Raw genomic sequence first — 144,179 nt, 5'->3', positions numbered from 1 at the left:
AGTTGCATCAAAGGCATCAAACCCACCCCATATACAATACCTTGGGTCTCAACTTCTGAAATATATGCATGTTAATGGCGAGCAAATAAATTGGGGTATGTAAAAAAGCCCCCCAAAAGAAGATAGTCAAAGAAGATATGTTAAATTTAAAAAAAAATCACAAACACATGTCAGAAGTTTGGCATTGCAAACCCCAAACAACCCAACAAACCTATGCATAGGTGGTATCACTGTACTCAGGAGATCTTGCTGAACAAATATTGTGGTGTTCTTTGGCAGTAACACATAACAGGAACTGAGAATCCATGCCTAAACTACAATGTGTGTGAAAAATAAAACAAAAAAATGACTACCCAAAAGTTTGACAAAGACTGGTGGTTGAATTAGTGCATGGAAAGTGTTAAAATGCCAGCATTTCAAATAGCCTAAGGTATCTACTTTTCAAACATATATGGTTTGATGGGGGTAAATTCAATTGGCTGGCTTCAGAAAATGTCCCAAATAGGACATGGGTGCATGATGATAGATATGAAAATTCCAAGTTGGAAAACTGGAATGCGCCCCCTAAAAATAAAGCTTTTTAGCCCCCTGAGAACCCAACACACCTATACATGGGTGGTATCACTGTACTCAGGAGATGTTGCTGAACACATATTGGGGTGTTATTTGGCAGTAACCCTTAACATTCTCAGTAAATGTATTCTTAAATTGCTATTTTGTCAAAAATTCACTTTTTTTTTCTTTCAAACTTTGCCATAGATTGGTGGTAAAATGGTTGCATGAAAAGATTCAAAATACCCCAAACAGTATATATCTCTGGTAATGTCTTCTGCCTCTGTCTACCTGGCTGCTGTTAAATGTCCCTTTAATTCCTGTTTGAATCTCTGGTAACCATTCGCTCTGTCTCCATCTTGTCTACCTGTAATCATTTTATCATATACTTTGTCTAATTGTAATGCATCCTGCCACCCTCCCCCCCCCCCCCCTCTAATTTGCAAGTGTGTAATTCCTGGCTAACCCAACTACTTTTAATCAGCTGCACAGAATTATTCCATCACACTCATTTCTTATATTGCAAGCCAGAAGCTCATTTGAGCCTTGGCTCTCTGAGTCTAAAGTGGCTCTTTGATTAAGAGTGGAAGAGTTAATCACTGGAGTTAGAAACTACAGACCAATTAACAGGTAAACTTTATACCTATACACACACACAATGCTCTCCTTGTCTTTTCTTCTCTCTCTGTCTGCCCTTCTCCTAAAAATCACTGCATGTCCCTATAACAACAACCCCCACACTATCCATATCTCATCCTCCCTTCTCTCATCCCTTATGCTGTCCTCTCATGAACTACTCTGTTTCCTTAGAAACACTTCCCCCTCTAACTCTCCTGTGCCTAGTCATATGCGCTCCTACAAATCTCACTCTCACCTTCTGTCACTCTCACAGCTACTACTGCTTGCTGCTGGTGATGTCTCTCCTAACCCTGGCCCTGCAGCAATCACCACACTTTCACATTCTCGCTCCGTCTCCCACAGCAAAAATTTGAAGTCACGCAATACCAACAATCTCATCTCCATTAACCCACAGCACCTATCCCCTCTCTTTTCTTGTGCACTCTGGAATGCTCGCTCTGTCTGCAACAACTGTTCATGACCTGTTTGTTTCCAACGCTTTTAACCTGTTAGCAATTACTGAAACCTGGCTATCTTCCTCTGACACTGCTTCCATTGCTGCTCTCACTCATGGTGGTCTTCACTTTAGCCATACACCTAGGTCAGGTGAGAGACATGGTGGCGGTGTTGGCTCCCCTCCTGCTCCTATCAGTACCTATCTCCATTTCCATCTCTCTCCTTTTCTTCCTTTGAAGTCCACTGCATCCACCTGTTCTCTCCCCTCTCTCTCAGAGTGGCAGTTATCTATCACCTCCCCTGGACCAACCTACTAATTCCATGCCTGGCTTCCTCACTTTCTCTCTACAAATACACCTACCCTAATTCTGGGGGACTTCAACATCCCTATTGACAACCCATCTGCCCCTGCTTCCTCTAAACTTCTCTCACTCACTAACTCCTTCGGCCTCTCACAATCCACCCTATTCCCTACCCACCATGATGGACACTCGATTGATCTGGTATTCTCCTATCTATGCTCTCTCTCTGATGTTGCCTGTCGACCATTTCCCATCTCTGACCACCATCTGCTCACCTTTAATCCCAATATAGATGCTAAACCTACTTCCCCCTCACGCCCCTGCACCAGTAGAAATCTGCACACTGTGGACCCTCCCCAACTCTCCAATCTTATTAATATACCCCTCTCCTACACTTCCACAATATTCTGCCCTGACCTTGCTATAACCCACTATAACAATACTCTCTCCGCTGCACTTGACACTCTCGCTCCGCCCCAACTTCGCAAAGCCCCACATCGTCAGCTCCAGCCCTGGCACTCCCAACAAACATGCTACCTACAAAAATGCTCATGCACTGCTGAATGTGCCTGGAGGAAATCCCGCTCTGAACCTGATTTCCGGCACTATAAGTTCACTCTTTACTCTTACACCTCTGCCCTTCGCTTAGCTAAGCAAACATTCTTCTCTTCTCTTATATCCACTCACTCTTCAAACCCTAAAAGACTCTTCTCCATCTTCAACTCTCTCCTCTACCCACCTGCACCACCCCCTCATCTGCATTCAGTGCTCAAGACCTTGCTGACTATTTTTTCAATAAAACACTTGCCATCCGAAGAAACATCCCAACACAAACCTGCAATCTCCCAACTTCACTCCCAGTCACCCCCTCTGCCACTCTCTGCACCCTCCTCTCAACCACTGAGAGTGAAGTGGCTTCCCTTTTGTCTTCCTCTCACCTCACTACCTGCCCACTTGACCCTATTCCTTCACATCTAATTCCCCCTCTGTCTCCCACCCTCACTCCGGCTCTTACTCACATATTCAACCTATCCCTTTCTACCGGCTCATTCCCTGCCTCCTTCAAACATACAAAGGTCACCCCCATCCTCAAAAAACCCTCCCTTGACCCTAACTCCCCTGCAAACTATCGCCCCATATCACTGCTCCCGCTAGCTTCAAAATTACTTGAAAAACTAGTTTTCAATCGCCTAACCCAATTCCTGTCCTCCAACTCATTGCTTGACCCCCTGCAATCTGACTTCCGTGCCCAACACTCAACTGAGACTGCCCTCACCAAGGTTACTAATGATCTCCTTTCTGCTAAAAACAAAGGCTACTACTCTATATTCATCTTACTGGACCTCTCTGCTGCTTTTGACACTGTTGACCATCCCCTTCTCCTACAGACTCTCAGCTTTCTTGGGGTCTGTGACACTTCCCTCTCCTGGATTCACTATTATCTCTCTAACAGATCCTTCTCCGTCTCTTCTGCTGGTGACTCCTCCTCTCTTTTGCCTCTGTCTGTTGGAGTACCTCAAGGCTCTGTCCTGGGTCCTCTACTCTTCTCTATTTATACTTCTTCACTGGGTAAACTTATCAACAGCTATGGCTTCAGCTCTCATCTCTATGCTGATGATGCCCAGATCTACCTTTCCACCCCTGCTCTCTCTCCTTCTGTCAATTCTCACATCAGCGACTGATTATCTGGCATTTCCTCCTGGACGGCCTCTCACCACCTAAATATAAACATGTCCAAGACCGAACTACTTCTAATTCCCCCCTCTAACTCTACTCCAGTTTCTAATTTTTCCATCACTGTTGGCGGCACCACTATCTCCCCATCACCCCAAGTCCGCTGCCTTAGAGTCACGATTGACTAAAATCTGTCCTTCATTTCCCACATCCAATTGCTCTCTTCATCCTGCTGCAACCACCTACACAATATCTCCAAAATTCGTTTGTTTCTAAGTGCTGAAACTACTAAACAGCTAATTCACTCCCTGGTAATTTCCCGACTTGACTAGTGTAACAACTTACTAACTGGCCTCCCTCTCCCCCGCCTCTCTCCCCTCCAATCCATCCTAAATGCATCTGCCAGGCTAATCCACCTCCCTCAACGCTCTGTTTCTGCTGCACCTCTCTGTGAGTCCCTTCACTGGCTCCCCATTCACAACAGAGTTAAATTCAAAATTCTCACCCTGACCAACAAAGCCCTCACCAATGCTGCCCCACCCTACCTGTCCTCACTTATCAACAAATACACTCCTGCCTGCCCCCTAAGATCCAACAATGACCTGCTTCTTGCATCCTCTACCATCACCTCCTCTCATGCTAGACTACAGGACTTCTCTTGGGCGGCACCAACCCTCTGGAATGCACTTCCTCATGCTGTCAGACTTGCCCCTAACCTCTCCTCCTTTAAACATTCCCTAAAGACCTTTCTGTTCAGGGAAGCTTATCACCCGACTTATTAACATACTAACTTCACTTAACTAACAGCTGCCCTCTATCTCCTCACTAATATCATTCTCAGCTTTGCAGTCCCCACCTCCTGTTTCCCATCCTACCCATCTAGATTGTAAGTTCCCACGGGACTAGGTCCCTCAATTCCCCCCGTTTTTGTCTGTAAAATGTTGTCGTATTGTTTCTCCATTGTACTGTTATCCTTGTACCCATGGGCAGCTCTGCGGAATCTGTTGGCGCTTTATAAATAAAGAATAATAATAATAATAATAATAATATGTGTGGGTACAGTAAATGAGTAAGAGGAAAATTACAGCTAAACGCAAACACTGCAGAAATGTATAAATAGCCTTGGTCCCAAATGGTCAACAAATGGAAAAGTGGTCTGGTCACTAAGGAGTTAAAGAGACAGTAAAGTCAAAATTAAATTTTCATGATTCAGGTAGAGTAGGCAATTTTAAAAAACTTTCCAATTTACTCCTGTTATCAAATTTGTTTCCTTCTCCTGTTATCTTTTATTGAAGAATACAACTAGGTAGGTTCATAAGAGCTCAGGAGTGTACATGTGTCTCTAGTACTCTATGGCAGCAGTGTTTTGTAACATTGTATAACAAAGCTACAAATAATGTTGCTGAACACTGCTGCCATAGAGTACTAAAGACACGTGCACACTCCTGAGCTCTTATGAGAATACCTAGTTTTACTCTTCAATAATTGAACTATTTCTTAATGGCTTTAATGCACTTGGTTAAGTGCACCTTTGGGTTAGCGCATGAGTGAAAGCCAAAACAGGGTTTGATAGTGCACCCCATAGAAGTGTATGAGGAGAGGGACTTAGCACGGCCACACTAACCAACCTCCAGATGTTAGCACACCTGAGGCTTTAGCTTGAATGAAAACTTTTAAGTTTTAAATTGCAAAATGAGCACAATAATAGCAGCACTATCGATTTAACTTGAGCAGTAGTAGCACAAAATAGCACAAAAATGTTTGCGCTCCACTAATCTAGACCATTGTTTCTCAACTGCAGTCCTCAAGTACCTCCAACAGGTCAGGCTTTCATTATAGTTGAACCAGTGCACAGGTGAAATAATCAGCTAATCAGTACCCATGGTTACTAACCTGCTCTGACCCATTAGCTATATATTTCACCTGTGCACTGGTTCAGCTATAATGAAAACCTGGCATGTTGGGCGTACTTGAGGACCGTGGTTGAGAAACACTATATATATGCACACACACACACCCATAAGCCCTTCCTAACCCTTCCCTTGTCATATACATAATCTTTTCCTTTATCAACCTTTTATTTAAATGTGATTGAGCATGAGTGCAACTTTTAACTGAAGGTTTGTAATATGAGCTCAATAACTATATTGCAACTTCTTATTAAAAGTAGAGGCAACACTATATATTACTATATATATGCATCAGGTTCAGTAAAAGACAATTAAATACAGTGGAATAACATAATCAACAAATGCATAATAAAAAGACAATACAAAAGCACTTAGTCAGAATTTTAAACAAGTTGTAGGTTTTTCAAAATTAGTTGGAGTCCTTCCCTCTGCATCATGTGACTGAAATCAGCGAATCACAAAATGCATATTCGTATACACTATGAATTATTGCACATGCTAAATAGGAGACAGTGCCTCAGAAAATCTGTATGTAAAAAAAAGCAGACTTTGATAACTGAAGTGAATTGAAAAGTTTGTAAAAACTGCTGTATCTGAATTATGTAAGTTTAATTTTGACTTTAGTGTTCCTTTACAAATGCTTTAGTTAAAGGGACAGTCTAGGCCAAAATAAACTTTCATGATTCAGATAGAGCATGTAATTTTAAACAATTTTCCAATTTACTTTTATCACCAATTTTGCTTTGTTCTCTTGGTATTCTTAGTTGAAAGCTTAACCTAGGAGGTTCATATGCTAATTTCTTAGACCTTGAAGGCCACCTCTTTTCACAATGCATTTGAACAGTTTTTCACCACTAGAGGGTGTTAGTTCACGTATTTCATATAGATAACACTGTGCTCATGCACGTGAAGTTATCTTGGAGCAGACAGTGATTGGCTAAACTGCAAGTCTGTCAAAGAACTGAAATAAAGGGTCAGTTTGCAAAGGCTTAGATACAAGATAATCACAGAGGTTAAAAGTATATTATTATAACTGTGTTGGTTATGCAAAACTGGGGAATGGCTAATAAAGGGATTATCTATCTATTAAAACAATAAAAAATTCTGGTGTAGACTGTCCCTTTAAATATTTTAACCAGCAACTTAATACCGGATTGTGCATTAACGTTTGTGTGAGGCCGAGAGCAAAATAACGCATCTCAAGTTATCACTTGCGCTCAACTTTTAATATTGGCCAAAAAGAGCAAATTACATAGATAACAATATTAAAATAATACTACATCATCCAATGAACAAAAGATGGGATCATATTAATCAAAAAGCACAAGACAATGTAATGCTATGCATAACACACAGGAGATAAAACCAATAAATGGCAGAATAAATCATAAAAAAAGGTCTAATCAATCAACCTTGGGACAGTTAAAAAAAAGGAGCATGAGGGAGGAAGACAGACAGATCTTCTATGGAAAGAAACAATATCCATTTTAATGGCAGTAAAATCCTGTTATTCATTGCTTGAAACAAACTGGTGATATTGCTGCTGTTTCATTCATATTCAGTTGTATGCATGACTGGCCACAGATCTTGTATCTTGATGCCCTTCAGAAAGATAAACCTTTAGTCATGAGATTACCATTTGCAAATCCAAATAGCATTTTAATACTTTTTAAACATTTAAATTACTTCATCATGAGGATTTTTCTCAGAATGTGATTAATTAATTGAATTGATATATAATGAATGTGTGCTACAATATTTGTAATGTTTATATGCTCACAATTGTTTTGAATAAAATCATATTCTCAGGTTGTTTAATATTCTTTAATTATTTCACAGAGAATAACTTTCCCTAACACTAAAGTAAAATGTAAAACTCAATACATTGCGGCATAAAGAGTAAAAACTATAATTGTCTTTAGCTTGCCTAGAAATCTAGAGCACACGTTCAAAAAGTTATGTGAACAAGATGATTCATTGTAGATATTATTATTTTTTTAAACAGGAAACTGGATTTTTCTTAACCAGTTCTATTAAACTGGGCAATAGACTGAACAAGTGAAAGTCTTTACTGGAAGTAGTGAAAGGAATTATATTTCAGGAATAATTGCTGTAGTTTTACATGGTTTAATCTATTCCCAGAATTATTAGATCAGAGACTGTTTCAAAGAAAAATAAGACTCATTTATTGTTTATCATTTTGGATATTGCATTGCATGCTGCTTTCAGTATTTAAAGTTATTGTAATTAATATTCTGCCACACAGGACTACAATTTTGAAATATTAAATGCTCCTCAGACATTCAGCCATTACATTGGGATGTCCAACCTTTTTAAAGATATAGTAAAGTCCAAATGAAACATTCATGATTCAGATAGAGCATGCAATTTCAAACAACTTTTCATTTACTTCCATTTTCTGTTTTGCATTGTTCTCTCGCTATCCTTTGTTGAAAAGCATATATTATGCTCAGAGGCAGCAATACACTACTGGGAGTCAGCTGTTGATTGGTGGCTGTGCTTATATAACTGTTTTTATTGGCTCACCTGATATGTTTAGTTATATTGCATTATTGTACCTTCAACAAAGGATACCAAGGGAACAAAGCAAAGCTTATAATAGAAGTAAAATGGAAAATTGTTTAAAACTGCATACTCTATCTGAAACATGAAATGAAAAATGTGGGTTTTATGTCCCTTTAAAGTAGTTTTTAAATATCCATAGGCCATAAAAGCATAAAAAGAGAATGCTAGAATGTGTTACAACATTACACTATTATTGCATTATTGTATGCTCACAAGTCTATCGTCCTACGAGCATCTAATGTAAAGGTTGTTTACAGCTAACAATGACTCATGGGAAATGCCCTCTACACTTTATGAATCAAATACATGTAAAATGCATTACTGTACTCTAAAACTTTAATGTTGTAGTGCTATAAATGAATAACCATATTAAATAAATAATACTGGAGCAGCAAAGCACTACTAGGCCCTAGCTGAACATACTGCGTGATCCATCACCAAGGGATAATTAAGATTTGAATGTCCCTTTAAAAAAAAATTCTTTTGACCACTTGTCTGAGACAAGAACAAATCTTGTCACTGTGTAAAGTGTGTGTATCAGTAATATTGTATATTTTACACTGTGTATATCAGAGCTACATGTGTAAATGTTTTTATATTTGTGACTTGTATTTATTATGCGTCAGTCAGTGTGACCAGTTGTGTGCAGAAGAATGACAGTGTGTGTAAAGATATTTCTATATTTGTGAAGTGATGGGCATTTTTAAAAGGAATATTTAACTCAGCGCTATGTCTATGTACAACCTCTTAGTTCCTTAAAATTAAGTTCCCAAACCAACTTATATTTTGGGAATCCTGCCCAGCTAGCGCGGACCTAGGGGCCTATTTATCAAGCTCACCAGAAACACCAGTTATGAAGCAGCGGTCTAAAGACCGCTGCTCCATAACCTGTCTGCCTGCTCTGAGGAGGAGGCAGACATCGCAGGAAATCAACCCGATCTAATACGATCGGGTTGATTGTCAGCCCCTGCTAGCGGCAGATTGGCCGCGAATCTGCAGGGGGCGGCATTGCACCAGCAGTTAACAAGAGCTGCTGGTGCAATGCTGAATGCGGAGAGCGTATTGCTCTCCACATTCAGCGATGTCTGTTGGACATGATCCGCTGATCATGTCGGACAGAGGGTTGATAAATCGGCCCCCTAGTCTTATACCATAGATATATTGTTGATATTTTAATAATATGGAAGGGCACACTAGAAGATTTGGAGCACAAAATACAAGTAATGAACAATAATCAAAGAAATCTAAAATAGTCTTACGAATACAGCTACTCCGAGATCAACTTTTTAGATTTGAAAATTTAGGTCAAGAATGGGAAATTGGAGACGTCAACTTTCTTTAAAGAAGTTGATTGCAATAATTACATAAACCAATTAAGTTGCCATCATAGGAATTGGAAATCCAATATTCCCAAAGATCAATTACTGAGAATCAGGAAAAACTGCACAAACCCATTAAAGTGGGAAGAACAAGCCTTAATTATTAAAAATAGTTTTCTAGAGAGAGGATACAATGAAACCAGGGTTAAACACAAATATATGACCGTAAAGATCTCATTAAATATAAGGAAAAAAACAGACACACTCTAGATAACAATGAGATTAATGTACAATGGGGAAAAAGTATTTAGTCAGCCACCAATTGTGCAAGTTCTCCCACTTAAGAAGATGAGAGAGGCCTGTAATTTTCATCATAGGTATACCTCAACTATGAGAGGCAAAATATGAAAACAAATCCAGACAATCACATTGTCTGATTTGGAAAGAATTTATTTGCAAATTATGGTGGAAAATAAGTATTTGGTCACCTACAAACAAGCAAGATTTCTGGCTCTCACATACCTGTATCTTCTTCTTTAAGAGGCTCCGCTGTCCTCCACTCATTACCTGTATTAATGGCACCTGTTTGAACTTGTTATCAGTATAAAAGACACCTGTCCACAACCTCAAACAGTCACACTCCAAACTCCACTATGGTGAAGACCAATGAGCTGTCGAAGGACACCAGAAACAAAATTGTAGACCTGCACCAGGCTGGGAAGACTGAATCTGCAATAGGCAAGCAGCTTGGTGTGAAGAAATCAACTGTGGGAGCAATAATTAGAAAATGGAAGACATACAAGACCACTGATAATCTCCCTCGATCTGGGGCTCCACGCAAGATCTCACCCCATGGGGTCAAAATGATCACAAGAACGGTGAGCAAACATCCCAGAACCACATGGGGGTACTAGTGAATGACCTGCAGAGAGGTGGACCAACGTAACAAAGGCTACCATCAGTAACACACTACGCTGCCAGGGACTCAGATCCTGCAGTGCCAGACGTGTCCCCCTGCTTAAGCCACTACATGTCCGGGCTTGTCTGAAGTATGATAGAGAGCATTTGTATGATCCAGAAGCGGATTGGGAGAAAGTCATATGGTCAGATGAAACCAAAGTAGAACTGTTTGGTAGAAACACAACTTGTCGTTTTTGGAGGAGAGAGAACACCATACCTATTGTGAAGCATGGGGGAGGCAACATCATGCTTTTGGGCTGTTTCTCTGCAAAGGGAACAGGACGACTGATCCATGTACATGAAAGAATGAATGGGGCCATGTATCGTGAGATTTTGAGTGCAAACCTCATTCCATCAGCAAGGGCATTGAAGATGAAATGTGGCTGGGTCTTTCAGCATGACAATGATCCCAAACACACCGCCAACAAAGGAGTAGATTTGTAAGAAGCATTTCAAGGTCCTGGAGTGGCCTAGCCAGTCTCCAGATCTCAACCCCATAGAAAACCTTTGGAGGGAGTTGAAAGTACGTGCTGCACAGCGACAGCCCCAAAACATCACTGCTCTAGAGGAGATCTGCATGCAGGAATGGGCCAACATACCAGCAACAGTGTGTGACAACCTTGTGAAGACTTACAGAAAACATTTGACCTCTGTCATTGCAAACAAAGGATATATAACTAAGTATTGAGATGAACTTTTAATATTGACCAAATACTTATTTTCCACCATAATTTGCAAATAAATTCTTTCCAAATCAGACAATGTCATTGTCTGGATTTGTTTCCACATTTTGTCTCTCATAGTTGAGGTATACCTATGATGAAAATTACAGGCCTCTCTCATCTTCTTAAGTGGGAGAACTTGCACAATTGGTGGCTGACTAAATACTTTTTTCCCCACTGTACCATTTATTACAGAATACAGTGAGAATAGACATATCATAGAAAATATTTTTAAGAAACACTGGCCATTACTTAAAAATGATAACGTTATTGGAGAGAAACTTACATCACAACCAAAATTCATTGAAAAACATGTAACCTAAAAAGCAAATTAGCACCAAGTATACCTAGAGACAAAACCAACACAGTCACTAATGTATATGGGAAGAAAATCAGACTTTTTTCCCTGTCCAACGTGTAAAGCCTGAAATTTTGGGTTAAAATCACATTCTTTTTCATCTAATAGAATGAACACTAATCATGAAGTATATGATCTCATAAGATGTCAGGATAAAGGTGTAATATATATAATACAATGTGATCGTGGATTGCAATATGTAGGACAAACGTCCAGACCTCTGAGAGACAGAATCAAGGAACATCTACTGCAAATAAAAAAAGGACACAGAAACACCTTTATATAGACATTTTATATATCATCATTCAGGTGGTAACAATAGTTTTAAATTTATGAGTATCCAGAAAATACCAAAACACTGGAGGGGTGGAAACTATGAAAAGAGTTTACTGATTGCAGAGTCTAAATCAGTGGTTGCCATCAAGTGGTCCGTGGACCACTGGTGGTCCCTGAGAAGATGTTGGTGGTCCTTGACACCATTAAGCAGGAATTAATCTCCTTTGTTCATGTCACCCCTGTTGCACTGCAACTCCCTACAGTGCCTGGCTGGACATCAGTGAAAACTGACGGAGGAGTTAAATTAGAATATCCCAACACACGTTGGGTAGTACTGCGCAACTTGCATAGCTAGATTGTATTTTTTATTTTTTTATTTTTTTTTAATATATTTTTATTGAGGTTTCAACAGACAACTCACAAGATAAAAAGAGAGTACATCATACACAGTTAGGAAATACAAAGAGTTACAAGTACTATACATTAGCGAGTGTATACAGGTAATCCAAAAACAAACAAAAAATAAGCATTAGTAAACCACTCTGATGTATAATGGTGAGTTGCCAATTTAAATGTGAACCTTCTATTGAGCTCAGGAGGCCACTCTTGGACCTCCCATCTAGGTAGAATAAGCCAGTTAGAGAAGGTTACCATGAAATAAGGGAGACCACTTTTGGGCCCCCAAACAAACCTCTTTTTATTTTATTTTTAATAGTTAACATAGGTTATACACTCTTTAAACTGTATGTAAAAAATAACATGGTAATGATATAATTATTTATGTAAAAGATAGCTGACTATCCCCTAGTTGAATGTAAACAGGAACCAGAACTATGAAATAAACACCTTACATGTGGAATAAGACCTATTACAAAAACCCCTCCTAAGAATTAAGGGAGATTAGACATAGTCTGGGATATGCAGATTATACGGGAGTCAAAATATATAATATTTATTGCAAGAGAGTATCGTTTTTTAGTGTCAAAGCAGTACCAGACCCCTTGACAACCATTTGATAGTTAGCTAGTAGCTCTACCAATGTTATGCAAAGACCTCATATTTAAAGATGAAATTTAAAAACATTAAGACTGGAGGAGTGCAATAGGCACAGTAACATATAACCACAGCCTAATTGTGGAGTATATTGAGCTCAACTGTCAATAAAGTGCATTGGTGGTGGTCATTAAGTTCTAAGTCTATAAACTATGAGGGTCTTATATGCTAAGTCACTCATATTGGTGGGTTGTATTAAGCTAATTCCTTGCTCAAAAAATTTGTACTGTAAGCTAGACATACAGAGCTACCCAGACATACAATTATGCAGTTGCTGATAAAAAAGGGATCCCCAGATGGCAATAAATGTTAGAGCGCACCGCCCCGGCCGCAGGCGGCGCCCTCCAAAGACTAGTAGAAAAGCCCAAGGATCCTTGTTTAGGGTAAACTTGAAGCAAAATATGCATATTGGTAACGTCATATGCTGGCGCTGAGACTCTACAGATAATAAAATAAAATATAATTCTAGTAAAAGCAAGCCTAGAAATAGCATTCCACCGGACCCAATGCTACCAATTTTGTGATGATCAGAGTACTAGCCAACATCTCAGAGAACTCAATAAAATCAATATTAACTATGCGATACAATCAGCCTATATGTACTAGAGAGGGAGGGATGCTTTACCAATAGATTAGTGGAGTTATCACAATGTAAAACACATCAATCATATAACCACATATATTCACATAAGAAGGTACACATGAAGTCTTGAGCTGGCTCTTGATAAGGTATCTGAGTGGATAAACAACATCATTCCTCCAAATAGGTACCTCCACATGGGAACAGGGTGATGGCACAAGAGCAAATATACTTATGCTGGATACTGACCTAGGGCCACAAGGAAAGGCTGCACAGTAAAATAATACACTAACTCAAAGCACTATTATAATCCCTGTATGATAGAGTGATAGGATCATTTTTACAATTGGCAATTGACAAACCGGATATAAAATATAAAATTACACACAAACCGTCTAAACATCAAACCCCACACCCTTCAGGCCCCTACCAGGCAATATATAGCAGTCCTGTTGAAGATGCTAATAACAGTATAAACATCTAGCAAACAGATATTCAGAGGGCAAGATGATGTGTCTCTGTATTTCAAGTTCTATTGTTCACATAAGGCTATGGGTACAGGTCGTAAACAATTATAGGGAAGGGAAATCATGCTTAAGAAAATATGTCCACGGATTTGGCAGTCTAATGATGGTTAGACAGGCAGTGGGCTCTATAACATACCCGCTGTAGATTTGTACTTGAAGCCTCATCAACCCACCCCTGTCCTCATGAGCCGGGTGTTAGCCATGATAACAACAGAAGCCGCCCTGCAAACACAGCCCAGCAGCTGCCGATGAGAACACAATGCAAGATGCTGCTGTTTGAACGAAGGCAGTATAAGTGTTATACTCGGTACGTTCTTTTTTCCCTTCCACTTTCTGCTCTCTGATCTAGCTAGGTTAGGAAGCTGCGGCTTCGAAAGAATTGGCATAGGCAAGTCATTAACACAGAGCGGTGTCGGGAGCAGGTGAAGCTGCATATACGTTAGAGGGACACTCCTATGCTGGGTATCTGTGACCGGACTGGTTGTTGGAGCGCCCAAATTCTGCAGGGCCGGTCTCATGGTCAGGACTCGGCATAGTTGAGGCTCTGTACTGATCACCTGTGGCGTGAGGGCCCCGGAATCTGCATCCGTATGTTCCATGGTCCCAGCATGGCGGCAGGCAAGTATTATAGGGGGCCCTCTAAGTTCCGTAGTATTGTCCACCACTGGAATAAGCTCCGCGTCTGTTAAAGGTGTGAGGCTTGCCTGTGTAGTTGCCCGAGGAGATGTTGGTCGCCCTTCAGGTTTAATCACTGTGCCTCCGTCACCTAGTTTACACTTCAGTTCAACCATAGGGGTGTTTAGGGTCCCAACCATGTAAGGGGTATCAGATATTTCGCGGGGTGGCTCCAAGACCTCCCGATAGTGAAGAAGCAGACAGCCAATTTCCTTTAATAACCAAATGGGTTCCATATCCACTGCCTCCGTTTTAGAGGATAATCAGCTTACAATCTGTAACTGTTCCTGGTGCTTTGTATTCAGCACTATGTGCTGCCTAACGACGAGTCTCCTTGCCGGGGGGTAGATGAAAGGTCTCTGCCTTAAAGTATGCTCCGGGCGCTCCAAGTTGCGTCCAACTCAGAGTATTTAGGCTCATCTGATGCAGGAGCTCTAGCGCTTTAGGAATCAGGCTGGGTGACAAAGAGATGAGCCGTCTGAAAAGTTGTTTTAAGTAAAAATGTTGAAAAGACTGGAGCAGAGTGGTAAAGTGCGACCTATCATGGCCGCCTCCCGGAAGTTCCCCGCTAGATTGTATTTTTAACTCCTTCCCCCCGTGCGCTCCTCAGAGGAAGATGCTTCTATTCTAAAGCAAGCAGAGGTTGGTATAGCCTTGGCTTGAAATAGGGGAATTAAAGTATATGAAAAAAGAAAATCTTAAACAAATAAATGTCTCTCTTATATTTCATTTATTTTCTTCTCTATACCTGTCTCTTTATAGTAGTTTTCCTAATCCCTTCAGATGGACTTACATCACTGTTTGTCTTCCTCCCCTCCATCTTCTTTTTATTTATTAAATATTAATTATTTTTCATTTTAATAATTTTCCCGCGTACAATGCCATTCTACCTAGATTCCAGTAATTGCCATCCAGCAGATCAGCCATATCCCACCAGTATTATAGTAATTGCCAGTAACATCAGTTGTGGTTAGCTCACATCCATATTGAGAGCTTTCTGATATAAACTTAATTTATGACTCCAATGTTTGTCCATGATCACAAGTAGTTTTGAATAATTCTTGGGGAGGTAACTTGGAAGTCTTGTGGTCCATTTAAACATAATTAATTTTTTTTTCTACTTTCTGCCTCTCTGTTTCAAGCTTAAAAATTGGCACATTAACCCTTCATCTCATCTGTCATTTGGAAGTATTCTCTCAGTTCTGACATTCAGTTAGTTAATTATGTATATGTGTATGTATATGTACTGCATGTGTGTATGTGTGTGTATGTGTATATATATATATATATATATATATATATATATATATATATACACACACACACACATATTATAGAGGTTTGTACCTTTTTTTGAAATTTTAGGAATTTCGTATATTTGGTTTTACTTTGGTTTTATTTTGGTTTATATGCTTATCAACATTGTACAGACAATTATATGGAACCACATTATAGATGCACTTTTATGTTTATAGATGTTTTAAAGTTTATATCTTCATAATTTTATTTTTGAACTTTGTTTTTTATATATCACACGTATTGATATATGCCTAAAGTTAGGAATATGTATGATTATTTGAATAGTAGATACAATAAGTACGATTTTCTTTTCTTTAAACCTATTATAAAGGTTTCCATCACTGACAAGCTACTGATAACAGATGGCTAAATATTAATGCCAATAAACATACAAAATATGTGGCAAATAGTAAACAAACAAACCAGTTCCGCTAGAACGAAACCAGAAGTGATGAATACACGCTGTCGTCACTTCCGCTAGAAGTCTTCACTGACACGCATTTTCATAATAGATCAAAAATAAAACCGGAAGTGACGAAGAAGTGGTTATGTCAATTCCGTAATACACGTTTACTACACGGGTTTTTACTTCTGAAGGCATTATGATTGGAGCAATTTTTTGCGCGAAAAACACAACGCCTATCCAATAGGCAAATAGCATTACATATCAATAAGAGCATTAAAATTACCATCAATAGTCTTGAGAAAGGCCTACAAAAATGCAGAAACTGTTGACAATTACGGTAAGCCTCCCTATAGTAGACACTTCATTTGGATTATTTTGCGTTATTTGCACTATGTTATTCTATTTCCCACAGGTATCACGGATCACACCAAGCATATAGGAATATTATGAGACCCTAATGTTTTCTTTTTGATTTTTATTGGAATTATTTTCTGATTTTTTGATTGGAATTATTTTTTTTGATATTTTTATTTTCATTTTTCCCTTTCATCAACATTATCCTATATATATACGTATATATATATATATATATATATAATTTTTTCTACACACAAGAACATACATTTCTTCATACTTAGTAACAGACTCTACTGACATCTGGAAGACTACATATGACACGTGTAACACACTAAGGCCTTTTTTTACGAGTTTTGCGTTACGGTTTTAACGCTGAAAAAATGGCCATTTCAGCGTTCAGCAACTTCGAGTCATGTCGGTATAGCTATACCGCAAGCATTTTAGCCTGTAATGCAATGTCAATCCCGCACTCAAAAAAATTAAATTTTTGCGTGGGATTTCCATAGTGCTGGTATTAGAGGTTGTGCGGTGAGGCTAAAATGCTTGCATTCCAGCCTATACCGACACAATCCGTTCCACCATCTGAGAGCAGTAGTTATGGATTTTTGTGCAACAAAACTGTTACACTAAACTCATAACTAAAATGTTACAAAGTACACTAACACCCATAAACTACCTATTAATCCCTATTCCACCACCCTCCCGCATTGCAAACATTAAATTAAACCTATTGACCCCTAATCTGCCACTCCGGACATCGCTGCCACTAATAAAAGTTATTAACCCCTATTCCGCCGCTCCCCCGACATTGCCGCCACTAAATAAAGTTATTAACTACTAAACCTCTTGCCTCCCACTTCACCGCCACTAAATAAACCTATTAACCCCTAAACCACCAGCCTCCCACATCGCAAAAAACTAAATTAAACTATTAACCCCTAAACCTAACAACCCCCTAACTTTAAATTAAAATTACAATATCCATATCTTAAAATAAATAAAAACTTACCTGTGAAATTAAAAAACCTAAGTTTAAACTAACAATTAACCTAACATAACTATTAGACTAAAATTAAAATAACTATCAATTAAATAAACTAAATTACACATTTAAAAAAAACTTAACACTACTAAAAAAATGTAATTCTAAAATTACAAAAAATTAAAAATGCTAAATTACAAAAAATAACAAACACTAAATTACAAAAAATAACAAATACTAAATTACGAAAAACAACAAACGAAATTATCCAAAATAAAAACATTTACACCTAATGTAATAGCCCTATAAAAATAAAAAAGCCCCCAAAATAAAAAAAACCTAGCCTACAATAAACTACCAATAGCCCTTAAAAGAGCCTTTTGTAGGGCATTGCCCTAAAGAAATCAGCTCTTTTACCTGTAAAAAAATACAAAGACCCCTCAACAGTAAAACCCACCACCCACCCAACCAACCCCCCAAAATAAAAAACCTAATTCTAACAAAAATCTAAGCTACCCATTGCCCTGAAAAGGGCATTTGTATGGGCATTGCCCTTAAAAGTGCATTTAGCTATTTTACATTGCCCTTAAAAGGGCATTTAGCTCTTTTAAAAAAGACCAAACCCTGATCAAAAAAAAAAAAAAAACACCCAAAAAAGTTCAAAAAAAGCTTACAGTTTCTAAAGTCTGGACATCCAGGTGGCGAGAAGTTTTCTTCTATCTTCATCCCGGCGGCATCTTCTATCTTCATCCCAGCGCCGTCTGGATGGATGAAGACCTCGCCTGGATGTCCGGACTTCTGAAACTGTAAGTGGATTGTCGGGAGTTAGTGCTAGGTTTTTTTTAAACTTTTTTGGGGTGGTTTTTCTTATTAGATTAGGGTTTGGGCTTTTTTAAAAGAGCTAAATGCCCAATGGGTAGCTTAGGTTTTTGTTAAAGTTAGTTTTTTATTTTGGGGGGTTGGTTAGGGTGGTGGGTTTTACTGTTGGGGGGTATTTTTTTACAGTTTAAAGAGCTGATTTCTTTAGGGCAATGCCCTACAAAATGCCCTTTTAAGGGCTATTGGTAGTTTATTGTAGGCTAGGGTTTTTTTTTATTTTGGGGGGCTTTTTTAATTTTAGTTAAGGTGTAATTGTTTTTATTTTGGATAATTTCATTTGTTATTTTTCGTAATTTAGTGTTTGTTATTTTTTGTAATTTAGTGTTTGTTATTTTTTGTAATTAAGTATTTTTTATTTTTTGTAATTTTAGATGTAATTTTTTTTAGTAGTTAGTTTTTTTTTAATGTGTAATTTAGTTTATTTAATTGATAGTTATTTTAATTTTCTAATAGTTATGTTAGGTTAATTGTTAGTTTAAACTTAGTTTTTTTTTAATTTCACAGGTAAGTTTTTATTTATTTTAAGATAGGGATATTGTAATTTTAATTTAAAGTTAGGAAGTTGCTAGGTTTAGGGGTTAATAGTTTCATTTAGTTTTTTGCGATGTGGGGGGCTTGCGGTTTAGGGGTTAATAGGTTTATTTAGTGGTGGTAATGTGGGAGGCCAGTGGTTTAGAGGTTAATAACTTTATTTAGTGGCAGCGATGCCTTGGGAGCGGCAGAATAGGGGTTAATAGTTTCTGCAATGTTGGGGTGTGGGGGAATAAGGGTTAATAACTTTATTATATTACCGGCGATGTCGGGGAGCGGCGGAATAGGGGTTTATAACTTTTATTAGTGGTGACGATGTCGGGAGCGGAAAATTAGAGATTAATAACTTTATTTCGGTGTCGGCGATGTCGGGGGTGGCAGATTAGGGGTGTTTAGACTTGCAGTTTATGTTATGGTGTTAGGTTTAAACGTAACTTTTTTTCCCCCATAAACATCAATGGGGTTGTGTCACAGAGCTTTTCATTTCGCTATCGCAGGTGTTAGTTTTTTTTCTAACACTCTCTCCCCATTGATGTCTATGGGGAAAGAGTGCATGAGCACGTCAAAGCAGCCCTTGGAATTTTTTGCGGTATGGAGCTCATCACCACCATATCGCACGCACAAGGAGGCTTTTTAGAAACTTGTAATGGCAGCGCTATCGAGGGTGAAATAACGCAACTTTTGATGCGTTTGTTTTGCAACCTCTATAGCGCAAAACTTGTAATCTAGGTGCAAGACTGTTATCGAAGAATTCCTCTGTGTTTTCAGATTTTTTCTGAACGTTTCTATATCTTGTTGTTTTTATAACTTATTGTTTTTATATTTCATTGTACCTTTCAACATGGATCCAAGTATTAACTAAATTGTATATTAAACTTTTTAATTATATTAAACTTGTTTAATTATATTTTTAAAGTATTATATAACCTTTGTCTTATAAGCACTCCTTATCTATTTACATTTGCAACATTTTTAAAACTATATGACATTTGTGCATGCTAGTGTGACATTGCATAAATAACCTCACAACTAATACATGTAGTATTGATTTGTGCACCTCTGTATCACATGCTTTTCAACTCTAGCTGGCAATTTAGAGTGCAAGCTTAGTGGGTCAGTGATAGCCACATTCCTGTTACAGCTGTATTATGTGTAACATATGCTCTGTAGCAAAAGTACATTTTCTGTTATCTGAAGATGTAATTGCATTTATTTCCTAGTAATATTATCTATATAGAATTATTTACTTGAAACAGTGCCTTGAGATGCCCACTGTTGCCACTTCCTCTACAGATGTGTCCCATTACCCTGCTGTGTGACCTTTTCCCACAACAAGTAAAAAAAAATCTGTGTATCATTGACTGTGGAGAACACACTGGTTGGCACGTTGCTAATCTTTCTGGCAGTTAAATGTTAAGTAATAATGCCATTTGATATGTCATCTTACTAGTTGGGGCCAGTTAACGGGGTGCTGATAGGAGAAAGAATAAACACATTTTATAACATTTTATAGAGGGTTGCGAGGACACAGATGGCACTAGGGCAGTGGATACACAGGTGACACACCTTTGTATTCCCTGTCAAGTAGTTAAGCTTAAAGGGGCATAAAACCCCCCAAAAAATTTTCATGATTTAGAAAGAGCATGCAATTTTAAACAACTTTATAATTTACTTCTATTATCTATTTTGTTTTATTCTCTTGATATCCTTTGCTAAAAAGCATATCTAGATAGGCTTAGTAGCTGCTGATTGGTGACTGCACATAGATGCCTCATGTGATTGGCTCACCCATGTGCATTGCTATTTCTTCAGCAAAGGATATCTAAATAATGAAGCAAATTAGATCATAGAAGTAAATTAGAAAGTTGTTTAAAATTGTATTCTCTACCTGAAATAAACAATAGTTCTCCTAAATGAGAAAATGCAGAAATTCAAATAAACATAATCAGGGTTAAAGGGATTTGAAATCTAATTGAAATCTATTTTTTTTTCTTTTATTATTCAGATAGAGCATGCAATTTTAAACAACTCTCTCATTTACATCTATAATCAATATTTCTTTGTTCTCTTGGTTTCTCTTGTTTAAGAACAGGGACGTAAGTTAAGGTGCTTGCCCATTCCTGGAAAGGATTATCCATCTGCAAGAGCACTAGAGGGCAGCATAATTTCTGCTATGAAGTGTTCCAGATGCTTCCTAAGTATCTCTTCAATACAGAATATTATAGGAATGAAGAATATTTGATAATAGAAGTAAATTGGAAACATTTTTTAAATGGTATGTTCTGTCTGAAACATAAAAGAAAATTGTTGGGTTTTAAATCCCTTTAAATACTATGTGCTAGATAACAAGTGGCACTATGTGCTAGATAACAAGTGGCACTATGTGCTAGATAACAAGTGGCACTATGTGCTAGATAACAAGTGGCACTATGTGCTAGATAACAAGTGGCACTATGTGCTAGATAACAAGTGGCACTATGTGCTAGATAACAAGTGGCACTATGTGCTAGATAACAAGTGGCACTATGTGCTAGATAACAAGTGGCACTATGTGCTAGATAACAAGTGGCACTATGTGCTAGATAGCAAGTGGCACTATGTGCTAGATAACAAGTGGCACTATGTGCTAGATAACAAGTGGCACTATGTGCTAGATAACAAGTGGCACTATGTGCTAGATAACAAGTGGCACTATGTGCTAGATAACAAGTGGCACTATGTGCTAGATAACAAGTGGCACTATGTGCTAGATAACAAGTGGCACTATGTGCTAGATAACAAGTGGCACTATGTGCTAGATAACAAGTGGCACTATGTGCTAGATAGCAAGAGGCACTATGTGCTAGATAACAAGTGGCACTATGTGCTAGATAACAAGTGGCACTATGTGCTAGATAGCAAGTGGCACTATGTGCTAGATAACAAGTGGCACTATGTGCTAGATAGCAAGTGGCACTATGTGCTAGATAACAAGTGGCACTATGTGCTAGATAACAAGTGGCACTATGTGCTAGATAACAAGTGGCACTATGTGCTAGATAACAAGTGGCACTATGTGCTAGATAACAAGTGGCACTATGTGCTAGATAACAAGTGGCACTATGTGCTAGATAGCAAGTGGCACTATGTGCTAGATAACAAGTGGCACTATGTGCTAGATAACAAGTGGCACTATGTGCTAGATAACAAGTGGCACTATGTGCTAGATAACAAGTGGCACTATGTGCTAGATAACAAGTGGCACTATGTGCTAGATAACAAGTGGCACTATGTGCTAGATAACAAGTGGCACTATGTGCTAGATAACAAGTGGCACTATGTGCTAGATAACAAGTGGCACTATGTGCTAGATAACAAGTGGCACTATGTGCTAGATAACAAGTGGCACTATGTGCTAGATAACAAGTGGCACTATGTGCTAGATAACAAGTGGCACTATGTGCTAGATAACAAGTGGCACTATGTGCTAGATAACAAGTGGCACTATGTGCTAGATAACAAGTGGCACTATGTGCTAGATAACAAGTGGCACTATGTGCTAGATAACAAGTGGCACTATGTGCTAGATAGCAAGTCTTTGTTTGTTTTGTGTAAGCGAAAACTCTGCTTGCATTTTCATTTTTGCGCTTTCAGGTTGTGTTCGTATTACAAGTTTCAAAAAAACATATTTTGAGCTAGTGTTAACCTGAATAGCGGGCAAACTAAACTTAATTTTCCACATGCCCATGCATGTATTCCAACCTAGAGATCAATAGAGAAACAATAGTGGGAAAAAAACTAACATCCATGATCGCGCAAACGCCATTGTCTTTATGCATTCCCCATAGAAGTTAATGGAAAAAAGAAATAGTTAAAAAAAACAGACACCCATCGCCTAAAACAACATAGCATATTTGCATTAGTATATGTAAAATATTTACAGTAAATACATAGTTAAAAAAAATGTAAACATGCATATTGCATATATATGTTTTATCATGTTTTTATCTGCTTAATGGCAAAGGGCTATAATGCAATTATGTATATATGTCTATATATGTGTACATATATATTAATGTTTTTAAATGTGTATATATAACTGTAAATACATATATACACATATAAATATATTAATATATATGTACACACATATAAACGCACACACATATATATATATTGCTGATATTACCTCTTCTTGACATGTGTATTTTGAATTTCGTACTTTTTCATTTTGCTTTTTTTCTCATTGAGGATTTACACATTCCACTGACTTTTTTGGGTACTAACACAGACTGTCATTCTATCTACACAACTTTTGACATATATCTATTTTCACTTTCTGTTACATTCATGCAACATAGAGCATTAATTGCTCTTAAGGATCATCACTAATCCCAAACACTCATTTCATCATTTATTTGTATTTTTTATATGCGCATATATTTTCTTCTATTAAATTTATTTTATTTTAAGAATTGTTAAATGTTAAATATTGGTTTCATTGTATCTCAAGCAATTCTAGCTTTGTATATATTTTTTTATCACACTTAAAGGGACAGTCTACCATAGAATTGTTATTGTTTTAAAAGATAGATAATCCCTTTATTACCCATTCCCCAGTTTTGCATAACCAACACAGTTATATTAATACACTTTTTACCTCTGTGATTACCTTGTATCTAGGAACCTTCTTCCAGCCCCCTGATCACATGACTGTGACTGTTTATTATCTATTGTCTTGCATTTAGCATTGTTTTGTGCTAAATCTTAAATAACCCCCTGTGACTGAACACAGTGTTATCTATATGGCCCACGTGTACTTTCTGTCTCTTTGTGTTGAAAAGAGATTTAAAAAGCATGTGATAAGAGGCAGCCCTCAAAGGCTTAGAAATTAGCATATGAGCCTACCTATGTTTAGTTTAAACTAAGAATACCAAGAGAAAAAAGCTAATTTGATTATAAAAGTAAATTAGAAAGTTGATTAAAATTAAAAGTCCTATCTGAATAATGAAAGTTTCATTTATACTAGACTGTCTCTTTAAGGCTAGAAAAAATAACATTACTTATCTGCAATCTACTTAGGAGATCACCTTGTCTTGAAAGCCTGTGTGTATCATTTAGTGCTGTATCACTATTCTTTGTATTTTTTCTCACATAAATCTTAGATTTGGTTTGCAAAAATGTTCAAAATAATTTTTCACTACTAGAAATGTGTACAGTATTTTTTTTTTAGAAATCTCTCACGAAAATTATTTTCTGAAGGATTTGGGTAGGTTTTATTTAGGAGAGCCGGGAATGTCATGTGTTGGAAGGAATGGCCCGCTTACCGCCTGCAGTCCCCAGTGATCCAGGTTAAATGTATTGACAAGGTTTGCCCAAGACCTACACAGATACAACAAAAACATGTCTAGAGACACGCAAGGGCTGTAAATCCATACTTTGGGCAAAATTTATCAATCCCCGAAAAAATGCACCTAAAAAGTCACAATTATTTCCGCAATAATTTGGAATGTGTGAAGTCAAAAATGTCGCCAGTATTTATCAAAATTCTAGAGACATTTTTGGGGCAATTTTTTTTTTTTTGCGATATCAAACAAACGGCAGATCTAGTTTTCTTGCAAAAATATAAATGTCACTTTATTTATACATCTTAACTTTAGCCACCCGCAAAGGCGTAACTAGAAACCTCAGGGCCCCGGTGCAAGAATCCATGAAGGCCCCCCCGTCGCCAAAAAAAAATGTGATTTTGATACATCTTTGTTTTGCGCTATATATCTATATATATATATATATATATATATATATATACATATACATACACACACACATATACATACTATAGGTATGGGATATCACAAGCCTAACCCACCAGCATATTACTATATTTACCTGTGTGTGTACTTGTCTGAATAGGAAGCCGTGGTGTTATTTTTGTATATTCAGCCATTCATTTTCCAGGTATGATAGACACACTTTTTTATTTTTTAATCAAAGCACCAGCTTTATCATACCTCCCAACATTTAATTTAGCCAAAGAGGGACACTTTTCTCCCCTTTAACAGAGCTCCGCTAGCCGCCCCCACAAATAGAGGGGACACACATATTTACACACACACATATTATACATACTAATACATATTTACACACTCTTACACACACACATTTACACATGCTCATACATATTTATACACACATACTGTAAATATTTACACACACTCATACATAAACACACACATACACATTTATATGCACACACTGATAACACATAATCACACACACATACATATTTACCCACACACACTTACACATATATACATTCACACACTCTTACACCTCAATCACACACACACACACACATATTCATATACATTCTGACAGCCCCCTTATCATAAGGCTAGTTATTTATTAACTATTGACTAGTCAATTTGTGCTGTGTCATGCACAACAATGTTATCTACTGTATATGGCACAGAAACTGTATAAGGCTGAGAGGGAGGGGTACTCTTGGAAAATTGTAAAAATGTATTTTGTTATTATTTACTATATAAGGACAACCACTTCCACAAATCCCAGAGAGGGGGATCTTCAAAGCCTAATGTTTTCTAATCTGACCAATGCTTACTGATTGAAAATCCAAGTGAACCCGCTGTGTAATACAGGACATCTCCTTTTATGTTTAACTGGCTGAGACAATGCAGCATGAACATTTTAACATTGTAAATATTGAGATTTAACATTTGTTATGTGAAAGATCTGACCCGAACCATTACATCCAGCATTTGTATCTTCAAGTGCGGGGGTTAGTTTTGCATAGCACTAGCTGAACAAGCCATCATAAGGGAGATAATAGATTTACTCAGCTCACAGTACTTTCACTGACCGTGCCCCCGCGCAGCGGCCCCCCACCTCCCCCTCCCTCCTTCAGTCTGAGCAGCTTAACATAGCGTATGATAGGGACGCTTACCTGAGGTTGAACGGATTTTCCACAGTTCCACTCCATTCTCCTCAGTAGTCAGACTGTCACACTGGCTCTGGCTGTGAGCTGCTGCTGTGCCAGCCTGCCGCGCTAGCAAGGGAGGGACTCCCACTGGACCCAGGACAGGTCCCAGACGTTCCCACGCCACACACACTCCACTGTCGACAGACTCCTGCTAGCTGCTCCTACTGACTGCACGTGCAGTCATGAGACAATTGCTGAGGAGATATACATGTGTGCAGCCGTCAGTACTCAGGCGGGAGAAGAGAAGCCAGAGATCAGTGCGCGTGCGCCGCCAAAATGGAAAGTTCCGTCCGGGCAGAGTAGCAGAGAGCACCCGCCGTTTAGTAGACTCACAAAGTTAGTACGTCTACAAAGTTGTGGCATCATCAATGATCACTGGCATCATGTGCTGCTGCCTGCGCCTGGCTGTCCTAATGCGGCAGTGCCCCCTAAAAAATAAAAAATGAATAATAAAAAAAACAACCACCTGCCTTGTTGGGCCCCCCCTGTTTGGAGACCTGCTGGGCCCGGTCGCAATGGCGACCCTTGCATCAACGTTAGTTACGCCCCTGGCCACCCGTAAATGGTAAATGGTTTTATTGTTTTTATCCTATTATAACAGAATAAATTAATCAAATTATTGTTTGTAAGAATGTCATTTCTTATATATTAAAGTTATTTCTATTTTCCCCCTTATTTGGCTCTCTTTCATCAAGGAAGATTGCCCATTTTATGACACATATTTCAATTATACTTTAAATTATTATACTTATTTATAAATCAGTATAAACTTTTTGTTATTGAATTAATTATTATTGTTCAGATTCTGCGCCTTGTTGTGGGCAATTTCTAACTCTAGATATAGTTATTACGGCAACAAAAAGTCATTTTTCCATTTTCCCTCTAGACAAACAACAATATTGCTCTTTATTTTTCACTACCTCGCAAACTACAAATTGGCGAGATTAAAAACAGTGAATATTACATGCACCACTTTTCATTAATATATGAGAACTGTGAATATATACGGGCATTTTAAAATGCCAATAGAGATTAATACAAGGATTAGGCATTTCCAGACAACTTATTCACATATATTAAAGACTTTTCAATGGTCACGAGTCAATTTGTTCACACATATGAAAAGTTGCAGCTTTATTGGTGTATAACCTTTCATAAATATGGTGATATCATTTGTGAGGTTTTGTTTTGGACGAGAAACGTGAGAATTTTCTTATTCTCGCTTTGATAAATTTTGCCCTATGTTTGTAGCCCCACCCTTCCATGTGTTGTTCTGTGCATACAATAATGGTGAGTCTCTGTCCACCAAGCTCTTAACCTCCCACAGCTCGGAAATCATCCAGCAGATGCTAGGATTTATATGCTAGTTTCTTGCAAACCATTTGAAAAGCATAGTAACAATTTTTTAATAGACTGAGATAGCTGAAAGCCAGTAGAAAAGTTTATCACACTGAGTGCATCCATGTAAACAAGCACATGAAAAAGACTAAATTATTTTATCCTATGAAGAGTTGGTGGATAGAAGATATATCTGTTTTCAGCTATCCTCAGTTTTAACTAAAATGCCAAGGTTCAAATTTCAAGTTAAAAGAAACATATTGACCAAATTATATTTGTTTAGAACCTTACACATATGAGTCCGATATTTGTATACTGCGAACCTCTGTATGTTTATTATTTAGTAGTTGAAAAGACCCAGAGTTTCTATGTACTCTTTAGTTGTGCCATATGAATGTAGGATACGTTGTGTTTCTGGTTTAAATAGCTTACAAGACCAGACATCTCTGACAGACAATATGGTAGATTCACTATTAGTCAAACTAAATTATGCAGTCTCACTAATCCCTGTGTTTTTCTAAGGAGCCTATTCTCTTACACAAAAAAACCCATATATGACTGAGATAATGATCTTCTTAGCACCACATGATACTGTACAAAAAAAAACTGTTTTCTTCTTTCATTTTTGTGTACATTTCTATTGCATTTTTGTGTACATTTCTATTATGGTGCTTTCAAATTTAAACCGACTCCTGATTAGTTCTAGATTTTTTTTGTGTCAACAAAAGTTTGGTGCTTCTAGATTATCAGCACAAAATCCAATAGGATTGCATTCTGACCTAGCTCTTTGTACTACTGGGCTTCTTGCACATAAACATGCAGAGATATAGGGATAGAAAATTTCAAGTGTGGCAGAACATTTCTGCATTTTGTAATACTAGAGTTCTCCTTTTCAAGGCTTTGAGGCCTATTTAACAACGGTCTGTCGGGCCTGATCCGACAGTGCGGATCAGGTCGGACATACATCACTAAATGCAGAGAGCAATACGCTCTTCGTATTCAGCAGTGCAGCTGCTGGTGCAATGCCGCCCCCTGCAGATTCACAGCCAATCAGAAGCCAGCAGGGGGTTGTACTCAATCGGGTTGATTTGTGGCGATGTCTGTCCGCCTGCTCATAGCAGGTGGACAGGGTTATGGAGCACCAGTCTTTAGACCACTGCTTCATAACTGCTGTTTCTGGCGAGCCTGCAGGCTCACCAGAAACATGGGGCATCAAGCTCCATATGGAGCTTGATAGATAGGCCAACTAGCCTATAATACTATCCAACTGACCAGAGGCTGTAAGGCTGCTAGTAAGTCTGTCTCACTACATGTTAAGGTGAGTTAATATGGAAACAATCTTGAGTCTTTTCAGCTCCTCACACAGTTCCTTTGATCAGCACTGCATAAAGATGCGAACAAGCTGTGAGAAAGAGAACAGCGCAAAGGAACAGATTCAAGGTAGTAATTTATTCAAATGAACAATAACACAACAGCACAGATTCTACTTACAAGATGTAAGTTTTTAAAAGCCTTTCACAATTAATGATGTGAACATAAGTAGTCCTGCTTCGTAGTCACGAATCTCCACAACTGACAGGAAATCTTCCTACCGCACACAGCAGGGAACACAGCAGGAAACCTCCTCTGATTCTTCAGAGTTGGATCAATAAGCTCAACGCGTTTCCCCCGGAGTACGCCCGGGATTTTTCAAGAGAATAATGCAAATAGAGGGGAGTGTCGCTATTTCAAGCTTGCAGTTATTCCTATTTGGGTATTGTAATCCACCAATCAGGTTGCGCAAAAAACCCACACCCTCAGTTTGACGGAGATACATATTAACACGCTAAAAACCCAATTCATAGGCAAGCAGTCACATCGATATTATCATATAGCAAATTCATAAGGCATTTTTAAAAACCATTATAAAAGACTAAAATACAAACTCTAAGATATATCCACATATAGGATACAGATTTTATAAATACCACATTTGAAACATTCATGGTATAATAAATTTATAACATAGCGTTTGAGTATAATTTCATATGTGAATACTTAAAATACAATGTTATTTATAATATAATTATTCTAAAAACACTCATTTAAGATACTTTTGTAAATATAAATTCATTACATGACATTAGAACATAATTACATTTAACAAAAACCTAAAGAACACATATATTTATTCTCAATAAATACACAGTGATTTCCTGAAACAATATAAAATAAAAGAACATCAATTAATAATCACAAAACAATATGCAAGTTGAAATACAGTTGAAATAATATAATATGTGAACAAAGTACATTGAAATCAATGAGCTACAGAAAGGCTTGTACAACTAAATTAATGTTAAGTCCAGAAGGATTTAGACTTTTTAGTTTAAAGATCCATTCTGTTTCTCTTTGTCTCAATGTTCTTAACCTATTCTTATTATTAGGGGTATCCAATCTATTATCTGAATCTCAAGACCCCTCGGATCACTACCATGGACTAAAGAAAAATGGTTTGGTACACTATGCTTTTTAAAGCCATTTTTTATATTATACAGGTGCTCATTAAACCTAGTCCTAGTCTTCCTTTTAGTTCACCCTATATATATTAACTCACATTTACAACGTAAGAGATACACAGTGTAAGTGGTTTCGCAATTGCATCTGTGTCAAATCTCAAATTGTTCGGTACCTTCAGAATTTCTGAACAAATTTCCTCTTTTCACATGTGAACACATTTTACATTTACCTTTATTGCATTTATATGTACCCATGGGAAGGGATAACCAATTGCTTAGACTATTTTTCTTTTCATTTGTCCTCAATTCCCAGCTTTTACTCTTTTTTAATTTACTTGGGGCTAGATAGTTCTTTAGATTTTTATTTTTTCTAAAAGTAATTAGTGGTTTGTCTCCTATTACATTACTCAAAATAGGGTCAGATTTAAGTATACCCCAATGTTTTTTCATTATTTTCTTAATTACTCCAGCTCCTTCATTATACATTGTTATAAAACGTGCTTGGTTATCCCAAATTCTATCATTACTTAACGACTTTTTATTTTTCTTTAAAAGCTTCTCTCTGTCCAACACCATGGCTCTTTTTTTTTGCTACTTTAAGTAGTTCATTCTCATACCCCTTTTCTAAAAATTGTTTATCTAATTCTTCAGCCTCTCTTTCAAAATCTGATAATTGTGAACAATTTCTTCTAATTCTGGTATACTGACTTACAGGAATATTTGACTTCCAATATTTTAAGTGACCACTCTTGGCATCGATAAAGCTATTCCTATCAACTGTTTTCCTATGATTCTTCATTATAACCCTATTATCTACTAGATTCTTCATTAGACTAATATCCAAGAATATAATACTATCTTGTGAACTCATACCACTAAATTCCAAATCAAAATTGTTTTTATTAATATACTCAGAAAACTGCGAAAGGGATGATGCAGAGCCTTTCTATTGAATAATAACATTGTCAATATATCTAAAGTACTTCACGATGTTATCTCTAAACGGATTGTTATTCCATATATATTCTTCCTCAAAATTATCCATGAAAATATTCGCATATGGGGGGGGACAAATGTTGTCCCCATTGCCGTTCCTTTAAGCTGTAAATTGTGAGAAAGAATAAATGTAATTGAATCTAAAATAAATTGTAAGTGTATATCTGGAATATCATGATACATGAAGGCCTGTTCAATAGCTTTAAAAATCATCTTCCCAAAGAATCCCATCAAAATTGTTGATAACTTCAGTGGTATCCTTTAGGAATGCCCTAGTATTCTTGACTATAGGTTGGAGGTAATAGTCTACATACTTTGATAAACTATGGCATATAGAGCCAATCCCAGAAATAATAGGTCTCCCTGGGGGATTGTTCAAACATTTGTGCACCTTAGGTAGGTGGTAAAAAATGGGCACTTTTGGGGTATTTTGAATGATAAAGTTAACCTCATCACGTGATAGAACCTCATCTTCTTTAGCTTTCATAATCAAAACATTCAATTCCTTCTGAAAATCAATGGTAGGATCCTTATCCAATTTCTTATAAACCAATGTATCTCCTAGAAGTCTATGGGCTTCAGCCACATAGTCTCTTCTATTGTGGATAACCAATCCCCCTCCTTTATCGGCTGATCTCAAAACAATGTTCCTATTAGTTTTTAACATCTCAAGGGTCTTTCTCTCCCTCCCGTTCAGGTTATCATTAAACTTATTCACTTTACACTTAGGGAGTTCAATATTAAGTTCTTCGCAAACTAATTTATTGAAAACCGGCAACTGGTCCCCCTGCATATTTACTGGGTAAAACAGTGATTTCCCTTTATAATTTGTGTGGCGTATAGGTCTAGCTTCCTCATATTCTGATAAACCCGAGATGTCTAAATCCTCAAGATCAATTTCTTGTATCGGATCCATATTCTTAGAATACGGACACTTTTCAAGATCTTTTAATATTTTTTTTTTTGTTGTTGAAATCTTTTTATTTATTTTCACAAATTATGACAATTTTACATGTTTCATTCTCAACATTAACAATTAAACAGAAAAACTTTAACAATACAGACTACAAATGGATTTTAATATTTTTAAAGTTTCTAAATCAGTACTTTCTAGGTAGGTCTTATTCATTTGATCTGTACTTGCCTGATCTTTGAGAAAGTAACGTTTCAAGGTTAGCTTTCGTATAAATTTCTGTATGTCCATATAGACTTCAAATTTGTTTGGTTTAGTCTTAGGTGCAAAATTAAGCCCCTTACCTAAAAGTCTAACATCATCTTTACTTAACTCAACATCAGAGAGGTTGATTATTTCCATCTTGAGGCGTATTAGTTCAATCTCTTTCTGTTTGACTGACTGTACTCTACATCCTCTTCTTGTTCCTCGTCTATTTCTAATGCCCTTTTGGAGGGCCTTCTCCTGGTTTCCCAAACACCCACTGTTTGTATGTGGTTCTCTAATCTCACATTTGGGCTGACATAGTCCCTCTCTAAAAAATCATAACTTTTATAGACAACATGATTAGGTTTAGGTTTAGCCCCTAGACTATTCCACACTGGCTCTGTAGGTCTGTCAGGGAAATTCATTGAATGTACATCCTTAAACCTATTGCCAGTTTGTTGATAATTATTATCCTGATTTTTAGCGGGACCTCTTCTTGGATTACCATTCCCTATATAATCTCTACTATCATTATAGTCTTTATTATCATTGGATTTATTATAATTATTCTTATTCCCATAGGATCCTTTCCAATTACTACTTGATGTTCTTTGTTTACTCCATACACTATTTGACCTATTATAATAGTTTGAATAGGATCTAGGGGTTACATTCTGATTTAAGTTTGACTGTACTTTCTCTAATTTGTTTTCAGTTAAATGAGGTGTCTCTTTTACTACCACAGTTTTCTTATTATACGAATGAATTTCATTTTTTTTTTAAATCCGTTATATCCCGAACCAATTTCTTATGTTTTTTATTTTTCAAAACTCTCTCATATTTGGCCGTTCTACTTTGTATATTTCTATTAAGGTTTTAGAGTGGTCACTTAAAATATTGGAAGTCAAATATTCCTGTAAGTCAGTATACCAGAATTAGGAGAAATTGTTCACAATTATCAAATTTTGAAAGAGAGGCTGAAGAATTAGATATAAATTTGGGATAACCAAGCAGGTTTTATAACAACGTATAATGAAGGAGCTGGAGTAATTAAGAAAATAATGAAAAAACATTGGGGTATACTTAAATCTGACCCTATTCTGGGTAATGTAATAGGAGACAAACCACTAATTACTTTTAGAAAAAATAAAAATCTAAAGAACTATCTAGCCCCAAGTAAATTAAAAAAGAGTGAAAGTGGGGAATTGAGGACAAATCAAAAGAAAAATACTCTAAGCAATTGGTTATCCCTCCCCATGGGTACATATAAGTGCAATAAAGGTAAATGTAATATGTGTTCACATGTGAAAAGAGAAAATTTGTTCAGAAATTCTGACGGTACCGAACAATTTGAGATTAGACACAGATACAATCGCGAAACCACTTATACTGTGTATCTCTTACGTTGTAAATGTGAGTTGATATATATAGGGCAAACTAAAAGGAAGACTAGGACTAGGTTCAATGAGCACCTGTATAATATAAAAAAATGGCTTTAAAAAGCATTTTTCTTTAGTCCATGGTAGTGATCCGAGGGGTCTTGAGATTCAGATAATAGATTGGATACCCCTAATAATAAGAATAGGTTAAGAACATTGAGACAAAGAGAAACAGAATGGATCTTTAAACTAAAAAGTCTACATCCTTCTGGACTTAACATTGATTTAGTTGTACAAGCCTTTCTGTAGCTCATTGATTTCAATGTACTTTGTTAACATATTATATTATTTCAACTTTATATTGCATATTGTTTTGTGATTATTAATTGATGTTTTTTTATATCGTTTCAGGAAATCACTGTGTATTTAAAAGAATAAATATATGTGTTCTTTAGGTTTTTGTTAAATGTAATTATGTTCTAATGCCATGTAATGAATTTATATTTACAAAAGGATCTTAAATGTGTGTTTTTAGAATAATTATAATATAAATAACATTCTTGTATTTTAATTGTTCACATATGCAATTATACTCAAACGCTATGTTATAAATTTATTATACCATGAATGTTTCAAATGTGGTATTTATAAAATCTGTATCCTATATGTGGATATATCTTAGAGTTTGTTAATAGTATTGTTTATCAATTGCTATGATTTGTTATGAGTTTTTTATTAATGTGTATGCACTATTTATGTATTTTAGTCTTTTATAATGGTTTTTAAACTAATAAGGTATACCAAAGCGCCAACTATACGAAGGCTGGGTCTGGACCTAATGCAATATTGTCAAACGATTACAATAAACAATTTATTGAGTACAGAAATAAGTTAAAAACATGGATCCATGTATAAACAATCAAATTTATACAACAATAATAGCTAAATGAATAGTTAAAACAAATAGTTATGTAACGGATATAGCATTTAAAATTGTGCAAACATTGCTTTTAAAAATATTCATAAAAAATTCCAAATTTAGTATAAGGCTCACAACAGAAATTCAACTTTGTGTTTACCATATACACATACACAAATTTGTACAGCAATAATAGCTAAATGAATAGTTAAAACAAATAGTTAAATAGCAGATATGGCATTTAAAATTGTGCAAACAATGCTCTTAAAAAATATTCCTAAAAAATTCCAAATTAAGTATAAGGCTCACAACAGAAATTCAACTTTGTGTTTACCACATACACATAATAGGTGAAATATATTAGTCAGTTATATAATATTATCTAACCAATAATGTTTTCGATTCTATGCAATACTAAATATTGCCAATAGTGACTAATGTGTAAGGCTCTGAGTAAGACCTTTAACTGTGTGTTTACCACATACGCATTGTCAATTAAAAAATATTGTGACAGCAATAAGCCAATGTAAAGAATGTGTATCAAAAAAGTTGTGTGCAAAAATTAGTGTACAAAAGATATTAATGGTCAAAAAATAGGTTGATCTTCACAAAACGTGAATTAAAGGACCAGTCAACACTGTAGATTTGCATAATCAACAAATGCATGATAAGAAGACAATGCAATAGCACTTAGTCTGAACTTCAAATGAGTAGTAGATTTTTGTTAAATAAATTTCAAAGTTATGTATATTTCCACTCCCCCTGTATCATGTGACAGTCATCAGCCAATTACAAATGCATATACGTATATGCTGTGAATTCTTGCACATGCTCAGTAGGAGTTGGTGACTCAAAAAGTGTAACTATAAAAAGACATGTGCACATTTTGTTAATGGAAGTAAATTGGAAAGTTGTTTAAAATTGCATGCTCTATCTGAATCATGAAGTTAAATTTTGACTTGAGTGTCCCTTTAAGAACAAAGATTGTGAAAAATGAAAAACCAAAAAATTACAAAAACATTGTGGTGTGTTCCAATAGTAACTTATATAAATGTAAATAATAGTCCATAAAATAGTCCAACAGTGAAAACTTAATAGAAAAAATAATCCAACAATAAATTATAATAAGTAGTGTGTCTCTTTAAGAAAAAACAATAATCCTTAAAGTGTTGTGAATCCTAACAGCAATAGTTATGGTGATTTTCCAAGTGTTTTATACTGAATAGCAGTGTCAGTACTTGCTAGCCGTTTTCCAACCCAAAATTCTATCTTCTTGGCAAATATTTTGTTATAAAAAAAATAAAAAAATAAAAATATGTTGATCTTCAAAAAACGTGAATTAAGAACAAAGATTGTGAAAAATTAAAAACCAAAAATTTACAAAAACATTGTGGTGTGTTCCAATAGTAACTTATATAAATGTAAATAATAGTCCAAAAAATAGTCCAACAGTGAAAACTTAATAGAAAAAATAATCCAACAATAAATTATAATAAGTAGTGTGTCTCTTTAAGAAAAAACAATAATCCTTAAAGTGTTGTGAATCCTAACAGCAATAGTTATGGTGATTTTCCAAGTGTTTTATACTGAATAGCAGTGTCAGTACTTGCTAGCCGTTTTCCAACCCAAAATTCTATCTTCTTGGCAAATATTTTGTTATAATCCCTGGATGATCCTTCAGTCGACGCGTTTCGGTCACAAAGAGACCTTTATCAAGACTGAATTTGCTATATGATAATATCAATGTGACTGCTTGCCTATGAATTGGGTTTTTAGCGTGTTAACATGTATCTCCGTCAAAATGAGGGTGTGTGTTTTTTGCACAACCTGATTGGTGGATTACAATACCCAATTACGAATAACTGCAAGCTTGAAATAGCGACACTCCCCTCTATTTGCATTCTGCTGTTGAAAAAGCCTGGGCGTACTCCGGGGGAAACGTGTTGAGCTTATTGGTCCAACTCTGAAGAATCGGAGGAGGTTTCCTGCTGTGTTCCCTGCTGTGTGCGGTAGGAAGATTTCCTGTCAGCTGTGGAGATTCATGACTACGAAGCAGGACTACTTATGTTCACATCATTAATTGTGAAAGGCTTTTAAAAACTTACATCTTGTAAGTAGAATCTGTGCTGTTGTGTTATTGTTCATTTGAATAAATTACTACCTTGAATCTGGTCCTTTGCACTGTTCCCTTTCTCACAGTTTGTTCGTATCGTTTGTTTATCTGGTGTGGGGAGAAAGACACAAGAATTGAGAGTGGCTGCCTCTGGACCCACAGGGAGCGACATAAGCAGTGTTTAAAGCAACCCTGATCTTTGCATTATTTATGTCCCATATTACACATCAGGGAACCATCGAGCAGTAAGACTGTTTGCTGTTTTCTTTATCTCTTTAAGTAGATTTTATTATGTGAAGCGCTGCTTTCTACATTTGATAATACTGTAGTTTATTGTGACTGCATAAAGATGCCAATTTTTGGAGTCATTTTATTTGCGGTGACTGTAGTCTTGCAAGAATGGTGGTAGACATATGTATATTATGACTAAACACAAAAAGTTCTTTATTTAACCTGGTGAATGACTTACACAAATATAGAACAAAAGGTTTATTAAGATTTTAGCTTAAAATTTATACACAACTGTACATACAGTTAAGTTTAAAGGACCAGTAAATACAGTACATTTGCATAATTAACAAATGTATGATAAAAAGAGTATTTTCAAAGCAATGCTTATTTTCACTTCCGTTTTATCTTGTGATAGCCATCAGCCAATCATAAATGCATATACGTATATTCTGTGAATTCTTGCACATGCTCAGTAGGAGCTGGTGACTCAAAAAGTGTAAATATAAAATATTTTGTTAATGGAAGTAAATTGGAAAGTTGTTTAAAATTGCATGCGCTATCTGAATCATGACAGTTTAATTTTGACATAAAGGAACAGTATACACTCATTTTCATATAACTGCATGTAATATACACTACTATAAAGAATAAGATGAAAAAATGAGTGTATAATGTCCCTTTAAGTCTCCCTTTAAGCAAATAAGTCACCAAGATAAAATTCAGGAACTCTTTTGGTCACTGCCAAGAAGAAAATGCCTCTATTTTTATTTCTGAAAAAATCACATAGCATACCATTGTTGGAAATATACATACAATTATCTTCAGAATAAGCTACATCTAGAAATGAACTCAAGCAAGTTTAAAATTTTCTAAACACCTTACCCAGTAAATTACAGAGAGAAAATGCATTTAAAGTAGCTAAGAAACAGTACATCAATTCAGACTGAGAAAGATTTATATTCACATTAATGCTTCTGCTTTAGGGGAGTTCAGTTTCAGAAACACAAAGGAATTGTTGGTAGGATTGCCAGGAACTCGTCAGCTGTAGATTAAGACTCTTCAGATCTTGACATTGGCGTTAATGACGACCGTATTAATGTACTTTAGAGCATGAAACTCAGGGGACTGGATACACATGAAATAGTCTGGTGCATTTTCAGCCACTAGGACACTTGTTTCATTTGTCAAAAGTTACATGTACTGATTTTTAAATATGAAACAGTTAAGAAAACCTCATATTTGCTGGGTGATATTGAATCAGGAATTCATAAAGGGACACAAAAGTCAAAATTTTACTTTTATGGTTCAGATAGAGTTTGCAATTATAAGATATTTTTCAATTTTCTTCTAGTATCAAATGTACTACATTCTCTCAATATCTTTTGTGGACAAGCATCCTTATGAAGACTCAGGAGCAGTAATGTAAGACTGGGAGCTAGCTAGTGATTGTTGGCTACACAAAAATACTACTTGTGTGTTCAGCTAGATCACAGTAGAGCATTTATGCACTGCATCTGACTTTAACTATGTTTTAACACATTTGCAGGAGTTTAACACATAGTTAAAGGGCCATAATACCCAAATGTTTAGTGAAAGTGATGACTAGAAAATATCACCTGAACATCTCTATGTAAAAAAGAAAGATATTTTACCTCAAAAGTTTCTCAATAGCTACATCCCATTGTAAAGGACTTCTAAGCAACAAATCAGTATGTCTGTCCCGGGACAGCGGAAGGAGCGAGCTTTCGTGCACACTCATCTTATTTCCCTATTCAGTGTAAGGAAGTTTACAATGAAATCTCATGAGAGTTAATTGAAATCTCATGAGATCACAGTAAAAGGGTTCATGACCTCAGCACTGCTGATGCTGATTGACTGCTGTTCATTTCTTCATTTTTTTTTTATTTTTTTACCTGCAGCTGGGCTGCAGCTGAGTATAACTATTTACACAGAACTTACTCTGCTAAGCTGAGGAAATTGTGAGGTAAAATATCTTCCTTTTTTACATAGAGATTCTCAGGTGATATTTTCCTGTCAGCTTTTTACAGTTATATGCTAAATCACTTAAAACTGATGCAGTATGAGTATTATGTCCCTTTAAACACATTACAGCATTTTTTTATTTATTATTTTTGAATTCTATATTAATTTAACTCAGAAAATGTATCTTTGTTATAAGCATGAATGTCTGAAAATTTCTATACATGAACTTTTTGGGTTTCTTGAACTATTTAGAAAGAGTGGGTGGGATTTTGATGACTTTCAATGTGTAGATTATTCTTTTAATAGTAACTTTTAAGAATAACATGATTACAATAAAATTCAAGATAGACATTTTGGGAGCTGCATTACACATTTAATTTCCAAAGTTTCAGTTAACTTCTATGATCATATTTTTTGTTTTCTCTTGATCCCCTTTATTGAAACAAAGTTCTTCCCCATGAAAAAAATGCTGAGGTGAACTTGGGAGTGTAAACATGTCTTGAGCACACTACGGCAGCAGTGCTTGTAACAATAACATATTTAGTCAATGACATATTTAGTTTGCAACAAGCTCACTTCAATCCATGATCTCTTTATTTTCCACTCTCTTAACCTTCTGGCTCTTACAGAAACCTGGCTCTCTGCTTCAGACACAGCATCCACTGCTGCACTGTCACATGGGGGTCTCCACTTCAGCCACACTCCTAGGTCTGGCAATGGACAAGGAGGTGGTGTTGGTATTTTACTTTCCTCTCGTTGCACCTTTCAACAAATACAGCCCTTCTCTTCCCTCACATTTTCTTCATTTGAAGCACACATGATTAATTTATTCTCTCCCCTCTCTATACGTGTTGCAGTCATATACCGCCCCCCTGGCTCCCCAACTCAACTTTGGATCACTTTGCTGCCTAGCTTCCTTATTTCCTTTCCTCAGACACCCCTGCCCTCATTCTTGGTGACTTCAACATCCCTCTTGACAATCCCACTGCCTCCTCTGCAAAACAACTTCTTCAAATCACTTCTTCTTTCAGCCTGTCACAATGGACTGACTCTCCCACTCACAAAGAAGGTCACTCCCTTGATCTGATTTTCACCTATCGATGCACTATCTCAAATTTCCTCTTTCTGACCATGATCTCCTAACTTGCAACATCACTTCCCTCCCTACAACTCCCCCTCCTTCTACCCCTCACACCAAACTTAACAGAAGCACTAAGTCATTAGATCTACAACAGTTTGCAAGCTCTCTCAAACCTCTCCTCTCATCCATCACCTCCTTTTCCTGCCCTGACCAATCTATCTGCCATTAAAACTCTACCCTTACATCGGTCATTGACAATCTGGTCCCTCCAACCATAGCTCAGAAACCACAATCTCATCCTCAGCCCTGGCATACTCCTCTGACATGGTACCTACGCAGATGTTCCTGTACTGCTGAGTGACATTGGAGGAAATCTCGGAGATCAGCTCACTTTCTTCACTACAAGTTCATCCTGAACTCCTACTATTCTGCCCTTAATCTTTATAAGCAACAATACTTCTCATACCACCCACACCTCCTAATACTACTTCTCGACTCCCTGACTGCCCAAGAGAACCTGGGCCATGCGGCAGCAAGATGCTATACCTCTGTGAGCCCTCCGCAGGACTTAGAGACCCGGAGAGGGGCCCCGCTTGAGATATGCTTTGGTGGAGCAAGTACGGGCTCAGATTAGACCTGCATTTGTGGTATATAATTGCCATAGCCTGGCTCATCATCATAGATCACCCATTGTCGCCACCGGAGCTGGAGAGGGGAAAGGTGGAGAGATCTCAACATCCCAAAACACTCAGGGCAACGCAGCAGCGGGACACTTACAAACGATAGGTACTTGGAGCTTGCACTCCTAATGCCCAGGACGGTACAACAAACTAGGTCTTCCACAAGATACCCGACATGGGGTAGGTTAAAGGGAGCTGAAGTTTTAAGCCCTGCATGTGAAACTTATCCTTGTGACTGCTGAGGAGTATAAACTTTTAAGAGTCCCTCTAGCTGATGCAGGACTATACTTTTGGACAACATCTGGTTCATGGTAAAACAAAAAATACACAAAAAGAAAACTTTTATATGCATGTTGATCTTGCTGCAGAGCTATAGCTGGTTGATCAGTTTAATTCAATTGTCCTACTTTACTCTCTAGACCAGCAAATTACTGTGTATATTGGTTACAGTGAGTTTATTAACTGTTCAAAAATTGTTATATTACTTTTGGGTGTATATGTTCTAGTTAACCTGATGTCACTTGCTTCATTTATGATACTCAATTATTACTGATTTAGTTTGTTTGGTCTGACATTCGGGCCGCCAAAATCTGCTCTCTTGCTATATGATGCACAGAGTACAAGGTACATACATACTGCCTCACACTCCCTTCTACAAACTAGGCTCCCAGGGGACAGCAGACTCCGGTACATGGACAGCGTATCCTCCTCCCACAAGTATCAAAACGCCAAGAAATGTTCGCCATGGTGAGGGGTTATAACGATTAAAATAATACACTGAATGCTACCATTATCCATAGCCTCCTGTTACATCAGTTTAGTTTATTATTGTAAGGTGATTTAAGCAACTTCTTACTCAGATGTCCAAATTGTTAGTTTAATCCCTCCAATGAAGATATGAACACCCTCTGTAATTCCCTCTAGTTCTATGGTTCCATGTTGAACTCAGTTGTGGGCGAGACTTTATCTAATACAGTTTTGTCACTCAATATTTATATTATTACCAAAGGACAATAGCTTATATGGCTGACAAATCCTCCTGTTGACCCACCCTACTCTCATAAAACCACCTCTCAACACAGAGAAGCCCTGAAATCTAATACACATGAGCCAATCAGATTGAGCTCGCATTCTATTGGCTGTTCTGATCAGCCAATAGAATGTGAGCTCAATCTGATTGGCTGATTGAATACGCCAATCAGATTTTTTCTACCTTAATTCCGATTGGCTGATAGAATCCTATCAGCCAATCGGAATTCGAGGGACACCATCTTGGATGACGTCCCTTAAAGGAACCTTCATTCGTCGTTAGTCCGTCAGGGAATGAGGATGTTCTGCGTTGGTGGGATGAAGATGGATCCGGAAGACAGAAGATAGAAGATGCCGCTTGGAAGAAGACATCGCCCGGATGGAAGACCTCTTCTTTGCCGCTTGGTAGGTGGCGGCGATGTTAGGGAGGGCAGATTAGGGGTTAATAATATTTATTATAGTGTTTGCGAGGCGGGAGTGTGGAGGTTTAGGGGTTAATACATTTATTATAGTGGCGGCGAGGTCCGGTCAGCAGATTAGGGTTTAATAAGTGTAGTTAGGTTGCTGCGACGTTGGGGGGGCAGATTAGGGGGTAATAAATATAATATAGGGTTCGGCGATGCTAGAGACAGCAGATTAGGGGTTCATAGGGATAATGTATGTGGCGGCGGTGTCGGGTCGGCAGATTAGGGGTTAATAATATAATGTAGGTGTCAGCGATACGGGGTCGGCAGATTAGGGGTTAATAAGTGTAAGGTTAGGGGTGTTTAGACATTCAGGAATCATGTTAGGGTGTTAGGTGCAGACTTAGAGAGTGTTTCCCCATAGGAAACAATGGGGCTGTGTTAGGAGCTGAACACTGCTTTTTTGCAGGTGTTAGGTTTTTTTTCAGCCCAAACTGCCCCATTGTTTCCTATGGGGATATCGTGCACGAGCACGTTTTGCCAGCTTACCGCTACCGTAAGCAATGCTGGTATTGAGGGTTGAAGTGGAGCTAAATTATGCTCAACGCTCCCTTTTCTGAGCATAACGCAGCCACTCAGACAACTCTCAATACCAGCGTTGTTTAAAGGGTGCGCTGGGAAAAAAAGCAGCGTTAGCTACGCGGGTCTTTACCGACAAAACTCTAAATCTAGCCGAATGTTTTTTATTTATCAAATATACATTTCTATATGTATATATATATGACTGATTATTTATTGTAAAATATATATCTATACCTATATAGCTATATGAATTTATACATGTATAGATATATTCAGATATAGATATATATATATATTTAAAAATACAAAGAAATATATATATATATATATATATATAAATATATAAAAAAACTTACAAAGGGGAAACCGGCTAACCATCCGCCAATAAATCCAAAGAGGAATAGTAGGTAAGATGCAAAAAAATGGTTTTTTTTCACAGGTACAGACAGTGCTTAAAATCAAAAAAGGGCATGCAGAAAAAGGCACCAGACGGTAAAGGTCCGAATGGTTACAGTACAGTAACAACAAACATACGCGTTTCGTGAGGGACTGCCTCACTTGTTCACTGCAGTGAACAAGTGAGGCAGTCCCTCACGAAACGCGTATGTTTGTTGTTATATATATATATATATATATATATATATATATACACACATTTGTTGGTGCATTTTCTTTTAACCCTTACACTTTCTGTGAGGTCTTTAATTGTGCTAACCTGGCAAGTACAAATTTGGTCCATGCTAACAATATCGTGTAATTTAGCCCAGAATTGGTAAATTTGAAAAGATAAATACATTGAAGTTTTTTTAATTTCTATTTTCTATGTGAATCATAAAAAGTTTAATGATGCATTGTGACAGTTTCAGAAATTAGTAAAAATTTCTGAATTATTGAATTAGGTTTTTTTACTTTGATTTTGACTTTAATATATATGGAATTATCTAACATCAACAAGTACAATTTAATATTTATTTTTATGCTCATAGAAACATAGAATTTGATGGTAGATAACAACCAAAAGACACATTGGGGCCAAATTATCAAGCTCCAAATGGAGCTTTAAACCCCTGTTTCCGCGCGAGCGTTCAGGTTCACCGGAAACAGCAGTTATGAAGCATCAATCTAAAGACCACTGCTCCATAACTGGTCCACTGCCTCTGAGGCTGCGGTCTGCAAACCACCCAATCCTATACGATTGGGCTGATTGACACCCCCTGCTAGTGGCCAATTGGCCACGAATCTGCAGGGGGCAGCATTGCACAATCAGTTCTGGTGACAACTTGCGCAATGATAACGGCCGACAGCGTATGCTGTCGGCATTCAGCAATCTCTGTCGGACATGATACGCTACAGCGTATCATGTCGGACAAACATTGATAAATCGGCCCCATCAACTCTACCCATCTTAGAGCTTACTTCCATTGAGCCGTAATTCAGTTTGCGTGTGCTCACAAACCGATAATATGCTGTCGGAAGCAATATCATTTATCGACTGCTTCCAATGGCGCGTTATACCACAATATCGTCAGCTTGACTCCGGCTGCCGAAAAAAACTTTGCGTCCCATAGAAAGTAATAGAAGACGTTAATCAATAAATTATACCAGGTTTCCAACCGTTAATACTGTTGGAGGCTGTCGATAAATTGAGAAATATAACACCCAGCTCATCTAGGTGTAAAGGACGAAAAAGGAGCTTTTTAAAGCCTGTTTCTCATTGAAATTGCAAATCCTAAAAACATTAAGATTATATATGCTACATTTATTGGTCCTATGTATAGGAATATTTGCACCTATGTTTTCATTGAAATATCAATATGTATGTACATAGAAAAATAGATGCAAGCATATATCATCTATTCCAAATGCAACCTTTGCCCAGAGACGCTATATATATTCTCAATACATATATAAATATAATTATATCTAATAATAATCTTCGCCTACATGTATATATGTATGATACTGGTATATACACCTTTGACCTATATAAACCATATAATTATATTACACTTGTTTGTAAATATATATGTTCTAGCAAAATAATGGAATAAAATATTTGTGTTATATCACTTTAAATTAAAGGGATAGTCTATTCACAATTAAACATTCAGGAATCAGATAAAGCACTGAATTCCAATCAACTTACATATGTACTCATAATCAATTTAATTTTGTTATCTTTCTTATTTTAATTATGTATTAAAGTTTAGGAGACATTCCATTTTATGTTAAACACCTGTGTTGCACTTGCTGATTGTTGGCTACATTTAGACAACAATCATCAAGCTCCCCCCATGTGCAGAATCAAAATGGGTAGATTCCTAAGCTTACATTCTTGCTTTACAAAATTACAGATGATAATGAAGTTAAATAGATAATAGGAGTACATATTTAAGTATATTAATACTGCATGCTCTGATTCATGAATATAATTGTGAATAGACTATCCCTTTAAGAAATATGTCAAATCCTCATTTTAAAGAGACAAATACAGATATAATATAATCCTTAAAATAAACATAGATTATCAATACGTACAATCCCCTGAGATTGCACATTTGAATGGAATGGTTACCTGATAGAAAATAATATAGAAAAATAAGTCTAAGGAAATAAGTTGCTTATCATGAAGATGTTTTATTATTACAGATTTACCCTCATTTATATGTAATTTTTTATGTGAAAATCATTGAACATATTTATTCAATACAAAACGATGACACATTAAAGTATAATGTGGCATAGTACTAAAATGTATAAAATATATGTAATATCATGTCTGCTAAAGCAAAAAATACATTTGCAATATTTAGAATATTAACCAAAATGCATAAGTGCTAAATATTACATACTTCAAGAGATTTGAAGTATTGTCTTTAACATGGAGTTATTGAAACAATTTAAAAGTGCATTGTGCATTGGTCCCAGGGAGAGTCTGTGTCTGTTCATATGTCAATTACAATGTATTAATCACCTCTATATCATGGCAATCACATATATGCTGTGCATACATCAGTGCTTAAATATCAAAGAGATACATTTCTCTAATTAGTCTAAATATTTAATAATATTCTTGACAAAAAGGTGTGCATTAGTCATGATGCAAGGTATTTGGCTATATCAACAGGAAGGAGTATTTACTTTTCAACTCTTCTACAACTGAATAACCCTTATTAGCTTCATCTGAAGGATCAAACATATGCTCGTAGAATATTAATCATAACATTTACAAATGCCGCGTTGACTACTGTTAGATAACATATACTGTATTGATTTCAGACACGTATCCTCAAGTATTCTTAAAAGGCATAATATTCTTGATAGAAGTGTACATACATTTATTAACAATGTACACCTGCATATTAATTGGCATCATGTGAAATAAAAATGAATAAAGCTGTTAATGTTTAGCAAATAAACAGCTATTAAAAAAATATTGAACTATATTTTCTAATTTCAATTAGAAAAATATATGCATATTTATGAGATGGAAATCACACTTAAAAAAGTGCTTCATACAAAATATTAGATATTATATATCTGGAAATATTTTAAAAAGAAAAATAGTGCTTAATGCCTGCGGCGGGATTTGGCCTTTGGAGGAGAGTTACTTGGGGTGGAAGTGTGGCATCTTGTGCGATGCACACCAGCTGACTGAGAGGCTAGAACATGTGATTCAGGGTCCTGCAGGGAGATGACAGAGGATGCAAGTGAAGAGGGAGTTTGTGACCTATCTGCAAGCCTCTCCACTGCCTCTACCAGGTGGACGAGTAAGGCATTATGTATGTCCATCTGGTTCTGTAGCCTCCTGAAGTCATGCTGCTGCTGGAGCCTGCTCAGTCTAAGCTCCCTGTGAACAAGCCGCAGTAGAGCATCTTGCTGGGACTGTGTGGAAATATTTGATTACATGGGGGGGCTTGGGGCTCCATAGGTGTCTCTGGCACATATTCCTGGCTCTCTGTGGGGTTGTCATCACTCAGTCTTGGGGACTGTGAGGGTTGCTCAATATGCAATTGAGGACAGACATTGGTGGGTGGTGGTGGTGGTGGTGGTGGTGGTGGTGGCGGCAGCATTTGTTGTGCCATGGGTGGGTGCTGGATCTGAGGTTGAGGTGGCATATAGTACAGATGCTCTGGTGGAGGCTGCATCTGATACTGTGCTGGTGGAGACTGCATCTGATGCTGTGGTGGTTGAGGATGCATCTGATGCTGTGGTGGTTGAGGATGCATCTGATGCTGTGGTGGTGGAGGATGCATCTGATGCTGTAGTGGTTGAGGATCCATCTGATGCTGTAGTGGTGGAGGATGCATCTGATAATATGTCCTCACAGATGAATATGGGGATGTGGCAGGAACATTTTTAACCTCATAGGCCAGTGGCTGTTGCTCATCCCCTTCCAGCATGCTGAAATAGGAGTGTCCAGATTCAATCACATCCCCTTCATCCTCACTAAATTTTGGAACATCACTGGCCTCTGGTCTTGTTGAGGACTCAAACTCATGTTCCGATTCTGAAACATAAATTGTTGTGATTAATTAATCTGATGAAACATATTACATTTGAAAATCAAATATATAGATATCTATCTATATATATATATATATATATATATATATATGTATATGTATATGTATATATATATATATATATATATATATATATATATATATATATATATATATATATATATATATATAATTTCTATATAGACTTAAACATATTTAACCAGAGGTGTATATTTAAAGATTGTGCCTCCAAGCGACTCTTTGTAATACTCATAGTCCATATATATGATATAGATAGAAATAATTAAAATCTATACCCTTGCTTGTTTGAGCAGCTAGCCACTCCAGAAATCATGATGAATGTATCCACTACAACTATGTTAAGATGCACTTAAAGGGGAAGTAAAGTAAAAATTAAACTTTCATGATTCAGACAGAGCATGCAATTTTAGGCCACTTTCTAATTTACTCCTATTATCATATTTTCTTCCTTCTCTTGGTATCTTTATTTGAAAAGCAAGAATGTAAAGCTTAAGAGCAGGCCCATTTTTGGTTCAGAACCTGGGTTGCTCTTGCCTATTGGGTGGCTAAATGTAGCCACCAATCATGAACGCTAGCCAGGGTGCTAAACCAAAAATGTACAGGCTCCTTAGCTTACATTCCTACTTTTTCAAATAAAGATACCAAGAGAACAAATAAATATTGATAATAGGAGTAAATTAAAATTTGCTTAAAATTGCTGCTCTATCTGAATCATGAAAGAAAAAAATTGGGTTTACTATCCCTTTAATTTAATGTGCAAATCAGACTTTGCATCATGTAAAACATTACTTGTCCTCAACCTACCTAGGTATGTTTTCCACTGATGTTTGAAAACAATTGATTAATAACCATAGGTAAAATAAGAGGCACATTCTATATTCTGTATTACACATGTGCATGATTACATTGATATTTCAAGCCCAAAGCCTATGTATATTTCTGATGTTAACATATATTTGTCACAAATAAAACATTTATTACATATGATATTTAATATTCACCTTCATGGACCTCTTCAGCTGGCACTGATGCATCCATTGTCCCTTTGCATTCCAGGACAGCTTCACCAGAGATGACATTAGAGAGCATCCTCTACTATGACTTTAGATAACTCCGCTTGCTAGGATCACTACCTGTCCCACGTGCATATTTAGCCTGCTGTGCCATCTTCACCTTAGTTTCCCTCCTGCAGTCGTGGTAGCGATACTTTATGCTAGCAGTAGAACGATTGCATCCTAAGCAGCTGACTGCCACTCATATGTCCTCCCACAACTTATTCCAGAAACTCGCCCTCAGGTTAGGGTTCTCCCGCTGAGGTGCCCTCTACAAGTAGGCCTCAACAAGAGCCTCCTTCTCCTCCTCTGAGTACCTCTCCTCTCTAAGCCTGCCCTTCACACCTGAAGGGCCCGCAGACACAGACTCTCCCTCCTGTGACTGGGGACCAGCCCTCTCTCCCTCCTCTGTCCCTGCAGGCTGTGACAGGCTAACACCAGCCCCACTCCAACTTGCCACAGTCTGCCCCACTCTCCCTCTTCTTTGTGTGCCTAGTTGAGGCTGACTCCTCCTCTCTCTCCTCCCACTCCCACTCTTCCACCCTCTCTCCTTCCCTCCTCTGTCAGGGTTTGAGGAAGGACAAATCCTCCACCCAAACCTCGGCCCCTAGACCTGCCCATACTACTCCCTATTTCCCCCCTCCTTCTATCCCCCCCTCTCCACTGCCCTCCCCCTAGCCACCCCCCTTCCCAACTCCACTAGGCCTATCCATCCCTTTCTCCTTCCTCCCTAACGCTAACCTATCACTAAAGTCCCTAGCTTACCTACCTACACTGATTCACCGAACTAAACCCTAAATTAAATATCCCCAAAACTAACTACCTAACCTATCTAGACCCTAACTATCTCTATTCTATATCCCTGCAAATACAAATAAAATTGTGGGGGTGAAATTAAACAAAGGGATGTAAATGAAAAAAGGGATAGGCTAAATAGTCAAATGAAAATAAATTTTTAAATAAAAAATAGAAAATATATGAAATTAGAAAAAAAAATGCAAAAAAAAAATATGGGATGTAAAGCAAAAAAGGGATGGGCAAAATTTATAAAAGGAAAATAAAGTTATGTAGTGGTTAAGGAAAGGGGAGATGGAAAGTGGGATAGGGGGTTAATGAAAGGGGTAATAAAGGAAGATGGGGATATGGGGGGTTAATGAAATTAAAAAAAATGTGAATGTGTTTGTATCAAATAAAAGTGTGTGTGTGTAAACTAATGTGTGTTAATGAACTAATGTATGGATGTGTGTGTGTGTTCCTTATATTATATGAGACCTACAATAAGAATATATGAAAATAAAATATCAAACGCTCCACTAATTCTCAAACAACTCTCAAAACCACCAAATTCCTACCAGCGCAACTAGCTCCTGTGTCTTTCTCTCTAGAGGCGAGGTAAAGAGAGCTGGCGCAAACCGTTATTCTTATAGACAGAGGTTAGGTTACCATGGCAATGCACTTGTTATGGCACGCTTTTTGTCGAATCCGACATCGGTTGGCAGTGCAAACTTACGTACGGTCGAAAAGAGTGACTGTGTGCAATACGCTATCCTTTTGAATGGAAACCTGGTACTAAAATGGAGCCGTAAATTACTTTTAGCTGTCTGCCGCTTCGGTAGCTTACGGCTCAATTTTTAACGGCTCAATGGAAGCGAGCCCTTAGATGTTACAGTTTTCTTAGGATAGCCTTATGCATGTCCAAGGCATTTTTTAATTATTTTACAGTCTAACAGGAAATTATGAAATTTCCATGTACGGCAAAGCTAGGGTTGCCACTCTTTCTAGAAACAAAATACTGGCCAAGCTCATTAGCACACATTTCCATAAATAATTATACAGCAGAAATAAAAAACTAAAGCTTTATTGTAAATGATATTTAAAGTTTGACCTTGATAGCATCTTTATTTCTATATTTGAAGGGACAGACAACACCACAATTGTTATTGTTAAAAAGATAGATAATGCCTTTACTACCCATTCCCCAACTTTGCACAACCAACATTGTTATATTAATATACTTTATAACCTTAAAACCTCTAAAATTCTACCTGTTTCTAAGCCACTATAGACCGCCTCTTATCACATACTTTTTTATTTGCTTTTCACAACAGGGGAGTACTAGTTCATGTGAGCCATATAGATAATACTGTGCTCACGCCCGTGGCTTGTGGCAGACACTGCACTAATTGGATAAAATGCAAGTCAATAGATTTTAAATAAAAAGTAATGTCAAGGGGCTGTCAGAAAAGACTTAGATACAAGGTAATCACAGAGATAAAAAGTATATTAATATAACCATGTTGGCTATGCAAAACTGGGGAATAAGTAATAAAGGGATTATCTATCTTTTTAAGCAATAAACATTTTTGAGTTGACCGTCCCTTTAAACTTTATTTTATACTTTGACCTGAACCTTAAAAAAACTGTACATGTTGGTAAAATACCAGCTGGGTGGCAATCCTAGCCACAGCAGCTTAGGCTGATTGTGCACTTTTGCAGCTGTGCCAAGAATGCACCGGGCAAGGGAGAACTGGAATGGTATTAGAACTAGAGTTTTCATGTTTGTATAAGTTGCCTAGCAACTCTCCTAGATGGTAATTATCATACTGGTTGTGCATGGTATAAAAATTACAGCAATCTACAGACTCTACAGAATATACGTCTGGTTTCCAATTTTTCCAGGACTACTTTTTATTCTTAGTTCAGCCCTGAGCTTCTTTGCATTTTTTAATTATAGAAATAGCATGTAATATCAGGAATACAAAAACTAACCAGTTAACAGCACTCAAGAATTATATCGGTATTGGCCCATTAAACCAAGTAATTTGCCGGTTCTGTGATTAAACACAAAAAAGTTGTGCAAAGCTGAGCAAATAGGTTTAAATGTTATAGACCATATTTACCAAGCATTGTAATTCCAAATGAAACACTATATCCTTGTCACTAAAATGAGCTTCATTTTGTCTGCTGCTTTGCATTACCTTTTGAAAAGCTCAGTGGAATAAAAATATGATTTCTAATTAACTTTTTGCTACCCATTTATCTTCATTTTAAAGTAGAATATTTGGTTTGTTTATTTCATTTTTTTCACATAATTATTTCCAGAGGAAACATTGTTTTGTTTTTTTCAACCCAGCCAATTTTATCCAATATAAAATATAAATACACTAGCAAGAAGCCCAAACTGTCATTGTTATTGAACTGTAGCATTTTTTAGTAGTTGCATTTTTTCCAGTAACAAAATTTTGTGCTAGCAATGGAAAGAAACATTTTAAAGCTACACTGACATATAAAAGCACACAAATAAAGTATTCTAGATTAAAACAGGACTGGATTTACACATTTTGCACCCTATGCACATCTAATTAGGTACTCTCTGCTCACATACGCCTAGATTTAGAGTTCTGCGTTAGCTGTCAAAAGCAGCGTTAAGGGGTCCTAACGCTGCTTTTTACCGCCCGCTGGTATTTAGAGTCAGTCAGGAAAGGGTCTAACGCTCACTTTCCAGCCGCGACTTTTCCATACCGCAGATCCCCCTACGCCATTTGGCTATCCTATCTTTTCAATGGGATCTTCCTAACGCTGGTATTTAGAGTCTTGGCTGAAGTGAGCGTTAGAACTCTAACGACAAAACTCCAGCCGCAGAAAAAAGTCAGTAGTTAAGAGCTTTATGGGCAAACGCCGGTTTATAAAGCTCTTAACTACTGTGCTCTAAAGTACACTAACACCCATAAACTACCTATGTACCCCTAAACCGAGGCCCCCCCACATTGCCGCCACTCTAATAAAAATTTTTAACCCCTAATCTGCCAACCGGACACTGCCACCACCTACATTATCCCTATGTAACCCTAATCTGCTGCCCCTAACACCGCCGACACCTACATAATATTTATTAACCCCTAATCTGCCCCCCAACGTCACCGCTACCTTACCTACACTTATTAACCCCTAATCTGCCGACCGGACCTTGCCGCCACTATAATAAATGTTTTAACCCCTAAAGCTAAGTCTAACCCTAACCCTAACACCCCCCTAAGTTAAATATAATTTAAATCTAACAAAATAAATTATTTCTTATTAAATAAATTAATCCTATTTAAAGCTAAATACTTACCTGTAAAATAAACCCTAATATAGCTACAATATAACGAATAATTATGTTGTAGCTATTTTAGCATTTATATTTATTTTACAGGCAACTTTGTATTTATTTTAACTAGGTACAATAGCTATTAAATAGTTATTAACTATTTAATAGCTACCTAGTTAAAATAATTACAAAATTACCTGTAAAATAAATCCTTACCTAAGTTACAATTAAACCTAACACTACACTATCGATAAATTAATTAAATAAACTACCTACAATTACCTACAATTAAATCAACTAAACTAAATTACAAAAACAAACAAACACTAAATTACAAAAAATAAAAAGATTACAAGAATTTTAAACTAATTACACCTACTCTAAGCCCCCTAAAAAAATAACAAAGGCCCCCAAAATAAAAAAAATGCCCTACCCTATTCTAAAATAAAAAGTTAACAGCTCTATTACCTTACCAGCCCTTAAAAGGGCCTTTTGCGGGGCATGCCCCAAAGAAATCAGCTCTTTTGCCTGTAAAAAAAACATACAATACCCCCCCAACATTACAACCCACCACCCACATACCCCTAATCTAACCCACCCAAACCCCCTTAAAAAACCTAACACTAAGCTCCTGAAGATCTCCCTACCTTGTATTCACCCAGCCGGTTTATCACCGATCCGTCCAGAAGAGGGTCCGAAGTCTTCATCCTATCCGGCAAGAAGAGGTCCTCCAGAGGGTCCAAAGTCTTCATCCAGGCCGCATCTTCTATCTTCTTCCATCCGGAGGGAAGCGGGTCCATCTTGAAGCAGCCGACGCGGTGCCATCCTTCCTCACCGACGGACTAACGACGAATGAAGATTCCTTTAAATGACGTCATCCAAGATGGCGTCCCTCGAATTCCGATTGGCTGATAGGATTCTATCAGCCAATCGGAATTAAGGTAGGAAAAATCTGATTGGCTGATTGAATCAGCCAATCAGATTGAAGTTCAATCCGATTGGCTGATTGGATCAGCCAATCAGATTGAGCTTGCATTCTATTGGCTGTTTCGATCACTCGGGGTTCATGTTAAGGTGTTAGGTGCAGACTTAGGAAGTGTTTCCCCATAGGAAACAATGGGGCTGTGTTAGGAGCTGAACGCTGCTTTTTTGCAGGTTTTAGGTTTTTTTGCAGCTCAAACTGCCCCATTGTTTCCTATGGGCGAATCGTGCATGAGCACGTTTTTCAAGCTGGCCGATACCGTAAGCAACGCTGGTATTGAGAGTTGAAGTGGCAGTAAATTATGCTCTATGCTCCCTTTTTGGAGCCTAACGCAGCCCTTCAGAGAACTCTAAATACCAGCGTTATTTAAAAGGTGCGGGGGAAAAAAAACACGCGTAGCTAACGCACCCCTTTGGCCGCAAAACTCTAAATCTAGGTGTAAGGGCTTGTTTCCATTCAGCTGTAATATGGTTTGCAAGAGGTTGCAAACCATTAAATATGCTATCAGAAGCAATTTCATGTATCGACTGCTTCAGATGGTGCGTTATACCTGAATAACGGCAGTCCAGGTTTGGCTGTCAAAAATATTTTTGCGTCCCATAGAAAGTATTAGAAGCCGTTAAGCTATAACTTATACCAGGTTTCCAATTTTAGTGCAAACCATTCATACACTGTCGGAGGTAGTCGATATATTGAAAAAAATTACACCTAGCTTAACTAGGTGCAAAAAAGGAAAAATTAGCTTTTTGAGAACAATTTCCCATTGATATTTTAAAACTTGCAAATAATGCAAGTGTTTCAATGTAGAAATAAATTGTAATATGTCATATTTATTGTCTTACCATGTATAGGAATAGTTGCACTTATGTTCTTATTGAAATATCAGTATGTATTTACATATAATAATATATGCAAGCACATATCTACAAAATTCAAACTAGACCTATGCCTAGGACAGCAATATATATTGCATATATTAATAAAGTGCAAAATATAATTATAATAAAAAATAGTTTTTGCTTTTAGTTCAAAATTATGCATTATAAATAAGTGTATATTTGTTTTTGTTTATCTATAGAGGCGATCACAGGTAAGGAGAGCAGACGTTAAATGTAAATTTTGTAGTGTAAGGTCAGGTTACCACAGCAACTAATTGATTTTCAAGAAATCCGATGTCAGGTGGAAGAGTGACTGCCCACGATGCGCAAAATATTTCTATGGAAACCTGGTACTAAAATGGAGCCGTAAACTACTTTTAGCTGTTGGCAACTTCGGTATCTTACGGCTCAATTTTTTTACATCTCAATGGAAACGAGCCCTTATTTGCATTGACATCATAACTGAACATACACACTCAGTACTGTGAAACAGATATATCTGCTTAAAGTGACATGGTATCCAAATGCTGACTTACTTGAAAGTGATGCAGGATATCTGTAAAATGCTGACTAAAAATAGCATCTGAATATCTCTATGTAAAAAAGGATATTTTTCCTAAAAATTTCCTCAGTAGCCACATCCCAATTTAAAGGGACTTGTACTTTTCTGTACTATTTTTCACTAAATGTACTACATTTTTCACTTCAGAGGACAATGGTGCCTACAAATTTTTTATTGCCACTTCATTGCTTCACCCTCCAAAGAATCTTGCCTGTGACATTTACACTGCCATAAGAATGTAAGATGCGCTGTGCTCCTAGTATATATTGCCAGGGAAAATAACCATCTAAAATCATAGTTTTTTGTCCAAGGCATAACTGCTAGTAGTATTGCACTTATCTTCATATTTGAATATGTTAAAAATTGCATTAATTCAAATTATACTTATCTTCTTGTGAATAAAAAAAGGGGAAAAAAAACCCACAAGACTAAATATCCTTAAATGAAACACTAAAGAAATATTGACAGATGTGTCCCTTTAAAAAATAGTTGATAATGTACACACCCTTAGTCTAAATTAGTCCTTTCACGTAATGTACTTGTTATAGTTTGTGACACAGCAAATGAAAAATGATCACTCCATACACTGTTAAGGACGAGTGGTACTTAAGGTCTATTGATTTCTAAGAAACCAGCTAAATACTGCATATGCATCACCATCTTACCCAAAGGCCTTTTCTGTCTCTCTCACATACTGTAGCATCAATGGATTCCTCTGTTTAGTAGTGCAGACACGTTAACGTTTATAGATCGGGGCTGTGCAAAACAAAGAAAAACTAATTTCTGTGCAGGGAAGCAATAGGTAATAGGAATGTCACTGCTTCTGAATGTGAAACTAAGTTCCGGATAGCCAGTATCTGATAACAGAAAGTGTGAAATAAAATACACTACTTATGTAATAATCAGTATATGTAATTGTCCTATACAATTTGTAAATAAGGAAGCTCTAAGAAGATGCAAAGAAAATTATTTAAAGGTTGTTCAAGGTATAAAAAATAACACTCACAGCTATTTTCAGTTAAAAGCATTTACAAGGTCTGCAAGGTCTGCCTGCTCTTTTTCCTATATCTTCTCCCAACAAGGAAATGTCCCAGTTGCCAGAGACCGCCAACTTTGCCCATTGCAGGCTTGACTTTGATAGCCCTGGCTCCACCTACTACATGCCCACAGTGGTGCCCCTCCCATCATGGCCCCACCCAAAAAACAGAGGGGAGCCACAGCCCACTTAGTTTTTCCAGAAAGCCTCAGTAAATATTGTTGGGTAAGCAGTGTGAGCGTAAGAAACCATAATGTTACAAGTATTATTATTATTCTTTATTTATAAAGCGCCAACAGATTCTGCAGCACTGTCCATAGGTACAAAGATAAAAGTACAGTACAATACAATATAAAAGACACCAGACAAAGTTTAATATACAAATACAGGAGGAATTGAGGGCACTGTTCCCGTGGGAACTTACAATCTAGATGAGTAGGAGGGTGAGGACTGCAAAAAGTGAGAATGATGTTTGTGTGGAGTTAGATGAGGGCAGCTATTAGGCAAGGGAAATTCATTTGTTGCTGATTTGGAGATAGGCTTCCCTGAACAAAAAGGTATTTAGGGAGCGTTTAAAGGAGGAAAAGTTAGGGGAGAGTCTGACAGCTCTAGGAAGTGCATTCCAGATGGTTGGTGCCTCACGAGAGAAGTCCTGTAGTCTAGCATGGGAGGAGGTGATGGTAGAAGATGCAAGGAGCAGGTCATTGTTGGATCTTAGGGGGCGGGCTGGAGTATATTTGTTGATGAGTGAGGACAGGTAGGGGGGCTGCGTTGGTAAGGGCTTTGTGTATCTTTATTTTTGTTTCTCTTTAGAGGCGATCACAGGTAAGGAGAGCAGACGTTAAATGTAAATTTTATAGTGTAAGGTAAGGTTACCACAGCAACTAATTGATTTTCAAGAAATCCGATGTCGGGTGGAAGAGTGACTGCCCACGATGCGCAAATATTTCTATGGAAACCTGGTACTAAAATGGAGCCGTAAACTACTTTTAGCTGTCGGCAACTTCGGTATCTTACGGCTCCATTTTTTTACGTCTCAACGGAAACTAGCCTTTATTTGCATTGACATCATAACTGAACATACACACTCAGTACTGCGAGACATAGATATATCTGCTTAAAGTGACATTGTATCCAAATGCTGACTTACTTGAAAGTGATGCAGGAAATCTGTAAAATGCTGACTAAAAATAACATCTGAATATCTCTACATAAAAAAGGATATTTTCCCTCAAAATGTCCTCAGTAGCCACATCCCAATTTAAAGGGACTTATACTTTTCTGTACTATTTTTTACTAAATTTACTACATTTTTCACTTCAGACGACAATGGTGCCTACAAATTTTTTATTGCCACTTCATTGCTTCACCCGCCAAAGAATCTTGCCTGTGACATTTATACTGCCATAAAAATATAAGATGCGCTGTGCTCCTAGTATATATTGCCAGGAAAAATAACCATCTAAAATCATAGTTTTTTTGTCCAAGGCATAACTGCTAGTAGTATTGCACTTATCTTCATATTTGAATATGTTAAAAATTGCATTAATTCAAATTATACTTATCTTCTTGTGAATAAAAAAAGGGGGGAAAAACCCCACAAGCCTAAATATCCTTAAATGAAACACTAAAGAAATATTGACAGATGTGTCCCTTTAAAAATAGTTCATAATGTACACACCCTTAGTCTAAATTAGTCCTTTCATGTAATGTACTTGTTATAGTTTGTGTCACAGCAAACGAAATAGGATCACTCCATACACTGTTAAGGACGAGTGGTACTTAAGGTCTATTGATTTCTAAGAAACCAGCTAAATACTGCATATGCATCACCATCTTACCCAAAGGCCTTTTCTGTCTTTCTCACATACTGTAGCATCAATGGATTCCTCTGTTTAGTAGTGCAGACACGTTAACGTTTATAGATCGGGGCTGTGCAAAACAAAGAAAAACTCATTTCTGTGCAGGGAAGCAATAGCTAATAGGAATGTCACTGCTTCTGAATGTGAAACTAAGTTCAGGATAGCCAGTATCTGATAACAGAAAGTGTGAAATAAAATACACTACTTACGTAATAATCAGTATATGTAATTGTCCTATACAATTTGTAAATAAGGAAGCTCTAAGAAGATGCAAAGAAAATTATTTAAAGGTTGTACAAGGTATAAAAAAATAACACTCACAGCTATTTTCAGTTAAAAGCATTTACAAGGTCTGCAAGGTCTGCCTGCTCTTTTCCCTACACCTTCTCCCAACAAGGCAAATGTCCCAGTTGCCAGAGACTGCCAACTTTGCCCATTGCAGGCTTGACTTTGACAGCCCTGACTCCACCTACTACATGCCCACAGTGGTGCCCCTCCCATCATGGCCCCACCCAAAAAACAGAGGGGAGCCACAGCCCACTTAGTTTTTCCAGAAAGCCTCAGTAAATATTGTTGGGTAAGCAGTGTGAGCGTAAGAAACCATAATGTTACAAGTATTATTATTATTCTTTATTTATAAAGCGCCAACAGATTCTGCAGCACTGTCCATAGGTACAAAGATAAAAGTACAGTACAATACAATATAAAAGACACCAGACAAAGTTTAACAAACAAATACAGGAGCAATTGAGGGCCCTGTTCCCGTGGGAACTTACAATCTAGATGAGTAGGAGGGTGAGGACTGCAAAAGGTGAGAATGATGTTAGTGTGGAGTTAGATGAGGGCAGCTATTAGGCAAGTGAAATTCATTTGTTGCTGATTTGGAGATAGGCTTCCCTGAACAAAAAGGTATTTAGGGAGCGTTTAAAGGAGGAAAGGTTAGGGGAAAGTCTGACAGCTCTACTAAGTGCGTTCCAGATGGTTGGTGCCTCACGAGAGAAGTCCTGTAGTCTAGCATGGGAGGATGTGATGGTAGAAGATGCAAGGAGCAGGTCATTGTTGGATCTTAGGGGGCGGGCTTGAGTGTATTTGTTGATGAGTGAGGACAGGTAGGGGGGCTGCGTTGGTAAGGGCTTTGTAGAACAGGATGAAAATTTTGAATTTAATTCTGCTGTGAATGGGGAGCCAGTGAAGGGACTCGCAGAAAGGTGCAGCAGATATAGAGCATCGGGAGAGGTGGATTAGCCTAGCAGAGGCATTTAGGATGGATTGAAGAGGGGAGAGGTGGGAGAGAGGGAGGCCAGTTAGTAGGTTATTACAGTAGTTAAGTCGGGAAATTACCAGGGAGTGGATTAGCTGTTTAGTAGTTTCAGCACTCAGAAACAGACACATTTTGGAGATATTGCGTAGGTGGTTGCGACAGGATGAAGAGAGCAATTGGATGTGGGGTATGAAGGACAGATTGGAGTCAAGTGTAACTCCTAGACAGCGGACTTGGGGTGATGGGGAGATAGTGGTGTCACCAACAGTGATTGAAAAGTTAGAAACCGGCGTAGAGAGGTCATCAAAGAAGAAATGCTAGATAAGCAGACACTGATGTGTGAAAGGACAGAAGGAGAGAGTGAAGGGATGGATAGGTAGATCTGAGTATCATCAGCATAGAAGTCCAGAATAGTAGGGAATACAGCACTACTGTTTCTGCTTGGTGTAATGGGTTAACTGCAAATCCCCAAAAGTAATCCAGAAATACGAAATTCCCCAGCACAGTATGGTAAAATATGAAATCTTTATTTAAGACCCATGTTAAAATAGCAAAGTTTCGGGGTTAACCCCTTAATCATGCCATCTGTTGAAGGATACATTTTTGGAAAGGGTGTATCCATCAAGCCTTATAGAAAAAAAGATGAAAGAAATTCAGAATCCCACACATAAGGTTGATAAAAATGTAAATAAAAAAGGTAGAATTGTTTTTGTGTCTCAATATAGCCCCTACAGTGATAGGATCAGTAGAGTTATCAGGAAAAAATGGCACATTTTAAAAGATTGTAACCCTCACATCAAACAATTACAAGAACCACCCCTTACGGCCTTTAGACATGTGAAAAATATAAGAGACCACGTTGTGAGATCTGATGTGGGTCCTAGTAAAAGCTTAAAACAAACACACATTTGAAGTAAGAGAAGAAGGAGCTACCCATGTTTGGGTTGTATGTCCTGTAGCTCAATTATTAAAGGGCCACATTTCTTCCACCCACATAGTCGGAAAAAATGTAATATTGAAGGTTTCTACACTTGTGAAAGTACTCGTCATATATCTCATTAAATGTCCGTGCTCTTTAATTTATTTAGGAGAGACCACACAAAAGACTAGGGAGTGCATTAATCAACACCGTAGTAACATTAGAAGGAAGAATATTGAAGCCCCATTATCTAAACATTTTATTGAAAAAGGTCATAATATCAGCCAGCTATGCTGGCAAATTATTGAGCAGGTTCAGGTGCCAAGAAATGGAACAGACAGGGAGCAGCTTCTTAAACAGAGAGAGATGTGGTGGATTTTTAAGATGGAGTCAATGGCACCCAAGGGGTTAAATCGTGATTTTGATATTTCATGTTTTCTATGATCATTTAATAATTCCAGTAATCCTATACATGCACTATAGTTTAATATAAGGAGGGGTACTGTTGAAACCCATATCTAAAGGAAGAGGATACTGTTAATGTATGTTTGATGCTGTTGTTCAGTTGATTCAAGGTGATACTTTGTTTTTAAGTGTTGCATATATATTGTTTGAAGTAAGAGTGTGAAGATGTAATTTAAGTAAGACGCCACTAGTTGGTGCTAAGTGCAAACCTTGGAAATGTTTGGCGCGAAGAAGAAAAGGTTTAAAAGGAATTTAATAACCATATGTAACAGATGGCATGATTAAGGGGTTAACCCCGAAACATTGCTATTTTAACATGGGTCTTAAATAAAGATTTCATATTTTACCATACTGTGCTGGTGAATTTCGTATTTCTGGATCAGCATAGAAGTGATAGTTGAAGCCAAAGCTACTGATAAGTTTACCCAGTGAGGAAGTATAAATAGAGAAGAGTAGAGGACCCAGAACAGAGCCTTGAGATACTCCAACAGATAGAGGCAATGGAGAGGAGTCGTCGCAAGCAATGAAGACAGAAAAGGACCTATTAGAGAGATAAGAGTGGATCTAGGAGAGGGCAGTGTCAGAGAGCCCAAGGGAGCTGAGAGTCTGTAGGAGAAGGAGATGGTCAACGGTATCAAAGGCAGCAGACAGGTCAAGTAAGATAACTATTGAGTAGTAGCTGTTGTTTTTAGCAGAAAGAAGATGGTTAGTAACCTTGGTGAGGGCAGTCTCAGTTGAGTGTTGGGGACGGAAACCAGATTGCAAGGGGTCAAGCAATGAGTTGGAGGACAAGAAGTGGGTTAGGCGATTGAAAACTAGTTTTTCCAGGACTTTTGAAGCTAACGGAAACAGTGATATGGGGCGGTAGCTTGCAGGAGAATTGTGTTCAAGGGAGGGTTTTTTGAAGATGGGGGTAACCTTTGCATGTTTGAAGGAAGATGGGTATGAACCAGTAGTAAGGGATAGGTTGAGTATGTGAGTAAGAGCTGGAGTGAGGGTAGAAGACAGAGAAGGTATTAGATGTGAAGGGATAGGGTCAAGTGGGCAGGTAGTGAGGTCTGAGGAAGACAATAGGGAACTCACTTCATTCTCAGTGGTTGGGGGGAAGGTGCTGAGAGTGGTGGAGGGGTGGCCGGGGTCATAGATGGAAGGTTGCAGTCTTGTGTTGGGATATTACTTCGATGGTAAGTGTTTTGTTGAAAAAGTAGTCTGCCAGGTCTTGAGCACTAAAGGCAGATGGAGGGTGTGGTGCAGGTGGATAAAGGAGAGAGTTGAAAATGGAGAAGAGATGTTTAGGGTTTGAGGAGTGAGTATTTATAAGAGAAGAGAAGTAGGTTTGCTTGGCTGAGTGAAGGGCAGAGGAATAAGAATAATGAATGAACTTATAGTGGAGGAAATCTGGTTCAGAATGGGATTTCCTCCAGGCACGTTCAGCAGCACAGGAGCATTTTTGCAGGTAGCGTGTTTGCTTAGAGTGCCAGGGTTGGAGCTGACGTCGTGGGGTTTTGCATATTTGAAGAGGAGCAAAAGTGTCAAGTGCAGAGGAGAGAGTATTGTTATAGTGGGTTGTAGCAAGGTCAGGGCAGGATATTGTGGAACTGTGGGGGAGGCATTTTTTAATAAGGTTGGAGAGTTTGAGAGGATCTGGTCTCAGGAGGTAAAGATTCTCCTGATCTCATTTTGGATCTTTGGGCAATATACAATGCTCTGAAGGCTTGGCCTCTGCTGGGTTAGTCCCAGTTAATCAGATTCCAATCAAACAATATATCCTCGGTGGCTTACATCAACCATCAGGGGGGGGACAAGAAGCTCCCTAGTTTTGAGGGAAGTATCTCAGATTCTGTTGTGGGGGAGACCCGCATTTGTTCGCTGTCAGCGATCCACATTCCAGGTGTGGAAAACTGGGAAGCGGATATCCTCAGCAGACAATCCTTTCATCCGGGAGAATGGTCTCTCCATCCCAAATGTTTGCAGAGATTTGCAAGAGGAAGATCTTATAACGTCTCAATACCAAGCTACCCAGATAGGGGCTGAGGTACAGGGATGCTCAGGCGGAGCTAACAGATGCATTAGCGGTGCCTTGGATGATCAATCTAATTTATCCTTTCCGACTGTTACCACTACTTCTTAGTGTAGTGGCTCAAGTCAAGTAGGCGTCAGTGATACTGACTGCTGCGTCTTGGCTGTAAAGTATATGGTTCGCGGATCTAGTGGGGATGTCATCATCTGCTTCGTGGAAGTTACCTTGTCGCAGGGATCTGCTGACCCAGGTCTCTTTGTTCATCAATGTCTAAATTCTCTGAGGCTGACTGTGTGGAGATTGAACGCTAAGGCTCCTCCTTGGAGTTTAAATCTTGTCCTTAAGGTTTTGCAACAGGCTCCGTGGAGTCTATGCATGAAGTAGACATTAAATTGTTGTCTTGGAAGGTTGGCTTTTCATGCCGATAAGGCTGTTCTATGAGCCAAGTTAGGTTTTCTTCCTAAGGTTGTGTCAATTTGCAACATCAATCAAGAGATTGTGGTTCCTTTCTTATGTCCGAATCCTTCTTCGTCGAAGGAACGTTTACAACATATTTCTGGATGTGGTTTGTGCCTTGAAGTTTTATCTTCGGGCTATGAAGGAATTTAGACAAACCTTTTTCTCTGTTTGTTCTCTTTTCCAAGAAGCATAGGGGTCAGAGGGCCTCTTCGACTTCCTTATCCTTTTGTCTGAGGAGTGTCATCTGTTTAGCATAGAAACAGCAGGGCATAAGTCTCCTCTGAGGATTACGGCTCATTCAACGAGAGCAGTGGTTTCCTCTTGGGCCTTCAAGAATTAGGCCTCTATGGATCAGATTTGTAAGGTGGCTACCTGGTTCTCCTTACATACTTTTTCCAAAATTTTACAAGTTTGATGTTTTTGCTTCTGCTGAAGCAGCCTTCGGGAGAAAGGTTTTGCAGGCTGTAGTGCTCTTAGATTAGGGTCCGCCTCACTTTTTTCCCTCCCTTTAGCATCCCGTGTACTCTAGAGCTTGGGTATATGTTCCCACAAGTAAGGGATGCAGCTGTGGACTCTTCCCATATTAAGATGGAAAACCTAAATTAGCTTACCTGATAATTTAATTTCCTTCTATATGGGAAGAGTCGACAGCTCCCGCACGTGTTCTCCGATGGGTGGCCCTAAATATGAAGTTTTTTTTTTTGGCACCTATTTCACCCTGATATTTCTCCTTGTTCCCTCGGTAGAATGACTGGGGTTATGAGGAAGTGGGGTAGGTATTTAAGCCTTTGGCTGGGGTGTATTTGCCTCCTCCTGGTGGCCAGGTTCAGTATTTCCCACAAGTAAGGAATGCAGCTGTGGACTCTTCCCATACAGATGGAAATGAAATTATCAGGTAAGCATCATTTATGTCTTTAATGCAAAGGCCCCAATTTACCAAAGTCTGGCGGACCTGATCCGACAGTGCGGATCAGGTCCGCCAGACCTCGCTGGTGCAAAGCTGCCCCCTGCAGACTCGTGACCAATGGGCCACCAGCAGGGGGTGTCAATCAACCCGATCATACTCAATCGGGTTGATTTCCGGCGATGTCTGTCCTCCTGCTCAGAGCAGGCGGACAGGTTATGGAGCAGCGGTCTTTGTGACCGCTGCTTCATAACTGCTGTTTCTGGCAAGCCTGCAGGCTCGCCAGAAACATGGGGCATCAAGCTCCATTCGGAGCTTGATAGATAGGCCCCAAAGTATCAGAATTTAGGAAAAGCACACTATTGACACAATTTCTACAATAATATCAAGTATTATCCAAACATTAATTCCAGCACGGTTACAGAAGTTCCTACAATAGTATTGCACTTGTAGGTTGCTTTGCTTTCACATTTCTGTCCAAGCCTACTCAATTGGGTTTAAGTTTGGAGACTGGAGACTGTGCTGGCTATTCCATGACTTGAAGCCTACCATTTTGTTATTTTCCTGGAGCTGTGTTATGGCTCATTATCTTGCTGTAGGATGAACTCCTGAGGATATTGCATGGCACTGCAAAATGTTGTGGCTTTTTGGTTGAGGGTACTAGTCATTCTGTTACTGGTTCTGGATCCAACAAAAGAGCCCCAGACAATCCATTTTTGACAGTTAGTGACATACAGCAAGGAACCATCCAACGTTGTAAAAAAACTATGTGTGATGAACTTAAGTTTTAACATTTTAGTTATTTGGTTCATAAGATGTTTCAGTCTTTAGTAGTCACTGAAGGTGTTTCAATGCCCAAACAAGTCTCTTTTTGTTATTTTGCCATCTTACACCCCTGTCTCCGCGCGAGCCTTCAGGCTCACCGGAAACAGCAGTTAAGAAGCAGCGGTTTTAAGACCTCTGCTCCTTAACTAGTCAGCCGCCTCTTAGGCCTGCCATTTGGTAAATCGGCCCCATAGTGTCAAAAAAAGATGCCATTTCACAGTTTTAAGACAACATTCATCAATAGCTATAAATAGCTATAATAGCTATAAATAAATTTATTCCACAGCTGTAGACAGAAAATACAATTATAAGGAAAATTTCAAGAAGTTAAAGAATATAAGCATTTTCATTGTCTTACCAAAAGAGACCAAACATTTTTATACCTAGGAGATATCAAAATCTCTTTTAGACATGCCCACTCAAAATTAAATGCTATGCTGTATGTTACATTTTTTAAGTGGTATAGAAATGACCAGAATTTACATTTTTTTGCTTAAAAGAAACATTCACAAACATTTCAAAATCCTTATTACTATTTTTTAAATCTCTCTTTTTTCCCTCTTGTTTATTTTTTCCAAACTATATTCCTCTATCTACCACAACTTATCTGCCCTGTCAGAAAGCAGAGTTCCGCTGTTTTCCTGTTTGCAGCAACAAATATTCAACTATTTTAGGCTGCGACTAAAATAAGCAGAATATTATTTGTGCAAGCTGTAAAGCTGCCAAGGCCTGAGAAGACACAAACAGGTGGAAAAATAATGAATACAATTCTGATAGATGAATTAGAGTTCTAGAACAAGTGGTAAGTATAGTTAAAACTTTACTGTGTTTACTTTTTCCAGGATAGACACCACTCACCTCTGTTTAGAGATGCAAGATATGTATTAGGAAAATGGACTTCTTTCAAATGCCCTTACAACTCCAAGTTGTTAAACCATTATAATTGTATATTGATGTTATCATTATGTTTTTATTTTTGAAAATTCAATAAAAATATTTAAATACAAAAAAACATTATTGACTACATATCCAAAGATTTTGTCCAAAAACACTAAACCTTCTGAAATTGTTGTCATATAAGATGCAGGACAAATTTATAAATTATTAAAAAAATACATAATTTTCCTTGATACAAAAATTATTTAGAAGTTGATTTGATAGATATTTGATGGACAGGCTTATCGGAATCTATGATGGAATGATAAGTATCCATTTCACCCAAACTATGGAATAATAATCTGAAATATTGCAGCAAGCAGAGATATATAATTGTTTACAAGTCTTGGCTTCTCCAGACATTTCCCTATGTGTGTATGGTGGTGGTGGGGGGGGGGGGGGGAGGGTGTTTCATTAAGAAAATAAAGACAGAAAATAGAAGAGAATTATTAGTTCTATAAGAAAGGTAAAATATTATACTGTGAATGGAGAGTGATTTACAGATGTAGTCTATAACATTGACATACACACAACTTGATATATAAAAAATGTAAGAAAACAAGTCAACATCCCAAAGGAAAGAATAACAAGCTCTAGCCAATATTTTTACACTAATGGGTATGGGGTTCGTTATTTTGCATATTATGGCATGACAGTCTACTGGGAAATTATCAGCTAGAGCATAAATAGCCAAAATAGAGCAAGATTTATAGATCTGTATGCAAAACCGGGCCAAATAAGAATTATAACTAGTTAATGATTTCATTTCAAGGGACATGAAAAACAATATTAAAGTGAAGGTAAACTTTGATGAATGAAAGCCCGTTTTTTAAAAATACTATTAAAAACAGGGGCACTTTCATTCATCAAAATTTAGAAAGCAGCCGTTTTGATTAAAAACTTACCTTTGTTTTTTTGACAGCCAGAGCAGCTTCCCCCACCCGCAGATCCTATCTTCACACGTCATCAATAACTAATCCAGCTTCCACCAATCACGGCTTTCCCTCCAGGGTAGTCATTGCCTGAGGCCATGCCATGATTGGAGGAAGCCGGATTAGTCATTGATGATGTGTAAAGAGAGGATCTCCGGGTGGGGGAAGCTGCTCTGGCTGTGAAAAGAACAAAGGTAAGTTTTTAATCGAAACGGCTACTTTTTAAACTTTGATGAATGAAAGTGCCCCTGTCTTTAATAGTATTTAAAAAAAACTGGCTTTCATTCATCAAAGTTTACATTTACTTTAAACTTTCAAGATTCAGAGCATGCAATCTTAAGACACTTTCAAATTCCCTTCTATTACTAAATTTACTTTGTTCTTTTGGTATTCTTTGTTGAAGAGCATATATTCAGCTTCACAAATGCACTACGGGAAGCTAGACTGGTGGCTACGTACATTTGTCTCTTCTCATTTTCCCATTAGGGGCCTAATATTTAAAAGCTCTCCACTCTGGTGAGATTTTCTAAGCAGTCTCGCGAGTACTGAGAAGTCCCTCTCAAAATATTATAACAGCAAATTTTAGTTTGTGAACTGTTTATCTAGCTATACAGAATCCTGGATGTGAATGAGGGACACATACATTTAAATAAAATGCTCAAAAAAGCCACCAGATTTTGAGTGATGTTTCCATGCTGAGTTTTTGATCATCAGGCCATAGGTGTGCTCAGCTAGCTAAATAATAGTATTTTTGTGTTCCTAGAGCATGTCATTTTTGCAGGAGCAGTGTAGCTACTTGTGCAGGACAATTGAAAGACTAAGTTTTACTAACAATAAACATGCTACAATACGAAATACTGAATGTTGTCATCTGGATCAGTTAGGTTGTTGGTAAATAAAGGGAAAGAGTAGATGATGGTTGAAAGACAATTCTATAAGGGATGGGTTCCATTGTGGAGATGACCATAAAGCTGATAATAGCGTTACTGTTTACGTTGGACAAGCATTGAGAAATGTAAAAATAAATATGCCTGTGAGGACCGGTGAAATACATCCATCACAGCTGCTTCCAAATGCAGACTCCAGCAGAATAAAGTGAATAACTAAAGTACTTGGAAATTTAGATAAGATGCAAAACTGCATCACATCAAAAGTTTCTGAATTTGAAGAAAACATTTCCCAGTTGTTTGGCTCATCAAAGTGACTAGAACACCAATAGTTATCTATTTTAATGAGGCCAAGATATGTGTTCCTATCTATATGTTGGTGAACAAATTCTTTGTAATGTTTAAATGATTCTGGACATTAGAAAAGAATCATGTAACACGTTTACATACTGAAAATAAAAAATGACTACCTTAAATACTGCATGCCTGTGACTGATCCTACAAGTTTGTGCACAGTTTTACAATCCACAATACTCCTTTAGAACATCTCAGAAAGTTTCTACAGGTTTCATAGTATGTTTCAAATGTTCCCTTTTCAAATATTTCTAAAATATTTTCAATATGATTGAGATACAGATGACTGTGGACTGAGTGAATACCATGCAAATAAGCCTGCCCTACATTACAGATACACCTGGAACAGTTTTGATCTTTGTTTAGGTTTGTTGTCCTACTGCAAAAAATGAATCTTCTTCCACACAACCCTAAGCCAGAAGGGATAAAAACCTCTTTAGAACAGAGTGGTACTTCTCTTTGGTCAAAGTGTTAATGATCTTATGCAAATCTCCAACTCCAGAATATGTACCTGAATATTTCCTGCACCATATTTAATTTAGGTTTTACATGGTGTTATTCTCTCATGGTGTCCAAGTACTCACACAAACGCTGTGATTTTAACAAATTACATCAAATTTTGATGTCAGTTCATGAGTCTTCCACTGGAAAAATGTAGTATTGCCTGGTCCATGGTAAACATTTAGCTATTTTCCCAACAAAATAGAGATCACTAGTCTCCCAAGAAGAATGCAAGTCAACATTTGACTGCTTTAGCATATATATATATATATATATATATATATATATATATATATATGTATATATATATATATATATATATATATATATATATATATATATATATATATGTATATATATATATATATATATATATAATAGCCCCCCTTCAATCTAATGGTTGCTGTCTTTAATAGTATTTATGTAGTTAAATGGCACCAGGGTGAAAATGGCATGTTTTGTATAACCCCTCTGGAAAGGGTACCTTACAAACAGGGTGGCAATCGCCTTACCTGTTTGAGACAAAGAGAAATTTATTGGATTTATAAGTTTGGTAGCCTGTTTCCAGAGGGGCTAAATGAAAATTTAGATTTGGCAGCATTCTAGGAGGGAGACTACTGTGGGTATTATTGTATACTATCATTGTAATCCTTGGATGTGTGTATCAGTTGGCCTCTGTACAAAACATGCATACAAACACATTTTATTATTTTATTTTTTTCGTCCACATACTTTAGGTCAGGAATTATAACTAGAAAACCCTATAATATATTGAACAGGTATTAAATAAATAAAGATATGATTATTAATCACTAGCTGAATTTTAGATTAGGCACATCCAACGTTTGTTATTATAGAGAGCACACGCACTTGAGATTAAGTACAGTATCATTTATGATTAGTATTGTATGACCGATCTATAATATTAGGTCATATATATGCCAATAATTAGTAAGAGCACATATAATCTTTAGTATATCAGTTATAGATATATAGCACATATAATAATAAAGTATCACGTTATATATTTGAGATATAAGCAAGTTATACCTAAGATACACTGGTATCAGTTAGGCCTATAGGGCAGGGTTAATATAGTACACATATACATTTAGTTCTATCACTTATATTTTTAGGATCAACACCGATTTGCTATATGAGACATACCTTATCCTAAATTGGATACAGAGTATCTCTACCATGTAGCAAAGTTTAGTATCACATTGCTTTTTCAATATATTTAGGTTTCATTTGGTGTATCTAAAGATACACTTATATCACCTAGGTTTAGTAGTAGTGACCATATGAAGCATAGGTAGTCATAGATATACATTAATTATCATGTTGTATCATTGGGGGTGATTCATCTCAATATCAAGACACACCTAGATTAGTTGTAGTCACCATCTAGATAGATTCTTAGTGCTTGCTGGTATGGATGGGTGAAGTTCCGAATGGTGGTTGTAGTAAGGGAGGCTTGGAATCAGTGTAATTAGAATAAGAGGAGAGTTGGGGCCGATCTACTCCACGCCTACCTTATGTGATGTGTTTAATGGCGATTGTTTAAGAATGGGAGGTGTGCGAGTTCATCTGAGTTACACGAATAGTAGTAATAATAGCTAAAGCGGACTAGGAAGGCAACAAATCTGCCCAATATTAACATTAATCAAGGGAGCGATGACCTCCATGTATGTAGTGAGAGCTGATGCGCAAGTGGAGTTGGGGAGTTGAAGTGTGACTGCTGCGAGTCAGTAGGGAATGTGTGGGGTTCTATGGAGCCGACGATATTAGCGTCAATCGATAGGATTGATATATCTGAGATGGCATGTATCACTGAGATCTCAAGAACAATTCAGGATCACAGTATTCGATATTTATTGTATAGGTCTTTTAGTTGGAAGTACAATGACAGACATTCAAGCCCAGCCCTACACGCCCATAAGCGATGACGTATCGCTTTGGGATTGGTAGTGAGATATCGCCACTTGCCCTATTAGAGAAAGAAAATATTGGCATTTCAGTTAACACAAAAATAAGCCATACATTAATAAATGTAATCCTGTACACTCACAATACATACTATTAAAGACAGCAACCAATAGATTGAAGAGGGGCTATTATATATATATATATATATATATATATAAATATTTTTTTAATAAAAGACACGAGAATATGAATTTGGATTTTCTAGCTAATCAGTATATTAAATTACTCAATATTAGATTTAAGGGTATACACTAAGGGCACAATGTGCTACACACATCATGGAATTGGACTCTAACTATGTGTTTATATTGTATTGGTATCATCATGAAACAACTATGCCTGACAAACATAAGGGTTAAATAGATATTTAATTAAGGTGAACAGCTGTGTTTAGGGGTGTATCCACCCTAATTTGTTTCTATTGGTTAAATGTAGTATATATTCTTGAGCGCTCAGTCAGGTTGTTAGATGCCTGAGGAAACAGCAAGCTAGCTGAGAAACTAGTTGCATTTTAACACACAGTGATATCTGTATACACTGTGCTTATAAAGACCATTTTTTTTAATAAAATTGATTTTGAAACTTATCACTTGACTGAGAGCCTGTCCTTGTTCTGTTTGCGGTTGGAGACTACAGCCTAGACTGAGACCTGTAGGAAAAGTACAGTGAGCTGGGGCACTGTGAGATTCCAGTATGCACTACTAAGCACGAGTGAGTGCTGCCATACTTGTGAGTACCTGAACATCTGTTATGACATATTTGTACACCATCTGTACTTTATTACACTAGGAGGCACCCTTCTGTGTGTTTGTTTTATACCATCACAGATTCCAGTTGACCTCTTCTATTTGGGAAGGAGCTGCCGTGTATTCAAGAGTAAAAGACCATTGGAAGCAAGTCCAAATGGACAATCTTTTTTCAGTGATTGACTCACCTATGGACTGATAAGTTATATCATTTTGTATATTTTATCACACTATATATACACTATATTTTTGTTGTATTTTGTAATCTGTTGACATTATAGGAGTGATCTAGCACTATATATATTCTTTGTATATTAGCGCCCCCTTGAGTGGTGACAGAGTATTGTCATCAGGTTGGTTAACTTAATTTATTGCACTGTTTAAACTTTAAAATGGTGCTGACAGAAATAAGTAAACTAATTGCAGAGTCTCTTTGGATTTATAATAAACTTATAAGAAGAACTATGAACTTTTGAGTATCTTTCTCTGCAATGATGATTTTTTTTTTTTTTTTTTTGCCAGTATCTATTTTTCATTCAGTCATAAAAAGGTTCAGAATTAACTGTTCCTGTCTTGTGAAAATTAATCATAATTTAACTAGTCATAAATTTGGCATTCAAACTAACACATTGAGCATTCCTTTCAATACCTCAACCGTCCAAATTTAAATTGACCAAATTGATTTGCAAAGAATAAGCCAGAAACTAATTTTTTCCCTAATGATAAATGTTTCGCTATATCACAACGCTACACTTCTATGAATCTCTCAATTCCATATGTGAGATATCAGTCATAGCTTCAAAGACTATAAAATACACTGCTGAGCAAAAACTAGGGTATGAAACATCTCAAATCCATTCCTAGCCAATATAAATAGACATGATGAAAATAGGCATCACAATCTGCTACTGAAGATAAGGCTTGAAATTCAATGAGAGATCAGGCACTGTTAGAGAACAAGGAATAGATTGATACTTTCTCTGCATGATGTCACATAAATAACTCAACAACACACCATTGCATAGAAAACAGTGGACACTATCGCTTTTACATGTTTTCTATAAAAAATAAAATGAAAGCCAATTAAGAGAACATATAATTAGTCCTCATTGTTAAAATTATTCAATTAAACGTTCTGAGTTTTAGTCTCCAAATACAAAGGGGTCAATTTTTTATAGTGCGAGCGGACATGATATGATGTAGAGTATCATGTCCGCTGCACGTCGATAAATGCCGACAGCATACACTGTTGGCATTTATCATTGCACCAGCAGTTCTTGTGAACTGCTGGGGCAATACCGCACCCTGCAGATTTGCAGCCAATTGGCCGCTAGCAGGGAGTATTCGATCAGGTTGATTTTTGTCCGCCACCTCAGAGGAGGCGGATAGATTATGGAGTAGCTGTCTTTATAACACAGGGCATAAAGCTCCATGCAGAGCTTGATAAATTGATCTCTTAGTCTCCAAATACAAAGAGTCAATCACACAAATGCCGAGGCAAATATAGCATGTTACATATATTGAGTAATATAGTATATATTTTTTTGTCTATCCATTTGGCTTATGAAAGTAATTTTCGTTGCTGACTAAATTGGCAAGTTTGTTTAAAAATGGAGCAATCAAACATTCTTCAAAGGCCATCTGTGGCTGCAACATGGACAAATAAAGGTTCCAAATCTGCATGGAACTGAATATGTTTTTCACTGTTTCTCTAGCTCTAATGAAAACGAACCATGTTGTGATGAATAATGTTATGAATTTCTTGAAACCTTAGCTGTATCCTGAACATAGGATAAAATATACCATTTTCATAAAGGCAGTTATGAAAAAGCACAGATTTAAAATAATGTAAAAAGCAAACAAAAAAATACCAGTAACTATATAAATGTTGAATTTATAGTTGCTGATGCTGAACATATACATATTATGGTAAAATAGATTTACAAATGGTGTGCCATTAAATAAGCAAATACAGTACTAAAAATTTTATCTAGTCCACAAGACCTACATTTGTAGCTTCTAAATTAAAAATTACACTATATGCATATCGTACATTAAAGGGACAGTCAACACTGTTATAGAAATACACTTTTTACCTCTGTGATTACTTTGTATCTATGCCTCTGCAAACTGCCAACTTATTTCAGTTCTTTTGACAGACTTGCATGTTAGCCAATCAGTGCTCACTCCAGGGTAACTTCACGTGCATGAGCTCAATGTTATCTATATGAAACACATTAACTAATGCCCTCTAGTGGTCAAAATGCATTCAAATTAGAGGCAGTCTTCAAGGTCTAAGAAATTAGCATATGAACCTCCTAGATTTAGCTTTTAACTAAGAATACCAAGAGAACAAGGCAAAATTGGTGATAAAAGTAAATTGGAAAGTTGTTTAAAATTACATTCCATTTAAATCATGAAAGTTTTTTTGGACTTGACTGTCCCTTTAAGTGCACTAATAACCTTTTTTCTCTGATTTATGAATTATAGTAATATTTTATCCATAAGTAGAAGAAGTGACCTTTCGCTTAAATTCAGACATTTTGAATCTTTAAGCAATAATCAAATGATTAAAGTATTGTTTTGAAATGAAAGATGAATATAAGAAGAATATGCATGTATGCATTTTAAAAAATGTATATATCCATTTAAAGGGAATATAAATAAATAATTAAAATATTTAATTGTTGCCCATCACTCCTGTAAAGTCATTGACACTGCCATGTTGAAATTAGAAAAAATAAGTCCAAAGAGTCGCCAATGTAGATAAATAAAAGTCCAAAATTTATTCAGGATGCATATCCAAGTAATTAAAATCATATGAAGGTAACATCAAGGGATGTTGGAAGATACAAAATAAGTCTTACATGTTTCGGCAAAGTGTAGCCGTAATCATAGACATAATTTGATACAGGTGTCACCCTTATTTACACAGGTAAAATGTTCCTCATTGGTTAAAACATAAAAACACCCCTCCCCTTCCATCCCCTACAAGCGAACAAAGCTTAACCCTTAACACTTCACAGATGTTAAATATAGGTGCTAAACATAATATAAATAGGAAAACATATTATCTATAGGGCTAACTCTAAATACATTAAGCAAAGCTAATTAAGTGTAAATAACAGTTCACAATAAACGGAGCTGATTACAGGCAATAAATGCAAAAAATTCCAGAATTTCAGAACATCAAAATTATTTGATTAAATTCATTAAAATCATGTTCTATACTATAAATCAGAATTCATGGAATGATTAGCGAATGCAATGAGATCACATAAATAAACCCATACATATAAATTTATATAGTGTGCCAACCTATCAGTCTAAACACCTTAGATAAAAGTTTAAGGCAAGTCCCCAATCTAGATCAATTGATAAATACCCATTATAAATGACAGAAGAGATATATATACAAAGATATGAAATGATGTGTTCAAAAAATATGATTATATAATCTTAACTACTATCATAGATCATCAAATCCTAGATAGAAAGAACAAAATGAAACAAAGGAAAACAAAATACAGAATGATACAAAATTAAACCAACACTAGTAAAACATTTCAAATCTAAGACCTAAATGTGAAAGTTAAATAAATAAATGGATATATATACACCAATATCTGATAGATAATAAGTAAATAAGCCTTTACCATATTAAACATTTATTCCCAGAAATTGATAATATCGTTTTCTGAATTAAATCCATGAGGGGTTAATGTGCGCATTTTGTTAATCCAATAGACCTCTTGTCTAGCAAGAATAGACCACTTATCTCCTCCCCTTGGGGGTCTATTAATGGTCTCTATTGCATTCCATTCAAAATCACGCACATCTCCACCATGAACTGTAATGAAATGTCTAGCCAACTCTGAACAATCAATTTTATTCTTTATGTAGCCCAAGTGTTCTCGTATCCTGGTGCGAACATCACGACTTGTCATACCTATGTATTGTAAATTGTGGCTCTTACATCCAATTAGATAAACCACAAAAGTGGTAGAGCAATTGACACATCCTTTTGTGTTGTACTCATCTCCAGTGACGTAGGATCTAAAATTAGGTCCTACTTTAATAACTTCACAAGCCTTACAATTTTTTCCGCACCTATAGGTACCATTGTGTCTGAGCCATGAACTCTGATTTCCATGGGTTCGGAGTTGACTAGGTGATATCATATTACCTAGTGTAAGGTTTCTTTTATACACGAACCTACAACCATTACTAATAGTGTCTTTCAAAAGATCATCCCCATATAAGATGGGTAGATATTTTTTAATGATATTACAAATTTGATAATATTGCATGGAGTATTTAATAATAAAGAATGGTTTCTCATCAGTTTGTTTTCTGGACTGCATGTTATGTCTGTTCAATTTTAAGAGACTAGAGCGATCAGTTTGACCAGTATCTCTCATTGCATCATTTATTATCTGAGTAAGGTAACCTCTATTCTCAAGCCTTTTCTTTAGCGACTGAGATTCAGAGTGAAAGGTAGCATCATTTGAACTAATCCTCCTTGTTCTGAGAAATTGTCCCTTGGCAATCCCCCTGAAAACATGTCTGGGATGAGAACTAGAAGAGTGCAAAATTGAATTGCCTGCAATAGGTTTGCGATACATGCCAGTATCTATTTTGTTCGTATACCTATTGAAACTTAGTTCTACATCCAAGAAATGTATAGTATTGGGCTGCCACTCATATGTAAACTGTATGTCAGGAATGCAAGAATTAAGGTACCCAACAAAGCATTTTGCTTCATATTCAGAGAAGGTACCCACAAAGATCAAGTCATCGATAAATCTCTTATAATATAATATCTTCATAGAGAAAGGGTTCATATGTCCAAGTAAATATTTATACTCAAGCCAGCCCATAAATAAGTTAGCATATGAGGGGGCAAATTTTGCCCCCATAGCTGTACCTTTCAACTGGACATAATGGACCCCCTCAAAGCGAAAATAATTGTGTTCAAGAAGAAACTTTGTAGCCATAATTATGAAATCCTTAGTGTCATCAGAATATTGTGTGAGCAAGTCTAGAAAGAATCTGAGGGCCTCTAAACCTAAAGAATGTGGTATTGACGTGTACAAGGCCACGACATCCACAGTTAGCCATGTCATACCATCCACCACCTGCACAGTATCCACAAGGTTGAGTATATGAGTAGTATCCCGTAAGTAACTGGGAAGTGACATGACCAAAGGTTGCAGGATGCTGTCTATCCATTCGGAAAGGTGCTCAAATAATGACCCTATCCCTGCAACAATTGGTCGTCCCTTTACATGCCCCTAGACTGCAAAGGATAGAATTTGGATTTACCTCTGAACTTCGGAGTCTGTGTGTGTGTCATGCCAGAATCAGCACACTGTTCATTCTCCAAAGATTGGAGTGTGGTCAAATCACACATCTCATCAAAGTTCAGAAGTAAAGCATTTTTACCAATATTATCTGTATCAGAGTTCGATGAATCCTCTCTAGGAGGGCCCTCATTCTTAAAGTGCCTGCGCAGAGTTACATTGCGCACAAATTTATTCAAATCTAAAATAGTTTGAAAAATATCGAATTTTCTAGTAGGACAAAAGCCTAAACCCAAATTAAGAACTTTAGTTTCAACAGCACTAAGGTGATAGTGAGAGATATTGATTACTAGATTTTCCTTTATTTCTTGGTTGTCTCTCTGAGGGTATATCTGTTTCCCCCTCTTATTTTGTTGGCAACCATTTATTTATTTAACTTTCACATTTAGGTCTTAGATTTGAAATGTTTTACTAGTGTTGGTTTAATTTTGTATCATTCTGTATTTTGTTTTCCTTTGTTTCATTTTGTTCTTTCTATCTAGGATTTGATGATCTAGGATAGTAGTTAAGATTATATAATTATATTTTTTGAACACATCATTTCATATCTTTGTATATATATCTCTTCTGTCATTTATAATGGGTATTTATCAATTGATCTAGATTGGGGACTTGCCTTAAACTTTTATCTAAGGTGTTTAGACTGATAGGTTGGCACACTATATAAATTTATATGTATGGGTTTATTTATGTGATCTCATTGCATTCGCTAATCATTCCATGAATTCTGATTTATAGTATAGAACATGATTTTAATGAATTTAATCAAATAATTTTGATGTTCTGAAATTCTGGAATTTTTTGCATTTATTGCCTGTAATCAGCTCCGTTTATTATGAACTGTTATTTACACTTAATTAGCAATTGAGCAATTAGCAATATTATCAAATTTGTAATATCATTAAAAAATATCTACCCATCTTATATGGGGATGATCTTTTGAAAGACACTATTAGTAATGGTTGTAGGTTCGTGTATAAAAGAAACCTTACACTAGGTAATATGATATCACCTAGTCAACTCCGAACCCATGGAAATCAGAGTTCATGGCTCAGACACAATGGTACCTATAGGTGCGGAAAAAATTGTAAGGCTTGTGAAGTTATTAAAGTAGGACCTAATTTTAGATCCTACGTCACTGGAGATGAGTACAACACAAAAGGATGTGTCAATTGCTCTACCACTTTTGTGGTTTATCTAATTGGATGTAAGAGCCACAATTTACAATACATAGGTATGACAAGTCGTGATGTTCGCACCAGGATACGAGAACACTTGGGCTACATAAAGAATAAAATTGATTGTTCAGAGTTGGCTAGACATTTCATTACAGTTCATGGTGGAGATGTGCGTGATTTTGAATGGAATGCAATAGAGACCATTAATAGACCCCCAAGGGGAGGAGATAAGTGGTCTATTCTTGCTAGACAAGAGGTCTATTGGATTAACAAAATGCGCACATTAACCCCTCATGGATTTAATTCAGAAAACGATATTATCAATTTCTGGGAATAAATGTTTAATATGGTAAAGGCTTATTTACTTATTATCTATCAGATATTGGTGTATATATATCCATTTATTTATTTAACTTTCACATTTAGGTCTTAGATTTGAAATGTTTTACTAGTGTTGGTTTAATTTTGTATCATTCTGTATTTTGTTTTCCTTTGTTTCATTTTGTTCTTTCTATCTAGGATTTGATGATCTAGGATAGTAGTTAAGATTATATAATTATATTTTTTGAACACATCATTTCATATCTTTGTATATATATCTCTTCTGTCATTTATAATGGGTATTTATCAATTGATCTAGATTGGGGACTTGCCTTAAACTTTTATCTAAGGTGTTTAGACTGATAGGTTGGCACACTATATAAATTTATATGTATGGGTTTATTTATGTGATCTCATTGCATTCGCTAATCATTCCATGAATTCTGATTTATAGTATAGAACATGATTTTAATGAATTTAATCAAATAATTTTGATGTTCTGAAATTCTGGAATTTTTTGCATTTATTGCCTGTAATCAGCTCCGTTTATTGTGAACTGTTATTTACACTTAATTAGCTTTGTTTAATGTATTTAGAGTTAACCCTATAGATAATATGTTTTCCTATTTATATTATGTTTAGCACCTATATTTAACCTCTGTGAAGTGTTAAGGGTGTTAAGGGTTAAGCTTTGTTCGCTTGTAGGGGATGGAAGGGGAGGGGTGTTTTTATGTTTTAACCAATGAGGAACATTTTACCTGTGTAAATAAGGGTGACACCTGTATCAAATTATGTCTATGATTACGGCTACACTTTGCCGAAACATGTAAGACTTATTTTGTATCTTCCAACATCCCTTGATGTTACCTTCATATGATTTTAATTACTTGGATATGCATCCTGAATACATTTTGGACTTTTATTTATCTACATTGGCGACTCTTTGGACTTATTTTTTCTATTTATCTAGAAGGGTAAGGAGCCCTTCTGTCTTCAAGTTGCCTTGCAGCCACGGGTGGTTGTACCTTTTCTGAGCACTGCTTTGGTGTGTGGAGGAGGGTTGAGTGAGTAGCGCTGCTTGGAGTTGGTGCTATTCGGGAGCTGACGTAGGACCACGCAAACAGGAAGTGCCATTGCGCATAGTTGTGCAGCCTCGCGGAGGTGAAGGCACTGAACGCCGAACAGGCATTCCGGTAAAGATTTGGCTAATACAAGCCTCTGAAGCAGAACCGGTTGGATGTTGCTGTTCCCCTGTTGAGCGGGTGAGTTCGTCTACTTGTGAATAACAAGTTTTATTATCTTCAGCATTCATACTTTGCACCCTTTCGCTACGATACCCTCCACACACAGAGACATATCTATTTGCAGGAATTGCTCCATGTATATGTACAACCTTACAAATACTTTGTACCCGGCACCATCATAATTGTACTTGAGTAATCTGTACGCTTGTACTACCTTTTATGTTGAAATTAGGTCATGCTGTTACTTGATGAGCATACATATAAAATGCTGGGTGTAAAAATAGCACTCTGGATATGAATTAAGAGCACATATAGAGCTGAGGCCAAAGGAACAAGTCATTGTTGTGGTATCTTATACAGTGATAAGTATGTCTTGTTACATTGGCAGCGTGTTATCCTTTATTCCAGCACGTGTCACAATCATGCACAATACTAGTCACAATTGCACTTGTGTACTTACGCTTTCCATCAAACCTGTGCTCTCCAATTTGAGTTCTCTGACATCCTAAATTAGCCAAGTTGCCTTATGAGACAGTCACTGGAAGTAAATACCAACTAAAATTGTGCACATACTGCATTAAATCCGAATCTTACAAAAACAATGTATTTATTATCATGCTGTTCTCTGTGTTTCATTGCACAAGCAAACACTTGTGCAACACTGCCCCTTGTTCTCTTACAAGCTATTGTGCATCTTATGTCCACAAGGGCTCCAATACTGTATCCACAGCTTCATAAATAGAGCCCTCTGTCTTTTCTCATCAATACGAACACATACAAAATGCATCTATCTATCTATCTGTCTGTCTGTCTGTCTGTCTAATGAAGGATTAACTGCAGTTGCAAATTCTGTCAGATAACTTTTCCTACTTCTCTTTATACAGCTATATTGCTCCCTACATTTCAGTGTAATATCATTCTTTACTTTGTAATTTCCTCCCACTGTTCTTAGTACTCACATACTCCTATTTGCAGATTCTTTCTTTATAACTCATAACTTACTTTAACCATTTTTCAGCATTTTCTTCCCTCACATCTTCTGTGTTACTCTCTCTCCTTTAGATTGTAACCTTGAGAGTCTTTCCACCTGAAGACCACTTTGAATAAGTGCTCCTATCATTGATTGCGCTCAAGGGCAGGGCATTCCTCTCCTCTTGTTTGTTTGTCAATGTAACTACTGGCGTAATGTATCCTTATAAATATAACCCATCCTACTGTACTTGTTAGTGCATGTATTGTAATATACCCCACAAATGTACTTTACTTTGCATAGAGCTGCATAATCTGTTGGTGCTTTATAAGTAACCATTAATAATAATAAATCTATCTACTTATCTATTGAAATTTTCATATGTCCACGAGTCTTAGCTGACCATTACCAATTAGATAATTAAAAAGTAGTAACACTGTAATCAGTTGATACTCATTATTTAATAATACAACATTTAGCATTGAGACAAAACTATTTTTTATCTTTGTTAAAACATTATGTGGTATTTCCATTTATATGAATATATAAATATCTATCAGTCTGTCTGTCTTCTATCAATCTATCTATCATCTATCTCTCTGTCTACCTGTCTGTCTGCCTAGTGATATTTTTCCACCGCTGCATAAAAAAACAGATTGTTTCTTCACCCTATCTTACTATGCACAATCAATATAATAAATCCTTCTCAGATGTTACTTATCCAACTTAAACTACTACAGTAGCAGAGTTACTACTCATCTTGCTATTGTGTTTATTCCTGTACATGCAAAACTCTAAGTCTTTATCTCATTTTAACCCATTACAAAAGCCAGCTGTTAAAGCTCTGCGTTTTTATAATGGGTACCGCCATCTTGTAAAGCTAATATTTTTCTAATCCTGTGATAGAAGAAGTGCACCTTCACTGATCAGTGATGGTACTGGCTTTTTCACAACTTTGCATTGTACTTCAAGTTAGATTGAACAATAAAAAGCAGAAGCTTTATATTTTAAGTTTAAAAGTTAAATAACAAATATAAAAATCCCTCAGGAATAATATAGAGGAGACATGTGCAGGGAAAAAAATGTTGCTTCAGAAAGAAATTTTCATTACAAATATTCATGGAATTTCGTTTCCTTGAGTTTTTTTTCCCTGCACTGTTCGTTTTTCGTTTTAAACGAAATGAAAATCAAATTTTTATTTAATATTTACATTTATTTTCATTCTGGGTGCCGAAGATGGTGTTAGCGTGATTAAGGTAAGTATTACGCCTTAAAAATTAATTTAAAGAGAACTAATAAATACTGACGCATTTCGTCATTATTATTTTGTTAGTACATTCATTCATATATTCGTTTTTTGTTTACAAAATCAAAAATCCAATTTTCAGTAGGAATGTACATTTGTCCAAAAACAAATGCATTTGTCTAATATAGAGCAATTCAGTCACTTCCAAAAAATTTAGCTCCTGCTCTGTATTGCACAAGTTAAACTGAAGTGCATGACACGGCTTGTCAAAAAGAAAACAATAGTAATGATCTGTGAATAAGCACAAGTTCTGTCTCGGGATGAAAAAAAACTTAAACTTCAAGGTGGCTGCACCGAGTATGAACATGCAGAGCTTCCCTAACCAGCACTTGTAAAGAGTTCAAATAACAGAACGGCTTTAAAGGGACAGTACACTGTAAAATTGTTTTTATATTAATGTACTGGCAATGACTTGTTATACTAGCTGCAGAGAATAAAATGTGTGAGAAATTGCATTTTTAGCTTTATTTATGTATATGAAGTAGCTAGTTTTCTGCTTTTAAACCACAGCCTATTACAATGAGTTGAGTTTCAGGTAATATCAGATCTCATTATGTTATCACTTTTATGTACACAGACTTGCTTCCTTTTCTTATATTTGTCTGGAAAACCAAAGCTCAATACTTAGACAGAACTATGGAAAATTATCATTTTTTTACTTAACTATCCTGCACCCCACTGAGAGTGTAATGTCTTCTGCTGGTTGTTTTTACTTAGGCTTGTCAATAGCCTAGACTCCAGTATAGAAACTTTTACTATAGCTTGGGATACCACAGGCTAAATCTGCTATTTTAAATTCCAAAATAGGAATAAAGGAGCTATTTGTAAATAATTAAATACACTCCAGCCGGTAAAATGGATCATTAGGAACAATTTAAAGGGGAGAAACTTTTTGGGTGATCTGTCCCTTTAAAGAAAGTTGCAGGTACAGTAGCTAGTGAGTAGAAGCCATGCTACTGTAGTTGTAGAAATCCAAAAGTAAGTGGGGGCGCACAAACCAACTCCGGTGTATTAAAAAGTAGATATTTTATTAGGAAAAAAAAAGATAAAAACATCATATTCATCCTCCGGTCAGAATAAAAACAAAAATAAGTTCAAGTGTGTGAACAGGAGCTCCACGCAGACGTGTTTCGTGCGGCTGTGCACTTGTTCACTGCATACTGGAGCTCCTGTTCATACATACATTTATACACCTTAAAGGTGTATTCAATTTATTAACATACCTGAACAATAATTATACCCTATCTTTTAACAAGGCATCTATGTAGAAATTGAGCGCTAAAGAAATCCTCATATCAGATGAAATTCTTTCCTGTAACATAGGTATACCAACTTATATATTACGATGCACAGTTAAACTCATTATACAGTTATTTGCCATCTCCATTCTTCAGTATAGTCATACAGGGACATAAATGCAAATTTAAGGATTAAAGTATGGTTGACTGTCCACTTCTTTACATTTTCCAATACCCATAACTGTCTATGTACACAGATCACAACTAATGTAATACTATCTCCTAGTATGTAATAGGATACATAGAGATAGCTACATTATACTATTTCTTTATTGGGACAGTCAATACTATCAACTCATCCTATGAAATTAAGTAAAAAGATCTAAGTCACGTCTCATATTAAGTCCAAGTGGGTAACTGGTCTGTAGGGAAAAAATCCAAAAGACCACTACTGTAGTTGTACCCTGCAGTTTAATGTCCCTTAAAAGCAATCAGACATGTATCACATAATTTGATATATATAATAAAACATAGCTGTTAAAAAAGACATAAGGTCTATACCTGAATGTTCATCTACACAAAGTGGCCTCTTTTTGGTATTTAATTATATTATTAATTAATTAATTAATTAACCACATTTTTACAAACACTTCACTTGATGGACATGATGTTTCTTTTTCCATTACAAGGGGAAATTTAAAATGAATAGCAATATTTGTTTTATTTTTTTTTATGGCTGTTTCTATGCTGAATAAACTAACTTTTTCGGTGGGAGCTGTTCCTGCCAGCAAGTAAGCAATAGATACCTAGGTATTAGATGCACTTCCTGTTCATTTTACTTTACATATAAACAGCTTTTACTTAACCTTGTTTTTCTGCAAAAATATTTTCACGTTTAAAGGGACATGAAAACTGCCAAGCACAACCAAAATATAATGGTTACTAATCACCATGTTATAGCATTTCCCCCGGGTCTTGCAGCTCTTTTCAAATCAGTACTCTTGTTTGAACAGCTAAAGACAGTCAAGTCAAATTTAAACGTTCATGATTCAGATAGTGCATGCAATTTAAACAACTTTCCAATTTACTATTATTATCAACTTTGCTTTGTTCTCTTGGTATTCTTTTTTGAAAACTAAACCTAGGTAGGCTCATAAATTGATTTCTAAGCCTTTGAAGACCTCCTTTTATCTGAGTACATTTTGACAGTATTTCACAGTTAGACAGTGCTAGTTCATGTTTGCTCAATTTCATGGACTTATTTATGAGTCAGCACTGATTGGCTTAAATTCAAATCTGTCAAAAGAACGGAGATGAGGAAAAAGAACGGAGATAAGAGGGCAGCCGACAGAGGCTTAGATACAAGGTAACCACAAAGGTAAAAAGTGTATTAAGTGTATATGTTTAAGCAAACTGAGGAATGGGCTATAATAAAGGAAAGTTCTATCTTTTTAAAAAATAAATATTTTCAACTAGACTGTCCCTTTAAAGGTGCCAGATACTAAAACTCTGCCCCTATGTCCTTTTGGAGCTCAGGTATTCTCACAGCCTGTGACAGAAGCTGTGCACACTCACAATAATATTGCCTATTTTTTTTTACAGCTGTATAATGTGCTTAAATGGACATAAACCCCCCCAAAAAAGTTTTCAGAATTCATAGTGAACATACAATTTTAAACAACTTTCCAATTAATTTCTATTATCAAATGTTCTTTATTTTCTTGTTATCCTTTGTTAAAAAGCAGTAAGATAAGTTCATCAGTGTGCACATGTATGCAGCAGTATATGGCAGCAGCTTGCAACAATGTTATACATTACAAGCATATAGTGCTCCAGATATGAGCACACTACCTATCTAGATATTTCTTCAACAAAGACTAACAAGATAATGATGCAAATTTGATCATAGAAGTATATTGGAATCTATCTAAATCATGAAAGAATAATTTTGTCACTTTAAGGTTAGGGTGCATGATACAAAGCGGCCAATTTATATAGCTGTGAATGCTGCTCCTTAAAGGGACTTGACACCCACATTTTTTCTTTCATGATTTAGAAAGAGAATGCAATTTTAAACATCTTTCTAATTTACTTATATTATCTAATTTGTTTTATTCTCTTGATATTCTTTGCTGAAAAGCATATCTAGATATGCTCAGTAGCTGCTGATTGGTTGCTGCACATAGAAGCCTTGTGTGATTGGCTCACCATGTGCATTGCTTTTTCTTTAACTAAGGATATCTAAAAAATGAAGCAGAATAAATAATATAAGTAAATGGTATTGTTGTTTAAATTTCTATTCTCTATCTGAATCATGAAAGAAAGATTTTGGGTTTAGTGGCCCTTTAACTTGTCTGCCACCTCTGAAGCAGCGGACAGCAATCATCCTGATCAAATAAAATCGGATGATTGACACCCCCTGCCACAATTCTGCAGGGGGTGGCATTGCACAAGCATTTCACAAGGAATGCTTGTGCAATGATAAATGCTGTGAGCATATCATGTCCGCCCGACACTTGATAAATCGGGCCCATTGTATTAGCTTTACATTTTTAAAAAAAATTTGCACAGTTTTACAGATACACAAAATATATATATAAAAAAAGCACTGCAGCCACTCCAAATGTAAAGCTCCTGCTTTATGCAGCCTAACTTGAAGCACATTATACATTTGTAAAAAATAGGCAATATTACTGACCTGTGAGTGAGCACAGCTTCTGCCATAGGCTATAAGAATACCTGACCTCCAAGATGGCAGCCCCCAGTACAAGGAGGCTCTTTTAAAAAGAGCTGCAGGAACAGGTTGAAATGCAACAACATGGTGCATAGTTAGATGGGTTCCTGAAGAGAGGAAAAAATACAGAGGCACCTCTAAGTGCAGTATCACCAGGCAAAGTAAAATCAACAAAACGTATATTGGTATATACACTCATATTTTGTGAAGCTCACTATAGTGCAATTGTGGCAGGCTGAGACTACTGAGCCGCTCGGCAGACTCAGACCTCCAGTATCTCCAACAGGTGAAAGACAAGTGGTTCACTTCCTTACTGCCTTAGTATGAAGCCCCACCTCCAGCAGCCACTCCAAATACTTGTCAGAAAGTTCCCAATAGTTATGGGGAGTACGAGGGTAACACAGAGCTTCCAAAGACCAGAGTGATAGCGGTAGTATGTTTAAAACAAATTTAATGTTAAAAATATTAAAAACAGTGACGCGTTTCTCGGCCTGCAACGCGGTTTCCTCAGACTGTCTGCATAGTTACTCTTCTTTTGTAGTTGTGCACAGCAGTTTAATGTCCCTTTTACTGCTGCTCATTCATTTACATGAGAGAAGTTGTAATATGATGTCCCTTCAAGCTCCTAACCATTAGTACTTTACTATTGTTCATATCTTTGTGTTTTTACTATGAGGTAAAAAAAACATGCCCCCTGTCTGGGAAGTAATTCATTGTGCCCCTAAATATTGCCATGGGTAGCTACAAGAGCAGATGTGCCTACTATAGGTATCAGTGCATATTTGAATTAATGCATAAAAATAACAATTCGTTTGAAAGTGTAATTTTGTGTAACATGTATATTATCATCCAATATAACTTCTCAAATTCTATTAAATTATTAACATTCAAGCCTAATTGGTTTATTGTTTTATAAACTTTATGAATACCACATTACTAGCATACTTGAATAGTGAGTTGATATTAGGACTAGTGATCTGTGTATGTGGAGCACACAGATTTATATTCTTTAATTAGTTCAAATACTCTGTAACATTTCCCATGAACTTTTCAAACTCTAAATGCACATTTGGCTTATTTGAAGACCTCAAGGAAGTGGAATGTATGTGAAAATCAAGGTGTCAGGAAATACAATTGTGTTACTTTCTTGTTTTTGTAAAGCAAAGCAAAACTGCAGAGATGGTCTATTGACCTTACTGGGTGATGTAAAGAGGTAACCATAGAATTTGTTTCTAAGTGATTGGAAATACTGCTGACTGCAAAATTGAAGCACACATTGTACAGTACAATTTATTAGCTCATCTGTTTGAAAACAAAAAATATACAACATTACTAACTTATTTGAATGCAATAAACAGCAACTGCTTAAAGGGACAAAAAAAAAAAATACTATGTTTTGCAAGAACAGTAGGCGGCACCTGTTTTTTCCTGACGTGTTTTGCTTAAGAAATGTACATTCAACCTATCTAGACATCACTTCAAAAAAGCATACTAGAAGGACAAAGTCAAATTGATGACAGAATTAAATTGGAAACTTTAAAAAATTATACGTTTTGCCTAAATCACTGAAGAAACATTTTGGGTTTCATATCCCATTAAATTAGTAAAAGCCTAATGGGATAATCAAGTTTCTATATTTCAACATTATTTTTATGAACACGTTTGTTAAAGAAACTTCTTTGTTTTATGTTTAAGGGCATATTTTTTTTAATGTTTTTTGTATCATATCCCCTTCAAAAGTTTTAAACATAATATAATTAAAAATATTTGCAATGTATCGATAAGCAAAAAAGTTATGTTTTCTTTTAGCTTTTATTTTTATATACATATAGGCAAAAGATAAACAGTTCAGCTAAACCAAAAATTGGGGGTAGATTAATTAATTGTACAAACTCAATTTTATTGCATGATTTAATATCTGTCCCTAATTGTTCTCAGCAGAAAACTAGTTTAAACACGGAGGCCCCCATTACTTTACAGAAACTAAACCTTTACATTTATATCTTCAATATTTAAACAACAAATACAATTGTAAAATATGCATCTTCATATTATTCTAAGACTCATCTTTGCTTTGAAAACATTATGTTTATCATGTATTTACATTCTAATATCCATTTAAGCCATATTCATATATTTCTGTATTTGCCATTTAAAGTCATCATTCTAAACTTGATATTAAGTTGTTATTTCAATTGTGTAACAACTGTATTTCATTCCATGTAAGACATTTGTGTTTTAATGCATTAGGCAGCTCAAGATACAGTATGTCAGTGAGTGGTAGACCAACATGGAACAAAAAAAAATAAGGAGCCAATGGGAATGAAGAATGTTTCATCATTCCTAATAACTATTTTGTGTGTATAATTGCTAACAAACCTGATTAATGTTATAAGTGCAACTAACCATTTCATATCATTTAAAGAGACAAAAACAAGTTGGGATAGAGACAAAATATAATAATATGTACTTTAATTATTTTACCTGCAAATTTATACTGCAGTGCCTCCCCATTAACCCTTTCTTTTTTAGTTTCTGAATTGTAAAGCTCTAACTCCCCACACACATTTCCTTCTATTGCTGTATCTATATCTATTGTTCGTTTGGTAAAATGCAAAAGTAAATAGGGATTATCTGCTGGAGCATGCCTTGAAGCTATGAACTCAGTTGAAATACAATGCCTGTTTCTAAACACTGATAAGGGGGTGGAGTTGGCTTCTCCAGACACTTAGCTATGTAATTCATTTTCCTTATTTAAGACAATTATTTTAAAATACTTGCCAGCAATTTGTAAACATTTTTTTATGCAAACTATTTTTAACTAGTCCTTTTAGGATATGGACAGATCTCAACCTCTTTTATGTCTCTTTAAGGCCAGATATTGTAAAGAGATCCACAATAAAGATTTCCTGCGAAATGTTATAAACAGCTGATATCAGTGTTTGAAAGCGGTGTCTTTAAGAGTTGTCTTACAACATTTTGCTGTGGGATGTGATGCGTCTCTGACACTGGCGTAATATTAAAAAAAGCATTGACATCTGCAGCAAAGGTATAACATAAATGACCCTTTTAGACAATACTGAATGGTGATCCAATTAAGATATGTCCAACTAAAACTCAAACTCTATTGTTATACTACAGTTGTGAAATTAGTATTATTATTAATAAACCTATATGAGCTGGAGCATTGTGGGTACATTGTACATGTGTATATACTATGTTATACATATGTAACACGTATTTAACTTTTGGTGGGTTCTTTTTAGGAACAAAATTTAATGTACTGGATATTAATATACCATAAAAGACAGCCACAGCTTTTTTTGTTTTATAATAGTGCGTTTTTTTTAACTTTGCGCTATGTAAAACATGTTCTTTTTTGTTTTGGAATTTACAATTTTTTACAATTAGTTTTTATATCCTCTACAAATTTTCACAGTACTATGCATATTTAGTTATATTATTATTATTAACAGGTATTTGTAGAGCGCCCACAGATTCCACAGGGCTATAAACATAGTTGGTATACAGGATAACATTTATAGGGATCAAATGGGTAGAGGGCCCTGCCGAGAGTTGCACTTTTGTAGTTGGCTCTTATGAAGGCTATCTACAAACAGTTGGACTCATAGGTTTACATTCTACGGGGTTCAAGGGGAAAGCGATGGAGTTAGGAAAGGTTAGTTTTGGTTGTATGCATCCCTGAATAGTAGAGTCTTTAGTAGAGGCAGGGAGTTCCACAGGATGGGGCCAGTCTGGAGAAGTCCTGTAAATAGGAATGTGAGGAAGTAACAAGAGAGGAGGAGATCGTGAGTAGAGCGAAGGGGATTGGAGGGAGAGTATCTGGATACAAAGTCTGAAATGTAGTGGGGAGCAGTGCAGCTGCAATAACATGTTTATTAGAGTGCGGCCGCAGTATTAGAACCTGTTCAGTACTGTGTAAACTGACTTTTATACATTTCTAATATTGTGATCATACTATAATAATAATAATACATTAATAATAATAATAATAATAATAATAATGAGGTTGCAATATTAGAAATATATCTTGCTCACAATTTTAACACTTCAGTTTAACTAGGAAATTGTTGTGTTTGTTAAAAATAGAACTAAGCATGTGTAACACTGAGACCCTGAGTAGTCTGTATAAAAAGATAATTAAAATGTACCTTTAAGATGTAAAAATAATACAAAAAATATGTTTTCTATTAGAAATACCATGCGTCTCAATACAAAATATCTAAGAAGTATACACAGTGCAGATTCATTTGGAAGTCATTAGAAAAAGCTGTTTCTCTGAGGAATCCGAATAATTCCATAAATAAGAACAGCCCATCACAATGCATAAACTCTAAGAGGATGATTACAGTCCTGTATAAGAGATCATTAATAATTGTTCCCCTTTTCTAAAAGAATGTGATCAACCCTTAAATATGCTTAAAGGGACAGTCAACACCTGGCAGAACTTAATCCCATAATTTAGATCAGGCGTGGGCAAGAGGTAGATCGTGGTCTACCAGTGGACCGCGAGTGAATTTTAAGGTGACCGCCTGGAAGATTTCAAAAGTTTGCATAATAAGAGAAACATTTCTCACACATCTAGATTCTGAGTGAAGAGCCTCGCCACCGTAGATGTATGAGAAATGTTTCTCTTATAGCCGATTTCAAAAGTCTGCATAAGTCTATGACGGCAGTTTGTGTACTTCAGCATGCGCGACGCGGCTGTAGCTGAACTCGCTGCCCCAGCTTGGGTTACTGCCTGTCCCAAACTCTTACTTTTTGCCTCAAGAGCGGTCAGTCTATAGTACAGACTCTTCATGCGCCAGGCTGAGATGCTGATTGGTATCCCTGGGTTTGGCAGTTTCAGGTCCTGCTTTGTCTGATATTCTACTGCTACTTTCTAGTTCTGTCCTCTGTTACTTGTCACCAGGCTCTGCTGGGTGAATGTTCTGGTGTTGTTGTTTTTTTTTTTCCCAGGGTCTGTTACTCCCCCTCAGGTTCTTTTACTTACTCTGTACCAGGCTTTGATGCTGCTCTCTGATACTTTCTCTGACACACTAATATTAGCTATACTTTGTGCTGTGCTAGTTTCTGCAGCTTTCTGTCCCTAGAATTTATTGTCACCAAACTGTGCAGGTCATTGCTGTTGCTACTATACCAGTCTCTGGTTGCTGTGTAAGATGGTACAGAGCCTGCAGGTCCTGCCGCTGTCACTGTCCCAACTATTTGCAGTAGTCTTCAGCTAGTAGCGGACGGATGGAGAGAAGCCAACAGGACCTGTCCCCTAATCTACCTGACATGGCGTCCAGCCAATAAAATTACTTTGTAGAATGAGTCTGTCTATGATTGGCTGAGAATAGTTCATTGTCATTGTTGTACCTGAGCTGTGGGTTTCCCATGTGTTCCAGTCTTGACTACTCCGCTAGCCCTAGACTCGAACTGTCTTGATTGTGCGGTACACAGATAAGGTTGCTTGATGGTCCCAGCATCACATAAAGAGAGCTCTCGCAGTAAGTACAGAGTGCGGCTGTATTATTTGTGGCAAAAATGCAATTTTCAGCCAGAGACTGGTGTTTTATTTTTAGTTAGGTGACCGCGTCACTTGGGATAAAATTACAGGTAGCCCTTGCCTTACAAAAGTCTGCCCACCCCGAGTTAGATCCTCAGAATAAGATGCGCCTGCACTGCCTCCCATGTTAAATACCTGTAACGATATGGAGTAATCGTCCACAGCACATACCTTTTTCTGCTGTAGACATGGCCGCCAAACTCCACTCAGCCTAACGTATTACCCTTCTTTTTAAACTTAGCAGCCAATCAGAATAGAATCCTCGGTGGGATTCTTTACCCGCGTTCCCCGCGATTCACAGCAGCACTTCAGATTTCATCTTGCGAGCGGGCAGAAATTAAAATGCGCATGCACATTAGCAAGAACACGAACGAGCTTTGCGAACTATAGAGAAGGGGACGAAGGAAGAGGGGGAGGAGTTTGGTGGCCATGTCAACAGCAGAAAAACGTATGTGCTGTGGACGCTAACTCCTATAACGTTAGAAGTATTTAACATGGGAGGTTGTGCAGGCGCATCTTATTCTGAGGATGGGATTAAGTTCTGCCGGGTGTTGACTGTCCCTTTAATGTTCTCAGAAGTTGTAGCAGCCAATTCTTTACTCTGAAAACTAAAAAAATCAGTATTCAAAAATATATTATAACTAATCTAACTACCATTATATTCTAGTGGAGCTGAGAAACCCATTGAAAGGCTTTTTAACTTAAAGAACCAGTCAACACTGTATATTTGCATAATCAACAAATGCATGGTAAGAAGACAATGCAATAGCACTTAGTCTGAACTTAAAATGAGTAGTAGATTTTTGTTAAATAAATTGCAAAGTTATGTCTATTTCCACTCCCCCTGTATCATGTGACAGCTATCAGCCAATCACAAATGCATATACGTATATGCTGTGAATTCTTGCACATGCTCAGTAGGAGTTGGTGACATAAAAAGTGTAAATATAAAAAGACTGTGCACATTTTGTTAATGGAAGTAAATTGGAAAGTTGTTTAAAATTGCATGTTGTATCTGAATCATGAAGTTTCATTTTGACTTGAGTGTCCCTTTAATCTTGATAAAATAATTTGTATCTGACCGTAAGTAATCAGCAAACCCTTATTCATATCAGCTGAAAACTGTTGGAATAAATATACTACCATTCACTACACTACAGAAGTTGAGTAGTGGGGGTATTTTGGAAGTGAATCTTGGTCATAATATTATTCTTTTTACTGGCATCTTAACTCTTAGACAGAATAGTCATAATTAAAAACACAATGGGTTCAATTGCAATCCTTAAGAAAAGTTCATATATTAATTAAAAAAACAAAACAGAATTTTATTTAAAAACAAACAAAAAAAAAACAGATACATTTTTCTTAAATATTATGATGAAACTAGCCAATCAAAGTCCCATACATGTATACAATATGTACTCTTGCGCATGCTCAGTAGGAGCTCATGCCTTAGAAAGGGTGCATATATAAAGGCCTCACAATTTGATAATGTTCGGTTTTAAACTGTGCTCCACTCGTAATCTCAGTTTCAGTTTACAGAGATTCTTTGCTTACGCAAGTTTTTTCATTTTTTCTTTTCTAATATATATTATAACTTTGGAAAAGCTATTGCTATCAAAAATACAGGTAGTTTATGAATTTTCGATATTTTTAAAAGTAACAATTATGTAATATAATTGTATAATATGGTAAGTATTTAGGGTACATAAATAAAGTGTCACACATTTGAAAGTTTTAAATATAAACACTAAAGAGAGTTCAAATAACAGTTCAAATAACTTTATTTGTGTAGCTCTGTTAAAAGAGGCTCCTTCATTGACCTTGTTCAAATAGTACCATAACATTATGCCATACAGTATGCTATGTGGAATAATAGTGCCGATTTTAGCTGTCATGGAGATAGCATGTTCCATCCTATGAGATGAGATGAGAAAAAGATAATATTAATTCTTCCATTAAATAAATGTGTGTTCTGTGTAGTCTCCTGATAGCATTCTGATTCCATTGTCAACAAATCCTATCAATAGCCATTGTTATTTTTGTGGTATGTTATTATTTCAGATACTACCACATCAAAGAGATGTTCCTAATCACATATCCTATGTCAAAGAAGTTGTCTGTTGGCTTCCACTAATGTTTTCTTGAACATATTTATTTATTTATTTCAGTATCTTAATATTGTGATAACCTTATATGAGAATGACTCTAGTTGTTAAATCAAATGTATTTTTCTAACTTATTTTTCTCATCATTCTGAGCTGAGTTAATCCTTTCTTTCTTTACTTTACTAGTTCCAAATATTTCCTTTTTTTACCAAGGGATGTAATTTTATGGTCTCTCAGGAAATGTTTGTTGGTTTGAATGTGTCTTTCAATAGCAGGAAATCTCCATCCTACATATTTTTTTATCACTGTGGTTTAGTTCTTGTATTTTTAGACAACCAGACAGTATGGCTCAGCATTTAAAGAAATATAGGGGTACAAAAAATACTGTCAAACATGAAGGTTGAAAAAACATAAAGTAATTTAGCAATTGTTTTATTTTGTTTTCTGCTTTGTTCTACTGCAGTAAAAAGAATGCTGGAATAGTAAATGAATAAACATGGTTTTCAAATACTGCCATTTTAGTTAAACCTTAGCTGGGATAAATTACAAATCTGTTACATTAAAGGGGTATTAAATTAAAAATGATTTATAAATACTACAATTTCCCTCTGCAAGTTGTACCTCTCTATTTTCTCAAAGAGGCTGGACACTTAAATATGCTGCAATTTGCCGTCCATATGAAAATGTAATATGAACATAACTAAACCCCTATATTAGAAAAAAAACACAATCAACATGGCAATGAAATATGTAAACATGAGTCTACACAACATCTATTCAACGCTGCTTTTTAACGCCCGCTGGTATTACGAGTTTGGCAGGTACAGGTGTACCGCTGACTTTTCCATACCGCAAATCCCCTTACATCAATTGCGTATCCTTTCTTTTTAATGGGATTTTCCTAACACAGGTATTACAAGTCTTGGAAGAAGTGAGCGGCACAGCCTCTACCTCCAAGACTCCTACCGCATATAAAAGTCAGTAGTTAAGAGTTTTATGGGCTAACGCCGGAACATAAAGCTCTTAACTAAAGTGCTATAAAGTACACTAACACCCAGAAACTACCGATTAACCCCTAACCCGAGGCCCCCCACATTGCAAACACTATAATAAAAATTTGTAACCCCTAATCTGCCAACCGAACATTGTCGCCACCTACATTATACCTATGAACCCCTAATCTGCTGCCCCTAACATCGCCGACACCTACATTATATTTATTTATCCCTAATCTGCCGCCTCCAACGTCGCCGCCACCTAACTACAATTATTAACCCCTAATCTGCCGACCGGACATCGCCGCCACTATAATAAATGTATTAACCCCTAAACCCCCACACTCCCGCCTCGCAAACACTATAAAATTTGTTATTAGCCCCTAATCTGCCATCCCTAACATCGCCGCCACCTACCTACAATTATTAACCCCTAATCTGCCACCCCCAACGTTGCCGCTACTATATTAAATGTATTAACCCCTAAACCTAAGTCTAACCCTAACACCCCATAACTTAAATCTATTTTTAATAAATCTAAATAAAATTACTATAATTAAATAAATTATTCCTATTTAAAACTAAATACTTACCTATAAAATAAACCCTAATATAGCTACAATATAACTAATATTTACATTAAAGCTATTTTAGGATTTATTTTTATTTTACAGGCAACTTTGTATTTATTTTAACTAGGTACAATAATTATTAAATAGTTATTAACTATTTAATAGCTACCTAGTTAAAATAATTACAAATATACCTGTAAAATAAATCCTAACCTAAGTTACAATCACACCTAACACTACACTATCATTAAACTAATTACCTAAACTACCTACAATTAAATACAATTAAATTAAATAAACTAAATTACGAAAAAAAACACACTAAATTACAGAAAATAAAAAAGAAATTACAATATTTTTAAACTAATTACACCTAATCTAACCCCCCTAATAAAATAAAAAAGCCCCCCAAAATAATAAAATTCCCTACCCTACACTAAATTACAAATAGCCCTTAAAAGGGCCTTTTGCGGGGCATTGCCCTAAAGTAATCAGCTCTTTTACCAGCCCTTAAAAGGGCTTTTTGCGGGGCATTGCCCCAAAGAAATCAGCTCTTTTACCTGTAAAAAAAAAGAAATACAATACCCCCCAACATTACATTCCACCACCCACATACCTTGAGCCGTCTTCACCCAGCCGGGCACCAATGGTCATCTGATGGGGCAGAAGAGGACATCCGGATGACCATTGATGCCCGGCTGGGTGAAGACGGCTCAAGGTAGGGTGATCTTAAATGGGGTAGTGTTAGGTTTTATTAAGGGGATAGGGTGGGTTTTAAGGGCTGGTAAAAGAGCTGATTATTTTGGGGCAATGCCCCGCAAAAGGCCCTTTTAAGGGCTATTTGTAATTTAGTGTAGGGTAGGGAATTTTATTATTTTATTATTTTGTGGGGCTTTTTTATTTTATTAGGGGGATTAGATTAGGTGTAATTAGTTTAAAATATTGTAATTTCTTTTTTATTTTCTGCAATTTAGTGGTTTTTTTCCGTAATTTAGTTTATTTATTTTAATTGTATTTAATTGTAGGTAGTTTAGGTAATTAATTTAATTATAGAGCAGTGTTAGGTGTAATTGTAACTTAGGTTAGGGTTTATTTTACAGGTATATTTGTATTTACTTTAGCTAGGTAGTTATTAAATAGTTAATAACTATTTAATAACTATTGTGCATAGTTAAAATAAATACAAAGTTGCCTGTAAAATAAAAATAAATCCTAAAATAGCTACAATGTAACTATTAGTTATATTGTAGCTATATTAGGGTTTATTTTATAGGTAAGTATTTAGTTTTAAATAGGAATAATTTATTTAATTATAGTAATTTTATTTAGATTTATTAAAAATAGATTTAAGTTAGGGGGTTGTTAGGGTTAGGGTTAGACTTAGATTTAGGGGTTAATACATTTATTATAGCGGCGGCGATGTCCGGTCGGCAGATTAAGGGTTAATAATTGTAGGTAGTTTGCGGTGACGTTGGGGGTGGCAGATTAGGGGTTAATAAATATAATGAAGGTGTTGGCGATGTTAGGGGCATCAGGTTAGGGGTTAATAATATAATGCAGGTGGCGAGGATGTCGGGGGCAGCAGATTAGGGGTTAATAACAGTGTTAATGTTAAGTATAGGAGCAGGGGACATGCTGATTAGAAGCCTGTATCTCAGGCATCTAAGCAGCTACAGATCCCCAAGACCCACCGTTGGAAAGGTAATCGCCTAACCTTTCCAACAGTGTAAGTCTTGTGGATTTGTTAAAACTTTTTTTTTTTCAAAAAATAAAAAAATAAAAAAAAACTTAACAAAGCTTAGCACCCAGGTGGGAAAGTGCTTAGCACTCAAAGAGTTAAAGGGATACTAAATCCAAATTTTTTCTTATATGATTCAGATAGAGCATGCAATGTTAAGCAACTTTCTAGTTTACTCAATCGTTCTTTGTTCTCGTGCTATCTTTATTTGAAAATACAGTATTCTAAGCATAGTAGCCGGCCCATTTTTGGTTCAGCACCCTGGATAGTGCTTGCTGATTAGTAGATACATTTAGACACCAATCACCAAGTGCTATCCAGGTGCTGAACCGATAACTGGCCGGCTACTTCAGCCTAGATTAATGCTTTTCAAATAAAGATAGCAAGAGAAAAAAGAAAAATTGATAATCAGAGTAAATTAAAACGTTGCTTAAAATTTTACATTGCATAAATATGATTTAACATTTTTCCACCTACTTGACTGCAAAGAACTCCATTGCACATATATTTATTATTTTTATTTATTTATTTATTTATAAAATATTTTACCAGGAAGGATACATTGAGATTTCTCTCATTTTAAAGTATGTCCTGGGTCCACAAAACATTGCATTGATACAATAGGGTACAATAAAATACAAAAACAATAATAATACACAATATATGCAAAAATTTAACATAGAACAGGTAGGAAATATATAATCAACCATGACAGGTGCATTCTGTTTTGAGATATGTAGAGAGGAATCTCTTAAAGGATATTAGGCTTGGGGAAGGTTTGAAAGTGTGCGGGAGGTCATTCCATAATTGTGGTGCTCTGTAGGAAAAGGAGGATTGAGCTGCTTTCTTTTTGTATTGAGGCAAGCTAAATAATGTGCTGGTATTGGATCGGAGGTTATAGTAGGTGGGAATAGCCGGTGAGAGCATTCTGCTCAAGTAGGGTGGGAGCTTCCTAGAAAGGCTCTTAAACCCAAGGCAGGAAAGATGGAGGGCGCTTCTTCCAGAGGCTACCTGTTTGCATAGCAGTGGAACAGCTGAAATGAAGGTCTGTGTATTTTCTTGTAAGACTGGGGCAGATATACTTTAAAATCAGACTGAAGGAGAGAGATATATTAGCATCAGATTGGCCTGCAAAACATTTAAAGGAATGGGGAGGGTATATCTATGGGCATTTGAGCTAAAGGTCATTCAAGCAAAAACACAGGGAAAGTTAAAAAATACAGAGATAAGACAGAGGTATTCCTGTAGGGGAATAAAACCATTAAACAAAGAACAGAAAAATATATATGGGCCTTAGCTGTTTAAACTAAATTTTAACATGATGGTCAGACTTACTGGTGATAAAATATGCATTGAAAATAATAAAAAAAATGAACAAACAAAATAATAACCAATACATATAACAATACACACATCAAAAAATAACAGGGTAGGTCAAATATAATGATATTACTATCTTCCAGAGGCTACCTGTTTGCATAGCAGTGGGACAGCTGAAATGAAGGTCTGTGTATTTTCTTGCAAGACTGGGGCAGATATACTTTAAAATCAGGCTGTTTGCATAGCAGTGGGACAGCTGAAATGAAGGTCTGTGTATTTTCTGATATATATATATATATATATATATATATATATATATATATATATATATAATGCATACATACACACACATATGTCTATTTATGAATATATAAGTATTTATGTTTTTATATGTGAATATATGTCTATAAATACACATATACACTTATAAATACACACACACACATATATATATATATATATATACATATACTGTATATATATATATATATATATATATATATATTTTATATATATACACACACACACACACACACACACGCATATTTAGACATTTATATGTATGTATCTCTATGTCAAAGTCCTTTGTCTGCCTTTTTTTCCTAACACCCGAGACCTCATATCTTTGAGCCTTTATAACCTTTTTGTAAAATATATTTTTAATAATTTTATCAGATGGTGTTATTATGAGTATAACTGTGAAACTTTTTTGTTTTTGCAAAACAGTTAACCAGAGCTCTGTGGTTGCTGTATCCCAACACACAGTAAATTCAATTATGCTCAAGTGATTGCGTTTACTTTCAACTTGTAATACGAGCACTACATGTGCAAACAGCTACCATAAACTAGATAACGCTTGCACGTAAATGTTAGCGTGCCACTCATAATCTGACCCTTAATGGGCACATCACCTAGCTGATTTTACTGAAAACAATCAAACTAAATCTAGATCTAACACACCACTGTTGCAGCTATCTCCTCATAATAGTGTAAATAACTATAAAAAATGATGACACCTGTCATTTCCAGGAACATTGTATGCTCTCATCACACCGTTACACAGCTAAGTGGATTAGTGAAAGCAGCTCTGCGTTCAAGCTATTATAACACTGTAAAGCAAAGGAGCCCTTTAACACACCATTAGTAAACAAATCATAGGAGTGACACCTTCATTAAAAAAACTACTCCGGGTGTGTAGAAGAGATCTGTGACTACAGGAAATGGATCTATCACAAAACTCAGCAGGAATGACCAGTAACACGGTCAGCTTTATAGGTACAACCGTTATGGAGCTGGGGAATATTGATTTGAGATTGGAGGCTTTATTAAATAGAATGTTTACAAAGTTATAATTTATTTAACAATTTCCACAATTGAATATCATAATAAGATAGTATTCAACATCTAGGAAAGCCTTATCTTCTTCTTGATTTCACGTTAATAATAATGCACAATCTGGTATTGAAAGTGGATGGTTAAACATTTTTACAAGAGCATTTTAACATGGCCAAAACTTTTTTAAGTGCTCCCTATACTTTTAATGGATAGTACAGGGAGGGCCATACGCAAACTCTTTGCACTCATATTACAAGTGTGCTCAAGCACAATCTAAAACACCTCTGTAAAATGTAGCTCTTTTTGAGGCCTGAAGCCAACCATTATTAATATTATAGCAAAGAACTACATAATGAACTCCACTACTTGAGGAATCATCAGCTTAGAGGTTGACCAATATCCAACATTAATTTTATTGAGCATGTGAAGGATTTAGCACAAACGTACTATCCGACACGCAGATATTAGCGCACCCTAGACTATTGCTCAAGCAAGCCCAATAACTTTGGACTTCTAATAAGGGCACAAAATCAATAGTGCTTGAGCAATGTTACATTTTTATGCGCGTATAATCTAGTCCATAGTAGGTTAGGATGGTGCTCCCATGCACCCATCAAGATGAACGTTCATGATACAGGTACAAAACCTTTTATCCAAACTGCTTGGGACCAGAAAAGGTTTGGTTTTTAGCTTGGAGATGAGACCAAGTTTAACAACAATATCATGTCATTTAGACAATGCTTACATTTCATAATACAGCTAATACATGCAACCTAAATGTAGGTTCTATATAATTTTAAATACTTTTGTATACACAGTAATGTACTGTAATAAGAAAGGTAATAGTTGTATTAAGTATAGACTATTATTTACATTTTAGAAAAGAAATAAATCAACAAATATGCATGCAGAGAAGATTGTGGCTAACTGGCAGGGAAAAAATGTAATTTTGAATAATTTTATTTAAATATGTATATATATTCATGAAAAAGTCTAAATTTCAGAATTATTCTGGATTTTGGAATTCTGAATTTGGGGATTTGTACCTGTACGTTACAATTTAAGAATGTAATTTATAATATTAACTCTCCCGTGGATTCTCATTTTCAGTTGAAATGCATAAAATACTTTTGCAGCAACTAAATGATTGTATATGTTTCACACAAAATAATCCATAGTTATGTCAGGCTTGAATAACTAATGTTAAATTACTGAGTAAATGCAAATACAATTTCCGTGAGGTAATGTTTCATTTCAAAAGTTAATGTATCATGCAATGCCTAATTTAGAACATTTCAAACTGTATTAATGCTCATTAAAATTTCTATAAAATCACATGCACCTTATTTGAATTTTGGTAAAACACATGCACATTTGAAACTCAGTTGTGTGAGAAGCTCTAAAATTATAATATCAATTTTCACACATATATTAATTTTGGAAATATGTGCATAACTATGGCAGTTAGATAGCAAACTACTTTAATTGTTAAAGGGACATTATACACTCAATTTTTCTTTGCCTAAATGTTTTGTAGATGATCCATTTATATAGCCCATACAGTTTTTTTTAAATGTATAGTTTTGCTTATTTTTAAATAACATTGCTCTGATTTTCAGACTCCTAACCAAGCCCCATAGTTTTAGGAGAATACTGAGGTATACCTACTCCAGCTTGTTCCTGTTTGTGTAAAAAATATTTTCATAGGAAAGAGGGAGGGTCTGTTATTTCCCACTTAAAGTGGGTGTTCTAGCTACCTTTTTAAAAGAGCTAAACTGGGAGCTTCTAAGTAAGTTTTTAAATGATTTTATACTGGATTTTTATATCAGTATCTGTGCATATTATTCTTTATAGTAGTGTCTATTACATGCAGTTATATGAAAATTGGTGTATAGAGCTTAATGCCCCTGTTTCCACACGAGCCTTCAGGCTCGCTGGAAACAGAAGTTATGAAGCGGTCTAAAGATTTGTCCACCTGCTCTAAGGCCGCGGACACAAATCAAATGAATAACGATCGGGTTGATTGACACCCCCTGATAGCGAATCTGCAGGGCGCGGCAATGCAGCAGCAGTTCACAATGTGCAGAGGACATGATACGCTACATTGTATCATGTCCACTCGCACTATGATAAATCTACCCTTATGGCTTAGATTACGAGTGAAGCACAATATTGCGCTTTTGCAAGTGCTCTATTTATGCTCCACTCGGAAATACAAGAGCATGTAAATGTGCGCTGGTATTACAAGTCAAGCACAATGTGAACACAACCTTGTATTTGCATTGCCTGGAAACCTTGAGCTCACAAAAGCACAATTACATAGGCTCCAATGGGAGCCTCATTCTCATCCCATCAGACACATCATAGAACCTAGCGTCGCTCTAGTCGCGCAGCAAAATAAAAATATATAAGTGTATGAATAAATACATACATATTTATGTGTTTATGTATATATTTACAGTAAAATCTCAGTCCCCCATTTACCTTTATGTAAAGGCACTTTCAGTGTAATTTTTTTCAAAAACCACACATTCCCTCACTTTAACCTCTTATAACTGCTTTGTGCAGTTTTTTAAAAATAAATAAATAATAAAGATGCTCATGTTTTTAATTCATTTTAAATTGGGGGCAAATGGGTCTGACCTCTGGTTAATTGCGCAAAGTGAAACCTTGAGCTCATGGGAGCATTAACCATCCACATGTAATGGCTGGTTATTTAACATGTGGCTGTAAAAGGGCAAATTTGCCCCTTTACAGGTACACGTTAAGCAGGACTGGATTGGGCCACCGGGATACCGGGAAAAATCTTGGTGGGTCGGGCCACTGGTGGGCGGCAGCTGCCTGCAGTGTGCACCGGGCGAGCAGCAGAGGAGAGCACAGTCAGTCACACTCCAACATAGCAGAGTGAGATAGACAGAGCAGCCGCCGGCCACGTGCTTATATTGGGCACAGAGAGTTAGAGAGTAGGGTGATCAAGCAGGAAGCAGCCTGCAGCAGGAACGGGCATCCAGTCAATAGTCATCCACCTGACCCAGCCCAGGCGCACTAAAGGCGGCCTCGGGGCGCAACTTAGAACAGTATGAGGTTTGAGCGAGGGTAGCTGGAGGATTATGATGACGTATGTGATGTCATGTTATGTCATATATCCGTGCCCCCGATGTCTGCCGCGGCGGCTCACAAACAGAGTTAGACCTGCTTCAGGAGAACTTAGTCAGTCAGAGTAGTCTAGAGGAGGAGAAGTCGAAGTGTAAGACTAGAATGAATGTGATAGTGAGATAGACAGTGCACACAGCAGTGTCAGTGAGTGATGGAGAGAGAGTCTCATCAGGAGGAATAAGCTTTAGTTTAGACAGTCTGGAGTCTGAACACAGTTAATCTTAGACAGGTAGGTAACTGGTATTGTTTGTATTATTTATAGTTTATTCTGTAACTGACACGAAAATATGTTTCAGAATTTGTATGGACGGGGTGGGGCTGGGCCGGTCTATGCAAATTTCCAGGGCTGGTCTGATTTTCCAGTCCGTTCCTGACGTTAAGATAGTGCTCCACTTGTAATCTAGCCCTAAAGAACAGAAATACATGCAACAATATTTGCAACAATGTCATACACTGCTAATGAATAACAATATTCATATGATGCTCAACTCATGTGCACTCTCATGAGTCTACCTAGGTATGCTCCATAATTAAGGAAAAAAGAAAATGCAGCAAAATTGAAAATAAAAGTTAATTGGAAAGTTGTTTAAAATGAAATGCTCTATTTCATTTATGAAAGTTTAGTTTTGAAATTCATTTTCTTTTAATGTCTCTGCTTTTGTTTCTACAGGGTGTAATATCATTAAGTGATAAAGGGATACAGGGTAAAATTCTTCAAGAATTCTCAGCAGCCACTTTATCTTGACAGCCTCTCCAGCTTTATTGGTTCCTATATCATCACATGATTCACTAAAGAACTGAGACATGAGCAAAGGTTGGCAAATCAGCTGCCTATAACTAGTATAGAACTTATGAAGGTGTGGTAGAGACCTTAGTACACTTTATCCATTTGTGCTTACAAACACTTCTAGTTTATGTATTATATAACATTTCACTTTTTTTTATATAAATCATTATTCAGATAAGTTGTTTCATGTGTTATTTTTGTCATTTGTGTCTCAGTTTCTAAATATGTGTCTTACTTTTTAATGGGATAAGAAACAGTCGGCTAGATTTAGAGTTTGGCGGCCAAAGGGGTGCGTTAGCTACGCGTGCTTTTTTTCTCCCGCACCTTTTAAATACCGCTGGTATTTAGAGTTCACAGAATGGCTGGGTTTTCAGTGCGTTAGGCTCCAAAAAGGGAGCGTAGAGCATAATTTAACGCCACTGCAACTCTAGATACCAGCGGTGCTTACGGACGCGGCCAGCTTCAAAAACGTGCTCGTGCACGATATTCCCATAGAAAACAATGGGGCTGTTTGAGCTCAAAAAAAACCTAACACCTGCAAAAAAGCAGCGTTAAGCTCCTAACGCAGCCCCATTGTTTCCTATGGGGAAACACTTCCTACGTCTGCACCTAACACTCTAACATGTACCCCGAGTCTAAACACCCCTAACCTTACACGTATTAACCCCTAATCTGCCGCCCCCGCTATCGCTGACCCCTGCATATTATTATTAACCCCTAATCTGCCGCTCCGTACACCGCTGCCACCTGCATTATAGCTATGTACCCCTAATCTGCTGCGCCTGCCTACACTTATTAACCCCTAATCTGCCGAGCGGACCGCACCGCTACTATAATAAAGTTATTAACCCCTAATCCGCCTCACTCCCGCCTCAATAACCACTATAATAAATAGTATTAACCACTAATCTGCCCTCCCTAACATCGCCGACACCTAACTTCAATTACTAACCCCTAATCTGCCGACCGAATCTCGCCGCTACTGTAATAAATGGATTAACCCCTAAAGCTAAGTCTAACCCTAACACTAACACCCCCCTAAATTAAATATAATTTAAATCTAACGAAATAAATTAACTCTTATTAAATAAATTATTCCTATTTAAAGCTAAATACTTACCTGTAAAATAAACCCTAATATAGCTACAATATAAATTATAATTATATTATAGCTATTTTAGGATTTATATTTATTTTACAGGTAACTTTGTATTTATTTTAACCAGGTAAAATAGCTATTAAATAGTTAAGAACTATTTAATAGCTAAAATAGTTCAAATAATTACGAAATTACCTGTAAAATAAATCCTAACCTAAGTTACAATTAAACCTAACACTACACTATCAATAAATTAATTAAATAAAATACCTACAATTATCTACAATTAAACCTAACACTACACTATCAATAAATTAATTAAATACAATATCTACAAATAAATACAATGAAATAAACTAACTAAAGTACACAAAATAAAAAAGAACTAAGTTACAATAAATAAAAAAATATTTACAAACATTAGAAAAATATTACAACAATTTTAAACTAATTACACCTACTCTAAGCCACCTAATAAAATAACAAAGCCCCCCAAAATAAAAAAATGCCCTACCCTATTCTAAATTTAAAAAGTTCAAAGCTCTTTTACCTTACCAGCCCTGAACAGGGCCCTTTGCGGGGCATGCCTCAAAGAATTCAGCTCTTTTGCCTGTAAAAAAAACATACAATACCCCCCCAACATTACAACCCACCACCCACATACCCCTAATCTAACCCAAACCCCCCTTAAATAAACCTAACACTAAGCCCCTGAAGATCTTCCTACCTTATCATCACCATGCCAGGTTCACCGATCCGTCCTCGGAAGTCTTGATCCAAGCCTCGGAAGTGTTGATCCAAGCCCAAGCGGGGGGCTGAAGAGTGACTTCCATCCTCGGGCTGAAGTCTGGATCCAAGCGGCGGCTGAAGAAATCCATCATCGGGCTGAAGTCGGAAGTCCATCATCGGGATGAAGTCTTCTATCAAGCAGCATCTTCAATCTTCTTTCTTCCGGAGCGGAGCCATCTTCTTCCCAGCCGACACGGATCCATCCTCTTCTAACGACGCCTACTAGCCGAATGACGGTTCCTTTAAATGACGTCATCCAAGATGGCGTCCGTCGAATTCCGATCAGCCAATCAGAATTTTCCTACCTTAATTCCGATTGGCTGATAGAATCCTATCAGCCAATCGGAATTCGACGGACGCCATCTTGGATGACCTCATTTAAAGGAACCGTCATTCGGCTAGTAGGCGTCGTTAGAAGAGGATGGATCCGCGTCGGCTGGGAAGAAGATGGCTCCGCTCTGCTCTGCTCCGGAAGAAAGAAGATTGAAGATGCTGCTTGATAGAAGACTTCATCCCGATGATGGACTTCCGACTTCAGCCCGATGATGGATTTCTTCAGCCGCCGCTTGGATCCAGACTTCAGCCCGAGGATGGACGTCACTCTTCAGCTCCCCGCTTGGGCTTGGATCAACACTTCCGAGGCTTGGATCAAGACTTCCGAGGACGGATCGGTGAACCTGGCATGGTGAAGATAAGGTAGGAAGATCTTCAGGGGCTTAGTGTTAGGTTTATTTAAGGGGGGTTTGGGTTAGATTAGGGGTATGTGGGTGGTGGGTTGTAATGTTGGGGGGGTATTGTATGTTTTTTTTTACAGGCAAAAGAGCTGAATTCTTTGGGGCATGCCCCGCAAAGGGCCCTGTTCTGGGCTGGTAAGGTAAAAGAGCTTTGAACTTTTTTAATTTAGAAAAGGGTAGGGCATTTTTTTATTTTGGGGGGCTTTGTTATTTTATTAGGGGGCTTAGAGTAGGTGTAATTAGTTTTAAATTGTTGTAATATTTTTCTAATGTTTGTAAATATTTTTTTATTTATTGTAACTTAGTTCTTTTTTATTTTTTTGTACTTTAGTTAGTTTATTTCATTGTATTTATTTGTAGATATTGTATTTAATTAATTTATTGATAGTGTAGTGTTAGGTTTAATTGTAGATAATTGTAGGTATTTTATTTAATTAATTTATTGATAGTGTAGTGTTAGGTTTAATTGTAACTTAGGTTAGGATTTATTTTACAGGTAATTTCGTAATTATTTGAACTATTTTAGCTATTAAATAGTTCTTAACTATTTAATAGCTATTGTACCTGGTTAAAATAAATACAAAGTTACCTGTAAAATAAATATAAATCCTAAAATAGCTATGATATAATTATAATTTATATTGTAGCTATATTAGGGTTTATTTTACAGGTAAGTATTTAGCTTTAAATAGGAATAATTTATTTAATAAGAGTTAATTTATTTCGTTAGATTTAAATTATATTTAATTTAGGGGGGTGTTAGGGTTAGGGTTAGAATTAGCTTTAGGGGTTAAAAAATTTATTGGAGTAGCGGTGAGCTCCGATCGGCAGATTAGGGGTTAATACTTGAAGTTAGGTGTCGGCGATGTTAGGGAGGGCAGATTAGGGGTTAATACTATTTATTATAGGGTTATTGAGGCGGGAGTGAGGCGGATTAGGGGTTAATAACTTTATTATAGTAGCGGTGCGGTCCGCTCGGCAGATTAGGGGTTAATAAGTGTAGGCAGGTGGAGGCAACATTGAGGGGGGGCAGCTTAGGGGTTAATAAATATAATATAGGGGTCGGCGGTGTTAGGGGCAGCAGATTAGGGGTTCATAGGGATAATGTAGGTGGCAGCGGTGTGCGGTCGGCAGATTAGGGGTTAAAAATTTTAATAGAGTGGCGACGATGTGGGGGGACCTCAGTTTAGGGGTACATAGGTAGTTTATGGGTGTTAGTGTACTTTAGAGCACAGTAGTTAAGAGGTTTATAAACCGGCGTTAGCCCAGAAAGCTCTTAACTACTGACTTTTTTCTGCGGCTGGAGTTTTGTCGTTAGATTTCTAACGCTCACTTCAGCCACGACTCTAAATACCAGCGTTAGAAAGATCCCATTGGGGGGGCGGAGCCAGCCCTGAGTCTGAGAGGTCGCATGTTGCCACAGCTCTAGCTGTATACTATAAAAAAATGTATATTTGACCTCTCCGCTCAGCATACTTAATACTAATAAGGTGCCTAATTGTTTATTGAGCTCCACTAAGAAACATGAAGACTGAAGGACTCTGAGAAGTTACGTTATCCTGTCTGTTTTATCGGGGGAACTAGATGAGGCCTCCTAGGAGCAGCCATCTTTAAATTACGTGAGGAGGGCGATCCACAAAAACATTTCTAAGCTCAGCATGGCATTCGCTTACCACCTCCTGGAGGGTATCAGGGCCCTTCTGGAGCAGTATCAGCTCCGTTTCACAGCGACTTTGCAATCTGGCATGGACCTACCTAATCCAGGAGCTCCGACCCAGCCTGGCGATAAACCGGAGGATATGCCTCCTTGCGATCTCTTGCAACACAGCAGCGCACCACTGAGTATGACCCCACTCTTCATACAGGAGGCTGGAGAATTCTGCATGCAGTCTGACCTTTACGAGGGTCGGGTTGGTGATCGGCAGTCTAATGATCTTGAGCAAGCTTTGCTAAGTCCCAAGCTGTTATCAGATAGAAGGGAATATTCTGAGAGTGCTAATATTCATTTTGAGCGCCCTAATATTTGTTCTGCTGTTCTAGGATGGAAGACAGTAGCGGTACAAATCTCCTTCCAACGCAAACCGCTATATTTGATCCATGCATCCTGGTGTAAGATTTTCCCGGTATTTGCTGAGAATCTTTACCCCATGCTCAAGGTACCTTCCTGGAAGACAGGCATCGGATAGAAAAAGGATGTGCTTTCAACTAGGTCTTATGGCTGATGGTAACGTTTATTTCAAGAGAACCTTTTTGTTTTTTCTATTTCCCTCACATTGAGCTTTGTATTGAACGCGGTGAGCAACTGTTATACTGGCTACATAGTTTGTTTGAAGTTATGCATGGGAGCGAGTTAAATCATATAACACTGTATTGTGGGGCATAGAGCTGAAGTCTGAGATGAGGTGAACCCTGCATTGCAGCGAGACATGTACAGTGGACACGCCACGAAACCAAATCGTATTGGAGCTCTGTTGTCCAGTTATGTCCTTATGGATTTTGGGAATTGTATTAACTTTGCTGAGCTTAAGATCTATGGGATGTTTTTGTATTAGTGAGTACTTGCTGTGTGTGTTTCTATATACACTGTTTGTAGGTATACAGTCACCTGCTCTTATGCAGTTTTTTGAAGCACCGGTACCATTGTCTGCTTTTCCAACAGCCACAACCTTTCTGCTAAAAGTTCTTTCAGCTCTATTTTATTAGTGGATGCCGGCAGTAATATTTAATGTTCACTGATATTAGTGATCAGGATTCCTCATGCCTTTTCACAACACTTATTAGCATATAGCTCAAGTACAAAATCTTACTATTGGTCGGCTAACACAGTATACACAGTATGCACATTATTTAACATGTTAATGGGCCATTTATTTTCATTTTGTGGCAAACCAAGGCAGTCATCCCCTCTTCTTACTAATTTGACTACTGTGACTTATTTATCCATAACTAGGGCGTTGCCTGCGGCCGAGGCAGCCTCCTAACACTTTCTGTGTTCAGCAGTACAGTGGTTTTATAGTATATACCTGCCTTGGGGTTTGTTTTTGTTTTTTTTTCCCATAATGATGATGCTCCATTGTTTATGTTTTACTGCTCCCTAAATTCAAAGAAAAAACAAATAATCTGAGGTTTATCTCTAATATAATGTACATAATTGGGACGTAACAGGTATATTTAAGTGTTGTGGCATAGTGGACGGTATGTATTTATAAGATCTTCACCAGATATGCCATTGATCTACTATGTAACTAGTCCACTTTTAATTTTCCCCTGTTCCCCAATATGTTCAGGAGATTATATATATATGTCTATACTGCCCTGTGACACTACAACCTGTCTTCTTGGTATGTGTTACCTATCACATTCATTTAACTACCTCCTCCCCAACCCATAATGAGCCTTCTAGTTCCAAAGTTATTTATCCTATTATCATATCCATCTACCACCTCCTCCCCCCCCCCCTTTAATAAACCTCCTATTCCAGGAGGGCTAACTACGTGGCTTATCTTTCCTATGCCGCACCCTACCTATAGGTTTTTCTTTTTCCTAATAACCCTTACAGTCCAATATAAAGCTGTCCTTGTTCTTCCTACCTAGCGTTATAGGATTGCCCGGGTTTCTAGCGCAATATATTCTCCAAGTTAATCCTAGTTCTCTATATCTAACGTGATGTACCTATAGGTGTCTAGTACACATAAAAATGGAAAAGAGATTTCAAGTTCCTAATCAGCATTATTTATGATGTGAATCTTATCTATGTATATGGTAATTGTTTATTTGGAATGTACCATTTATATATATCTTATGATATGTTTGTTTGCATAAGCTTTTCATACAAACAACCTACAGTTCAGCACATTATTGTCCTTGTTTCCTCCAACCCTAGCTTAGCAGGAATATCTAGCATTTTTTTCCAACAAGTTAATCTTAGTTTTTTGGGTTTTTTTTACATCTAACGCAGTGTACCTATGGGGGTTTATTAACGCAGTGTACCTATAAGTGTCTAGTACGCATAAAAATGGAAAAGAGATTTCAAGTTCCTAAACAGCATTATTTATGATGTGAATCTTATCTATGTATATGGAAACTGTTTATTTGGATTGTACCATCTATTGATCTTAGTTTTCTATATTTAACGCATTGTACCTATAGGTGTCTAGTACACATCAAAAGGGATCTTGTCTATGTACATGGAAACTGTTTATTTGGATTGTACCATCTATATATGTCTTATGATGTGTCTGTTTGCACAGGCTTCTCATGCAAACAACCTACAGTTCAGCACATTATTGTCCTTTTTTCCTCCAACCCTAGCTTAGAAGGAATATCTAGCATTTTTTCCTACAAGTCAATCTTAGTTATTTTTACATTTAACGTAGTGTACCTATAGGTGTTTAGTACATATAAAAATAGAAAAGAGGTTCCAAGTTTCTAATCAGCATTATCTATGATGTGAATCTTATCTATGTATATGGAAACTGTTTTTTTTTTTTAACTGTATCATCTATATATGTCTTATGATATGTTGGTTTGTACAAAGTGTATTTGTTTTGCATAACCTCAATAAAAATTAATATAAAAAAAAAAAAAAAAAAGAAAGATCCCATTGAAAAGATAGGATACGCAATTGACGTAAGGGGATCTGCGGTATGGAAAAGTCGCGGCTGCAAAGTGAGTGTTAGACCCTTTAATGACTGGCTCCAAATACCAGAGGGCGGTAAAAACCAGCGTTAGGAGCCTCTAACGCTGGTTTTGACGGCTACCGCCCAACTCTAAATCTAGGCCAGTGTTTCCTTAGTAAAACTTATTTGTTTTCTTGTAAAATGAACACCTAAAATTTCTCATTGTAGCCACTTCCCTTAAAGGGACATAATACTCATATGCTAAATCACTTGAAACTGATGCAGTATAACTGTAAAAAGCTGACAGGAAAATATCCCCTGAGCATTTCTATGTAAAAAAGGAATATATTTTAGCTCACATTCTCTTCAGCTCAGCAGAGTAAGTTCTGTGTAAAAAGTTATACTCAGCTGTTCCCAGCTGCAGGTAAAAAAAAAAAATAAAAAAAAATGAAGAAATGAACAGCAGCCAATCAGCATCAGCAGTGCTGAGGTCATGAACTCTTTTACTGTGATCTCATGAGATTTCACTTAACTCTCATGAGATTTCATAGTAAGCTGAATAGGGAAATAATATGAGAGTGCACGAGGCTCATCCCCTAAGATGTCCCAGGACAAACACACTAAAATGCTGCTTAGAAATCTTTTACAACGGGAGGTGGCTACTGAGGAACTTTTGAGGTAAAATAGCTTTCTTTTTTACATAGAGATGTTCAGGAGATATTTTCTAGTCAGCTTTTTACAGCTATACTGCATCACTTTCAAGTGTTTAAACATTTGGGTATTATGGCTCTTTAATGGAGATAAGATACAAGACATGTTTTGGATCTTAGTTGCATACTGTTTCTTCTGAGCATGAGCTAAACAGACTTACTGTTTCACAATCATTATCTAAATCGTAAACCAGCTCAAGTTACTCTAGAAGATGTATTACATCAATCTAGAGACTCTAGTCCCTTTGTAGGATTATGAGAGAAAGTAATGAACACTGCACAAATAAAGTAAAAAAGAAAAATAAATAAAAGTTAAAATCCTTTTAAAATGATGAATAATACATATTGGGGCCCATTTATCAAGCTCCGTAAGGAGCTTGTGGACCCGTGTTTCTGGCGAGTCTTAAGACTCGCCAGAAACACAAGTTATGGAGCAGTGGTTTAAAGACTGTTGCTGCATAACCCTGTCCGCCTGCTCTGATGAGAAGGACAGGAATCGCCGGAAATCAACCCGATCGAGTACGCCAGCCATTTCACCGGCAGATTACAGACTGTGTCACTAACTCACTATATACAGTACTGGTGGGTTAAACAGTGTCACTATATACAGTAATAGGGGCTCAGACCATCTCACAGACAGTGGACACAGGGTCCCTCCTTTTGCAGACATGTAATCTGATTCACATTTTTTTCTGTGTTAAAAAAAAAAAAAAAAAAAAAGATATGTATCAAATTCACTTTTTTTTGGGGTGGGGGCCCTTCTTAGATTCTTGCACCTGGGCCCTGTGGTTTCTAGTTACGCCTCTGAATATTCCTTTAAATTGCAAAACTATTCATTGTTTTGCAGTTTGTCTCTATGGTTGAAAGATGGTCTCCTCCTCTAGAGTATGTATCTCACAAATGACTTTACCAAGAAATAACAAGTAAAATGTATATTATGTGTTTTTATTCTTCTTTAAAAATAATCAATTTTATTGAGATGTGACAATGTCTCTATTGAATTAAAGGGACGTGAAATCCAATTTTTTTTCTTCTTCCAATGCATTAGACAGAGCATGTGATTGTAAACAACTTTCCAATTTACTTTTTATTTTCTTGGTATCCTTTCTTGAAAAGCAAACATAGGTAGGCTCAGGAGCAGCAGATTGGTGGCTGCACATATTTGCCTCATGTTATTGTCTCAGTCAATGCGTTCAGCTTGCTCTCAGTAGTGGCACTGCTGCTTCTTCAACAAATGATACTAAGATAATGAAGCAAATTAGATCATAGAAGTAAATAGGACAATTGTTTTAAATGTTATTCTTTATCTGAATCAAGAAATAAAAAGTGTTTGTTCGATGTCCCTTTAAGATACACTAATGAATAAACCTAATATAACAATTAAGGTAGTATTACTATCACTGATGTAAAGCATTTCAACTCAACAAGAAGCACCACCAATTAAATTAAGAAAACTGTTTGATTTAGAATCAAAATCTAGTTAAAGGGACATGACACCCACATTTTTTCTTTCATGATTTAGAAAGAGAATGCATTTTTAAACATCTTTCTAATTTACTTCTATTATCTAATTTGTTTTATTCTCTTGATATTCTTTGCTGAAAAGCATATCTAGATATGCTCAGTAGCTGCTGATTGGTTGCTGCACATAGAACCCTCATGTGATTGGCTCACCCATGTGCATTGCTTTTTCTTCAACTAAGGATATCTAAAAAATGAAGCAAAATAAATAATAGAAGTAAATTGTAATGTTGTTTAAATGTGTATGTTCTATCTGAATCATGAAAGAAAGATTTTGGGTTTAGTGGCCCTTTAAGCACAAAACAACACAGATACAAACTACACAAAAAACAGTAGTATTATTGCAATATGAATACACTTTTTTACTTAAAGTTGCAGGAAAGTAACAAATTACATTTTCACAATTCAAAACTGTGAACTTTACTTCTTTTACCAAAATTTATTTTTCTCTTAGTATCCTTTGTTAATGAGTAAATCTTCGTAAGCTAAGGAGGGTGCATATGTATTTAGTATATTGCAGCAGTGTTTGCAAAAATGTATGAAGCTGCTATAAACATTGTTACAGTTATTGCTGCAATAGAATGTTAAAAACATACACAGGTTCCTGAGCCTACTTAGGTTTACTATTCAACAAAGAATACTAAGAGAACAGATTAGATTTAGCAAAATAATATTATTATGTTTAAACCACCAAAGTCTGCATTACAATTATAAATGATCACTAAGATAACTAGTGATAATTAACAAATAAGTTACGTAGTGCACAATTATAAATAACAGTCTATATTTACAATAAAGCATAATTATGTACTTCCCTGAAAGGAGAACTCAAGTCAAAACTACATTTTCATGATTCTGACAGAACAAGCAATTTTAAGCAACTTTCCAATTTACTTCCATTACCAAATTGTGCACAATATTTTTATATACCCACAGCAACAGCAACTACTGAGCATGCGCAAGAATTCACAATGTATACAAGTCTGTGATTGGCTGATGGCTATCATATGATATCAGGGGGTGAAAATGTAAATTTAGAAATTTGTCAGGAAAAAAAATCTACTTCTCATTTGAAATTTAGAGTAAGTGCTATTGCATTGTTTTGTTATTGTGTATTTAGTGGATTAGGCAATTCTACTGTATTTAATTTTGCTTTAAATAGCCAAAGGTAACATTGCCTTTAAAACAATCCCTGAGAGGTCTCATAATAATTACAAGCCTTCTTACAGAACTTTGCAAGAGCAGATCAATTTACAGAATCGGACCCATAGTCACAAAGTGCGATCTGAACTTTATTTTTTTTTATTTTTTGGCTCAAATATATTTGAAAAACTTTAAATAAATGTGTTATCATGGAGTTTTCCAACATTTTATATGGATATGAATGACAAAACCTCACAAATATAGATGCAAAAAAAAATATGAAATAAGCATGTCCCTGTGCGTCACTGGTAATCCTTAGGGCTAGATTTATTAAAGCTGTGGCGGGGCGAAAATACCCGCAGGTATTCGGCATTGCACACGAGTGCAATTTTGCGCTTGTGTGCAATCCCGACCCCTGCCCGCGCAAAGCCAATCACACGCGGGCAGGAGCTGTCAATCTCCTCGGTCTGACTAGACCGAGGAGATTGAATTTCGCCAGATTAGAGGTGGCGAATAGGCTCAGGAAGCAGCGGTCTGGTGACCGCTGCTTGATAAATGACGGCGAGCAAGTTCTTGAGAGAACTTGCTGCCGTAGGGGCTTAATAAATCTAGGTTGTTTAATAAGACTTTGTTAATGGTACGTAATTATCTATTATCAACATACCATCATCATGAAAATATTACAATAATGAAGAGTTCTCTGTATAGCTCAGACAATATTCTCATATGACACTGCTTCCTAGGGATGCACACATGTTGCTTGCTAATAAACTTGAGTGACTGAGAAGTCAATGAGGTGAAAATAAGGCATGTACAGTACACCTCCTCCTGCTTTTACACAAAGCATGGCTCTGGCCAAAGATTTCAAGAAAAAGAAGCAAGCCACAATATGACATCATCATGATGTTTAAGTGATGGTTAAATTATTAGTAGTACTTTAAAGACATCATGCTATTTTTATTTACTATTTTTTTCATGAAAATATTCACCTGCACACACATTCTACCCTGTGCATCAGTACATTATGAGTGCAATAGCTGACTGTTAATCAACCCTTAAAGGGTCAGGAAACCCCCAAATTTTCTCTTTCATGATTTGGATAGATCATGCAATTCTAAACTACGGTTTAATTTGCATCATTATTTTGTTATCCTTTGCTGAAGGAACAGCATTGCACTGCTGACAGTTAGCTGAACACATCTAGTTAGCCAATCACAAGAGACAAATGTGTGCAGGCATCAATAAGCAGCTAGCTCCCACTAGTGTAGGATATGTGCATATTCGTTTTCAACAAGGGATACCAAGAGAATGAAGAACTTTAAAAAAATAGAAGTGATGTTAAAAGTGGCTTAAAATGATCTGAATCATGCAAGTTTGACTTTAATTTTCCTATCCCTTTAATTAACATACAACTCTTAATTTCACTGATCACTTCTTAGTATAACCAGTGTTATAATGTTTATAGTCTGTCTACATAAGATGCATTATTGATAACCCAATGGCACAGATTTACTACAAGTTTCTGTACCTTACAATAATACCCCAAAACCAAACCTTACTTATATATACAAAGTATGTAAAAAGCTAGGAGCATTCATAATAGTATTTCTGCCTAAATGGATTGTAGCCACCAAAACAAATATGATTTTCTAATGTAGTAGAGAACTAATGAAATAGCTTTCAGCACTGTAGAATGAATAATGCAACAAGGAATATTTTATTAAAGTAACAAGTTATATCTGGGTGATTTTCTTTAGCAGGCAAAATCAATACATAATTAATGCATGATGGATTGCGCTTCACTACACACAATTTTCATTTAGCAATGTATTTTAGTTATGTTATAGTTTAATAGTTACTTGATTTATCCATATTGAAATGTTGGGATGTATCTTAAATAACACTTGAATCCACATTGTATTTTTTTTATAAAGGTTATGCTCACTCCTAGGGAAGAGTTCTATTTACACTGTACAAATCCCAAATGACAAAGATTTCTGTATTCCAGGCGAGTTGCGAGCTCATTTCCTATTCATAACACATGCATCAAAAAGATAAACAAAAGAATGTCTGTTTAAATAAACTCAGGTCCTTACCTTTGCCGTAATTTTGGTTTTATATCCCTGCGACAAACAATAAAGTCTTTAAACTTGATTTCGAATACGCTCTAATACAAAGTATTCAGTTGAGGAGACGTCTTTCCCTTTTCATCGAAAGATTTTCTTGTAACTTAAGCTGCCACTTTCCTTTGCGACTGCCCACTGTCTACTTACAAATATTTTTATCTTCCTCTTTAAACGGAAGCTCTTCACAATTGTTTTCCTTTGAACTTCCCAAGTCCATACATAAAACTACTTTGCTAACAGATCATATCCTCTGGTCTTTCCTGGTTATTTTCAGCTTTCTAAAACAATAAGTGAAACCACGTTTAAATGTAAATGCAGATAAAATCAGAAAAAAATGAATAAAAAAGTATAAATAAAAAAAAGTAAATAGATTTCAATAAACGGTGTGATAATTATTTGATTGTTCAATTTATTTTGCTTTAGGTTTTATTATGTAATAAAATTAAATGCGTGACATGGTATTTTTTGTAATGTATATATGAGACCCAGCGGTTAAACATATTTATAAAACATCCATGACAAAAGCTGCAGGAAGTGAATGATGTCCTGGGGCACTACTACACAATGGCTGATAGGAAGAACTCTTACAATAAAGTTGTTTTATTCAAAACAGGAAACATTTAAAAAAAACAATAATCAATTTTAAATGAAACAGAATAGTACCATACCCCTTTAAATAACAAAAAAGTGTATGTTTATGCCAGAGAAGCTAGGATATTTCTGGTTACAGTTGTTTATAAAAAGGAAATTTGAAACTTAAAGGGCCATTATAGTCGAAAAACTACATGCTTTCCGATTATCGACCCTACAGTACTATGTGTTTATTGGCGAGTTCCACTTGGGACCATCAGTGGCTCTGTGAGTCTCAAGCGACAGTTCTACTGTGTGTTTATCCCCTTTACGGGGTTAAACACACAGTACAGAAAAGTCGATAGACTTAAAATGATGTGCATATATTTTTTTCAACTGTAATGGTCCTTTAAACTCTGTGCTCCCTCACACATGCTGCATGCAAACACAACTAGAAAAATTATGCTACCGCCTTACCTGGGGGTCTTAATTTACCAACAGAAGGTTCAACATTTTTGGAGGAGCACATCATTAAGTTTCAAATTTCTATTAAGAGACAAATAAAACCATGAATTCTCCTCATATGGCACAAACATACATGTATTTGCCATTTTATAGGGGGGGTTGGCATCCATTTAAATATATAATACCGTATATACAGTATATTGACTATCTGCCCACCATTCTACCACTGTGCCACATGTTTAAATATTGCATAGGTTGCTATGGGCAATCTATTTTTTTGTGTGCCAAAGGTAAAACTTTACCACATTCTATCTTATATTGCCATATTTATTTGTTATATTTAAATTACCCACTGACACAAATACATAGTTTTTCTTTTTATTTGTAATGCTCTTTAATGCAAGTGTTTTTTATGTTTTTTGAGAGACAATAGAGATATACTTACAACCTAATCAACTTATCTTAAAGGGACATAAAACCCGATTTTTTTTCTTTCATGATTCAGATAAAACATACCATTTTAAACAACTTTCCAATTTACTTTTATTATCAGATTTTCTTCACTTTCTTGTTATCCATTGTTGAAAATCAGGAAGGTAAGTTCAGGAGTGTGCATGTGTCTGCAGTACTACTACAGTACTACTCTAGATGGCAGCACTATTTGCTGTCGTGTAGTGCTGCAGACATGTGCAAACTACCTATCTAAATATCTTTTCAACAAAGAACAACAAGAGAATGAAGCAAATTTGATAATAGAAGTAAATTGGAAACTATTTTAAATTGTATGCTCTGTCTGAATCATGAAAGAGAAATGTTGCATTTCATGTACCTTTAAAATGATACTATATGGGGCGGAGCTTGCTACAGTGCGAGGTGGCAGCTTTGAAACTGAGCTCCTACATCAGCTTAACTTTAACCCCTAAAACCTCTGCTAATTCACCCCTTTGTTGTTTTTATTTATTTTCCAACTACCTTATTATCCTATCATATAGCCCTCTGCCAAGATTTAACCATCTTAGCCTTTTTCTGCATAACGTACTGGGAACTGTTCCCCAAGTGCTCTGATCGCTACAAAGGCTATCGTATGTGCCGGGTGCCAGGAGACTTAACCGACAACTTGTTTAAGGAGCAGCTTAAGCCCAGGTGTGTCACTGGGGTCGCATCAGCTGGACCTTCAACTTGGCCACCGAAATTTCACTCCGGCACCGGCATTTCTATACACGGAGGAAGCCCGCGAAAAGCCGCCATCTTGGATGTTCACAGGCGGTCATTACAAGAGAGTGCAGAAGCCACCCAGCTGTAAATAGCCTTGTTTCCTGCTCACCGCTCACACGCAGCTTTCTTCTGCCGGGGCCAGGGGAAAGGACTGTCCCTTAAGCTCCTTCCAGCTCACTAGAAAAGACAAGAGCAGCTCGGCTACACTTCTGCCTGCAGACACAGATGTTCCGGTCAGCACTTCCAGATACGTTTGTAAGTGACTGTCACACTACACGCTCCTACTCTGAGCGCATATCAGAGGCCATTATCCCTCTCAAGTACAACTAACACAGCAGCTCCCTCAATACAGTAGGCTTGATACCTTAGTCACAACCATATCGTATTACAAAGTGACTTGACGCTATATCGTATCAGACTGACCTCAAAGTTACATTGCAACACTGAAACTACTATATACAGACAGAGAGGGGAAGCATTACCATATTTGAAACTACTCACTAAAAAACTGCACAATTTAAAGAACTGAGCTGCTAAAGTGTGGATAGCTGTGGTGTCCCATAGGTTGTTCCCTGCCCCCTCCATTTCCCGCTGGCCCGAGCCAGCGGGTCATATCCCAGTCTCCCTCACCGACTTCGTCCAGTGTGGACATCTGCCCTGGGGGTAGGGGACAGTGTGGATGCTTTGGCACATATGATGAGGAGGGATGCTGTCCGCTTTAGTTATATTGGGCTATCATAATGACTGATAATATAAATGATGGCCGTGTGAGATGATTTTAATGGATGGTCTGACAGAGAATTGAAGACATAAAAGAGTTGAAAACTCTCCATATACCACAACAAAATTTTCACCCTCAATAAACATCCACTATGCCCCACAAATGCAAATATACATGTAAATAACAGATGAGGGTGCCACAGAAAAAAATAAATAAGAGGCTTGAATAGATGACGGATAGCCGCTGAGAAAATCTCTATGTCTGTGCATACACAAAATTAACTGGCAGAGGTCTGGAATACAGCTAGCCTTTTACCCTTAGCAAGGAAAGAAAGGGAAACTATATACATACTATAAAGGAGAAGGCTGCATACTCTCAACATCTCGTATTAGCAAAACTATTTTACTACTGCCAACACTCAAGGCGAGTAGGAGGGAGAAAAAACTGACTTTATATATATATATCTTTGGCTGCCTGCAATATTTGTATATACCACAGTGTACTTTTGTGCACCATTGACACCTACTATGTCTACCAGAAAAGGCCCCAAACATGACAAAGGGGCAAAACCCGTCTCAGTCGATACATTCTTTAAGGCATCTAAACTAACTAGGTCTCAAGATCCATTTGCAGATGAAATAGAGGATGACATGGAGTCTGAGACTGAGGAGGAATCTAATGGTATGACACCAGTAACCAGAGCAGATCTTCAATCCCTAGTCTCTAAACAGGACATTACAACTAATTTTGAGAAACTATGGGAGAAAATGGACAGTTTTCAGGCGACAATAACCAGCAGCCTTACTACAATCAAAAATGAGATATCAGAACTGGGAAGCAGAGTTGACTCTTTAGAAACAGCTGCAGATGAGATGGGAGAGGACGTGGTTGCAGCCTCGGAAACTCTAGCCACACAACAACAGGCTATAACGGAATTAGAAGAGAAAATTGAGGATATGGAAAATAGAAGCAGAAGATCCAATCTTAGACTCAAAGGAATACCAGAGGCCGTAACGGCTGAAGAGCTTCATACATATCTCCAACAGCTATTTCACGCAATCCTGGGAACACCTGCTGACTCTGATTACCCAATAGAAAGAGCCCATAGAGCCCTTAAACCCAAGCCTAAGCCAGATCAACCACCAAGAGATGTGATTATTAAATTGTTGAGATTCCCGGATAGGGAGAAGATACTCCTAGCAGCCAGACAAAATCCCATGTTTAAATTTCAAGGAAACATTGTTCAATTTTTCCAAGACCTCTGCGTTAAAACTTTACAAAGGCGATATGCACTACGCCCTCTTACTCTACTACTGAGGAAAAATCAGATCCCATATCGATGGGGCTTTCCCTTTGCACTACATGTAATCCGGAATGGGAGAACTACATCCATCAAGACAAAGGAAGAAATCCCAGATATCTGTAAAGTCCTCGGCCTAGAAGCTCCGGACATTTCAATGGGGGAAACATCAGGGCCCCCGCCAAATCTATCCCAAACTCGCCCGAAGCCTCAAAGATCTAAGTGGAAGACAGTGACTAAGAAGAAGACAAAGAGCTGAACCTATCCAAAGAGAAATATGGAAGGTAAAGTGCAATACCTAGACTATGGTAAGACACACTTGGAGCTTAACCATATTAAATGATCTTTAGTTACCTGTAAAGAGTAACTATATGGACGCGCTCCAGGAAATTTGGTATGAATAAAACTCTTACTAAAAAAGACAACCTGGTGTGAACTCTGGTAAGACTATCTGTTTGCTATTGTTTATATTAGTTTTGACACATGTTTATCCTCAGGATATATCAATACTGGTTAATGTTGATTTTATGTTTGTTTTTGTTTATGTTATATAGAGTTGTAGGGCATTGTGTATTAAACTGTTGCTCACTGGGGGAAGCTGACGTAACGACAAATAGGAGACAGGAAAGAATCCCAGGACTCTTAAGACACTGGACAAGATATCATACAGACCCAAAAGACGATCGACTGACACACTGTTTATTGAGACAGACTATAAGGGGAAAGAGATTAACATACACACACATAAGGGATAATGACATTGCCTAGAATTGTGTTACTCTCGCATAATGCGAGAGGTCTCAATACAGACATTAAAAGGAGGACAGCTATGACCACTTACAGACGACTAAAGGCCACTGTTATTTATCTCCAGGAGACCCACTTTCTCAAAAGCACTATCCCAAAATACTGGGCAAAAGACTATCCACAACAATTTCACTCCACCTTAGACTCCAAAAAAAGAGGTGTTTCTATTTTAATACATTCATCTATATCATTCACACATAGTGAGACCATTTCGGATAGGGAGGGTAGATATTTATTAGTGTCAGGGAAGATAGGGGACACAGATGTGCTTTTGTGTAATGTATACGCACCAAACGAGCAACAAGACAAATTCTTTGAAAATATCTCACACTTACTGACTAGCTGGTCCAGAGTGCGAATATTGTTGGCAGGTGATTTTAATATTGATCTTCAAGCATTAACAAAACAGAATCTTACCCTGTCATCAATGAAAAAGCAACGCCAAAAAACAATTGCTAAGAATATTCTGGGCCTCCTAGACCAACACTCTTTACACGACACCTGGAGGGTTCTAAATGGGGGGTCAGGGGATACAACCTATTATTCGTCGGCCCATGATAGTTATAGTAAAATAGACTATATGTTCACTAGCCAGATCCTGCAACCAGTAACTCAATCAATAGACATACATCCGTGCGTGTGGTCTGACCACTCTATCACACAAATGTGCCTTGGTAACCTCTCAGACCCCAAGAGAATAAAGACTTGGACATATGACCCCAACTGCACGAAAAACCCCTTAGTGAAGAATAATATAATTAGACACTTAAAAGAGTATTGGCAACTTAATATAGACTCCACAACTAATCCAATTATGCCATGGGCAGCACACAAGACAGTATTGAGAGGGATTCTTATTAAGGAAAAAACTCAATATAAAAAACAAAGGGACTCCGACATAAAACAGATGGAGACAGAAATTAAATCGTTAGAAACACTACACAGACAGAATCAATCAAAAACTACTTTGAAGCTGCTCACTAACAAAAGGCAGGGTCTAAACTCGCTACTAAATGAACACTCTTTAAGAGCGGCACACAAGTTAAAAACGAACTACTTTATTTTTTCTAACAAACCAGATAGATACTTAGCGAAGAAAATTAGGGACAACTATCAAGCCCTTGCCATAGCACAGATACAAAAGTCCAATGGACAGATGACCTCCCACCCTCAGGAGATTGTTGATATATTTGCACAGTTTTATAGTGAACTGTATGACGGTACAAAGACACAGCACAGCCCCTCAACGCAAAAGATATTTGATTCCTTTTTGGTAAAAGCGAATTTGCCACAGATCACTGAGGAAGATAGGGAGGCCCTAAATACCAAAATAACACATATGGAGGTGTTAACGGCTATCAAAGAACTTAAGCCAGGTAAAGCTCCAGGACCCGATGGGTTTCCAGGAGAATATTATAAAGCATTCAAAGAACTATTAGTGCCCCACTTGGTAATGTTGGCAAACCATATTATGGAGGGAGGGACGATACCTAAGGATCTCCTGAGGGCTAGAATAGTGGTCATACCAAAACAGGGGAAAGATCCCACAAAATGTACTAGCTATAGGCCGATCTCTCTTATCAACCAGGACCTCAAAATTATAACGAAAATTATGGCCAACAGATTAAAACATATCTTACCCTCTATTATACACGCAGATCAGGTCGGGTTCATTAAAGATAGGGAAGCCCCAGACAACATTCGCAAAATGGTTTCGGTAATAGATTATCTACGAGACAAAGGAATGCCTTCTCTGGTCCTTTCACTGGACGCGGAGAAGGCATTCGATAGGGTGGATTGGAAATATATGTTAGCGATTCTTACAGAAATGGGATTTAATGGGGGATTTTTACAGGCTATTAAGGGATTATATTCAAAACCTACAGCACAAGTCAGGGCAATAGGACACCAATCTAAAGAAATATGTATACTTAACGGTACGAGACAGGGATGCCCGCTCTCACCTTTAATCTTTGCACTATGCATTGAACCGTTGGCAGCATATATTCGGAATTGTCCGGATATATCAGGAGTGGAGATAGGGAAGATAAATCATAAAATAGCTCTATTTGCGGACGACGTGCTGCTTACGATTACAAACTCGTTAGTATCCCTACCCTTCCTCTACCAAGCTTTAGATCTGTTTTCGCAAATATCGGGCTATAAAATCAATGCTGATAAATGCGAAGCATTGCCTTTATCTATCCCAAAACATACGATTAAATTGATCGAAGCCAATTTTGATTTTCAATGGGCACCAGAAGGGTTGAAGTACCTGGGGATTAAGCTAACTACACACTCCTCGAAATTATATATGGCAAATTACATTCCCTTGTTTAAGGCAATCCGATCTAAGTTAGGGAAATGGAGAAAGATGGGCTTTTCCTGGTATGGTAGAATGTCTGCGGTGAAGATGACAATCTTGCCCAGAATTCTATATTTATTCCGTGTACTCCCTATTAAAATCAATACTTCAGACCTAGACGACCTTCAGAAGGATATATGTAGATTTTTGAGAGATTATAAGAAATCGAGGATATCCCGACATATCTTACAAAGACATAGACAATTGGGAGGAATAGGCGTCCCTAACTTACACGACTATTATACAGCAGCCCGGTTGGCTCAGACTGAGATACTGGGGAGACGACAGACTGATATACTTTGGCCTGCTTTGGAAGCAGAAATGCTGAGGCAAGAGACACCGGATGGTATTCTCTGGAATAAGAATCTGAAAGACTCAGACGCCCTCTACCAAAATAAAATCACGATGCTCACTAGAAAACAGTGGATAGCTGCCAACCGGGAGGGAGGGATAGTTTCTACACACACACAAGCAATGCCACTAAAATATATAGTGAATGAAGACTCCAAATATAGAATTAGGAAATGGGAAAACAAGGGGTTATACAGGGTGGCAGACCTGCAGACCCAAGGCAAAGTACTGACTTATACCCAACTTCAAGAAAAAATAAAACCCACTCATCTGCAGTGGTTTCTGTATCTCCAGACGATGTCAGCCATACGGAATTACTTAGGGACAGCCATGACGCAAAGACAACAGTCCACCTTGGAATGGCTATGTACTTCTCCTAACAGACCCAAAAAAGCAATCTCTAAATTATACATCTCCATACAACAGACCAAGAACCAGACTAAATCCTCAGTAATGATACAATGGGAAAGAGATCTAGGCAAAGAGGTTGAGATAGACGACTGGGTTGAAATGTTTTCTCAGGCTAGTAAAGGACTTATTAGCGCAGATCTTAGAGAGAATATTTTGAAGACATCCTTCAGATGGTATTTGACGCCAGTGAAAACCGCTCATATGATTAAGGGGAGCGGTAATCATTGCTATAGAGGATGTCAAGTAGTGGGCTCCTATATCCACATGTGGTGGGAATGTACTAAGGTAAGTGACATATGGCAGAGATTGTCCAACCTATTGAGTAAGGTGCTAAATGAACAGATAACTCTCACCCCAGCCCAAGCACTACTACACGAGAACATAGCTAGATACAATACACACATAAACGTGTTTATTAGGATTCTCTGTACCGCAACGAGAATAACCATTGCCAAATACTGGAAGACGGAAGTGCCGTCATGGACGGAGGTCCTATCCAGAATTCAGATGACATTCACATTGTACGAGTCAGCAGCAAGAGAGTTAGATATAGAGCCCTGGTTCCAAAAAGTCTGGTTCTACTGGATAATGGAAAATAATAGAGAATGACACTTTGTAATAGGGAGAGGAGACTCAGATAAGAAGGAGATGAAAAGGTATATTTTATAAAGAGGCAATAAATATGGGAAATGGGTTGAGGATAGAGGATGAAGGCGACCCAGACGGAGGCTCCCCCTGATGAGTTAATAATCTTTAGATGCTGTAAAGATAAAATGTGTAGTGCCTGAACATAACTCTATGAAAAAAACATATATATTGTTGATTTGTTGGTTTAATATGTTTACATTTAAAGTTGTTGATAGTTTATGTTGAAGATGTAAAGGAAAAGACCCCCCAAAAATTACCCGATCCCTCACTAAGAACGCTAGTCTGAATGAGATTGCAAAGGAGAAATAAAAGGGGGAGGACTTACTACTGAAAATATCTCCACACTTCAGCATGATGACCTCTAGTTCAAGACTCTCACCTCAGAGAAAAGAAGAAAAATACGTACATCTCCCAAACTCTTTATGAGAACAAATAAAGAGTGCAATACATGAACTCTAAATAAGGAGAATACCCTAGAATCGGGGATACTTTTGTTAAGTAAATGTTATATTATGTTACCTGATGTATTTCAATTGGTGAAATGTACATATCTGTTCTAAGAAAGGTGGAAGTGATGTGGAGTTAATTAATAAAAATTATTTCAACTAAAATGATACTATATTGGAGTAACATATTTATTTTATATATTTATTTATATATTTTTTATTGTAATTATTTTATTATTATATCTTTTAAATTTGGATAAAAAATTGTTAATGAGATATTACCAAGAAAATAGAGAACAGTGCATAATGTAATTGAAATACCTTTTCTATTGTAGCTCTCATCTGTAAATAAAGTTTGAAAATTATAAAAAAGATATATGTAAATTTGTTTCATACCCATAAGTTGACTCCATTATGTCAATACTCTGATATTCCCTAAGACTGCTAAATACTGATTTACAGCCAGAATGGTTTTATTATTCTTAATTGAATGCTCCTATATATTATTGCTGGTTTGCAATTGTTAATAAATTGCATTTTAACTTATAATTTATGACATGCATTATCCTACCCTAATTAAACTTGTCATGTTAGTTGCTTATTTCACGTTAGGTTGGTGGTTTAGGGGTTAATAGTGTAGAAGCTTACTTTTCGGTAAGGGTTTGGTGGTTTAGGGGTAATAGTATAAAGAGGTAGCTTGTGATGTGGGGTAGTGACGGTTTAGGGGTTTATAGTGTAGTTTAGTGCAACTAAAGGTCACGTAAAGCGTTTTAGCGGAAAATGCTATTGCGTACGCGCTATCACATTTATTTTCAACTTGTAATACAAGCACATATTACCATTCGATGTTACCCATAGAAAATATGGGGAGCGTAAATTACCGCAAGCTCACGCAAACAAATTTGTGGTCATTTTAGCAGCACGCCACTCGTAATATTGATATAAGCGTAAAAGAACACTGCAATCACATTAACGTTCCTTGCACTAAATGCACTCCACTTTATAAAGTCGTTTTTAAAGTTAAAAAATTATAGAAGAATTTTGAAAGATAAGTACAATTGAATTTCTAGGATCTGGTTGGTTACATTTTTTTTTTTTTACTGTCCACAGCCAGGAACAGAATCCATACACATATTTTTGCTTTTTGTTTATGTTTTGTTCACATCAACCTCAACAGCATCCCAACGAAAAGAGGAGAGTAATGATGTGTAGCACATTATCATAAGGATTGCTAATATCCTACAATATCGCACTGGCATATCATTTATATGTAAAAGCTGTAACTTCCTGCTATTTGTTTTTTTAAACCTTTAAAGGGACATGAAACGTATATTTTTTATTTCATAATTCAGTTAAAGAATACAATTTTAGAAAAGTTTCCAATTTACTTATTTCTTTTACAAGATACGATGAGTCCACGGATTTCATCTTTACTTATGGGATATTGCTTCCTGGTCAACAGGAGGAGGCAAAGAGCACCACAGCAGAGCTGTATATATAGCTCCTCCCTTCCCTTCCACTCCAGTCATTCTCTTTGCCTGTGTTAGTGATAGGAAGAGGCAGAGTGAGCTGTTAGTTATAGGTTCTTCAATCAAGATTTTATTATTTTTAAAGTAGTGCCACAGTGTGCTACTTTGTTCTGGGGTGTAGCCTAGACCAGATCAGTCTCTTCATTAAATAGAGACACATTTGGTGGCTTTAAAGCAATGGGAACTTGTGGAACCTAATTCTCCCTGCGCCTCCCATAACTGTTATGCTGCCCTGTTTGTAAAAGTCTGAGGGAGAATATGCTCAGTACTTTTTGTTTCCACAGGCCAATGTGAAGGGGAGAAGAGAACTTCACAAGCCGGGTGAGATGCCTTACTGCCGGGTCGCCTTCTGAGGTAAATGCTAAACTTTATTTTCTGAATATATACTAAAAAGAAGAGTTTTTAGCACTTTATATATCAACATATCCCTGGCATGGGGATGACTTTTTCTTAGGCAACATGTCTGCTGTATGACTCCCAGTGGCTTATAATTTATTTAACAGCCGACAGGGAGGGTTTTCCTACAGAGCACTTAAGTAGTGTGTAGGATGCTTGTGAGATATTTTTACGTTTTTACATGTCCCTGTTCCTTTTGTTTTCTTTTGGAAATGGAAACCGACAGGCAGGGTGATCATATTTAATGTCATAGCATAGATTTGGGACTGCAGACTGAGTTATCCTGTTTTAGAGGCAGAATATACAGGATGGTTACATGTTCCCTTTTCTACCGATAGGATACCCCTGTTGACTACAGCTTATGGTTAAACTTTATCAGCCGACAGGGAGATGTTCGTTATGCATGTTTTTGACATGTTGGGGCACTATTGAGATGGCGAGATTTAAGTGCCTGTCAGTTTATAGTGCTAGTTATTGTGTTTGTTTGTTTTTACTTTCTCCCGGCGGCTCCATTTTGTTTTTGCTATATGTCTATTCGCACAGGAGATTGAGCTTGATACGCCCAGGATGGGCGGAGCTTCGTTTTGTGCCATTGTGTGCGCGCCGTTCGGCAGCTCCATCTTAGCTTTCCTTGTTTGAGCTCGATACGCCCATGGAGGGGCGGAGCTTCGCTACGGGCCATTGTGTGCGTGCTATTTGGGCCGGATGCCTCCTCGGCTGTGCTTTACGAGCATACAGCTGAGAGGTTGTGCACGCCCATTGCAGAGTCCTTATGTGCATGGAACGCTTTCTCTGTCACGTTAGACAGAGAGGCGTTGTCAACATGCAGTATGTAAGGCACTCTCCTTTGGTCATTTTGCCTATTTTCAGCATCCCATTCAGGGATAGACTTAACTCTTAGAGAAACAATGCACTGGTGTTTCCTGAGTGTTATAATTGGGGATTTGTTTGAACCAGTGTAAAGGTTTCATGTTAATTAGTTGCATAAAGCAGTACACTTATTCTTGACAACTATTAAACATGACACAAAGGGTCACACTTTTTGTTACTCCTAAGTTATGTCTCTGTTCCCCATGTTTTAAGTGAAATTCTTTCAGATTTAGATGCCTTATGCAGCATTCTGACTCTTTGCAACAATTTCATACAATGCTTGCCTCTAGTATATTTTAAACTGATTGGAAAAGAAGTTAAAATACAACATGGCACAAAAGGGCTTTCAGTTTCTGTACACTTTGAATAATAGTTATTCTTGCGTTAACCTAAGTTATTATCCACTCAGTGACATATCTAGTTACTGTTTATGATTAAAGGGTACAGTAACACTTTTTAATCTATGTCCCACAATGGGCACCCTTTTACTGGCGCCTCGCCTACATCCTATGATTGACAGGCGCACACGTTTGCATGTAAATTTCTGAAGGGTGATTACTTTCTGCAATATTGCACGCGAATAGTGTACCTCTGTGGTCTAGTGGGTAGCCTTACGTGCTTGCAAGCAGGAGCTTGGGAGTTTGATTCCACCTGCTACTGCAGTATTTTCATTTGCTTTTGTACATTACTGCTAATAGTCTCAGTTTTATCAGTTGAAACGCCAGTAAAGGTAATTTTTACTTTACGGCTGTTTCTTGGTGGGCGTTTATCCTTTGGGACTTAGGATGGAACAGAAGCACACAACAATGTTAACGGAAATTAAGTTATTAAATTCCTCATATTTCCTTGCAGTTTGCCAAGTTGGTGGCTCTGAGTTCGGGATTTTCCGTTTTAGCATGCTATGCCTTCTGTTCGTAATCTGGGTATGTGGATGTGTCATCTCAACCTAAGCTTTTGGCTATTCCTTACAAGGGGGACCCTGTTCGGGCCTGACTTGAAGGAGATTATTTCTGACAGCCAGCTGTAATACTCTGAGGGTTAGCTTAGCTATCTAGCAAGCGGAAGGTTTGCAGACCTGAGATTTGAGTTTCTGGACAATCACAATCACTTTCAGTTTGTGTCTCCTGCTTTCGGTCTAGCCACAGCACCCAGAATCTTCCCAAAGGTTCTTGAATCTTTCTGGCAGTTCTAAGGCCGCGGGGCATTGCAGTGGCGCCTTCTTGGATGATATTCTGATCCAGGCGTCAACATTTTCACTGACAAGGTCCCATGCCATCATTGTGCTTTCCTTCCTATGAACCCACGGGTGGAAGGTAAACCTGGAAAAGAGTTTGCTAGTTCCACAGACACGGGTTCCTTTTTTGGGAACTCTAATCGATTCTCTATCTATGTAATTCTTTGGTAGGCGGTCAGTAAATTTAATGATTCTGACCACATGCCGAGTCGGTCGCTAGGGGCTCAGTGCATGGAGGTAATTAGATTGATGGTAGTGGTAATGGACATCATTCAGTTTACTCAGTGTCATCTCTAGCCTCTGCAGCTGAACATGCTCAGATGTTGGCATGAAGATTGTGCAAATTTGTCTCCTCATATAAATCTAGATCAGAAGACAAGGGACTCTCTTCTCTGGTGATTGTCACTGGCTCATCTGTCCCGGGGGACATGCTTTCGCAGATTCACTTGGGTGATAATGACACCGGCTGCCAGCCTGATAGGCTGGGGAGCAGTCTGGAACTCCCTGAGGGCCAAGGGCATATGGTCTCGATCGGAGTATATCCTAGAGTTGAGATCAATATTTCCTGCTCTTTGGGTTTGACCTCGGTTGGCTTCGGTCAGATTCATTGAATTCCAATCAGGCGACTTTACGACTGTAACTGAACAGTCAGAATTTTCGTCCGGGAAAATGAGACCTCCATTCGGAGGTAATTGCCAACTTGTTTTTCAGTTGGGACAGGCCAGGGTTGGATCTCATGGCGTCTCGTCAGTATGCTCAGCTTCCGAGGTACGGATCCAGGATCCCCTGGCCGAGCTGATGGTTGCCTTGGCAGTGCCTTGGTCTTTCAGCCTAACTTATGTTGGCAGGACTTGGTTTGCCGTCCTGGTGTACGAGTAATCTCAGCTTCTATGGAAGCTTCCATTGAGGACAGCCCTTTTCATTCTGGGATTCTTCCATCATCCGAATCTAGTTTCTCTGCAGCTAATGGCTTGGAGATTGAACGCTTAATTTTATCTAAGTGAGGGTTTTCTGATTCGGTCATAGATACCTTGATTCAGGCACGTAAGACTGTTACTAGAAAGATTTACCATAAGATATGGTGTAATTATCTTTATTGGTGCGAATCCAAAGGCTACTCATGGAGTAGGGTTAGGATTCCCAGGATTTTGTCTTTTCTCCAAGATGGATTGGAAAAGGGTTGTCAGCAAGTTCCTTAAAGGGACAGATTTCTGCTTTGTCTATTTTGTTACACAAGCGTCTGGCAGATGTTCCAGATGTTCAATCTTTTTGTCAGGCTCTGACTAGAATCAGGCATGTGTTTAGACCAATTGCTCCTCCTTGGAGTTTGAATTTAGTTCTTAAAGTTCTTCAAGGGGTTCCGTTTGAACCTATCATAGATATTAAGTTATTATCTTGGAAAGTTTTGTTTTTGGTTGCTATTTCTTCTGCTCGGAGAGTCTCTGAGCTTTCAGCCTTACAATGTGATTCTCCTTATCTTATTTTCCATTCTGATAAGGTGGTGTTACGTACCAAATCTGGTTTCCTTCCTAAGGTTTTTTCTAATAAGTATATTAATCAGGAAATTGTTGATCCTTCCTTGTGTCCTAATCCCTCTTCTAAGAAGGAGCGGCTGTTACATAATATCCTCATGGGCATTCAAAAATTATGCTTCTGTTGAACAGATTTGCAAAGCTGCAACTTGGTCTTCTCTTCACACTTTTTCCAAATTTTCCAAATGTGATACTTTTGCCTCGTCCAAAGCTGGTTTTGGGAGAAAAGTTCTTCAAGCAGTGGTTCCTTCCATTTAGGTTGCCTGTCTTATCCCTCCCTTTCATCCATGTCCTATAGCTTTTGTATTGTATCCCATAAGTAAGGATGAAATCCGTGGACTCATCATATCTTGTAAAAGAAAAAGGAAATTTATCCTTACCTGATAAATTTGTTTCTGTTATGATACGATGAGCCCACGGCCCACCCTGTTTTTGTATGACAAGTCTTTTATTTTTGTTAAACTTCAGTCACCTCTGCACCTTGGCTTTTACTTTCTCTTCCTAACTTCAGTCGAATGACTGGAGTGGGAGGGAAGGGAGGAGCTATATATACAGCTCTGCTGTGGTGCTCTTTGCCTCCTCCTGTTGACCAGGAGGCGATATCCCATAAGTAAGGATGAAATCCGTGGACTCATCGTATCGTAAAAGAAACAAATTTATCAGGTAAGCATAAATTTCCTTTTTTATCAAATTTCTTCATTTTCATGTTATTTTTTGCCTCTAGAGATATCTAGATAGGTATTGTGCACATGTCTGAAGCACTACCTAACAGGAAATAGTGCTGCCATCTTATGCTCTTGCTAAAAGATAACATTCTATCTGAATCATGAAAGAAAATGTTGGGGTTTTATGACCCTTTATCCGCTGAGCCATTTTTCACTCCTGCGATGAGCTGTTTTGGAGTTTTCAGATGAAGTTCATGTTTAAGCCTCACCAAAGGTAATTTTTCAGTGAGAAAACCACACATATTAAATATTTTTTGTTTGTTTTTGGCAAATCCACCAGCAGATTCAAACTATACCATAATTTTATATACTGTATATTTAATGACACATGAGAACTCTACAAAACAATGTGTGAAAAATGTATATTTTTATTAAAAATGTAATAAACAGGGCTGTAAAAATAGTGTGTTTGTGTGGTTTCTAAATTTTATTGTCAAAAGAAGAAAGGGTTATTCTCTTATAAACAGGGCCTTTGGGATTATTTATATAACTGATTTGCACAGAGGGGTTCCCATGAGTTGGTACTCAAATAAATGAAAGTTTATTCACTCGAGGGTTCACTATTAATAGAGTGATCTTTTGGCTATTATTTTATAAAGGCTTTATTTTAACTTCTGTGGTTCTAAACAAGGGGTCTTGATGATCTCCAGGCCTTTTTGATGTCCTGTTATAAGTGTATTTATGTGTTCATTATATGTAAATGTTCGTATTTTTTATTGATATTATACATACACTCCTCAAGAATACACTGTTTGAAAGCACATGTGATTTCCTTTCAAACAGTGGGCCTTGGGAGTTTCTAGGGCTTAAAGTAAAGGTAAACTTGATGAATGAAAGCCTGTTTTTTAAAAAATACTATTAAAAACAGGGGCACTTTCATTCATCAAAGTTTACAAAGCAGCCATCTTGATTAAAAACTTACCTCTCTTCTTTGCACAGCCAGAGCAGCTTCCCCCACCCCACCCCACCAAACTTATCCTCTCTTCACACGTCATCAATGACTAATCCAGCTTACTCTTATCACGGCTTTCCCCCCAGGGTAGTCATTGCCTGAGGCCATGCCATGATTGGAGGAAGCCGGATTTGTCATTGATGATGTGTGAAGAGAGGATTTCCGGGTGGGGGAAGCTGCTCTGGCTGTGAAAAAAAACAAAGTTAAGTTTTTAATCAAAACAGCTGCCTTCTAAACTTTGATGAATGAAAGTGCCCCTGTTTTTAATAGTATTTTTTTTAAAAACGGGCTTTCATTCATCAAAGTTTACCTTCACTTTAAGGGAGCTAAGATTGAGAGTTTTAAAATATTACCCTCCTATCCAGCTCCCTTCAATCATGTGTAGATTCCAGGTTTCTGGGGCTTGGGGGCATCTTGTATTAAAAGGGCAATGTACCCAGGAAACCAGCTAATAAATTCATAGATTTTGCATGAACACACTTTAAAATGGCATGGGCTTTCTCTCCCACACCCCACTGGGAGGTTGATTTTATTTGTACATAGCTTTTCTGTAGCCAGTACTGTGGTATTGACATTTTTCATATAAGTAGCAGTATGAACTGGCAAAATCAGCTATATCAAATTACAAAATAAATTTAAAGATAACGGCTTGCTACCCTCAGTATCAGCATGCCTTGCTATGGTAGACAGGATTTTTGCATATCAGAGGGTCCTTTAGAGTGCTGGAGAGTGTTCAACATGATGCACTGAGAAAAAAAAATATAACACCCGTAACTGATGTTCATGTAAAACATCCATAGCACGTTGCTTCTTTAGAATAAAATATTACACATGATTATAATGTGAATATATAGTAGAGAGATGCAGGATAGACAGATTAAGATGGATTACTGCAGATGCATCAATAATAGATGCCCAGGTAAAGCAGAGTTTTTCTTATGTTAAATGTGAGAAAAATGTTCCTGAGCTTTTTAATTTTACAGCAGGTTCCACAGACCCATGGCTTTCTTTTGTATGCCTACCACAGTTCAAAAACACTAAGCACATACACCCCCCCAGATCTCCCAGAAGTCCAGCTCCTGCAAACTCTGAGTATAATTTACTAGCTTGATAATGTACTTTGCAGTGTATAACTTGGATAGTGCATTATAGAGAGTTTTGTTATTAGTTTGGAAGCCAGGTCTTGAAACAGAAAGTCTCAAGTTGCTTCTGAAAATCAGTGTTTCTAACTCAATGTCAACGACACCATGTTGATAAGAAGCTATACATTTTTTTTATTTTTATTTTTCGAATCTAGGCATTAAAGGAACATACAAGTGCAAAAAGAAAATGCTCTAATGTTTTAGAAGATGTTATAATTGCACTGTTGCTTGCATATAACTATATGATTTACCCTACAAATGGGGCTAAATATATTAGTTAAAGTGAGTTCCAGAGAAGTATTACACTCAGACTTAGCTGAACATGGGCTGGTTTCTCCCACTACCCCACTGGGAGGTTGATTTATGCTGCTGTCTCTATTTAATATATATTTTCTATAACCAATACTATTAAAATTTTCAGTATAAATGGCATTTTCAGCTGGCAAAGCAGATATTTCAAATGACAAAATAAAGCTAAAAGAGCCATTTTGAAACAAGTATCATACTCTCCAGCAGTTAGAATAGACTATTGGAAACATGATTATTCTTAGATATTTACAAACTGAGATTTGAATTTAGGGCATTTCAGCCTGAGCTCTGTCACATAACGTTTGAAATTAATTATGAAACAAACATACTACTACCTTTAGGGATGCTTGAACCCAGGGACTTGTATCTCGACATTTAGCAATTTTTTTTTTCTTTAACTAAGAGTTTTTGTTAGCATTAAAAAAGGCCTTGGGCTTTCTCTAGTGTAAATCAATTCTTTATTAGCTTTAAAGCTATGATATGCATTAAAATTTGATATGATCACACATGTGCCTCTTGGTAACTAAATACACAGTAGAATTTGTGTACATTTATGAAAAGCATTGCCTTGAGTTATATAATCCACCAAGCCCTAATGTTTGTTAAAAATGTTCTCTTACATTAGTGTAGATTTCAGTCTTACGATTTTTGGGTGATAAATAAAATGTAATATTTAGGTGCTGGTATCTATACAGAACTAAATGCCTAGACTGGTCATTCTAAGGATAACATTTTAAACACTTAAACTAGTTATCTTAAACATCTATGTTTATATATTACCTTTAATATATGAGAAACAAACTAGTTGGAGGAAACATCATTATCAATCACTTTTCTTAACATAGAGATAACATTTTATAAACCAACTGAACATATTAATTATCAAATCAAGATGGCAGTAAATAAGTTACTTACTCCTCAAAATCAGTTATCGTTCAGAGGCCCTATCAAGGAACTACAACAGAAGATTGCTCTGCCCAATTAATGGCCACCACCTGAAGCATCCAACTTTTCCTATCAGCCTGGCCATCACTCCACCCATCTGCCAAAGCACTCAAAGGCTGTAATCTCCCGCTATCAGAGGGTCAACATATTCCAACCCATAAGGGGCCAGGTCTTGTTAGGCCAAATTAGCCTGGCTTGCACTGGGGGAGGGACAAAAGTTAGGCTCAATGGGCTTACCAAGGCTAGCTCGAGTAACCCTACCCCAGCCATGTAAATACTAGTAGCAACCCTAAGAAAGCCATATAAAAACTCTTGCCACCCTTGAGGGAGAAAGGGCGAGACAAGTCATCTTAACTGGAACTGAAGAGGACCTAAAACTATTTGCACAGAAATTAATAGTGGGTGTAGCCCTCCTTCAGTTGCAACAATGACCCCATAGACATCCTTATCATAACATACAACAAAGAAGATAGAAAATAGAAAATAGCTTGCTATAAATTAGGGTGATGTAAAATTTGGACAAAAAAGCTACATACTTAAATGGACATACCCAAATGTTGATTCATTTAAAATTATGTAAAATGCTGGCTAGAAAGTATCACCAGAACATGTCTATGTAAAAAAAGAAGCTATTTCCCTCAAAATGTCCTCAATAGCCACATACCATTGTAAAGGGACTTAAAACATATATAAACATATATATATATATATATATATATATATATATATGTATATGTGTGTATATATATATATATATATATATATATATAATTTTTTTCTGTGGCTGGGTATCAAGATCTCAGGAGATTAATGGGGTCTGATGCCGTTTTGTGGGAGGAGCCATGTTGGGATGGTGTGGGATAGTGGAAGGGATTGTGTATGTGTCAAGGTGGTTTTTGATTGTGTCTGGGTGCTCTGTGGGTTGGGTAAAGGAAAATTCTGCAAATAGGGACACAGGGCTGGAATCAGAGGGGAGCAATGGGGCAACTGCCCCCCCCCCCCCCAACAGCCAGGACCTTAGTTGATGTTATTGTGAATCGGTTCTGTTTATCAGGGGAATTTTGACAGTGCATAAGATTAGCCTGGAGTTAAGGGGGCACTTCGATTCTTGGATTGTTAGGGGCTACCCACCTGCAAAGATTTTGCCACACTCAACATGCTGCCCATTTACTTGCTCTTCCTTGTCGGCGCCTCCTCCCCATCTTTCACCGCCTGCATGGCCAAGTCTGTTCCATGGGCACTAGAGTAGTTTGCCCCTATTGTTTGTAAAAATGTTTGAGGACATCTAATGCACTCTCTGTTGTGAGACATAACTGTGCAAATCCTCTTCAATATTCAAAAGCTAGTCTCCATTGGAGTTACACTTTATACCAGTAGTTTGTAAGGTAATTATGCTAATTTATTACACTATTTAACATATTTAATGTCAAAAAAAGCTAGTTGATGTTTTATGAAGTACACTTCATTTACATATGTGTTATAAGGTCACAGTGCAGCATCCCATAAAGTAATAAGATATTGAAAACATCCATAACAAGTACTAATAGATTTATTGCTGCCTAACAAGAGAAGTAAAAAAAAAAAACTTTTTCCAATCTGCAGTTCATGCTGTTGGTGTAAGACTGCACATCTGAGGGTTTGAAGCTCATTCATTTGTACCTCTCTTTGTGTTAAGTCATAGACACAGTGACCCAAACATCCTGAGGCAAAATAATAACTTTACTGAAAACTTCACAGTGACAAATTAGGAAATATTTCTGGAGCGGAGATTGACAACGGTTCACTGTCTTGGCTATGGACTAACGCACAAAAATATATCACCCAAGCATACGTTAACATACACACCATATATACACATACTCATAGCTACAGATATACACACACACAGACATACACATACACACACAGCACATACACACATACTTAGATATACACATGCATACATACACACATACTCATAGACACACATACACACACACAGACACGTATGCCAAAACGCACACACACAACATACACACATACTTAGACATACACATGCATACACACACACAGACATACATATTTATAGACATACAAATGCATACATACACGCACACACACACACACACACCACATGCACGCATACTCAGACATACACATGCATACATACACACATACTCATAGACACACATACACAGAGACACATATGCATACACAAACAAAAAACAAGAGAGGTAAAAAGACCAACTCATGTAAATAATACACTAATAGCACTGTAGGGTTTAGGGTTAATCTAACAGTTTACAAAGCTGAAAAAGAGAATATAACTGCCGAAGTTAAGAGCAAGGTGCAGAATCAAATTAAAGTAGAGGAGTCTATCAGGTTAGAAACTCAGAGCCATTGTGACATGGTTATAGTTGAAGGCAAAGCAATAGGCAATAGGTAATAGGTAAATATACTGCATTAAAATAACCTAAGGCAATATAAAAACACAGGAGCTCCTAGGACTCCTCACCAGTACCCTAACGTCCCAAACATGTTTCGCGGTAACCAGCTTTGTCATAGGTAATCTCGCCGCTGGGTAGTCATCTTTTTATAGCGTATCATGTCAGTCAAGCTCACATTTTGAGCGTCATTGGCGGACAGCCAATCCGATCAGTATCTCAGCCACCCTGGCCGTTTACAGTAATTGGCTGAGCTTGGTCCGTGTTTTTCATTTCTTAAAAGCAGCATATTGCTAAATTGTATTTGAGATTTATGACGTTTGTTGCAAAGTATTGCATTGACGATCTCAGGTTTTGATTTGCTTAAAGGATCAGAAAGTGACAGTATGTTTTTAAGCACACTCTTCCACTATCAAATGATATCTGTTTAACATAATGCTTAAAACAGTTAAATTGATTGAATTGTGAATATTATATTCCACTCAATAGTGGATACTTAAAATAAATATAAATTTAGCCTTAAGTGATTAAACTGTTAGTGATTTAAAGTGATTTGTGTCAGTGCTTTACTCGTTACTAGAAACAAGAGTGGTAGGATCTTTGATATGAATTTTATTCTTCACTCATTTTGATGCATAATTATTTTAATTTTAGTATATGATGCAATTATTACAGTATACATTTATCGCATAAATAGCTTCTTCTAGTGCTTATATTAGTCGTGAGCTTCTTTATAGTTTTTAGAATAGGGACTGGTGTACTCGTATTTCATATGTTATAAACCAGTCTATACAGTTAAGATCTCTCTGCAGAGTTCTCTAATGTAGCTTCTAGGAAACATGAGTGTAGTTAAAAGAAATACATTCATAACATTATACACATAAAGCTGATCCAGAAGACCGGGATATTTCCTCTATTGGTATTGTGGCTAGTGATAAACCAATTTGTGTGTTTTAAACAAACACTATCATTTTGAGTTCAGTGTTAAAGGGACAGTAAACACCAGAATTTTTGTTGTTTAAAAAGGTAGATAATCCCTTTATTACCCATTCCCCAATTTTGCATAACCAACACAGTTATAATAATATACTTTTTACCTCTGTGATTACCTTGTATCTATGCCTCTGCAAACTGCCCCCTTATTTCAGTTCTTTTGACAGACATGCATTTTTAGCCAATCAGTGCTTGCTCTTAGGAGCTTCACGTGCCGGAGCTCAATGTTATCTATATGAAACACATGAACTAACGCCCTCTAGAGATGAAAAACTGTCAAAATGCTTTCCGATTTGAGGCAGTCTTCAAGGTCTAAGAAATTAGCACATGAACCTCCTAGATTTAGCTTTCAACTAAGAATACCAAGAGAACAAAAAAAAATTGGTAATAAAAGTAAATTAGAAAGTTGTTTAAAATTACATACCCTATTTAAATCATGAAATTTTTTTTTTTTACTTTACTGTCCCTTTAATATTTATCTCTATATTCATTTTTGCTTTGTGAGTAAATTTAGATTTTGATCAGAGTCTTATTTGATATTAAATTAGAGAAAATTACTGAAGTTGTTGTGTTGATTCAGGCCAAAGGGTTGAACTGAATTTAGTAGGAACATCCATCTGCTTTCTGCCTTTAGCAGAGTTTTTTTTCCAAGTCTCCTCCTCCTCTTATTCACATTTTTACTTTCTGGATGCCGAAGCATTTAAGATCAGATTGTTTGGAGTTATGTTTGTCGAGAAAGTGTCAGGTTACCGATGTCAGTTGTTTACCGGCTTGTAGATCTTGTGAGACATTTTTAATGTTCCTCAGATGCTCTTGTAACCTTGTTCTTATTTTTCTTGTTGTCATGACAACATACAATTTCTCACATTTGCATTTTAAGGCATAGATGACTCCCTCTGTTTGACAATTTATGTATGTCTGAATTCTGTGGCTTTTATTAAAGTGATCACATACTTCTTGCTATTTTATAATGAAGCTGCAGGTACTGCAGTTCCGCATTTAAAAGAGCCAAGTTTAGTTGCTCCAAATGTTTTCCCCTCCAAATCACTTGGACTAACCAAATCTTTAAGATTGCGTGTTCTTTTAAATCCAGTGTGCACTTTATCCTCCAAGGTTTATGATAGAATTGGGTCTTATTTAAGTACAGTATATGCCAGTTGTCTTCCAAAATATTAATTATTTGTTTGCTTTCTGGAGTATAGGTTGAAATAAACCTTATTTGCTCCTGATTTATTTTTCTTCTTGAGTAATTAATTTCTTGTAGTAGATCTTGCTCGAAACTCAGCCTTTTTTGTTGCTTTTTGCTGCATCCTCGTATCAAAAGTCTTTTTGTAAGTTCTTTTGCTCTTAGGGTGTAATTCTGTACAGTGGAGCAGTTGCGTTTCATAAGCAAGAATTCACCTGTGGGTAGAGACTTGATTGTACTGGGGGCATGTGCACTTGAGGCTGTTGGCAGCTGTCTTTTTCTGTGGACATCCATAGCAAATGTGACATCCAAACTTTTACTGATTTGGAGGTCCAAGAAATTAATTGATTTTTGGCTTGCTTCATGCGTTAATTTGATGTTCAAATTATTAGAATTCAGAATACCTAGAAAATTATCTAATTCAGATTTGGTGCCTTCCCAAAGGAAGAGCACATCATCAATGTAGCGTATCTAGAGGGGAATTTTATTCAGTAATTTAAAATTTGTGTCTGAGAATACATATTTATGCTCCCACTATCCCAAAAAAAAAGGTTGGTGTAGGTAAGGGCACATGATGTGCCCATTGCTGTGCCTCTTTTTATCAGATAAAAACAATTATTCAATGTAAAGAAATTATGATTTAGAACAAAATCAAGTTCTAGTATAAATTAATCATGTGATGGGTCTTCTTCTGAGCCCATTGTCAGATACCAATCCCATGTTATGATTGATGCAAGTATAAAGAGATTGTACATCAGCTGTTACCAGCCATGTTGTAGGAGTGAGGTGTACATTTTCCAGTTGATTTAGGACATCATTTGTGAACTGCACATACAAGGATATTTGTGAGAGATACTCTCTAATTCTAAAATCTACATATTGGCTTGCCCTATCTTTGAGGCTGTTGATGCCTGAAATTATTGGACGTCCAGGAGGGTGGTGTTTATTTTTGCGAATTTGGGGAATTAAATTAAAAGTAGAATCCTTTAGCTGTAATTATATTGTTCTTTCTGGCCCTATTGATAATGAACATGTATTTATTAAAAAAAATCATTTGCTTGGTTATAACCCATTTTTTGATACCAGGAGTTGTCTCTGAGTTTTTTGTCAGATTCTTTATGGTACATGTTCCACACCACTATATTTCCCCCTTGCCAGAATTTCTAATAATGACGTCATGCCATGTTTTCATGTCCTGAAGTGCTTTTTGTTCTGTTTTATTTAAGTTTTATTGTCTCTTTATATTTGATAGTTTAAGTATTTTGTTACAAACTACTCCATTAAAAACTTCCAATTGAGCGCACTGGGTTTTTTTTGGCATAAATGTAGATTTGTTCCTGATTTTATCCCTCCATTTGGTCCTTTTTAGGGGTTAATTTGATTGTTCATTTAATGGTTCATTTTCTTGTAATAGACCCTCTAGTAATTCTAGGGTATTTCTCTCATCATCACTCCAATTTGATGTTGCTGGTTCTTCAGTAGTGTTTTTAGATGGTCTTGTACTGAAGAATTTTTTGAGTGCAATTTTTCTAACAAATAGTTGGACATCTTTGATGGTCTAAAATGTATCTAGATTTGGAGTAGGGCAGAAAGACAAGCCTTTTGATAAAACTTGTTTGTGAGCTTCTGATAACATTTTGTCAGAAAGATTGATTATTCTTAAAGTGAATGTCAAAATTGATAAATCAGTGCCCAGTTTTTAAAAACCCTATTAAAAACAGGGGCACTTTCATTCATCAAACTTTACATTTCACTTGTTTTGTTAAAATACTTACCTTTTAATCTTGAATGCCGCTCCAGCACTTCCCCCGCCAGTTGCAAGCCTCTTCATATGTCAAAAATGACGAATCTGGCTTCCTCCAATAAAGGCATTGCCTCAGGCAATGATTCCCCTGGGGAAAAGCCATGATTGGAGGATGCCGTATTCATCATTGCTGACGTACAAAGTGATGAGTGGCAGGAGGGGGAATCGCTGGAGCGACTTTCAAGATTAAAAGGTATTTTAACAAAACGAGTGAAATGTAAAGTTTGATGAATGAAAGTGCCCCTGTTTTTAATAGGCTTTTTAAAAACTGGGCACTGATTCATCAAACTTGGCATTCACTTTAATGATTCAGTTTTATTTGGGAGAAGGGGCTAGGTGCTCTCTAATAGGGTTCCTTTTTCCTCACGTTATTCTGGTGTTGTAGATGTCTGAGGGTCTGTATCTGATTCTTGGGCCTCTGATTCTTCTCCTTCTGTATCGGAGATATCACTTTGGATAACAGTGACCCTAAATTGTCTTTTTTTTGTTTTGATTGGATCTATTTTTCCATTTGTATACTTTCTTATTGGCATAGTCTGTTTTGTTTCTACTTAGTTTACCTTGTTTAGTTTGTTTGATTTCATTCTCATATTTATCCAACTCTTGTTGGTATTGTATATATATTGAAAAAATTCGTTTTTCAGAGCACTCTGATAGTGCTTCTTCCCATTCAACATTATGATCTGGGTTTGCGAAATTCAAAAGCAGGAAAAAGTTGGATCCTCAGCCCTCTTGGGATTAATTGAAGTTCAATAGACTTTTTGAAGAAATTGTGGTTCCATCAGAGTTTGTCTTGCTTAAACATTAGTTTGTGAATATCCCTGAGGGCTAAGTTAATTTGGTCTTGATTATTGAGTATGCTAGTTGCAGGATTTTTAAACACATCTTTGAGATCTGCTTCTCTTTTTTGCTGTCTGAACTGCCTGTCCTGTTCCCATTTGGATGACATATTTGGTTGACCTTGAAGTTGAATACTAGATTTTTTAGTGTGCTCTATTGGAGTGAAACCTATTACCAGGTGTAATTAATTAATTGCAAAGTAAAGGATACCAATGGCACTACTACATATATTTTTGATAAACCCTCTAAATCCCATTAACATTAATTCAGTACACCTGATAGTTAATGATGGGCAGTTGGTGCTGTGTATTAAGTTAAGTAGCAAACAAGAAACAAGAGAGGTAAGAAGACCAACTCATGTAAAGAATACACTAATAGCACTCTAGGGTTTAGGTTTAATCTAACAACTTACAAAGCTGAAAAAAAGAGAAAACAACTTCCAACTCGTATATGAAATGTGGGAATGAAATGTCACTTTTATTAAGTCACATAAAATAGGATATTTGAAATTAAAAGCACTCTCAGGTACTTTAAGGCAGTGGAATAAATTGTAGCAGAAAGAATGATTTGCCAACCATGATTTGTAAAATATATTGTGAGTTTACAACATTGGTTGATACCTTCCTATGTATGTTGGAGGTTTCACTAATAATGGTTTGCCCTTGACAAAGTTCTATACACCTGTTGTTTCACACATATGTGTTCTTATTGTCAGGAATTTTGTTGGACCTGTTGAATATATGCATACACACACACATACTCAGACATACACATGCATACACACACACACACATACTCAGACATACACATGCATACACACACACATACATACTCATAGACATACACACGCATACACACACCACATGCACACATACTTATAGACATATATACCCACACATTTAAGAGGGGGTAAGGGAGATGAGCATTATTTTATGTGGTTTTTCTGACTGGGTGGAGCTATAGAAATCATAAATGGGCGTATCTCTGCTGTAAAGTGTCCTAGGAAGTTTATTCAAATGTTGGCAACTATGTTCATACAAATCCTGCTTCTCTTTTTTTCATGTTGTCTAATGTATAGATTTTATCCTGTTTTAAGGTGTTTTGTTACTAGGAACCAAATGGAAAATAAACACATTCTGTAAGCTGTTATAGTAAAGGGTTTGCAAAACTCCTCCAGGAATTTTATATTCCCTGGCAAGAGCCCTTCAGGTAATTCATACATATTCATATCCAAAATTCTCCTTCAAAAAACATTCTCTAAACATAATTCTTCATTTCATAGAGCCTTATTCTACCACATATGGTCAGCATACTATTCCTCCAGGAATATGCTGTGCATTCTTGCATTATTATTTATATGAACCTTGTAACATTCTGAGACCCATACAATAAAATATAAACAATATTCAACCATTAGCTCACTCAGCAGTCATATTTCACTACTTTTTATTGCATTGCATGGTAACAAATCTTTGTATCCATCTCTGGTAATCAAGAGGTTACATTTGAACTGAAACATGCATTTCTTGCTGATTAAGCTAAAATGTAACTTCTTGATTGATGCAAATATTTGATACTGAAGCCTCCTTTGATTATGAGTGTGTGTATGCATGTATGTTTATGTGTGTTAGTATATGTATGTATGTATCTATGTATGTAGGTATGAGGGTGTGTGTATTTATGAGTGTGTGGGTATATACAGTGTATATATATATATATATATATATATATATATATAGATGCTCAAAAAACAAAGTATTGCAGTATGCAGTGATACCTTTTTTATTGGACTAACATAATATTTAAAAGACAAGCTTTCAAGAGTTTTCCTCTCTTCCTCAGGTCTGAAGCAATACTGATCATTCTGATATAGATACACATCACATACAACAAATGGAAGGGAGGAAGGGGGTGAGAGGGGGGGGGGTCATAAAAGCAGATAATGTGTCTGAAGGAGAAAATAGCTGAGAATAGCCAGAAAGAATAAATAAACAGAGGAGAGTAAATAGGTCAGATGAGAGGAAAAACAAAAAGGAAAAAGAAACCAATATAGGACAATAAGATGAGAGATTATAGAAAGTTATGGTAGTGTGTGAGAAAGCCAGAGTCTACATTAAGTCCTTCATTTCTGGTATTGAAATGTGTGATCATTTTCATCTCAAACGTCTTTCGTTCATGAAATCTTTGAAATTCCCTTTAAGAATTTTAATCCTGAGGTTAAGGATGGAGTGACCAGTCTGGGTGAAGTGATGACCAACAGGGGTACAATATTCATTTTCCTTGTGGTTTTTGATCGAGTGTCTGTGTAGATTCATTCTGAGATGCAGCTTTAGGCCAGTTTCTCCAATGTAGCAACCTCTGTCACACGCTGTACACTGTATTATGTACACCACATTAGCAGATAAGCACGAATAGGATCCCTTAATATTGTATGATGCGTTGTTGTGTCTGGCTGTGTTGTTGTCACATATGTGTTGACACAGTTTGCAGAGTGATTTTTTGCATCGTGCAGTGCCATTCTGTGTGCGCATCTGTTCTGTGGTTAATTTGCTGTGGACCAATCTCTGGATAAGACTGATTTTTCAGGTATTAAAAGGTGATGATTAGAGAGGTTTACAATCCCAGTATTGTCCGTGAATTGTTTTTGGTAGTTAGCAGGCTCAGTTTGGTTTGGGTCATTGGTAGTTCTGGTTGGAGTAAGCTGTTTTTCAATGGAGCAATC

At 36.8% G+C, this 144,179-nt stretch overlaps 1 protein-coding gene across 1 annotated transcript; it reads right to left on the bottom strand.

The window, feature by feature from the left end:
• Nucleotides 1-46,229: 46,229 nt before the first annotated feature.
• Nucleotides 46,230-115,404, bottom strand: LOC128660964 (uncharacterized). Its single transcript, XM_053715080.1, has 2 exons — nucleotides 115,249-115,404; nucleotides 46,230-46,903 (listed from the first exon to the last, which is right to left on the bottom strand). Exon 2 carries the CDS (start codon nucleotides 46,794-46,796, stop codon nucleotides 46,230-46,232), a length of 567 nt encoding a protein of 188 aa, XP_053571055.1. The 5' UTR covers nucleotides 46,797-46,903; nucleotides 115,249-115,404.
• Nucleotides 115,405-144,179: the final 28,775 nt, after the last annotated feature.

The sequence above is a fragment of the Bombina bombina genome, chromosome 1 (genome assembly GCF_027579735.1).
Source record: "Bombina bombina isolate aBomBom1 chromosome 1, aBomBom1.pri, whole genome shotgun sequence".
Lineage (NCBI taxonomy): Eukaryota > Metazoa > Chordata > Amphibia > Anura > Bombinatoridae > Bombina > Bombina bombina.
The sequence above is the reverse complement of the archived record's forward strand: the minus strand, read 5'-3'. Positions and strand labels throughout refer to the sequence as shown.

What these genes read in the sequence shown, in the direction of transcription:
- LOC128660964 (XM_053715080.1), bottom strand. Translation starts at nt 46,796, where the DNA reads ATGCTGGAAGGGGATGAGCAACAGCCACTGGCCTATGAGGTTAAAAAT.